This window comes from Melopsittacus undulatus, chromosome 4 (genome assembly GCF_012275295.1).
Source record: "Melopsittacus undulatus isolate bMelUnd1 chromosome 4, bMelUnd1.mat.Z, whole genome shotgun sequence".
NCBI classification, from domain to species: Eukaryota; Metazoa; Chordata; class Aves; order Psittaciformes; family Psittaculidae; genus Melopsittacus; species Melopsittacus undulatus.
In genome coordinates this window covers 25,626,444-25,770,622 of record NC_047530.1, presented here as the reverse complement: position 1 = coordinate 25,770,622, position 144,179 = coordinate 25,626,444, and positions in this window count along the sequence as shown.

The following is a 144,179-nucleotide window of genomic DNA, read 5'->3' as shown; positions in this document are numbered from 1 at the left end:
AAAAAATATAATTTCATTTTCTCCTCCTAGCTTGATTAGGACACATGGTTAGTAGTACGGATGGAGCATATTTCTCCTAGTTGTGATGTCACCATAGCAAAAGTGTCAGAGGAGACATGGAGAGAGAGCTCTCATTACACCAACAAAGAGGAAGGAAGCTGTAGGGAGGGGAGAAGGAGGAATTTGACTGTTTGCTCTCAGACTTTTCCTCACCTTCACCCCCTTACTTTAAAGTTTCTTTACTCCAATAGTATGTTCTTTTTTTTTAAACTCGGCTCTGACCTTTGAGGTTTTCAAGACTTTCTCCATCCTGTCACTTCTATCTCTCTTCTATTTATTACATGCATTACTTCTTTCCCCCTCCAGCCCCCACCTCCCTGCATCAGTTCGCATATTTGCAAACTAAATCCTCAAGATGTTTCCTTCTCTTCCTCCACCCCAGCTGTCTATAAATTCACTGAATCCCAAGGAAATATGTCTGAAGGGACCGCATGAGGTCAGGGACTCCACTGCTCTGTCCCAGGGCTTTCCACTTCATCTTGTATCACATCAGTGTTCTCTGTGCTGCTTGTAGCTCCTCCCAGTTAATTTTCATATGCTGGGGGATGTCAGTTACACACTGGAAGAAGCCACAGCATTCAAAGGGATGTGATTTTTATTTCCCTTCCTTTTAAGGCAGTGTCCTCCTAATTGAAAATCAAAATTCCTTCACATATGTAGCAAAATTTCTTAATAAACAACTATATAATCTGTTTATAAAATAACTGATCTAGTGTGATTATTGTTGGAATTGGTATATTGGACATCACTGTTAGTAACATGACTACCATATCCTTTGGACTAATTCTAGATAAACCAGATTTCCTTCAGAGCAAGCTATACAGAAAAGGAAAGAACATGACTATCAAATAAAAATACACTGTAGCACAGTCACCCACTTTCCGTGCTGTGTCATTCAAACCACAGTTTGGGGAAACTGTAGAATATTTATTCCTCGTGTTGATAGCTTGATGTAAGCACATGAGAATTGTGTGTGTTCATTGCTACCTGTAAAAAGTAGCTTTTAAATGATTTCCAATAGTCCTGTCTTTTTTTGCTCTAAAATCACTGCACTGAGCATTACAGAATCAGCCTATGCTTCCACAAGAGTCAGTAATGTCAATCAATGCCTGTAAAACACTTCAATCCAGAACCTCAACCAGCATAAGTCAGAAGAATTCACTGAAAGCCAATGGCATTATTCACATCAGCTGAAGATTTGGGGTTTTATATTAGTTTAATGATCTTGTTCTTTAAAGCCAACTAGTATATATAAACTTGGTAAATATAAATTATATTTGTAGTAATATGAATAGGAACAAACCATAATTTTAAATGTTGCATTATAACTGAGCTGGCTTATAGAAAATATTAGGTATAAATGTGTCTCAGGCAAGCTGCATAAAAGTTTGGGTCCATGTTTAAATTGTGACAAGTATAAATCTCTAATTAATTCTAATGTACACTTAATTGAAGTCATACTCTTAGTGGCATCTGCCTTGAAGCTTCTTTATCAGAATTGTTCTGTTTTCAGCAGCTTGACTGTAAAAAATCCTCTACTTACAAGTTTGAGCTATAGAACTTTACTTCATAATTTGAAAATTACTTTGTAGAGAAATTAATCTGTCTAAACATCACGTGAGCTATCTTTAAAAGTTCAACATACGTTCAAATGCTAGAACTAATATACTGCAACTTGTCATGGCACCTGCATGAGTAAACAAGGTGTTTGGGAGAGACCTTTTTAATGATGGAGATTGGAATCTAGGAAAAAGTGCAAAGAATATGTAACTTGGGCATTTCCTTTGTTCTTTATCTTTTGCAGATTTTACACCTCTGATATAATAAATCAATAATTAGAACAATTGTACAACTCAAAAGTAGATTTATACATGGAAGTTTCTAAAGACTTAATGTCCATTATTTTATTACCAAAAGTCCATTTCAATAACAGACCACTTAAAAAAATGGCCACCACTTAAATCAAGAATCAATTAGAAACATTAGTAAAAGAAAGCCCTATTAACTTCCATTAGACCCTAAATGAGCTTTATAATCTCCATTAACCTTGCAGTTGTTAATCATTGTTTTTATAAAGACTGTAAAACCCAGGGATTTCAATTTCTCACAAATAATTATAAAATTCCCTTTGTTAATAAACTACAAGAAAAACTGACTTTCCAAATGAAGGAGGCAATGGAATTCATGTGTTCAGTCACTTCTTGCTCAGGAACTGAGAGAAACATTGGTGGAAACCATAATAAGCTAATTGGTAATTACTGTAACATCATCTTTTGTGATTAAAACTCAAATCACAAAAGTATTCAAAAAAAGGGGACTGGGGCCTAAGGATTTTAGAAAATCACCCTACAGTTCAGTAGGAATATTTTTATTTTTCATAAGAGATAGCTAAAACATTGGGAAGTGCATGGCACCTTCCTAATTCTGCCCTGTATTCTTTCTCTAAATCGATCACTGAACTTGTCAGAGACAACTTGCACTGGCTGTCATACACTGGGTGATGTCCACAGACCTCAGAAGTGTGGAGAAGATTGCTGGATTTTTAGGCAGGTTAAGAAATCCTCCCCAAAAAACTTTTGTGACTGATGTCACCTATCCTAATCCTATTTTCTTTCAAGTGTTCTTATTTATGGTTGGCATTATTTGCATCAAAAATATAAAAATGTGATAGGTATAGCAGGCAAGGAATTAAACCTTTTCTAGCATTTCCTGCAGTCATTTTCTGTCTTTGTGATAGATCTTTATCACCCAATGTGACACCAGAGGGCTAAGAAGGAGGTAGGTGCAATGAAAATACTTTGTGGGGTTTGTGGGCTTGGGAAGCTCAAAGTATCATAGTGCTTCTCTGTGATAAGATTATATGCAGGAAAAAAAAAAAAAATCAGCTTAATGCCCAACCTTTTAAAATACTCACCCAAGCCTGGCTTTTAAGGCTCCCCACACCTAACTGCTACCTGCAGCAGGTTCTATTTATCCCATATGTGAAATTTTCCACTTTAAAAAGCATAGGTAGAAAATGCAAACCTTCCCTCTGGATCAAATATTCATACATTCATGAAAACATCAGACATTTTCTTCTTCCTTGGCTTACAAATATTCTTTCTCTCACACACAAAAGAACAGGTACATTGCACAACTGCACCATAGGGAGCCTGGGGGCAGCAGTGCCATGCATTCAAGAATTAGCTAGGGCCTCTTCAAGACAAGACACTGGAGGCAACACAACAAATTTGGAGAAAGTGGAGGAGTGCTGGCTGAATTGATTCTTATGCATTCTGTGCATTTAGTTGTACCCACATGTTGGTATTGATACGAATTTCAGAGGCAGAAGGGTTGAGATGCAACATGGCATTCATAATGAAGGCTGATAGAAGTGAAATGGGACCAATACTAAATGGGACATCATTAAATACTATTATGAGATAAAGTTAAACTTGCTTAAGAGGAAAAAAAATCTCCTAAGAACTATATTTCAAAACCTGACATTTCGTTGCTTGACATATTCCAAGAATGACAGAATTGAACAAAGACACTACAGTCTAAGAAGACCAGGCAGCAGAATATTGTACTTCTTAATGAGTGAATGAGTTTAGTGTGTGCTGAATATAGGAGCTGATAAAGCAAGCAGATGCTACTCAACCTTCAGTCAAACACACTGTTTCTGAACTGCCAGAATCCTTTTCAGGTGCTTCTGGTCTCTTCAGCAAAGAATGTGAATCTGAGTGTCTGTGTACAAAAAGAACCAGCCTGTTTCTCTGGGGTGCTACTCTAGACAGAACAGAGTTCTTCACCTAAGAAATGAAAGATCCTAGCACTAGTAACCTGTAACCTTTAATTTTCTTATGAGCTTATAAAAGACTTTCAGGCTTAATCTTTTAGCCATAGTGAAGATGGGGGGGGGGGGGGGGGGGGGGGGGAGAGGGAGGATGTGCTAAATATAGCAAAACAAATAAAGTTTGACTCTCCTAGCAGGAATATGAAAAAAAGATTTGATGCTCTCCATAGCGTACATGATACAGTAGTTCCTGGAATACAGATGTGTTGGTAGAAGTATCGCTATGCAAGTACTAAGCTATTCAGTGACCCTAGCAAACCTAGAACTGGTTTGCCACACAAAACTGAAGCTACCTACTGTCTGTGCTTATTCAAATGCAGTCTATTTGAACTAGTTTCCTCCAATTTCTTACTACTGCAAACTTAATCACCACCTAATACCTGAAGCCCACTTTGACCAACCCCCTCCTTCCCTTCTATAATCTATCCCTGATACAACCTTTAGTTAAGTTTTCCCAGGTGCAGGCAGTTGATCTTTCAGCCACCCCTGTTCACATACGATTTTCAATAGCAGCTATACCCCAATGCAGAGTGTTCATGTGAATATGGTATTCTTATAGTATCGTTCAAGGCTTTGCTAATAGTGGTCCTTCATTAAAGTGTGCTGTGCTTTAGTTATAGCAGAGCCCTCTTAATCCATTTCAACACAGCTTTTTGTGGTTCTGATTTGCCAAAATAGTATCTAAAAAAGAAGATATGATTGAAAAGTAATTCTAGGAAAGAATCTTTACATATTTGCAAAGGATCATTCCTGACAAACTGCAAACTTTTTAAAAGGAAACCACGGTGACCACTTATTTTTTCCCTATGAAACAAAACAATACTGTTTTACCTCCAGTTGCAGCACTGGACTGTGCCAAAACTGTTTAGCCCACTAACAGCTTCAGCAATTCACCATGGGTTTTTTGTTTGCTGAGGGGAATTTTCTTTCTCATTCATCAATTATTTCCTCTTTTCTTGCTGAAACAAAGAAGTCAAATGCATTTTAAAACAAAAACATCAGACATTCTTGCTTAGACTGACCTCTGACAAGCAACATGTTTGTTCTGTTTTTTGTGAGACAAAGTTAGACAGAAGTGGGTACTTGACTAGGGCTTATGTAAATGTCTGGAAAAGTCAAACCGCAGTGTTCTAGCAGACTTGCACTTATCCAAGCCTCTTATGCTCTGCAAAATAAAAATACATATAGTGAAAACCAATCTTAATACACAAAAGGAAGAATTCACTTTCTGTGTTCAAGATACATTGAAATGGTGAGGACACCTCCAGACACCTTCCTCACCTTTCTTACCTACCCTTCTAAAACAGCCTTTACTAAATCAATGGTTTCTACATTGCCGCTGCATGCTTTGAACAGCAGAAGTACAATGTCTTATAGAGTTATAATCAGGCTAGATCTCACTAATCTGGGTTATAGCTCAACTGTGAAGGCTCTTTTGAGTAAAATCATTTCTTTATTAATGAGATTCAGCCCAATCTTACTGATAAAAATTACTTTAAAAGATGTCCCTTTGCTGCTATTCAAATGAATGGGAGAAAACGGTGGGTGTTTTAAGAGCTGTCTTCCTGTCATATCAGGATGGATCTCATTAGTGAAGGGAATGATTTTACCAGGAAAAAGCTTCTACAATGAGAAAACATAACTTACCATAGATGAGCAAAATCCAAGTCAATTAGGCTAAAAAAAAAAAGAAAAAAACACCCTTTAAAAATCATCTCACTGTTCTCATTCATTATAATAACAGGAGAAAGGCCATTTCCCTCTCAAAAGAAAAAAGAAATCTTTTTTTTTTTTAAGTTGAACTGTACTGGATCTCATTAACAGAGGAACTATTTTACTTAAAAGAGCTTCCAGAATTAATCTACTGTTCAACCTAGGTTAATCAAATCAAACATGATTGGCGGGGGGAGGAATAACTCAATCTGTTTCTAAAGTGTTACATTTGACTTGAAATAGACATAAGGGGATTATAATCCCCAGATACTTTTAAAGTAGCTGGGATACATTTGTCCAGGTAAACCTATAAACCAATGCTTCAAACCTTGGCCAGATGCAGTCAACCACAAGTGATTGACAAAAGGCATTTCAAAGTTTTTGTGCACTGAGGGATCCACTAGATTCTACAATAGCCACATTGTAATTAGCCCATATCCTTTTCCTGGAATGATTAGCATGGAGGTTTACAAGAGCCACAGACTTTTTAGACATTCTTGTTTCCTATTACTATCAAAAGAAAGACAGTTTCAGCTGGGTTCTGGACCAGAGTCAATGTGGGAGTCTGTGCTTTTTCTCTTTCACTGTCATTCTTTATCTAGTTGTGAGACTCTTAACAGCTAAAATCTTGTAATCAGATCTCCCAGTTAGTATTGATTTGAATGCAAAGGACAGTGTTGATAAGATAAGGTCACATTGTGAAGGATTGGACATGGTGATCTTCACATATGAAGTGCTCACAGAAGAGAGGTTGGGAGGCTGAGCTGCAGATGAGAGATCTAGCCCAATGGGAGCAGGAGCCTAGAGAAAACCTCACACCTAGCTCATGAAATTACCCATCCTGATAATATGTATTTGAACAGAAACTAAGCATGTCTGTATCTTTCATGGACTATGGTTTTTATTGCAATATTAAAAAGAAAACAGCGGTGACTGCAAGTTCACAACTATAGATTTGTACAATGTGTCTGGTTTCCTACTATAGAGTTTTTCTAATATATTGATTTCCTTATTCTACCTTCAGAGCACTCCTCCATGGGACAATATAGCCAGCTGCAGATATGTATCCAAGCAGCAAACACAAACCTATACAGGAATCAGCTTTTGATTTAAATATCTCTAAATTAATTTTAATCACTGTAAGACTACACACACCCAGGCCTATGGATGCCTTTTGCTGTGTTCTGGCCATGGAATTTTTAAAGTGATTTCTCACTGATTCTGTACAGCAGCAGCTGCAAACAGAGATCTCAGTATGTGTGTGTTCACCAGAAGACATTTGGGTAAAGAAGGTGGTTTAGGATTCATTTTCCCATTATCACCACATAGCAAATACTATGCTAATGTAACACTCATGTTATTTTCAGCATGCTTAAAATAATTCCTGATCAGCAGATTACTGAACATACTTGGAGTGTAGTACAAAATAATTGCAAGGAAAGAAAGAAGGTGGAAAAAACCAGATTTTGTGCAAAGCATGTTTTACTTTTATCCATTCAAAACCAGTGCCAGATTCTTCAATGTATATTTCAGGACAGTTTACATATATACACTGCTCAAAGATTTGCAATCACACATGACCACTGTAACATACTTTATAATAGTTAATTTTATATTTATTACATCTTTTTCACCTAGAAACAAACATGCAAGTACAGGCAAACACACCTGTTCACACATGTATGAAAATCCATAGTGACCTTTTGCTTTTGTTAGAAACACTTAGAGGTGGGCTGGCCTCCTATTATTCACACTTTTATGTATAGTTAAAACAAATCTGTCCATGTCAAAAAAGTGCATGCTTGGAGGACTGATTGCAACCATCTGAAATAAAAAGGCTGTAGGTGTATCCCACATTAAATGTTCAGTTTGACGCTAGCTGTTAAGCATGTCACATTATTACATGCATAATGATATGAGGAGCTGAAATGACAGAATACCAGCTTCCTACCAAAAATTATAGCAAAACCCACTAATTTCTTCCAAGGGCAGCAACTGTCCCTTTGCACAGCAGCTTTGGTACACGGCAAAATGGCATACTAATGAAAATTATATGAGAACCTAGCTTGGTGGGGAACGGAGCTGCTTCTCTGGTGTTCTAAAAAGCTACCAGAGCAAGCAAAGTTTCTGAAATACCATATCATAGTTAAGGAACACACCAAGTTTTAAACAGTGCAGCAAGTGCAAATTGTAAGCAAGAATGGCAAAGTCTGTTTAAGAAAGTTAGTTTAAGATCCTTTCACTGACATAAAATTCAATGCATACCTCAATGTTTGGCACATTAGAAGATAACTAATTTTGGGAATCTTAACATCCATTCCTTCCATGAAAGACTTTTTAGACTCATATTTAAAACCTCACAAGGTTTATCAAGATTAAAAAAGATGCACTTTAATTACGTTAATATTTTATTTATGTTACAACTTCCTTCTGGTCACGTCTAACAGAGGTTCTATTTACAGTCTTGCCAAATACCGAAGAACAAATCAAAAGAACATAAATTTATTTTTCAAAAAGATGCTACTTGAATAAAATTTACATTTGAAAGTCTAAATTTGCATTTCACTCTATCCCCCCAAATATGACAGCTTATTAAAAAGAAGTAGTTTCCAAGAGATCTTTTGGAAGCAAAACTTTTCATTTTCTTTTATTTTCAGAAAATTTTAAATATTTTTTTCTGGTGCATATTTTGTATCATTTTTCCTGCATTGCATCCTAATTTTAGTTATCATAAGACTGCAAATGAGTAAGGTACTTTTTTATTCCTGAAGTAGTAGTGGTCACTGTTTGCAACCAAGAAATCCCACAAAGGAAATACATTCTTACTAAAAGCTGAAAACAACCACATCTCATAAAAAAGATTAGTCATGTATAAGGGGTCTTACAATATCCCTCCAGTGTTAATTGGAGTAAATGGACAAAAAAAATTAACGTAAACCTGTTCTACTACGTAGTTGTAGTACTTAGTGAGGAATGACAGGAGTAAATTTCAGAAATTATAAGCCTTGTCAGGTTGCCTTTTGGACTTCATCTTGTTGCAACTAGAGGTAATACTTTCAGGAAAGGATCTGCTGTCTGGAACAGAATGGAGAGCACTCTGGGGCCATTGAAATCTGAGTAAAAGAGGGTAAAGAAATGTTTTCTGTATTCCTAAGAAATTTCTGATACACATTAGTTTCTTAGGTGGCATTCCATGTTGTCAATGTATATCTATCTCTTGTACAATTAGCTAATTAGATAGCCATTGTTATAATTATTGTATAATGGTCTTGGAACTTTATAGGTCAAACAGAAATGAGAAAATGTTCCTGTATTTTGCTTATTAGTGCTTTAGTTTACTTGCAGCAAACTTAAACATATTACAGTCTATGTCTCACACACTGTAACCAAAATTCGACCAGAAGATTAAGCGGACAGCCCACACACTACTTTATTGCTCTCAGAATAGTGTTCTTCCATATTCCAGACTGCTTTGCTCTCTGGTGTGCTCCCCTAGGTCACCAGGATCCCATTTTCAATTCATACATCCCTGATTTAAAGCACTGAAAAACTGACGTCTCTGGTTTCTGGCAAGCCACAGGGGGGAAGAAAGTTCCAACCTCAAGCATTTCCTTGGAAAATACTATGCCAAAGATCCATATCTGACAAGAGCGACACTGCAGCTTTCACTATTTTTCCCCAGCAGAGAATTGTTGTCATATAGCAGAATTCTGCACTATTTGTAAAATTATGTTCTACAGTGCTCATCCTTGTTGCATTTATATTACTGTTAGGTCACTCACAGATGTTGCCCAAGAGAGTGTGCCTCAGCCTGAGGCATTGCGCCACCAAGCCTAGAGGTAAGCAAAGTGAAAAGTGGCATACTGATGGCATGGTCTCTAGCACAATACTGCTTTTTAAGTCCTGGAAATGTTCCTCTACCACACTTTCTTTTGACACTCTTGTATCCTACTTTTTCTCCTTGTTGGTTTAAAGGACAGTCATGAACATCAACAGCCACATGAAGCTTTCTCTGACAAGCACCTTCTTGAACATTTCATGGCCTAGGACAAGAGCTGCTTTTCTTCTCTAAGCTCTAAGGGAAGAGTTTTGAACACATTGGTAGTCTTCAGCCATGCTAAACAGGGTGTGTCAGAGCACAGAATACACGCAACAGCAACACCACCCAGCACAAGGTCAGGAATTTCCAAGCATTTCCCTCCTCCCGGTTGCACAGGAAAGGCATACTCCAGAGAGACTGCCAAGCAGAAAACAGTTTAACTGTTTGGTAAACAGATCACAGAGCTGCTGGCAGAGGAACTGTAATGAGAAAAAAGGGCACAGCCATTTTATCCTCACTGGCTCATACTTCGGTTTGTGGCTTCCCAGATGGGTTGCTACATTCTGTACTAATTTTTGACTTCTAGGAGCTCTCTAGATAAAGCCTCATGCACACCTCTTGAAGTAGCCTTATTTTTAATGTAAACAGAGCAAGAGGAACTGCAGTGAAGTTCACACATAACAGAAATGCCTGCACCTATTCTAAATGCAAGTGAAAAAAATAACTTGACGGGGGATGCTATCCAAGCCAACAATAGCTGCCCATGCTCAAGCAAGGTTTGCAAATCAGCAACATTTCCTCTCATTTCAGCCTCGTTGTATCTTAAAATATTAATTATTCTTTGTCTTGATGCATCAGGTTCAGTCTGAGATTTCTGCCTGGACTATTCTGCTGTCTTCTTGAACTTCTGCAGTTTTTTTTGTAACCATGCTGAACTACAAGGCTAAAGATAGGGAAGATCCAATAACTAATGTCTTTCAAGAGCCAATCACTAATGTCTTTCTGTCTTTGTAAATAAGATGGGACATACATTTTACCTTCTTCCTTCTATCCCTATTTATTTGCAATGTGTGGAGCATCTATTAAACTTCTCATAATTTTCACATGTATGCTATTATGCAGAACTGAGTTCAATACTGAAAAATTAAACTGTCACAGAGAAAAGCCAAAACTGGGAGATGAGAGGAGAGGAAAAACCCCACAAATTCAGGGCTATGAACTGTGATAGTCTCTGTTCTCAGACAAAGTGGTAAAAGGGAAACTTCTTTTCCCTTTCTCAGTACATAAGAACATTAGTTCCATTCGAGTACTCAGCACAGCAGTCCAAATGATGGAGATGACCAGGCAATTCCTTCCTTCACTGACTCCAACATAAATCTGGATTTGTGTCCTGTAAAGGATGGGTGTGAATTTGTGCTGGGAAAAATAAGAATAGAGTTTGTACCAGTTCCATAAGAGGCATCAAAAAAACAAGTGGAACATTATTAATTTGTCAGAGTTCGTTTCTGGCCTTAATAGCTGTGTACAACATCCCTGCTCCTTCATGAAAAGGAGCTGGAAGGTCACCATCATTTTTGGTCTTGAAGACATGTGTCACTCATTTCCAGCCTCTTCTGATATTTGACAGTGTGGACCTGCCTGGAACCCAGCAAGAATAAAGGATGACACAGATCACTAAGCAAAATTTCATTAACAATTTTCCTCCTACCCAAATAAGAGCTCACCCCTGACCCTAAAATGTAGAGTCTGCTACAGAAGAGGTACTTGTGAGGGCTTCAGTTAATGCAATCCAGTCTTTGAAAAAGTCAGGTCTCTGTCTTGGAGGAATGCTTGAATTGATAACAATTTTTGATAGAATGCTGCATAATCTGTAAGAGAGAAATAGGCCGCTTCAGCAGAGGAGGTCATGTTTTTTGTTGTCTAGTCTGATCTGAGTTTATTGCATCAAGTGAAACTAAAACCACGAATTCTCAGTGAATTCTCACTGCACGCCTATGAGCTATATTTGTGTGTTCATACTCATGTTGTAATTAGAATTTTATTCATAATTTCCATGGTAGATGCTATATTTCATTAATTACTAGCTTGCCAGGATCATAGTTGCACTGATATTTTTCATTTTGCTGTAATATGACCTCTTCAAATGCTACAGTTAGTACCTGGATTAACACATGATACAGATTTTGCTGTATGGCAAGCAATGTTGCTCTGGTCGAGCAGCTTCTAGATTCACCAAATGTTTTCTATTTCAAGAGCAACTATATGGGTCTGTATATAGCCTAAAGCATTGTGTGTTATCATAAAATGTATGATAATTGAGGTTTTACATTCTTATTAAAGGCATAACATGAAGTTTCAATAGGGTGAAGTCATGCCACTTGCCCAAACCCATAAAAATTATCTTGAAAGAAACCTCCCACCCTGTTCAGAAGACAGAGTCCTGCCACAATATCTTTAGTGTTTCCTCTCTGGTCTGTAAAAAAAGATTAATTTTCTGTATGGCTCTAACCTGTCCTATAGAAACAGTTAAGGCTGGAAGGAGTGATATAGACTGTTGGAGGCAACAAAAAGAGTGAGGCTTAATATTACCTTAATATTTGTTTTAAATATAAAATCCAGTCTAAAGACAGTTGTGGTGTGGGAGTGTGGTCATTTTAAGTAAGCAGTGTCTTATGTTGTTCTCATTTGTAATGTTCCTAGTAAGTGAGAGGAAAGAGCTGTGGCTGATAAATAATCTATATCTGCAAGAACATATAAATGAAACAGAATATTAAGATGAAAGAACCTAAGAATCAAAAGAGACCATGAGACAATTCCCAAACAATTAGATATTTCCTTTGCTGACAGACATTTTTAAATATCTATCATCCTCTTTCTAAGCAATACTTACTTAGTAAGACCTACTCTAGCAGCAAGCAATTGAAAGACCTGCCACAAGGTATAACTTTTCTTATTATTATTTCTGAATATTAGAAGGTAGGAATATTAATGTAATTTAAAATTTCCATCCTTCCAGTGAAGAATATATTAATGTAGACAGCTGAATCACCATCTCAAAGTATGATATAAGGCTCTATGGGGGAGACCTGTTCAATGTGGGCGACCTGTCTCCCAAATTCAGTTCTCATACTTCATCTTTTAATTTATTCTGAACGCCTTTGCAATTCACACCCTCTGATCTTCTCTTGTATAAATTGTATTTATACTGTTTATTCCTCTGGTAGCTTCATACTAGTATCTACTATAAGGTACCCAGAGATGAGACAACAGTATATCTTCACGTTTTATCACCTCAACACACCACACAAGGCTTGCACTTTGGATTAAAACTTAGCTTTATGAGTGCAAAAGACAACAGCTGAGGGGCTTACATCTTTCTTATCCACAGTAAATAAGGCTTAGGAAAGCTTTGAACTCCCCAGAGACACAAAGAATGTAAAGGAACACTTCACATTATGAGAAACAGAGCTCTGAAAAGTTTAAAAAAATGGTATCCATACAGCTACACCAGGACTCTTTTTTTCCTTAAATTATATTTTATGGAGTATACGGAATTCTTCAGTTTTCCTCTATTTTTTATTAAAATGGCTACACTTAAAAAAGGCCAAATATTTTCATTCAGGCTTTGGTATTCAAAGATAGAAATGGAGCATTTATAGTTTCTTTTAATTTAGCCTAAAAAACTAAATCTGCAGCCCTGAATATAGGTAAAATTCTCAGGTATTTTCAGGGTAGCTGCAGTTGTGTTCTTCTGTCTGATGGTCACTTACTCTTTACTTCTGACCATAAGGCTTATGATCAACTTCTCAGAGTCTGTCTACAGCCTCCAGTGTAGATTTACTTCTTCATTACATCCTGTAACTTCAATACCCATACCATTTAGTGAGGTTAAACTGTAGAACTGGCCCTTAATTGCATGAGCCAGCAAACTGGAGATCTTTGGAAGAGTGACTGAGGGAATGTGCCTGCTGACAAAGAATTTGGATCCAGAACACTCCTATAGGACTCCGTATCTCCCATACTATCCTCTGTGTTTTCTTTCCCATTTATTGTGCTTTTTTAAGCTTATTGTTTACCTGGAAAAAAAAACCAAAACAACAACTTAGAACCATGAAATACAAGTAATCACCAATGTTTGCCAATAACCAAAGGGTAGTAAATATGGTATTAGCCACAAAACATCAGCTAAGAAATGCCTGGAGAATGGCCAGCCTGGCTGGAAATATGTATTCCTTTTTTTCCCTTCTGTCATTTATGTCTGTCCTGAATGGATTCTATTTCACTATGCAGTGGATTACATCCAGAGCTCATGGATATATGGGTTGCTTGCTTTGCTCTCTCTGATCATGCTCTAGTGGTATTAGCACTTGGGGTCAATCTGGATTATCCCATGTTTAAAAGATTGCAATTAAACATTTCAGTTCTTAATTTCTGAGAATTTCTTCTTGCATATATGAAGAGCTAAAGCAATTGCCTGTACAGACTTACTTTGCCAATTTACTGCTGGTGGCCTGGGTAGTGGTAAGGTTAAAAAGAAGTAAGACTATTTCATGAGTATTCTCCCTCAGATGGGGCAAGTGATATGAAGAAGTTGCAAGGCACTTAAAGGCTGAATGGGTGACTTCATTCTTCAGAGACATTTTCTCCTTCTATACTGAGACTCAGTAGTCAAAATTAGCTAAGATGCATCATAAAAGCAAAATCTGGAGTTCAAATTTTGCCGGTTGTCTGTTCAGGGAAGAGTCTAGCTTGCCATCGCAGGAGGTAAAGGTGACTTAATGTGAGACTGTCTGGGGTACCACCAAGTGAAAAGGAACTTCTTCTAAACTGGAAGAAAATGACAAAGAAAAGCAGAAGGCTATCTTTAGCATGCCAAGTACATTAGATGAAAAGATGAGATCATCCTATAGGTGAAGGAGATTTTCCTCTAAAATATATGTATCTGATGTCATGAAGTAGCTTGTGTGAAAACCTGATCAATATGTAGTAGCTCAGATATTTTAGCTCACTGTATATTTTTATCCTCAGTATGTTCACTAGGAAGACAGTGTCAGAACTACACAAACTGAAGACACTTTGAGTAAGAAAAAACATTTCTAACAGTTTTAGTAATTCTTATGAGAAAGACTATTTAAAATATTGCAAAATCTCCTTTCTAAAGGCACTGTTTTATAACTCAAACAGGTGTAATCAGGACTGACTAGGCAGCTTCAAGGGCCCTGACAAAGTGAGCAAAGGGCAGATGAAAGCAAGATGTCTGCTTAGACTCACTGTGTGTGATCTTTTCCAATCTTGACCATAGATTTCTGCCCTCTTTTTTAAAGGTAGGAATTTTTATCTATGGAAAGGATGTTGTGATATAACTGTGTAGAATGGGATACATATATATTCTCTATATTAAGGCCAGGATAAATCAATAATTTTTATATTTAAGATTGCATTCTTTTCCCTTGTGGAAAAACGTGTCACTGTATGACCAGATAGCAGCTACATGTCAGTACCAGCATTAAATTTAGGTTTACAAAATTTATTTCCCATATTCTCTGAAAGTATGCACAGAATTTGAACTACAAAGGTTTAAAATAGCCCAAGTGATCACAGGATTCCAAGAGGCCAGAGTGCCTACAAGTACCCTTTGCCATGAAGGTGTTAATCACTGTGTACTGTCTCCTCTGCATCTAAGAAGCCCTGCAATTAGAATTAGAATTTTTATGCCTGTTCCCCAGCTTGCTGGTATTCAAATCTGCTATCCTCATACACTGCAGATGGAAATGGCCTTTTGAAAGTAAATAATTGAAAAAAAATTAGAGGGATTTTTAAAGATTGCACTTTTCCTTTAGGACCAGTCCAGGAGCCCTGTCCTTCTTTCAAATTACTCCCCATACGATAATGTCCGTTCTCTCAACTGTAATTTATTCATTATGCAGAGTGCCAAATACCAAATGGTGGAAGAATAGCAGCAGAACAGTGAAACAGGCTTAGGAAGCTAATAAGTGTCCAATCAATGAGAACCTAATGAACTACAGCTTGTAATACTTTATAAGGCATTCAAATTTTAAAATGAAAGAAAATCAACAATGTTACAATATCAATTTACTCATTTCAAGTCTAATCAAATGAAATAGGCATCATCCTCCAAAAATACAGCCATAACTGGCATTATGGAAGGGGGGGATGAGTAGAAGGTAGGATCAACCCAAAATTCCTTTAAGAGTATAATAATGTACTCACCACCTGTCCCAGTGCAGGCTCCTTAGACCAAACTCTTTTGATGAGACAGTAAAAGAATGGTATTTTTCAGTACACAGCCTTTTACCTTCTGTCCCAAGAACCTTATTTTACTGTAAGTCCCACTTTTACAAAAAAAACTTCTGGATCTGGTTCTGCAAAAATAATAATAATTAATAAATCATGTACAAGGTAATACCAAGAAGGTGCTCTGCCTTTCCTGAGCAGCCAATACACAGAACATCTGGATATAGCTGGTTTCGATGAAATGCTGGCAAAGCAGTTAACTCTTTCTCCAGAATGAAGTAACAGCAGAGATAATGGTATCCTGTCTGACAGTACTCCCCTGGCTTTCCTGTCTGCTGGGCTCACAGTCCAGAATCTTTGTCCATTAGCTGTCTTCTACTGAGATACCTATCTTCAGATGAGAAATTTCAATTAACATGGCTCTCAATTATTTTTTCTCCATGTTTTGTTTTGTTTTGTGTTTTTTTAAAGCTTGTGGGTTGTTGCGGAGTTTGTGGTGGTTGTTGATTTGTTGTGTTGTGGATATTTTTTTTTAATTTAAGTCCTCTTAATCCATTTTATATTGGCTTCAATTGCCTTCCCTGATAGAAAAGGTGCCAACAAGATGGTTCATTCTTGTCTTAGCCAGCTACACATATTAGCAATTCTCATAGCAGCTGCCAAGTATAGCTGTACATCCTCCTCTTCGAGAATGGCTGTAGTTTTCTTTTTCCACAGCAGTTGACATTAAGTGTCTTCTGTGTGTCCTGCTGCTCCTGTTTTCATGTGATAGCTGTTAGTGTTGGCTTCACTATCTCTCCATTTCCTCTTCTGTACATACCTCTTTCCTCTTGCAATTTTCTCTGTTAAAAAGCATAAAATAAATCTATATTTTCTTATACAATTCTGCGCTTAATTGGATAGAAGGCATTTGGAACTCTAGATTTATGCTTCAAGATCTGCCACTGACATTGTGGCCTTTTGCACCAGTCACTCACATGTTGGGTTACACTGCAGAAGCATTGCCTATCGCACAGTGCTGTTTATGAAAGTAGAAACCTGAATTATGTGTGCCCTCAAAGACATAGTCATAAACGGTTTTGATGCTGTCACTCCCCAGATGGGCAAACACTGTTCTTAACAGTTCTGCATTTCTTAGAGCTTTCTTATCCTGCATTAGTATAAAAGCAATAGTTTAGAAACCATATGAATCTGTTAAGAGTTCCAATCTGTCTGTGTAATTTTCTTTAAGACCACAGTGTACAACCTCTAGAGTAGTTGACTTCTGAGAACTAGAAGCCACCCTATATAAGAAGGATATGGACAAGTTAGAGCAAGTCCAGAGGAGGGCCAAGAAGATGATCAGAGGGCTGGAGCACTTTTCATATGAAGACAGGATGAGAGAGTTGGGCTTGTTCATCCTTCTCAGCCTGGAGAAAAGAAGGCTTGGGGAGACCTTAGAGCAGATTCCAGTACCTAAAAGGAGCCTACAAGAAATCTGGAGAGGGACTTGTTACAAGGGCATGTAGTGACAGGACAAGGAGGAATGGCTTTAAACTGTCACATTTAGATTAGATATTAAGAAAAAATTCTTCACTATGAGGGTGGTGAGACACTGGAACAGGTTGCCAAAAGAAGTTGCAGATGCTTCATATCGGGAAGTGTTCAAGGCAAGCTGGCTTTGAGCAACCTGGTCTAGCAGGTGTCCCTGCCCATGGCAGGAGGGATAGGAATTAGATGATCTTTAAGGTCCTGTGCAACCCAACCTGTTCTATGATTCTATGATGACTCTATGATGTAAGACGAATCTCATTTTTCATCAGTGAAAGAAGACAAAAAATTGATATTTTGTGCCTTCAACTAGATAGCTGTTCAAATAGATGGGCCCTAAGATGGGCCCTGAAACTTTCCAGCATTTTAGGAACACTGGACACATGTGGGATGTTCAAATTATGTAAAAGAATGGTTAAGGACCTCACATCATTGGGATTTCCAGTCCAAAGAAAACTCTTGAAAAATTTAATCAAGTCTTTCCCAGTCTTTAAGACAAACAGATGCAAATGCATAAAATTCTGCTTTGGAGTCTAACTGTAAAAAAAGAACTTATTATTCTTCATTTTTTTATTTATTTTTTTTTACAGTTCTGTGTCATTTGTTGGCACACAGATCTTTCTTTTTCTTTCTCACAACTCACACTTTGGCATGACAGCCTCAAAGCAATTGCTTCCAAGATTACATTAACAAAACTCACTCAGTAATTCAGGTGTAGTAAAACAAAAATGAAAATGAAACCAACAAAAAGCAGGAGAGAAAAACATGACAGAACTGCTTTGTTTCGCAAATTATCATAATGCAGTCCAGACATGGTTAAGCAGTGAACAGCTATTGCATTGTGGATCATATGGAAAAGCTCTTAAAAAAATTGATGCAGCCTCCCATGTTCAGAACAAGAGCTGTCAAGGGGAATTAATGTCCATCAGATCTTCTTCATTGCCTGGTGTTTCACTACAGGGCTGACCCAGAAGGTGTGCTCACAGCATCAAGGGGGAAGGGAAAGCACAAGGGATTGCAACACATACAGCTAAAGAGAGTATTATCTAAGTTGTTGGTTCTAAATGCCCTTCAGGGAATGTAGTGGAATCTCAGTCCCTTTTTAATAAATGGGGGCTTTGCCTATAAGAGTAAAAGCAGAATAAATACTTTTAACTGTTTGACTTGTTTTTTTTTTCTTTTGTTTGCTTGTTTGTTTGGCTGTTTGGTTTTGTTTTTTTTAATTATTATTACTGTTTTAAAGCCAGACACAGTGCACAGAGTTAAAGATGTAAAATCTCTGCATGGTGCAATAAAACTGATACTGAAATAGTGTCCCCCTACTGTAGGAGGAATCTGCAATCAGGACTTCCAAGCACATGCAAAAAATAACTCTTGGATCACTCTTCTTATCTTCCAGTAGACTTGGCAAGAAAGGCAAACCATATGTGAAGCTAGCCATATATCAGTTATGTGGCTTAGATATTTGCAATAAAACAAAGGACTTTGCTGTCAGCCCTCCTGATTTCATGAAGCCTTTACAGCTCACAGCAATGTCCCTTTATCAAAAGCCACAAAGTTATGCTTAGACATGTGCATTTCTTAGAGAAAATATTCTCTGAAATAGCTATTTATGATTAAATCCATCAGGGAAAGGGAAGGACATGAAAGGATCTAGTGCAGTCAGTTTCAGACATGCTGAATGTATCTAGACATAAGAAGTGTGTGTAAAAACAATTAAAAAGAAAAGAAGTAATATGGGGGGCTGGGGGAGGGTAGAAGGATTAAAATACATGTACACATGATAATAAGACCAAGAAGAAAATCTTTGTGACAGTGATGTCAATGCATAGGTAAATCAAGTGGAACTAAGCCTTCATCCACAAATTCCTCTTGGTCCTCTATTTTTTGCATGGCAGTTTCATAAAGGGACCATGCATGGAGTGGATTCAAATAAATAATTTTATAACAGTGCTTTTCCCAGCTAATTCTGGGTTGACAGCCTACACGTAAGCAACCAAAAGGAAGGCAGGGGAATAGTTCAGGATGAGCCACAAAGTGAGGTCAGGAGCTAATGAATAGCTGACACCCCAGACTTGCAAAACCAGGGGGATGTGAATGGCCCTATGAGCATGATTACTCACATATGTGAAGTTCAGTGAGCGCTCAAGCTCAGGATAAGAACTAGTAGTTTTATTTGAGGTAGTGGTAAAAGGAGTCAGAGCAGGGATTTAAAAAGTGAAGCAGTGTGATTACAGCTGTATTTTTCTGAACTGGCTTTACAGAAAAGGCTGAAGACAATGGCATTGTTACAAAACTGATAGGTTTTATTACAAAACAGCAGTAATGGCTATGGCAAACCGTTTCTGTGGACTTCAAGACTATAATGATAAACGCTGACTTGTTTAACCAAGTATTACTAACTGTTGCATTATAAACCACAGTAAAACCCCAACGGAAAGATTAGCATTTCTTCTCACTTTGAAATACCTTTTTATAGTGTTCTTTCAGGGCAGACCCTGAGTTTTTAAAGTGTTTGAGCTTTCTAGCTCCTATTCAGTGAGGTTCAGCTGATGTTAAGTGTGCGATCTGTTTCACTGTTACTGTTGGCTTACAATCTTGCATATGCTTAAGGACCTTGCCAGGCTGCATTTTAAGAGGAACCTAAATTTGACTCCTCTCTCACCTTTTTTTAAATCCATGTATACAAAATCTTTGCAAATATTTTTTACTCAGTTTATAAATTCTGATACCAGTGAAATATTTGCTCTAGAATTAGTACCTCTTACTAATGTCCTGGTCAATATCATGCTGTTTCTGTGCACTCAGTACATGAACCCTAAGGGTTCTTATTCAGGGGTATTTATGTAGCTAAATTTATAATTTATAACTCTACACAGGGCTACAACTTCTATTATACAAATATTTGAAGCTATGACAAGGAGAGAAATACTTTAAAAAAATCATTCACTCAGAAGTTGCATTTGCAGCTCCTTTCAGTTACTTTTCATTATTTCACCACAGGGGAACAGTTTCAATGAATTATTACACTAACAATTACATCAAAAATGAGCCCTGGAAGTACACCCCCACCCCAATAAATATAATTTAATGTTTTTTGTTGTGGAAATATGTAACAGACAAGTCAAGAAGGTTTTTCTTTTCTTACTTCTCACAAAGGTATGAAAATATTATCAAATGCTCAGATCTCCACTACTCAAAATATTATGGGTGAGATCCAAGCAGAGTGGAGAGGTCAGTGCTCCATCATCACAGTGTTATATCATTATGGGCTTCAGGGCATAATAGCCTGTGAGGAAGCTTGGTTAAAAGATGGGAAGGAAACCTGAAAAAAGGTTAATTATGGCAGGCAAAGCACTTGACAGCTCCTTTTCAATTTCATTCAGCTCAGCTGTGAATGCCATTGTGTCCTCAGCACAAAGATCCTGCACACTGCCATGCTACTTTCTGTCATCCCAAGGCTGTGGCATGGTTCGCGCACAAGAATGTATCCCAAACCCAAATGCCATGTGTTATCCAAAGGGTGCACCTGCTTTGCTGTGTATCTGGTGCTTAGAGCTTGCTGTGTGAAACCTTAACACCCAGAAACTTGTTTTGACAGTTTGGGTTATGTTCGTTAGGGAGTCCAAGGGCTGAATATTTCTTAGGGGTGTGGAGAAGAGGGGAAGAAGCACAGGCAAAACAAAAACTTAAGCCTGTGACTAATTGGCTGAAAGGATGTGAGCAATTCGGCTCCACTTAATTGAATGTGGGCTCAAATTAAAAAGAAAGAGTAATTGCCTTCAAAACTTTGCATTGCAGATTCCTGGCCTCTTCTGTACATTAAGTGAAAGCCTTCTAGCACATGTGTCAGTAGTGTTGCTTACAGGAACCCAAATACCCTGTTACATGCATCTGCATTCAGAGGACTTCATTCTAGAAGGGATTAGCCTGCATTGTATTGATGGTTTTATTTACAAGAGGAATTTTCATGAAAAAAGCGTCCTGATTTTGGCTGGAAATTTCAAATCATCACCATACCTACTATTTTCTGGCTACTTTCCAAATATTTCCTGATCAGAAGACTTGAAAGCAGTACTTTATTTCTCAATGTAAAAATAAACATGTTTTGCATTTGGAGCTAAGGCTGTATATATTTACACAAATCTTCCATTGACTTTACAAAGAGCTTCAATTGGACAAAAACATACCTGAGTTAAACATGAATAACCCAGGACCAGGGAGTCAAGGAATTCACCCAGGAATATACAGACCTCAGTTATGAGGCCTTTTAAAATCAAAGTTGTGAATGAAATAGTTTTGTCTGAACACTGACATTGTCATTTATTCTTTATACCAAAGCAACATCCACAACTTTTAGGCCTTTTGTGATGTGCACAAAAACACAGAACAAAAGAAATGTCCTACGTCTCAAAATACTTCACTGCAAGACCCCTTGTTTGCTATTTAAGCAAGATTGGTGGACCTCATCTCTAAGCATAAGCTCTCAGAATCAACCTTCTCCATCCTCATTCCAAACATGCATATGCACATTTTTCACACGAGTCTGCTACAGTAAAAGGACTCCTAAAGAAAAGAATTGAGCAGAGCAAGAGAAAAAAATATTACTTTATATTAATAACAAATGGAGTGCACAATGCATTCCACATACAAAGGTTACCCATTTATGAAGCTGGAAGCCAAGGGCATTTTAAAACTTAAAGATCCCTTAAATAAACATATTGGTTTAAATAGGAAGCAAATATTCTTAGCTCAGCAGGTAGTTGGTATCTAAATCACATTCAGACTTCACATAAATACACATGTCAAAGCATTTATCTAGTAATAAAAAAACAACTCTTAAGGAATGCAGTTCAGATAGGGAAGTGTCAGTTATTTTGCACATTTCCTATTTCCAGCTCATTAGTTTCAGCTTTTGACAGGGGTGGAGCTGAAAGAAATCCTGTGGAGGTTTTTCTCTCCTCCCAATTTCACATGAATAAACAGAGGGAGGGAGTCCCCTGCCTGTCTGCCAGGCTCTTATCTATCATATTTAGATGCTAGATGCTGTCAGATTTTAGATAGTGATGCCTGTAGGTATTGCCAGTTACTGGGAAATTAAACCTGGAATAGAAGATACTCTTTTCTTTCCCCAAACTGACTTTGCTTTAGGAGTAGATTTGGACATCTTTCGAAAAATGCTGATGTCCACACAAAGGTGACAGGATTACATTTCTGTCATTCATTACTTGTACCTGATTTTTTTTTTCCTCACTCTGTCTACGGTCTTTTAGCAGCATCCCATCTGCATCTTTTTGTTTGTCTACATTCTTACATTCCTCTCAAATCCAGATCTTTCCATTCCAGAAGTGCTAGGTTTAGACTTAAACTGCTGATTTTTGTTTAAATTGTCCTCATGCAAGAAACCTCCTTGAGTATCAGAAATGCTTACACATTTTCTTATTTTTTTTTCTTTAAGAGTAGAGCCTATAAAAAATAGCCAATTTTCTTGATTTCCACACAAAAACTATTTCTGAAAATGCAAACTTTCATCTTAGGAAAAGAGGCAGTGAACATAAAAGGGATTTCTATCTAATTCTAATTCCTGGAAAATATCCCTCATGAACATTTCCCTTCCTTAAGGAAGAAAAGTTTTGGTTATGTAAATTTCTCTTTATTTGAGAGCAAAACATAGGCAGACACTCAGCAGTCAAATAAGACTGTCATCAGGGAAAAAAAAAATAAAAAAAAGGCAAACACGTACCCCACATATAAAATGAAGACAAAATACTAAAGAAAGTTGAACACAAAAATTATTTGGTGTTTTCCTTGTTTTGAGTTTTCAATTGTGCCATTCAGATTGTGAAGTTAAGCGTAGCTAATAAGAGAGTAAGTGAACTAAGCATAAATCACATTTCATTTAGAGCCCATCGAATAGTAAGACAACACATCTCATAGGTGTTGTGGATATTGAGTTCAGTGGGGAAGATGCTGACCTAACAGGAGCAGAAATATAATCCTGCCATTGTTGATAATTTTTTCACAAATGATCAGTTGGTTATTTGATAATGCCAAAAAAGTTATTTTTTTTACCTTTTTTTTTCTTCTCTGTTAGCCAATAAAGTGAAACCATATTATCAGTGTTGTTTGAAAATATACGTTTATTTTCCCTATAAAAAGAGATAATAATGTTATGTTCCAATAATATTAAGTTGCAATGTTATTTGCAAGATTGCAGGGCTTTTAATTTTCTGATTATTTCCACAGTGGGAGTTTCAGCTCAATTTCTACCAAGACACTTCTATCTGTTTTGGTTATTTTTTTATTACAGCTAGAAGCAACAATAATTGCCTTTAGTGTATGAAAACATGACTGAGGAGACAATTGTTGTCCCTAAAGACTAAAATCATCAGCATACATTTTTGATGTAAAATTTTTGTAAATTAATTGCAAGGTCCTATAAATATTATATTTACTAAAATTGTGTTGTCTCCTGTCTTCAAAGAAACAATCTTTTTTTTTCCTTTTTTTTTTTTTCAAACTATGTTTCATACACAGTACATTTCCTGAAGCAGAAAACAAAAACATGGAATAAAATATTATCCTCCTACTTTTGTAATTTTACATTCTACTACTTTTCTTTCTCGATTCTGGGATTTCTTTTTAATATAATTGTGGAAGAATACAGAAAAAAAAAAACAACCCAAACAGTAACAATCTCAATAATCTAGCCCCATTTTCAGTTTTTCACTACACAGCTGACCATATAATTAAATATCCCTCCCAAATGGTAAGGCAGTGTTTCTACATTTGGTTTTGTTACAGATCAGGAAAAAAATAAAATATTCTACATCCTGTGGAATATTTTTTCCACAATTTCTATTTAGAAATTATTAAATCGAGTATTTTAGATATCTTCTAATGAAAACATTTCAACTTGAAGTGCTCCAATTCATAGTCATATCTTGAAAAAAAAAAAAATCTATCAATACCTCTAAAGGAATTATCCTCTACAGCCTTCCATAGCAGAACCTGACAGACTGTCCAGGACTTGGACCTGCAGTTGTCAAAAGTCTCTGAAATAATCTGGGTAGATGCCAAGTTTAATAAGCCTAATTAAAATTACACTACTTTGTTTCGGTTTTTCTTGGTAGAAAAATAAACCAGTCAGATTTTTCAATGAAGAAAAACAAAACAAACCAACCAACACATCAAATAAAAACACAAACCAACCAAAATGACTCTATTTTTCTTTTAAAAGACCCCTAATATTTAACCAGACTCTAACATCCTTTCAGTTGTGTTAGATCTCAGTCCAGTGTGTCCTGTCTAATCCAGATGTACAGAATTCCACATTATTTATGAATCATAGAATCATAGAACAGTTAGGGTTGGAAAGGACCTTAAGATCATCTAGTTCCAACCCCCCTGCCATAGGCAGGGACACCTCACACCAAAACATGTCACCCAAGGCTTCATACAACCTGGCCTTGAACACCACCAGGGATGGAGCATTCACAACTTCCCTGGGCAACCCATTCCAGTGCCTCACCAATCTCACAGTAAAGAATTTCTTCCTTATATCCAATCTAAACTTCCCCTATTTAACTTTTAACCCATTACCCCTTGTCATGTCACTACAGTCCCTAATGAACAGTCCATCCCAAGCATCCCTATAGCCTCCCTTCAGGTACTGGAAGGCTGCTATGAGGTCCCCATGCAGCCTTCTCTTCTCCAGGCTGAAGAGCCCCAACTTTCTCAGCCTGTCTTCATATGGGAGGTGCTCCAGTCCCCTGATCATCCTCGTGGCCTCCTCTGGACTTGTTCCAACAGTTCCATGTCCTTTTTATGTTTAGGACACCAGAACTGCACACAATACTCCAAGTGAGGTCTCACAAGAGCAGAATAGAGGGGCAGGATCACCTCCTTTAACGTGCTGGTCACGCTACTGTTGATGCAGCCTGGGATACGGTTGGCTTTCTGGGCTGCAAGTGCACACTAAAGCTGGCTCATGTTCATTTTCTCATTGACCACCACCCCCAAGTCCTTCTCCACAGGGCTGCTCTGACTCTCTTCTCTGCCCAATCTGTAGCTGTGCCTGGGATTGCTCCAACCCAGGTGTAGGACCTTGCACTTGGCATGGTTAAACTTAATGAGATTGGCATCAGCCAACCTCACAATCGTGTCAAGGTCCCCCTGGGTGGCATTCCTTCCCTCCAGCGTATCAACTGAACCATACAGCTTGGTGTCATCAGCAAACTTGCTGAGGGCGCACTCAATCCCACTGTCCATGTCACCGACAAAGATATTGAACAAGACTGGTCCCAGCACCAAAAGCTGAGGGACACCACTCATTACTGGTTTCCAGCTGGACATTGAGTCATTGACCACAACTCTTTGCAGGCAGCCATCCAGCCAGTTCTTTATCCACCAAGTGGTCCACCTATCAAACTGATGTCTCTCCGATTTAGAGACAAGGATGTCATGTGGGACAGTGTCAAACGCTTTGCACAAGTCCAAGTAGATTACATCAACTGCTCTACCCCTGTCCATCAGTTCTGTAGTCCCATCATAGAAGGACACCAAATTGGTCAGGCAGGATTTCCCCTTACTCAAACCATGCTGGCTGTCACCAAGCAACTTAGTGTTTTTCATGTGCCCTAGCATGTCTTCAAGGAGAATCTGCTCCAAGGCACAGAGGTGAGACTGACTGGTCTGTAATTCCCCGGGTCTTCTGTTTACCCCTCCTTGAAAGTGGCTGTTATATTTCCCTTTTTCCAGTGATCAGGAACTTCACCTGACTGCCATGATTTTTCAAATATGATGGCTAGTGGCTTAACAACTTCATTCGCCAGCTCCTTCAGGACCCATGGATGGATTTCATCAGGTCCCATGGACTTGTGCATGCTTATGTTTTTAAGATGGTCTTGAAGCAGATCCTCTTCTACAGTGGGCCTAGGGTCATTATTCTCACAATCCCTGAATCTGCCTTCCAAGACTTGGGTGGTGTGTTCAGAGCCTTTGCCAGCAAAGACTGAGGCGAAGAAGTCATACAGAACCTCAGCCTTCTCCAAATCCAGGGTAGCCAGTCCTGATAGGTTTCAGAGAGGGCCTACGTTGTCCCTAGTCTGTCCTTTATTCGCTATGTACCTATAGAATCCTTTCCTGTTATCCTTAACATCCCTAGCCAAGTTTAATTCTAACTGGGCCTTAGCCTTCCTAACCTGGTCCCTAGCTTTCCAGACAACATCCCTGTGTTCTTCCCAGGCCACCTGTCCTTGCTTCCACCTTTTATAAGCCGCTTTTCTCCTTGCAATTTTCCTCAGTAGCTTTTTATCCATCCAAGGAGGTCTCCTGGCCCTCCTGCTGCACTTCCTCCATGTTGGGATGCAAAACTCATGAGCTTGTAGCAGGTGATCCTTGAACATCAACCAACAGTTTTGGGCCCCCCTGACCTTTAGGGCTATATCCCACGGAACCTCAGTAAGCAGGTTCCTGAAGAGGGCAAAGTGTTCTCTCTTGAAGTCCAGGGCAGTGAGCTAGCTGCACGCTCTTCTCACTGTCCTGAGGATCTCAAATTCAACCATCTCCTGATCGCAGCAATCAAGGATGCCCTGGAGTGTCACATTTCCAAACAGCTCTTCCCTGTTGGTGAGCATGAGACACATCTCCTTGTCGGCTCCTCTATTATTTTCAGAAGGAAATTGTCTTCCATACAATCAAGGAACCTTCTGGATTGCTTATGCCAGGCAGTACCATCACTCCAACAGATGTCAGGGTGGTTGAAGACCCCCTTGAGAACAAGAGCCTGTGAGTGAGGCTGTTCCTATCTGTCTGTAGACTGCTTCATCCACAGATTCCTCTTGGTCAGGTGGTTTGTAACAGATCTCCACAGCAATGTCTCCCATTGCTGTTCTCCCTTTAACCCTGATCCATAAACTCTCTATTGACGGCTCACCTGTCCCCAGACAGAGTTCCATAATCTCCAGCCTATCCCTAACATAAATAGCAATTCCTCCTCCCAATCTGCTGGGCCTGTCTTTTCTAAAGGGCCTGTAACCTTTCATTCCAACACTCCAGTCATAGGAGCCATCCCACCATGTTTCTGTGATGCCTATTATATCATACCCCCATAGACGTGCACACATCTATAATTCCTCTTGTTTCTTTCCCATGCTATGGGCATTTGTATAGAGGCATCTGAGCTGAGCTCCAGATGAAGCCGGCTCATTGGCTGGAGTGGCTGGAATATCTCTACATTGCTCCGAGCATTTATTATAGGTGCTGGCAACTGACTGGGTGTGTTGGGATGGAATGATGCCCCCCTCCCCTAACACATCTAATTTAAAGCATCCTTGACCAGTCTGGCAAGCCTCCTACCAAAACCGCTCTTCCCCTCATCAGACCAGCTCCACCAACCCCCAGTAGACCCGGCCTACAGACTTGGTTCCTGTGTTCAGGACACCCAAACCCATGACTATGGCACCCCTGTTCTAACCATTTATTAACCTGGCCAATCCTCCTAGCCTTTTTAGGGTCCTCCCCTGTATCCTGGGGAATTGACAAAAAGACTATCTGAGGTCCAGAGCCCCTAACCACCTCTCCCAGGGCTCTGTAGTCCTTCTTTATGTTCTCCAGGCTACTGCTATCTATTATCACTAGCACCCACAAAGACTTACTACCTCAGGCAGCCTCTCTGCAACATCCCTGATCTGTGCCCCAGGTAGGCAACACACCTCCCTTGAGACTGGGTCAGGCCAATAGATGAGCGCCTCTGTCCCTTTCAGAGTCTCCTACTACTACAACCCGCTGCTTTTTCCTGGCAGCACCAGTAGAGAGCTTCTTTAGCAGTGCACCAGCCAGTTGTTTCTGGTGTGAGTGCATTTCCTTATCAGCCCCCTGCAGGACAGCAAAGCGGTTCTGGGTGGGTACAACAGGAGGAAGCCCCTTGCTTTCAATAGTCCTCTTTCTCTTTTTTTTTTTTTTTTTTTTTTTTGGTTGCTGTTTCCCAGCTTCCCGGGTTAACGGCCTCCTACTTTCCTCCATGAACTACAGGGGAAGCTTGAGGCCCCTGCACAGTTTGGGCCTAGAGCAAGCAGTCCTGCTTCCTCTCAGCTTCCCTGACATCTTGCAGCCTATTGACAGTGTCCCACAGCTCAGCCCCTGCTGCAGGAGGACCTCCACCAGGGAGCACCGAGTGCAGCCCTGCCCATTGTGCAGCCTCCCCTCACCAGCCCAGTGCAGGCACTCTCTGCACTCAGAGCTCTGCACCACAGCCTCCCCTCTTACTGGCTCTGTCTGGGTGCCTAAGCTGCCACCGCCGGGGCAGCCAGGGCAGAGCTCCCAGACCGGCCCTGGTCACTCAAAGAGTGCTCACATTCCAGCTCGAACTGCCTCGCCACACTCCCTGGGGAAGGCTTTTAACCAGTCAGGGCTGGTGCAGCTCCTCCTGGCTCCGCCCCCTGTGAGTCCCTGCTCGCGTCACCTGAGCTGTCGGCTCCTGGGCGAGTCCTGCCGAGGAATTGAGGCTCCCTCGGTGGCTCTCACCGCTCTGAGTTGAGGCTCCTGGACGCTGATCTTCCCCCGCTCCGGTGGTGAAGGCGTCCTCTCTCGAGCTACTCAACTCAGCAATTGTCCCAAATTATGGATATTATTATGTTATTATGAATACATAGCAAAGTGCTCAGCTTACGTCCTTTTCCTGTCATTGCATTTGACTGTAGGAGCTACAAAATATTTTGGATAAATAAGCACACTGACTTTTCTGAAGGAGATGGGCAGTGTTACAGCTAGCATCAAGAATAGTGATTAGTTGCAATAGATACGCCAGCAGATTTACTCCAGTCAGAATGGTGGCACTTTTGAATAGGCAACACATTGCACTTATATCAACACTATAGTACACTGCTAGCAAATTTGCTCCTAAAAAAACAGTAGAAAACCTAGGAAAAAACTTAACTCAGAAATCATGCTTTTGTAAGAACATCAGATCTCCAAAGAGGATCAGAGACCAGACTGCACAAACATATCTAAGGACATAACTTGATATGTCCTTGACAACTTCAGAAGGGTTAGCCTGTGGTTATTTACTTATTTGTTTATTTATGAAACCACAGTATCAGAAGGTCCATTTTTCAGCTAGTGGTAGCAAAACATTTTCTCATGTACCAGTGGAATCTGGTGTAGTAGAAGGGCTCCAGCTCACCTGCCAGAACCAGTGGGAAGACGAGTGCCCTCTGGGGCACAGGAATTTATCTCCAACTAAACCAAATGAGTAACAGCACTCTCCACTGCCATAATGCAGTTGTGATCAAGCTCTCAATGTAATTTAAAAAGTCTGTGGAATTAAGCAATAATATGCTCATTATCCAATAACTATTGAATCATCTTTTGCTTCAGAAAAGGATCATTGTGTCCGACTTGGAAAATATAATACTTCTGGCTTCAAACCACTACTACTGAACAAAGCACCGTATTGATAAATGTATGCATTGATAAATGCTGTATGGTATTTTAGCCCAAGAAAAAATTTATATCTATAGCTATGAAAATAACTAGGAAAAGGAATTTAATTGAATTCTAAGTGATTGTGCATCTTCTGTCTGCACTCATATTTCAACATTTAAACATGTTTCACCACCTAGGAATGTGAAAGGGTTAAACAACAGCACATTTCCTGTGCTAGATAACTTAATGAAAAACATTCATGTCACTTTTTAAGAACAGACTTATACTGTTAGATGGTAATCTTTGGTATTTTATTTTTTTCAGAGAAAAAGTAGGCAAGACAGGCTTTGCTATAATTCTTCCTAATTGTTCTAATGCATTTCATTTTATTTTAGTGTTTTCAGTTTACAAACACAGTTAGCATCAGTTTGTTTCCAGTTTTAATGGCAATAAACTCCTTCTTTTCCTACTGAAAAACTTCACAGGATGGTTGGAAATGTCAGCAATAATTAGACAAAATGCTTATGAAAACGTAAAATAGAAACAATGCATCTTTTTATAATGGAATCAGTTTGTCTGATTAGCTCAAACAATGTACATTTTCAACTGCCCAGGAGGGTCATTAGAGCTTATGAAAATCAAACTCTGTTTTTTCTGCTTCATACATCATGGACAACAATATTGCCTCCAGGATCATTATATATTGTCTGGCTTTATAAATATGTGTTAGACTTTCTTGAGCTACAGTGAACCTGGAGCACAAAATGCATTCCAAAATAAAAACAACAAGGGGAAAACAAAGGAAAAAATAAAATAGTGTTATTAACTAAATAACTGTTACATAGAAATTATAGAAGGAAAGATAACCCCTCTGAATAGAGTGCTCAAGGGACCTTGGTTCAATTCTGTCTTCATTCACAGATTTTCAGTATAACCTCAAGAAAATAATTTCTACCCTATGCACAATGGGGGCTATTTGTCCCTTAAAGACATAAATTGTGACAGTACTCCCTTCTGAGTTCCTTTCTAGGTGTGAAGTCTAATTCAAAAGTTTCTGTTATTCCTTCGGGATACACTCAGAGAGTAGACAAAAGTATCACTTCTACCTTTTTTTTCTATTTGTAGAAATGGGGCTAATATTCCTCTGCCCTCACTAGAGCTTATGGATGCAGTCCATTAGTGTGTGAGAGGCATTCAGATACCATGATGACAAGGACCATTTAGTGAGTAAATAACTGGATGGAGTAGGAGGAATTCAGCTACAGTTACCAATTTGCATTAAAATAGTTTAGTGCAGAAAGACAAACAGGGGAAGTCTGATAAGTTTATCATGCAATCAATTATTATCCTGCACTCTAGGAAGCTGGAAGGCTATTTCAGAAATGACATGTCCACCTGTTCAGTTTGTTTCCTGTAAGTGCAGCAACATGTTTCATTGCAATACTTTTGTTCTGCCCTGTGGTTTAAGTACCTTGCTCTTTCTCGGTGATCATGGGTTTCCAGTCTTCACTTCTGTCTTTAGACACAGTCACCCAGGAGGATGGAGTTCTAAGAATGCTGCTGCTTCCTTTTGAACAGGCTCCTGATATATCACCTACCTGCCAAAGTGCCCAAGGAAAAACTGAAACTTACAGCAAAAGTGTAATAACATGCAACAATTTCATTAAAAATGGTATGTTCTAAAACTTTTACGTATGTTGAAAATCCTAAGATATGTCTGGAAAATATGATTTAAAAAAGCATATGCACTGCAAAAGTAATCTGCTGTAACCAAATCAGGTATTTCTCTTCTGTACTACTAGTACACATATGCTCTTGTTAATACGAGCAAATGCTTACTAATAATGAACTCTCTGTATTGGTTGCAATGTTCTAGCCTAAAGTAGACATGATGCTAAAAGCTATTTTTAAAACATCTGAAGGAATTAATAAATAAAATCCTTCTGCGACTCTGAATTTGCAATGAAGCAATTCCTTTCGGCCAAGATTTCAGTATAATATAGTGGTACCCATTTTTGCTGCTGGTGAATGCAATGTATTTTCTTGGGCTCTCCATGTATCCTTACACTACTGAGGGTTAGACCTGCCATACCAGAGCAAGTTTATTTAAAAGAGGAGGAGGAGAGCTAACGGATTGAGGTCTCTCCACCTTTTTCACACTGCCTAACACTTAAGTCTCCCATGACATGAGAGGAAAGAGAAGTTTCATAGTGTGCCAGGTGCAATGTGTTGGATATACTCCACAATAAAATGCTATCTTCCCCATTACCAATCTCAGGTAAGAGTTTTGTTATTAATTAACAGAAACCAAAGCAATGAAATGTTATCAACATATTGTTATGTTTTATTTTGTTTCTTTTCTGTGCTGTTTTTCTCCTTCAAAAGTTACTGGGCACAAACTTTATTCCACCTTTATGTTCGTGTATTTCTTGACGAGTGAAATGCAGATTCATTGTCAGAATAAGCACAGATTTTGCAGACTGGAACAGCAAAGAAGAGGTCACATTTTTCTCTCATGTCTCCTACAGCAAAACGTAGCACAGAAAACAAAGCCCATGGAAAAACAAATCAGACTGAGATCCCAAGGTACTGTAGACAGTATTATCAGACTTCATCATCAAAATAAAAATTTAAGAAATCACCAATCAACAGCTCAAATCCACCAGAAGCAAAAGGTCAAATTTGGTCCAAATCTCAGTTTCACACGAGACTTCTGCATGGTAAATAGCCAATGTTTGCAGAGGCACAGAAGAAACACCAGCTGGTAGGGCAGGCTAGTTGTCTTAGCTCTCTAGGGAAGACTGAAACAATAATGAATGACAGAAAGAAATGAGAGATTAATTTTCACTTTGTGCACTGGTACTGCGGTGGAAAAGGTGTAATACAATCTCCTAACAAATTGATTTTCCTTGTGTTCCTATCTGAAGTCTGTGACTGTCAGGACTTGATTGCAGGTCCATGTTCTCTGCCACGGACACCAGCCTGACTCAGTTCACCAGCTCACTGCTGTGAATGCTTTATTCTTTGAGAGGCAGAGCCTCAAGAAGTTCAACTGTAGCATTTTCCTGTCAACCTCATTTTTCCATGTCATGTACTCATTTCTGATATTTTCCTTCTTGTGTTCTTTGCTTGCTGAAGCTGCTCCATTCATGGAGTTCAACAAATGGTGTTTGCCATCAGAACAATTTGATTCTAGTTCTAATTATAGCAACAAGCTGCTTTCTTGAAACATATTATGGGTGTTTCATGATTTTAAATCATCATTTTCCATATTAATTACAGAAGCAGTTGATATTTTCTGAGAAGGCAGCAGCTGCAAATTCCCCCCTTTTTAAATGTCTCATTTTAATAGGTGAAACGTCAGGTAGAAGTCAAATTGAGTTGTGATATAATTCTCCAGAAGAAGGTGTGGAGACAGTGTTCTCACAGGAGAATGGATATTTGGTACATGAGCTCTGAATAACTCCGAGGGATACAGCAAGGCCATGGGAGGCCCGAGGAAGCCTAAGCAAGCAAGATAAGAAGAAGCTGTAATTCACTGAGTTATGAGAACTGTGGACTGTTGGCAAGCGTTCGAGGTCAAGTTCTCACACCTGTGGTTAGCCAATTATATATTAGTCACTAAGGGTCCTCAAGACAAGTATCCAATCATGATATGCCAAATTGCTGTAGGTGTGTGTAAGCAATAGTATATAAGGAGTTAATGCTTTGCAATAAATGGCTTTTTGTCTGATCACATTGATCTCTGACTGAGTCCATTTTGCAGCAAGAAGGTATGTAAGTTACAACACATTGTCTCCAGATTCTGTAGGGTTACACTATTCAGATGTACTCAACCATATCCCTTAGTATAGATCATAGCAAGCCACATGCTGCACAGCTCAACTGCAGACACAAAGCCCCTAAATAAATTACACAGCAATGGCAACAATACTAGTAGGACTATCAAAATCAAAGGAAGCAGAGTGATGCATCTAAGAGCCTACATCGTTATTCTGCATGATTTGTTTATGGTATTGTTAGATTGTTTCTCTCCCCCCACCCTTATCCCTTCCCTAGTCACTCTGCATTAAGAAAGGGAACAAACTCAGGAACAAAACTCCAAGAACAGTCTGTACACTGTAGTCCTACAATCATAAAGGCTGGTGGTCTGGTACTTATAACAAGGCATTTTACTAAAGTAACCTATTCATCATCTTTACTCTTCTGCAATTCAACATTCGAACTTCTGTCAGTTTTCTGCTATCACATATATCTAGCCACTGGTCACAGTGAACCCTGAATGGAGCACAACACACTAAGTAGTTAGTAAGACTGCTTACGCTAGCATCATACTTTCACCATACTAACTCAAACACCCCGTCTTTTTTAAGCAGTGATAGAAAAGTATTTCTATTTACAAAATGCGCAGTAGTGAGAGTTTCCAAATGGGGAGATGGACTTTTCCTCCCCGCTAGAACAGAGACAAAAAAATTGTGTTGGAGGTGAAAAATATGTTACCAACAATACTAAATTCCTTAGTATTTATATAATATTTACAACTATTCTGGATAAAACATTAGGATTTTATGTATCTATTGAATTCTTTCTGTATTTAGAAACAGTTCTCTAAGGATAAGAAAGAAGACATATGACCTTTTGGATCTCTTCTGACCTAAATCATTGACACTGTGTAAAATCCTTTTCACCATAAGGTAGTTCAGACACATTTATATTGTTAGGCATGAAGTTACCTCTTTGCAGTGATTAGTATTTGGCCAAATATAAACATGCTTGGAGGATAGAGACTCAGCTTCTCAAAAAAAGTACTGACTGCAGATAAAAACCTTTTCTCTAAATGGTGTGAATAAAAGCTAGATAGCATTGAGATACTTTTGAATGGGAGTTTTCAAAATCTCTTCATTTATCACATCAGCCAAGATGGGAAAAAAGAAGACCAAAAAAAAGAAAAAAGAAAAGAAAGCTGAAAAGAAGAGCGAGAGAAACAAAACAAAACAACCAAAGAAACCAAACAAAACACAAAAAAGAAACCCAACATAAAAAAAAAGAACCAAAAAATCCAAACCAAAAAAAAAGCAAAACAGCAAAACACCAAACCTCCAAAACCTAGAGCTCAACCAATCAATTTAACATTCTCCCCAAGGAGCCAATGAACCAAGAATATAAAGTATAAATCAAGAGTTTATAATAAAAGACTAATGATCCTTTTCCCAAAATAATCAATAGCACTCCCAAACATGTTTCGACCAATAAAGAAAGAATTTGCAATGATGAGTAGTGCAAAATAATGCTCAGATCAACCAGATAGTTGCAACTGCGGTTTTCTGTATTCCGCTTTCATTTTCCCTTTCTTACCTGTCCCTCCCGCTTTGCGTCAGACCAATTAATATCTTTCCTTCCCTAACAGCTCTCTAGATAATTCACAGAAGCATTTGTCTGCGTGGCCTAGCATTAAACAGAAACTATTAAACAGTCAACTCTTATCTCTTCTATAGAATTAATATCATGTTAACTCCTACCATGCTTTACTCGTCTATGATATGCAAATGAGGTGTTTTAAAGAAATTGTAAGTTATTTCTCTCATACCCTCAACACAGTCTCCTGATTCTATCTGGGATGCAGTAAGCCTGCTTTAGTTACAGTATGGGTGCTCTTCTATTAATTATTAATTTTAACCTTACTTATCTAAGGAGAGATCACAAGGAAACTCCATTGCTACATAAAATTCCATAAATACAGAAACTAAGTTGATGTTTTGTTGGGTTTGATATATGCACAACATTTTATGATTTCCTGTTAAAACATATGTAATGACCTGAGGAAAACATATAACCTGAGGAAAAGTTAAGGGTGTGGGAGGTGGGGATGGGATCAAACTGCGTGACTGAGGCTTATAAGCATAATTTGGAGTACTTTCATACTTCATCTTACACTTTTACTAGCAAAACATGCTCTTATTCTTGGAGGCATAAACACATGGGCACTCACTCACCTATATAAGAAACAGTATTCAGGGTCCCATTGTATTCCATTATGATGATTAACAGCCTTCAGTGAATTTATAGCAAAGCAGTCTGATGCATTTGGGAACACTTTGATCATCAGCAGCACATGCTTCATCTTCTGTGGTCTCATTAATGACATGACTCCAGCCACCATGTAGAATTTCAGGGCTGAGTCAATGCAGTCAGATCCCCTTTCACCTCAGTAGCTCCAATTCTTCCTAAAACATAGAGATGACATCAGAAATGTGCCTTTTAACATTGCTCTATCAGCCAAAGTCTGATAAGGGGGCCAGGTGTGTTGCATCTTCTGGAATGGCCAGTGGGCAGTAACCCACACAGATGTGCACTGCAACTACATCCACACTTAGAAAAAAGATAATTTGGCACCTCAGCAGGGCAATGTATGGTACTGTGCTTAATTTTATTCTGGTTTGACCAGATTTCAAAGAACCCTAAGGCATTGGTACTAACTACACAGGCCCAGGAGTTGGGCATCAAAGCACTTGTACAAATAACTATGTTTTAACCCTAATATAGCTTCTCTTCTCCATCTCAGGGATCTAGGCTTTATGCAGCTCTCTTCTGTAGGTGCTCATGAATTCCTGCTTGCTCGCAGGCAATGGAATAAATCTGCTGTGTGCAGAAAAGTATGCTTTCCTTTTCATGGCCTACATTGCTTTCCCAGAGCTTACTTCACTCAGTCTGCTAAAGCATTATTCCCCTCACTTATATCCCCAAGATATAGCCAGCAACTGTGCGGCCCATGATGACCATGCAGCAGGACACAGTGCAGGCAAGAGTGAGGAGAGCAGAGATGACAAAGACTCCCTCCAACTCATATTGTCATGTTTGGCTAATGCCATGGGTGTGATACAAGGTCATCAGTTCATTTACAATCCTGATACTTTATGAGAAGAACATCTGAGGTTCTTGTGCATGAGTAATCTTTATAAATAAAAGAAGTCAGGAGATAACTATCCAAATAATCTGCTGATCCAGAGGATAGTGACCTCCAGCTGACAACTAACTTGGAGAACTGTACAGCTTTCACATTAACTAATTCGTTATCGAAGTCTTCATTGCGACAGAATCAAAAATGAACATTGCTGTTCGACAGAGTAAATCAGGACAGAAAAATAAAGCAACTAACATGACTGAGACTGATGAAGGCATCATCTTCAGAGCCCAGATGAGAATGAGTCCCTCTTTTTGGTTCATAGTTTATTCCAGCCTTTAATGTACTTATGTACTCCCTGAAATCACTGAGCTGCAGGCAGTCAGGCTGAAAGAAAGCAGTAGCAGTTACTGTCCTTTTAGTCCTATGGAGACAAGTTTCTGCCTCTCAAAGGCCAGACTTCAGTGTATGTACAGAGCAACAGGTACTGTTGCAGAGAACACATAGAGCCAAGAGCAGCCATGGCACCTTTTACCCTTGGTAATAAATGAGCAAAACTAGCCATGTAGAATTTATGTTAGCACTGACAGTTGTTAAAGACCATATAACATTCTGTAATGCGTAGAAAAATTATTAGCATCATATGTGTTTGTATTTAGGTTAAACAATTATATGTTTTTATAAGAGAAAACTTTCTGGAAACAATAGCGAAAATTGCTTTTTCTTCCTAAGAACATTGATGTAATGCTGCCAGTACCAACAATTTTTATTACAGAAACTGCTAACTGAAAACACAAAGCTCTTTAACGATATGTACCTTATAAACCACTCCAGTGCATGCTGATGCTGTTTTACTTTGGTAGTCAAGATGGGTTAAAGTTATTTGTATTTTGTATTTTGTCCATTATTGCACTTCTCATATGTATGCTTCCTCCTGCTTTCCTTTCTCTTTCATGAGGACAAGTATAAAAAGCTCTAGTTCTTTTGAATTTTTCACTATCAGAACTAGTTGATGAAATCAGAGTGAGCTGAAGGGAGGAAGGCAAATCCTTCTGGGATGTGCAAGGAGCCAGAAGGAAAAGAGAAGGAAACTGAGATTGAAAATACACTCTGGTCAGCAGACATCAGCAAGGCTTCCCAAAATGCAGTCACAGTCACTGCAGTAAACATATTCTGAACAATGTCTTTGAACATCCCATTGTTTTTATTTTTTTTAAATATGCCAGTGTAGCACAGTTTGCAACAGGGCTGCATATTTGAGATATGTCTTAATAGACAACAATATGATGAGCACAATCAATTCAGATAGGCTGAAATCAGAAATCTAAAACAAAGCAAGAGCAAGGAGCATTACTATTTGCCATTTAGAAGCAGTTTAAAACAAAGTCTTTGACTTTTCAATGTATCTGACAGGTTAAAGATTCACCAGATGTGGAGAAGATGCAGCATACTGAGAGCATAAATTGATTTTTTTATTTAAGTTTAAAACAGATCTCATTGTCACTAAAATGTTAATCCCTCAGCGAGAAAAAAACACTGGATTTTACAAACATAAAAATTAAGCTCTCGTGCTTGGCACAATAATGAAATACACAGCATTCCTTGTTGTCCTTACCTTTGAACTGCAGGTAACTGTACAGCAGTGTTACAGGACAAAGATACACTTGTGAAATATTCATGAGCTGATGTCTTTGCAGACCCATGGGACCTGTGAAGAACTCTTTTTTTCCCCCACATCTCTCTCTCAGACTTTAAATAATGAGGAGCAGGAAAGGTATGAGACAACATGTCTGTGTGTCTCCTTTGAAATCTTTTCTTACATTACCTTGTTATCTGTGCTCAAGAGCAGCAGGTATTTCAGCAGTTCAGAGTGTATCCACAGCAAAAACACCCAGCAAAATAGAATGCCAGTAGACACAGCTTTCAGTTCCAGGTCCAGTCAGCAAAACACAAAACAGGTACATGGAGGGAATGGTGGCACAGCTGAGTGTTTGCGGGATGTGTTTGTGAAGGAGTATGAAGGCACATTTTTTGCCAAAGCAGTTAGTTAGGAAAACAGGCATTTATTATACATCCTAGAAAACTACCACTGGTCCCTCCCCTAGCCACAGGGATCTGGATCATTCTTTTCAGTTTAGCCCTGAGTGATAACTGCTGAGCAGCACCAATCCAGATACGAATTTGGAGGTTTTTCTATGGTGCTGTGCTGTGTATCAGGAAAGACCAATCTGAACCTGGTGTGAGATAGGAGCTGAGTTAGATGAGTGGAAACAAATGGAATCTGTGTCAGTCTTGAGTATGGACAAGACTAAAGTCAGACAGATTTATCAAATGAATCCACCCTGGCATCAGTCAATGCAAGTATAGTCCTTTGTCAGAGGAAGCATCAAATATTTAATTTCCAGTGCTCTAAATTTTCTAAACTTTTTTTTTATTATTCCTTCTGCAATTTAAAGATGCTTATATAACAGGTACTTTCCCACACTGGCCTTAAAAGCCCTTATTCCCTTGCTTTCGTTATTGCAACAGACTAATAGTCATTGCAACACAGGTGATGGTAAATCAAATCAAGTTGAAATATGGGCCTGACTCATTCTCAGGCAATATATGATTTATTTGCATTACATTATCTTGGAAACCCATAAGCAATGTGCACTAACTACATGTCCACACATGGCAAGAAGATAAACGCTCTTAGTCAGTAATATAAAATCTAAATAAAATTACAATCAGGTTTGGATATTAGGATAGCTTTGCAATACCCTTGGGGCATTACTGTTATCATTAGAATTATTTGCATTAGAGTAGTGTCCAGAGATCCTGACTATGATCAGGTTCAAATTGTGCTAGGCTCTGTAAAATGTGGGAAAAGACAGAAGTTTTGAATGTTAAATAGATAATTACAGGCAACGGATGGGAGAAATAAAGGATTGTTATCATTGTCTTGTAGAGAACTGAGGTGTGGAGATTACGTTTTTGTTATTTTCTAAGATAGGTGCAGAGCAGTGTTGGAGTCCAAATTCACCCCACATCCAAACACTTTGCACACAAGCCCATGTTATGCTCCCACTGGCTTTGTGGAAGCGCAGATAGCAGTGGAAGGGATAGCTTGAGTTTGTCTTTTCCCAGCTGCATACCTACATGCAGCATGGGTAGCTGGAAACAAGTGTGGCTTGGCTTACTCAGCTGAGACAACCACCACATATGCTGTCATGCTGCCCTGTGACACCATCTTCATGCGCTTATCAAATAAGTTCGCCAATAAGCCTTCCCATAGGAGCTTGTAGTAACACACTGTAGGATGAGCAGGTGAGTTACAAGAATAGCAAGTTCAGTGTCTGAATGATCTGAATGACTTCTCAGACAACAAGGTGGGGGCTTTTGGTTGGTTGGCTGGGGTGTTTTGATCTCTGGGGCAGACTGCTGTATTCCTTAAGGTCACCAGAAAACCAGAGTGGAGCTAAAAACCAAATACCTGACTCCAGCATCCAAAGGTTCATCATTCATCACTAAAGTGAGAGTTACTGGAATTACAGCAATAACTTGTTGGAAAAATAGAACAAGTGGTCTTTCAATCAGTAGTGGAAGGACTCTATTGAGCTCAAAGGAAGTTTCTTTTCAAGTAACATTTCAAGGTGTCCTCCATATATACTTACAAAATTTTTACAATTACACAACCAACCATCACAGTGCAGGGCTGATGAAAGAGGGGGTGGGTGTTTGTATGCTGCTGTTTCACCCCATGTTGGCAGTGATAGGAAAATTACAAAGTGATAAGGAGAGATGCAAGAGGAAGGAGCAGACATGAGTACTTGATTATGTCCTTAATTAAGCAGTGCTGGCCACATCAAATTGTAGTGAAGTGTGTGTATATCTGCAGCATGCACTTAGTACCAGCAAATACATCAGCTTCTTTCCTCTGAATGGACAGTGGGGGGGGAGATATTTTCAAAGCAGAAATGTTGACTATCCAGGAGAGCTGGATGGTTGCCTGTTTTTTGCCTTTGAAGACTATATTATCAGTTAAGATCATGATCTTGCCAAGTGATCCAGTCTTTCACAAAGGTAATTGTACTTAGTTAAATGAGATAACAGGCAGAAGCAAGGCTGCAGACTTAGACCTTAAACAAAAACTTTGGCACTCCACGATAGAGTTATTTCCTCCTGTTGAAGTTCTTTTAATAAGAATGCAGATTTTTTTTTTTAAACCATGATAGGAACTCTAGTTATTATTTCTTAATACTAATGCTATTGTTTTCCTACAGCTTCTGTTGCTTTGTAATTCTAGGGGCCTATGTCTAATCCCATATTTAGCATGCTTTTTAGATGTAATATTTTATCTCTTGGATTCAGCATCTGACACTATCATTTTGTTCTTATTTCAATAAAATCCTCCTCCTCACCTTGTCAGAATCTAATGGTTTTCTTTATCACAACAGAAAGTTAGAAAGGTTCCCCCCTAAGAGACAAAAATGGACTGTATGTATGTGGACCTTAATTCAATTTGTATCATAAAATCCAGACCAAATAAAGTAACTTTATAATATTAGGTACAGCAAAAATTGCTCTGGGATTATTTTGTTTGTTGCTTGTTTTTAATACATGGGCATCTAGTCTCAGTAAATCTGTAGCTCATTGGCTTCATTACCTATATCCTTGAGAACACAGAATGAAATTGTATCAAATGCTCATGTGATTTCTCATTTTCTTTGGGAATACACTATCTGTGTGCTTTAATCAAGTGATAATACATAGGAACCATTCCAAGTTTCAGCTGACAAAAGCACAATATTAGTTGTTTGATGAGAACTCTATGGATACAAATTCCACATGGACTTTCCCAGGATTTGTAAATTTATTAAAAAATAATATATTATATACACAATTAGACCATGAATGTTAAAAGAGTTAGTGAAGTAGTTCACTGGGAATGTGAAAACATCTAGAAAATAAGACATTTTCATGAAAGTTTAGCTACCATATAAAAATTTTTAAGACACAGAAGGCACCTGAAAACTTTGGTATACAGACCAGAAACGGTTCCCTTTGGAAATGCACTTCTTGCAGACCAACCTCTTGAAGAAAAGATATCTTTATCTACTTTACCATATCTGTGTAGTTTTTTTGCTAAGTTGATAGTCAGAGGCTGTTGTTGAGTATGGAAGATTGAAAATACTCATCTTCTTTCATATTCATTTTCCACACCTTGTCGGCATCTGCATATCTTACCAGTGAAGCTGCTTTTCATGCAATGTGCCTGAAAGGTTACAACTTACAGGTCAGGGATGGGAATATTCACTTTGAAGTCACTGGGCAGCTGAAACTGCGTACATTACTGAGGTGACAGGTATAGTATGAAGTGATGAACCTTCTGTCAGTCAGAGAGAGGACACATTGGTATGAGTTCCCAACATATCTCTTTCTCAGCTTTAAAAAAAAAAAAAAGGAAAATTTTAAAAAGTCTTTTTTTTTTTTTTTTTTTTTTTTTCTTATGGAAAATGGAAGCAGAGTTGATGTTTTTCACTAATGTCAAGTGGCTGAAGATTTAGGGCTCAGAGCTCAGGAGGTCTCCTTTAACTGTTCTGGCTGTACTCTCAACACCAACATAAATTGCTGCCTGAACTGAGCCCCTCAGAAGCTATTCCAGAAGCAACGATGACAGCCATATTAACTGGAAACAAACAGCTCCAACCCAGTATCAGGAAATCCAAAATAAAAATATGGTTGTCTCCTCTTTCATAGCTAATTTTTCCATAACTAAGATGACTTTATAAAACCTGTAAAATAGGCCTAATTTAAAAATGATTACATTAACAGCCTGAAAGTTTTGATAAGGAGATGCTGAGCCTGACATGCAAGAGTGGGTTGCAACATGAGTAAAAGGAAGTGAATAACTGTAATTTGCTAAAGGTTCAACTACAACCCTATAACTTTAGCACTACCATGAATGGATAGAACTCCATATCTGTGATCAGTACTCATATCTCATTATACTGTCTTTGTCTACTGGATTAAAGAAATGCCAAACTAAATCTGATAACAACAGAATATTAATATTGCAAAGGTTAAAAAATCACGCTATCTGTAGTTAGCTCAAAGTATTTTGTTCAGTTGTTCTAACAACTAGTTTCAGGGACTCCGGAGGTTAATATGATCACTTATCATCATGGTCTTTCTATGATGCCCCAGAGGAATCTTGCTATGTTCTTGTGTTTTCCCAAACAACTGAGGTGAGGTGCTTGAATGTCTTATTTATTTGCTTTGCACAGAAAAGTGCTGGCTTTTCTAAACAAGTTGGTTTGGTTGACATATTTTTTGTGTCAAAATGAAGTACTTCTTCCCCTCAGAAAAAAAAAAAAAAAAAAGGAAAGAAACCATACCTAGCATAAAGCAGTGTTAATGCACATGAAATAAATTGATTTTGCCAAGGCTAAATTTGTCTAGCAGAGCCTATACTTGAGATCATTCAAGTGCTCTCTTGAGTTATCTCATTGTATCAGTGTTTGCAGGACAGGGCCTTGAATTTGTTTCTGCCACACAAAGTTGACATATAGGAAGACAAGATTTAATTGAAACATCTCTGAGGAGTCTTCAGTAAGTCCTATATTTCTTTATCAGAATAAACTTTTTATAAAAGAAGTGTATAAGGATCCTTTAAGAGAGGTCCTGAAATGAAATGCAATTATAGCGTGTAATAAATGTGACTGTAGCCTATAACAAATATTTTCAATTTTTGTATAGGAAGCTTTTTGAGGGGAAAGGCTTTACACATTAAAAACACTTTTTATTCTACATTACATATCAGATTTTGGAAATCCATTAATATCATGGATTAGATGCACACAAGCCATAAGTTTATGCAAAGTATTTAGCTGCAGGAGACCCTGACCTTACAGAGGTTCAACTTTTCCAGAGTGCTAACACCAAGCAAATTAATGCTCTTGCTTAAATATGATGGTGCATAGGAATTTAAACTATGGGGATCTGCATAGGGTTGTTAGCCTTTTCTGCATGTCCCCATCTCTCCTTCAACAATTATGCAGCTGACTTAATATCGCAGTGTTTCAGTGTAATACGGATTGAACCCAAATCTTCCATATATGAGCAACTGATGCTCACGTTCTTCCCACCTAAACAGAGATATTAAACTGATTTGAATCCACAGTGTTTGCAACACTGTTTAAAAACAGGGCTGTTCATGCCTTTGTACACATAGACCTATTTTTCTCAAGAAGGGACGATTTTAGGAATTCTAAATGTCTGAGTGTGACTTTGTCAGGGCTGGTGGCACTGGCTTTAAACACCATCATTCTTTTACTTCTGCAAGATTTTGTCTTTTTTGCCCTTTAATGATTTATCAGGAATATCATTTTACAGAGAAGAGGAATCATTTCCCACTCTCATTCAGGGACACCAATATGAATGCATGATATGAATACTTGTCCTTTCTCGCCCCAAGAACCATGTGGGCATAAACATTGTCTCCTAGCTTCCTGCAGAGGGAATTCCACTGCCAGGGAATCAGTAGCAAAATGTGAGAAATTCACTCTGATATGTTAGACAAAGTAACAAAAAACAGGTTGTTCAGGTCCCCATTTCAGTGGTCCTTTCAGTTGTCTTATAGTTTTTCTCTATTATGGGAAGGTGACTTTATCACCCTTATCATAGACAAGGGTGATAGACAAGGGTGTACACAAGGGTGTAACTGTCAATATCAGTTACAGTAACGTACATAAAGAATAACTCCAGTGAAGTCAAAGGAGTAAAGAGGTATAAAACTGGGGAGAACAAGACTGTGGTATGGTCTTGGTAGGTAGGACTGCAGGAATTAATCATATTTTCAGATAGCAAATTCATCTGTCACATAACGGTAAAAAATACATTTAGAAAAAATGAAATATTACATTTCCTTTGTTCATTATTGAGGAAATGTAACTCAAGAAGCAAAAGCTTTAAGCTTTTTTTTAAGTTTAGTGTCCAGTCCTATCTTGTAGATTGAGCCATGATTACATGTGAATACATCATATCCTTAGAATTTAGCTTTATTAAACTGACTTTCTCCCCTATCTCTGCACTTATTAAATTATTGCTCCTGTTCTCCTCCCGAGTTCCCCCAAAGATACTATTCATTAAAATGTAGAGAATAAAACCTCTATATGTACATTTTTCCTTATTAGCTGTGCTCGGTGTCTCATCATTTGCCAAATTCATAGTTCTTGAGCGAGGAGGGCAGAAACAATGTGAAAAGAATCTTTTTTGCTTGGCCAGATAAACATAAGACACAATGACAGAAAGAAAGGCACTGAGAGAACAAGACAGGAAGAAAGAAAATAAAGCAGGAAAACAGCAACACCATCCCAATGGTGATGGATAACTGAAGTGAACGTGTCAGGATGGTATTATGTAAATTACCAAAGCAGCTGAGCAGTGCACTGATGATTACAGAGGATGTGAACAATGTTTTGGTCCCCAGGTGCCACCAGGCCTTGTTATTTTTTCTTCCCTCCAACCACCCTTGGGGTAGATTCTTCCTGACCCGAGTCCTTGAAAAAATCATCCAAGAAATAAAAAAAAAGAGGTTAGAGGACATCTACAGCAGTTCTATAAAGCAATAACTGCACTCTGTGTTGCCAGTTTAACATTCTAAAAAGTGCTTTTTACCTACACATCTGAAGGATTTGATCACAAAGAGGGATCAAATTCTACACATTTTTAAAGAGAAAAGGGAAGCTGGAGGGTGAGAGTAGAATTCAACATGCATTAAACTATATTTTAAAGTTACTCTTTTCTTGGCAAGAAACTTCTTTCTCATTAGACATTCTGTGTATCTGTGTTTGAATTTGTGTGTTAGTGTTTGTGTCTATGGTCACTGGTATCTATTAATTTTCTTTCTCCTTTTGGGGAGGGTTGATTTATATAAATGTTGAGGAAGACTGCAAAGTGATAATTTACTAATTAGCCCTCACTGGAAATTAGTCCTTACTTGAGCTGAAGGTGGGCTCAAAATTCAAAATCCCCTAGTCCACTGATATGCTCATAAATTTTCAAGCCAAACATCCAGACCCTCTGCAGGCTTCTTAGGATCACATCTTAGAAAATAACAAACCTCCATTGGCTTAGCTTATGCAAAACAACTCTTCAACATGTCAAGGATTTCACCAAAATACTTTGTGGCAAACAATGTTAGAAATTAAATAAAGCCTACGAAAAGTAGAGAAATATTTTCAAAAAGATTCTTAGGGGGGGTTAACTGTATTATTTTGACCAGGTTCCTAATTCTCTTTTCACAAATTGATAGAATTATTTTATTAGCAAGGTGCATTGAACATTGTTCCACTCGATCTGGGTTGATCTATATTGATTACATAAAGAGCCAATTTCAATAATCAAAGTTTCACAAAATTCAGGAAAACCTAAACTTGCTCCCCCTGTGGGTCCTACAGGATAATGCAGCAAAGTGGGATTCATTGATTTGCACATCAGTCTGGATGACAGAAGTTGTTTCATCAGTCTTCGAAAGTTAGCAGTCATGCAGCCCTGATAGCTCTTTATTTTGTCATGGCATCCATAAAACTAAAAGCCAAAACATAAAAGCCAGATTTCCAGAGTTCACTGGACTCTGCAATATCAATAATAAATAGGACTAATTAGCATTTATTCCTTCAACAGGAGGTTCTTAGAGTGAGTAATGTAGTGTCTGCACAATTTCCACCAATGCCGTGGGCAGCCTCATGGGACTAACCAGGGAACTTGATTACTGACACTTGTACAGGTTTAAATTTGAAATTGCATTTAATTTCTACATCATTATGTAATTGAGAACATAAACCTTTAAGGCAAATATAGCTGGAAACAGGTACCCTGCTATATATATTTTAATACAATAACTAATTTACTGGGATTCATATCTCTGGAGACTATCTCAGGTCTTTTTGTGGCAGATTGCATTTGCTCTGTTTATGTGTGTAAGGATGGGGCACGTAGTGGTTGAGGGTACGTGTAAGCTGATGTGAAGTCCAGAAACATTCACTTCAAGAGTGAGAATTCCTTTTCATGGGACAGTGGCAGCATGAGAAAATGTAGAGTTTCTCTGGTTCAGTACTGCTTACAGTTTTTTCTCAGGTGGAATTTTATCAGCAAGGACTGCATGACTTTGGGATCCTTTCTTGACTAGTTTTACTGCCATCTCTGTAGTTGGTACTAAACATGTTATTTTAAATTCATGGCAAGATAAATAAACAAACTTGGGTGAAAAAACAAGCTAAACTGGCCATGTAAAGAAACTTTATCATGCCAGCCTTATTTATGGTTTTGTTGTTAATATACAGTGGTTTTGTATCCTGAGACATCTTAAAAATACCAGGACATAGGAATATGTTTTTAATTGAAAAAATTGATTGTAAAGCTTCTCTTTGGATTTGGTCACATTGCCTAGTCTGCTGTCTGTCTATGCTCCTTCTACTTTTCTGAACTCAGTGATGAATAGCAATATAACCTATGACATAAAAATGCTTCTTGGTTCTCTACTATATTTAATTCAGGCTTTTCTTCATACGACTTTAAAAATAGCTCCTATAGAAAGAATATGGACATTGAGGTCTCCTTCGTGTGACTTTCTCAGTGCTGTATTGTGTAAGATCTCAAAAAACCCTTAAGAGCACAAGTCCTGCTAATTGTTAATTGGGACATTCAAACAGGACTTGAGTATCCACTTCACTTAATTGCTTTTGAGCAGCCAACACAGTTCTGAGAAGTGGCAGACATTTGTGACCAGATTTACTCCTACATCCTGGGTCCAATTTGTCAAGAGCAAAAGCATCACTTACAAACCTCTATTGACCCGCAATTGTTCAGCATTTTTGCAGAACCTAGACTACCTATTGCCAGAGTGTTTGGCTTTTCTTTACAGAAATAAATAGATACAGTTGTTTTTTTTTTATAGATCAACATCCTATTTTGTTCATTTTAAAGCATTTATTTTAATGTGAGGTTTCACTGACAAAAAAAAAAAAAAAATTGAGCTCCTGGCAGTGTAACAGTAATAACTTTCATTCGTATTGTATCTTTCATCTCAAGTGATCCCAAAGCACTTTACTAACTTAACAAGCTGAAACACACTATATTAAATGCTACACATAGGGATCACTTCATTCACCACTAAAACAACCACTTATGTGGTGAAATGAGCCAACTGTTTAAGGGCTCAGTTCTGCAAGGTGTTGAGCTCTATTAGCCTGATACAATGCCTACTGAAGACAATATAAAGACTCCTAAAGATTTCATTGGGCATTGGATTAGAATTTATTACCATCTTCAATCAAAGTATTTAGGATCATGCTAAAGTTAAGCACTTGAGCAGTTCCATTGACATTAATAGAGCTTGAAGTTGCTTAAAGTTGAGCTTGCAAGTTTTTTAAATAGGGCCAGGTGTCTTAATTCTATGCAGTACAGATCACAGCAAGAGTATTGACACAGCCTAGAGAAGCATAAAACAAGAACTGAAAAACACCTTAACACATCAAATACACTGCAAAAATTAGGTAGCACAATTTAAACACCCTTACCAAACACATGATCAAGCCAACATGAAAGAATAATTGTTAGTCCACTCCTTGAAACATTTACGTATTCACTAAATGCCAGTAAGTTTATGTTATTACCTCTGCTTTATTAGTAGTGCTTTATTATTTGGAGACTGCAAAATTATTAATCTTTTTGTGTTTACAAATCATAAATTCCACTTAATGTAATCCAGTAATACATTACTTTTCTTCCTACACTTGTAGTTGGATAAATAAGCACCTCCTACATTCATTTATTAATTAAAAAATGGTAGGAAAGAATAGGCCTATGAATTGGAGCAAACAACTGGAAAGAGCTATAGCAAAGGAACTGGAGAAAAAAAAATGTGGCTGCTCAGTTTAGTATTAGGCAACTCCAGGGATTCTACTTCTCATCCCAAAGACAGTAAGGCTTTGTGATACTAGAAAAGATAGGAAGTCCAGGTCAGAGCTGGGACAGTAATAACCCTTCTTCATAACCTGACTGCACCCTTCCATGTTAACATACTGTGAACTGAGCACAAGTGACAAAACCAATCCATCACTGCACCGCCAACACAAAGAAGAATAGAGAGGTTAACAGAAATTGATGACATCCCCACTCGAATTTTACACTGATTCGGCCAGCTTTACGATTGAAACAGACAAAGATTTATAGTCCAAGCTAGGACGCTGGCTCTCCTTGATTGCCTTGATTTTTTTTTATGCGCTTCTGCATATTTATTTCCAAGCTCATCACAGGCTTGTATCATTAGAATGCTGATTTGATTTTACATTCCAAGAGGAGTAGACATTATGCAGCCATTTGCATGATGTGAGAGAAATCACCATAACGGTTTGTGATATCGGCGACCAAAATGATCGCTAATGTTCACCTGCATAAGCAGGATTGTGTAATTTTTTTTTTTTGAAATTCAAATTTTTTTTGCTTTTGCTTCTCTCTCTGTGGAAAAAAAAAAAAACTAAAAAGAGGGAATTATTCCATATCCTGTGGATGAAAAATTGTGTTTTGTCATGCCTCCGAGGGCTACAGTGGTATTGAGCTTTTATGAATTTGTTTGATATCAGGGCTGAGTGTTACGAGTTCCAACACAAATTTTTTTCCCCATGACATTATTACTGAAAGCTTTTATCAGTTCATTGTGACAAAAAATTGATTATTATCCTTGACATTTGATGTATAGCTTTCATAAAAGTTCATTTTTTACTTTTTTTATGTGTGTGTGTGTAAGTCTGTAAAGTTTTCTTAAGAAGGTTCTATTTTCTTGAAATGAAAAAAAAAATCAAGCAACAACCACTTATTCTATGGAGTATTCTTGTATCACCACTATCTTTGAAAAAGTTAAAAGTGAAGTAACAATCCTACCTCCTTACAGCTTCCTCTGCCTGAACACTAGGAAAATGTACATTCATATAGCTTAGATGTAAATTTGGATTAGCAATGTAACTGCTCTATTTATACCTGAAAAGGGTATTTTAAAGTGCTTGAGACAGAGGCATTGATAGCCACTTTATAGATAAGGTTAATTCAGGCCTTTGCCAGATTTTAATACAACTTCGGAGTTGTTATATTTTAAACAAACATTCATCAGGTGCCTGACGAAGAACAAAGCTGCCTTTAAATAGTTTAATGCTTGTTTATTGCATTCTAGCAACAAGAAGGAATAGGATTTGACTCCTGAGCAACGCCAGAAGCTGAAGCTAATGGTGATTCAATTACAGTCCCTCACAAATGGGAATATTCACCTCTATGTGTGCATTAGTGTTGGTGGGAGCTCTGTGCTTGTCTTGGGAGGAGAATATACTTTAAAAGAATGTGGCAGAACTGTTTGCTTCTGGAGGATCAGGAAACGGCTGCTCTCCCTGGTTGCCATCCTCAATGACTGATTTGTAGGAGTCTTCCCAAGGACCCTCTCTGAAGCAAAAGGTGGGAAGATAGATAGTGAATTTTAGAGAAATTTGTGAAGACAGAAAGTCAGCCAGAGGCCAGACCAGCCATTCACTGAAGAAAAGGGTCTTTAGAGAAGATTAGTTATTGTAACAGATTTTAACCTTTTGAAGCAAATGCTGTTAAGTGTCAGATCAATTAAGAAAAAAGAGTTTTCTGAACTCTGTGCCAGTTTTAGACATTTGGTAGTTGTTGAGATCAGGGAAGCCAGCAGTTAACAAAATAAAAATTTAATGTTGCTGTTACTGTTGCATAGATGCCAAAAGAGATTCCTGGTGATGGACTGGATGCTGCAGGAGCAGTTGCAACATAAGTGTGAAAGACAGTAAAAAGAATACTACCTACAAGCCTTGGTCCATCATACAAACTGTGGTATGGGCCCTGTACTAAGAGAAGTGGTTGAGTGGCTGCAGTTTTCTTAATTCTCTCCCCCAGACTTTCCAACTCTTTCCACTCTCAACAAGTCTGTCCTGGGGGCAGGTTCTGGGACAGGTTTACCAAACAGCGACAATATAAATGTCAGCAATGCTGTAGGAAAGGAAGAATTCTCCAGTGCATAATTTGCAGCTGTTCTTAGAATGAAGGCTGATGTTCACAACAATAAAACAGGTTTTGTTATAGTACTGAGAGGAAAGGAATTAAATCACAGTTTTAAGAAAAAAATAAGTAAACCTAAAATATGATTAAGTACTTCATACATGAAAAGTTGCAAAAAATGTTCAAAGAAATTTGAGACTGATGGATAAATCTTGGAAGAATTTAAAAAATTGGGTCTCTGGAAGAAAATGGCAGTTGTACCACCATTTAAGAAGGACAAATGCTTCAGTATACTGTCAGCTGGTTAAGTGGATATGAAGCAACTAAGTAAAGGTGATAGAAAATTAAATCATTGAAGAATTAAAATGATGGCAATATACATGCTGTCAATCAACAAAGCTTGATGAAAAAAATGTCAAATAAACTTTCTCTTTTTGATTGAGTTTATGATTTCATTGGCAAAGATTTCTGTAAGGCATTTGATTTAATTTTGATTTTAAAATACTACAGGTAGTGAATTCATTAAAACCTTTCAACTGGTAGTTTTTACAAAGGAACTCTAATAAAAAAATAATCCATCTGTTTTTTCCCTATTGGCTTTCTGGCTTGATTCAAGTCACAACCTGATTAGTGATGTGCAAAATTATTTACATATAAAAAAACAACTATATGGTAAAAAATGTAAAGATGCATCTGATGAGCAGCCTAGATATTATAATGAACTAAATTTGCTTGAGGAATTTATTTTTTTTTATTATCTTTATTTTAATTCTTCTAGCAGCAGTATTACATATCTAGAAATCAAGACTGCATAATTTATTTCTGAAAGAGAAACTCATTTTGGAAAGGAGTACCAGAAAGGGTCGGAAACTTCAGGGGATTTATATGATGTTGCAAAACATATGATCAGGAAGCTAAGAGAGCAACTATCAGTCCTCAGATCTGTGGCCACAAAGAGTGAGGAGCCAATAATTAACCAGTGGAATAATTTATTTAAGGATTTCATGGCTTCTCCCTGTTCTCGGTGTTTAGCTCAAAATGAAAAGCTTTGAAAAGATATGTTCTCTCTTACCAGCAGGCCTGATGCAAGAAACAGATAGGGTCATAACTGTTCTCTTCACTGCTGAGTTTAAATTATCTCTGAATTGTCAGCTTCATCAAAATAAAATTAAAAATATGTAACTGCCTATGTTTCATAAACAAAAAGGATTGCATAAATTGAGATGCCCAAACTGGGCGCTGAAGGCTCACAAAAGACACTGTTAAGAGTACCTGAACGCCAGTTTCAGTGCCAAATGCAAATGTATACAATGTGATCTGAGTATTCTTGTATGAAACATTGCCACTTAGCACTTGGATTTTAAAGATCTTTTGCTTTCTTCTTTCTCCTGGTAGGACACTAGGATTTTATTTGCAGCTTTCAAAAAGGCAAAAGCGTATTACTTTTCCAGTGTTAAAATACATTTCACACTATGAAAACAGAGGTACTGCTACTGGACATGAAGCCTTGCCTCCATTAGGCTATGTACTTGCTACATCTAACTTTCTTCAGTTACTGGGCTGTATTTACCTGGTGGGTTAGCCTGTGCAAAAGCCAGGCTCCCACCCAGATACTCCTCTGCTTAGCCAGACAGGGGGGAGAAAATCGGATAAGAAACTTCATGGGCTGAGATTAAGGGAGAGACTTGTAACCAGCTACTGACACTGGCAAAATAGACTCAACATGAGGAAAAGTAATTTACTTTTTCTGCCTATTAAAATAAATTTAGATAGTGAGAAACAAAAGACAAGCATTAAAACAACACCTTTCCTCTTGCACATCTGCCCACAGAGACCACCCCTGCAGTGCTCATACTACCAAAACCTTGCCAGATCCACCCAACACAATATAATACAAAAAAATACTAGTCTAACAAGTTTGAAATAGTGAGAAGAAAATATTTAAGATGCATGTTGCTGTTGCTTTTATATTTTCTGTTAATTTTTAAGACACCTGGCTAATTTTCTGCAGAATACCCTTTTAACCAAACTCGATGGATATGATTTTATTTTTATATTAACATTGAAACTCTTATTAAAAAAAAAGGCTGATGTTAGTTTTATAAAACCAAATTTGACTGGATTCTTCATTTAGCTTATTTTAACCCTCTCACAATACAATGGAAGATAATGGATTTATATAATTTCTATTACAATTATCCATTTGCAGTGAAAATGATAAAACAAACAAACCCCTGATTTGTTTCTAGATACAATTGTATTTAGACTCCTAAATCATTGCTGTATATTCAAGTGGATATTGTAGACCATAACATTAGATTCTTGGATGGATCTTCCTGTCAGCAATCTATTAGATGTAATGAATCTAGTAAGACACTAATGTACTATCCATATTAGAAATGTGTGGAGTCTGGAATATCTGTGGTATAAAATCCAAAATTTTAAAATTTTTCTGCCAGCAGGAATGATTTCACAGAAAACAAATTATGGTAGAGCAAAGAGGGGACCTTTGAGTCACTCAGATAACTTGCTTCAGAGAATTAGAAGGATTTGTTTTGATTTCAATGTTTGAGTCTTTGTTAAATTAGAGCACTTGTCATTCTGTTATGATTATACTTTGACAAATTATTTCTAATTGAAAAGCCAGTTTCCATGAAAAAATGAAATGTCTAATATAATGTAAAAAAAAGACATTTCAAAACTGTCAGAAATTTTCCTTACAATTGTAAGTGAAAGCCTAGAAATATCAATCCCATTTCACAGAGCATTTCTGTTTTGATAGCAGTATATTTCAGTGAACTATAAATCCATCTTTAAATGACTCTAATCTTACTCTCACAAGTTTCTGTATTCTTCATTATCAGTTGCCAACTTGGTTCATTTTGTGCACAAGGTATTAAGCGTAACAAGTAGGTTTTACAATTAGGCATAAACATAGAAGCAAACAGAATACTTTAATTATTTCCCAATTAAAGTGTTTTGGTTTTGGTATTGTTGTTTGGGTTTGTTTTTTTTTTCAGTTGAAAGACAGTGAGATTAGGATTTCAGGATAAATTATCTAGTAGGATGAATTTAAGGAAGTCATTCATTGACAAAATGACAGTATTTTACACTTAGTTTGATTTCTGTGTGCATCCAAAGCAGGCACAGGTAGGAAGATACCAACAGCCTGAAATATATGTAGTACTTTCCATGAAAGGAATAATGAATTTATTCTCACAAATGAAAGTAAATCAAGTTTAAACTGTGAAGTAGGAGGCTATCCTGAAAGAATAATAAAATAAAAATAAATTATTCTCCATTGTTGTGAGTGAATTATGCACATTACCCCAAACAGATTTTGTTGAGGTGATTTCACCATAATCCACTTGTTTTGTGCTTGCATGCCTAGATTTTATGTATCATATCTGCAAAGATGGATAAAAGACTATTTCTGTGATATAAATATGCATATGCAAAGCCAAGTACTGTAAGATTGAATCATCTCCATATATTCTGTAACAGGAAAATAAAAAGATGACAGGGAGCATCAAATTAACTTATTTTACTAGCTTTTCCCTCAAACACATTTTTAAAAGTGCAAAACAATGTAATTTGTTGTGGCATGCTACTCCCTGTGTTGCTATTAAACTACCCAGGTGATGCTCTCTTGGGAATCCACTCTGAACAGAGGCCTAATTCAAGACTGGATCACAACATCTGCACCAGATAGAATTTGTCATCTTCTGTCTTCAAGCCCATTGGCTGTTGCTTAGCAACTGGCCAATCTCACAAAGTATTTGCCATGACAAATTAGTAGCGTTGTTACTATGACAACCAGCTTTGTTACTTAATTAAATTGATTTGAATCAGAATTGGCTTTCAGGGAAACAAGTGTGTTGTATGAACTAGTAAACACGATCTTGCAGCTAGCCATTCATGCTTTGATGTAGCAGTCCCTAAAATTGACACTATCAGGATGAAATCCACAATCAAGACCTGAAATCACTGTGGACAGATTTGCTCAAAATTTTCATTTCCTTTTCTAGATTTTTAAAGCACTCTGGATATATTTAGCCATGGTCCAGTTTCCTGATTAATGCTTTGACAGTGTGAGCAGGGAATGTACTGCTCTTTAGCAAAATGTTGCACAGCTTCAGACAAAAAAAGGAAGAAAGATCAGACTATACAGGGTAAAGAGCTAGGAATGGATTTTCTTTACATTCTTTCTATTTCTACTCCTGCTGCATTTTGACTGTTACCTTGTGAGTCTCAGTGTTTGCCATGATATATGACTCTGCCTGGCTTGGGAAAGTGAGGGAAATCCCTTCTTTTGATACTTTAGTCCCAAGCATCACAAAATTAAAATAAGGCAAGCTAGAAATCCTGATTTCACACTACTGGCAAATTTCTTTTAACAGAAACACCTACACACATTTAATTATGTTTTCTACACTTCTTATCCTCTCTGCAGACTGACAGAGGCTGAAGATTAACATATTTATATCTTACATATATTTAATGAATGAAACCTACACGTTAAGTATGAGTACAGCTGTTTCAGACTTCAGATATGCAATCTCACAGCTTTTCAGTTTATCTCTATTTCATCACCAGTAATGTATGGGTGGCTGCTCTTGCTGTCCTGATCTTGCAAATTTAACTGCACAAGTCAAGTTGTATTTTTATTATAAAATATTAAATTTCAATTCAGAATGATTTGAGATTTCTCATTATGTGTGGCTGATTTAAAGCCTGAATATGCTGTTTTGCATGGATATTCCAAAGTTTATGCCTATGTAAACAATAAATGGGAAACATCAACCAAGTGGTGACTCACATGGGAAACTGCAGAATGTTGACAAATTCTAAATTGCAAGGTGCTGTGTGGTCTTGCTACATTGCTTGTGTGCTATCTGTAGTACACACACTATCATTAGAATATGCAGACAGCCTACTGATTCTCTCTGAAGTAGATTTTTGTTTCTTTAGGCTTTATTAGCAGAGTCTCACTTTTTAAATTCACTTGTTTTGGAAGTTTGACTTTGTTCAGAAGCTTCTGGAAAAATAAAGAAAGAAGAAAAAAATATGTATGAACCACTAGCAAAACCAGCTAAGACTATCTTTCACACCTCTGAATGAATTCATACAAAATATTTTTCTCCTTAAATTGTTTTCACAGAACTTAGTAATTGTGTAAGCTGATTTAAAGCAATGCGCATAAAAGTTCCAAATACTTTGATGTCTTCTCCTACTAAATATTAATGCGTTATATGTATTACGCTGATACAATAATTCAATCTTCAAAAATCCTGTTGAAATGTCAGATTGTCTTTCTCATTGTTAAAGCAGAATTAATAATAGGAACTGACATACTTACTACACAGAGGGGGAAACTGCAGAGGAAAAATTAAGAAATTGTCAAAAGTTCAGAACTCGAAATCATTGTTCACATGTCTGTCACACACATCAATATTAGGCTTCAAGTTCAACCAGCTAGAATTACCATGAAAGAAAATATTTCTAAAAGCTGATTTTCAAGTTTCGTTTCATTAAAAATTCCTTTATATTATCTAGGGGGCTATAACTGAAAGAAAAAAAACTATTAGGAGAACAAGAAATTCTGATAGGAATAAAAAATTCTGATAGTTTGTCTTTTGGTGTATTTTTCTAAGTCTGACCGTTGAAACAATACATGATCAGAAATAAGTTATTTTCTGAAAAATAGTTTTCAATATTAATAATAGAAAAGTCTAAGGAATTAAAGTGGAAAGGAAGTGTGGAGTAAAAGTATATTCAAGGAATACATGCAAGTCTAAAACAGGGTGGTGTTTCAGAGTATCCACAAGCTGGACAAGTAATTGGAAGAAGCTGAGAAACCATGCATAAGAAGTCAGGAACAGAACAGTTTGGGAAAAAAAGAAAAAAATGACATTAACTTTTCTAATGCATTAGTGAAGTGAGCCAAGGAGCAATAACTCCTCTGTTTCATGGCTTACTTCTTACTTCAGTCACCAACGGCAATCAGCATCATCTAATCAAAGTATATTTTTGAGAAAGGGTAACCATTTCTTTCCAGGTGAGAGGAACAGACATGTCAGCAATGTTTAGACATTTAAAAGGAAAAGGTAGCAATACAGTAAAAATTTGTATTCCTCACTAAGAGTATTTGGCCTTCAGAAATCATGAACTAAACCAAATGTTAGGGGATTAGCAAAGCCACAAATTTAATAGTTGAGGAACCTGTACAGATATCATTCACCACAGCATGGGGATTCTGGGTTCAGGTGTAGAGTGGAGAATTACATTGGGTTTAAACACCCAATTTCATTACTGTTAACTTTTCCTACAACATAAACACAGTAGTACTTGTAACATGTCCCTGCTTCGTTCACTGATGGTGTGGTCCCAGAAACAGGCTTTCTGGTTGACAAGCAGCTGCTCAATGGCTAAAACGTGGCTAAACCAGAGTCCTTCACTATCGTGGCCACTTCACAGTGTGAGGGTTAAGTAAGTCCAAGGGTGACTGAGACAGAAAAATTCACACCCAGGATGATAACTTATGCTACTTGCCTTTGGGCAAAGTGGGCAGATACTTTCTAGACACTATCTGTTCTTATTTTAGTAGGTAGGTTAAATAGCAAAAAAGCTTTAAGTTGGCTTATTCACAGCTCATGGATGTCACAGTTTTATAATATTCTTTTTGTTTGGTTGGTTGTTTGGTTTTTTTTTGTTTTTTTTAATGTTTCAGGGTTGAGTTAAAGCAGGAATTTCAAAGTATGGCACACTGTTTTCAGTAGTTTGTCATCAATTATTACCCTTTTCAGTCCCTACAAAGGAAGAAAAGGATGGGGTCATATTTTTATCTTCAAGACTAGTGAGTGTTATTCCATTGAAAACAAATGCTTCAAGATCCTTCTATAATGATCAACTTCATATTCCAAGCAAGAAAGTTTTCTCTTTTGGTAATGCTTTAATATTCTTCTGTAACTGACTGACTATCCTTTCCTGATTCACTGTAGGAAATGATGGGTTACCGTTATTTTCCCTACCCAAGCTTTAGGATTAAAGGTACAACTGAGCAATTGAAAGCATGTCCCTTCTCTCCTTCATGAACAGTGATAGATCTGAACCACACAAATATAAACAGATGGAGCAGGACTAATTCTGATCTTTCTTAAAGCCTGGTAGCTCTGTTATAATTTCAGGGAATTAGCACTATGAAGCATTAAGATTCTTATCATGAACACAAACTGCTATTGTACTAGGCACTGTGGAAACAGTGTAAAACGTTGTACAGAGTTACAAGTCAGAGATAAAAATAATGGTCATATAAGTAAGAGGGAAACATGAAAACAATGAGTCATTAGTAGTCAATGTGCTATCCTTCAGTTATTGCACATTACAGATCAATGTTTGAAATGCAGTGGATCTAAAATCTGGCAAATGTCATTAAAAGAAAGTGAAAGATAATAAATGGAGAGGAATAACTTTGCAAGTAAGAGCATCATGGTTTGGGCTATAAAAATGTACATTTTAAAAAACTGTAGAATCCCAGTTGCGGAAATTGGGTATCATGAAAGCTGACAATAGTTTTAACTGTGAATAAATAAGAAAAGTTGCATCCCAATTAAATTATGTGGGTAGCATTTGGATGTAAAGAATAAGGTGTCAAAGATGAGCTAGGTTTCAAGCCTGAGTGAAATGCAAGATGATGATGAATTTGATTAAAATGAAGAAAGAGTAGAGAATTGTTTTCTTTTAGGTCTATAAAGACAAGTAAATACAAGATGATGGTTACATCACTTGAAATGAATGAGGTGACCAAGATCTGTGATTTAGAGGTAAAAGAATATCAAAGAGCAAGACATACTGCCATAAGCTGAAAGTGAGTGTGAAACAATGGACAGAGAAAAAATGAAAAGAAGAATTAGAGGAAACAGGAAAACAATTAAGAATCAGGAAGACAAGACTTCAAGTGTGGGACTGATTATGCTGATGAAATTAACACAATTTGATCTGATTGTATATAGAAAATGATGCCAGCTTTGTAAATACCTGGGTGCCTAAGAAGAGCTTGCTAAAATTTTTTAGTGGTGTAAGTCAGATCATAGTTAACCAGATATTTATTAGAACAAGTTTGTGAAGAAGACATAACTATGTAAGAGAAAGCTTAACCTAGAGCAGGTCTAAGTCTTGAGTGGAGAATCAGCAAGAACCTGGAAAAGCTGGCTATCCTTCTTATAAGATTTCACCAATTAAGAATTCTATTTAATTCTACTGATCCTCATATTATCCTCTAACATAAAAAAAAAAACCCAGTAAAAATTGTTCCAATATCAAAACGACACTTTGCTAGGTTACAAGTTTTATTTCCTGCATCTACTTCTTATTTATAATATGACCTCGTAATGATTACCACAGAAATATATATATGTAAATACATATGCTTATAAATATACACACACAATGCTATAAATATACCTTGAAAGTTCTACAAATAAACATTGTATTTACTGAGGAAGTAAATGTAATCAAGACCCATCACCCCAGTTTTATTTATTATAGCTTTTACTCCATTGTGCAACACAGTGGAGTAAAAAAATGTATGAAACTTTGCAATTTCTTAATAAACTTGAAAACTATATGTCTTCTTCTTACTCTTTACAAAGCACTTAATAAATATTACATTATATCAAGAAAATATATCGGAAGGCATACTTTTTAAATAGAGCAAAACAAAGGACAAAGTTAAGATTGCATGACACTGAAAGGAAATGATGTCAAGTGATGATGGATTACACTGCAGTTAGGACTGGATGCATGTTTTCATTCACAGAAACACAAGGCTGAAAATGATTTCAAGAGATCAGCTAGTCCATCCCTCTGCCCTAAGGCAAAACCAGCTATACCTAAGTCAGTCCTGAGAGTTGCTGTCTCATCTACTAATGGTGGAGATTCCAGAAGCTCCCAGACACTCTTTTCCCAATGTTCCCTAGGTTTTCTGTTAGAAGACATTTCATAATGTCCAGATGTTCTAAGTCCTAATTAAGCCTATTGCATCTTACTAGTCAGAAGGTGATCTATTAATTTCCATATTTATTTAGATTTTTTTTCAGGAATATTCTTTTAAGAATAAACTTGAAATGGGGTATTAACTTTATGTCAGGCTGAACAGAAAAGTTTCGTTAAAATATTCTGTATTTTTACAGTTACTTTAAGAAGTTATTTGGAGGTGGGATTATAGCACTGATTTATAGCACAATTTTTTTTTCCTTTATGTTCGCTGAAATAAACTTCTGATGAGTTGTAGGAACGTAGTTAGTGTACCTTCAGGAGGGCCATAATAAAAAGAGTATACTTTTATATGAAATGTAGCATTTCAAAATATCAGGGAGAGAACTTATGTTTATACTGAGATCTGTATCCATGTCTTCAGCTGATAGAGATCACTGCCCACTGGCAACCACAGAGAGCAGAGAGCAAAGAGCACCCTGAGGAAGTGTTGCACTTCACTGTTGCGGTCAACCAGAAGTCTAGTGGCATGACCTCACATTTGACTTTTTAGGTTCTTGTGGCTGTAATTAACATCACAGAGGCCTTCAGGTAGCACACTGAGCAGGGTCTCGGCAACCACTGATTTATAAAACACAATGACTTTGTAAATAGTCATTTGTAAACCGCTTTAAATTTAGAGGCACTGAAACAGCCTGAACACATTTTAACACATTTTATTAGTTTATTTTCCTTTTTTTTTTTTTTTTTGCACAGAGTCCAGCACCAGTCTAAGCCTTTACCTAATTCTTGACAATTCATTGATGATAAGAGAATTATAGGTCAAGGAGCTTCAGAAGTCACATCATAAGCAAGAAATGACACATGTGACTGCAGAAGCAATAGTAACTATAGAAAATGAAAACGTAAGATGTGCAAATATTACTAGCAAACTGTTCCCTCTCCCATTAAGAAAAATCAAATCATTCTGTAAAAAAAAAAAAAAAAAGGTTTTTGTCCAAGTAAAATTGTCTCATTCAAATATTGGGAGGAAGTTCTTATTGGACCCATTTTCTTTTGAACTGGTTGACCTTACCCTGGCCAAAGAGTTTTAGCAGGGTTTCTATAAAATTTTTGCATATTTATTTGTTTTGATCCTCCTTCAGTTCAGCCATGTTTAGATGCAAATGTCTGTCTATTCCATGCATTTACGGGTTTGCACCCTTTACCAAAGATGTTGCAAAAGCTGATTTTTTTCCAAATGAACATTTCTGCTTTTGGGCAATTTTCTTGGTTATTTTATACCCTAAGTTCTTCTGATCTACATGGAAATAATGAGAACACAGTGAATCCTTATAAAAACACTGAAATTAATGAAAATTAGGGTTCAGCTTCAATTTGATGATCTCTCATTTGCAAAGAATCAGACTATAGCACCCCTGTGCAAGTTAGAAAGGAAGAGAAAGGAACAATCTGAGAAAACTGGAGTGTGGCTGGGGAATGAGATATATTAGCTAGTGCCACTAAAGCTCATTCTCCAAACAAGCTGGGGGATTGCTAAGCTTAGACAGAGCACAGAGGGCAGTTTTCTTAAAGCCCAGAAGGCCTACAAAATAGTCTGATTTTTTTTCTCTGTGCATTCTATACACCACAGTCTAATCTAGTATAGACAGCAAAATTTACTGTTTAGAATGTGTTTTAAATAGTGATTTACCATCTCTTAAAATGAATGTTGTTTGTAGCAGACGGTCTCTGGTTTAGTTTTGTTCCCCTACCTGCCATGAGGATCCGATTTTCCCTTTAGTATGCTGACAACACAACTTTGTTAAGGCTGGTTGGTTCCATTTGCATTGGACATCTCTTCTGCATATAGATTGATGAGTTTAATCAGCAAATCAGGAGAAAGACTTTGACATCAATCAGTGTCAGCTTTCTTTCTTTCTGTTTTTTGATTTGCTACTTCTAGTTATCAATGTAATAAAATGGTGCCAATTTAAGATAAAATCATAGAAATAATGCAAAGTTAGTGTAAAATTATCAAAAGACCCAGGAGCTCTACTGCATTATGATCGTTGATATACTGAAAAAAAACCCAAAACCACCATATTTAACAGCCAGCACCAATGATGAGCCCATTGTTCAGAGCTCGGAAAAGAAAACATTTAGTAGTGTACTGATTAAAGCATATCATAACATCTTTTATTAATAAAACTAAACTGTTCTATGCATTTTCATGGACTCCTAACAAACAGAAAGAACAGTTTGTGCCTCGAAATAAAAGCCTCTTCCACTTTTAAAAGTAATATATTCAGTACCATTTCATATTGCCAGTGTACCTGGAACATCTTATAGTCTAATGTATCTATTTTCACAACAAACTCAGGAAGTAGGAAAACTTTTTTCTTCATTTTAAGGACACAGTGATCAGATTGGTGAGATTGAAGTCTCAAAGTCTAGAACCTCAGGATCTCTATGCCCATATCATGCTTTTGGAAGATAATTCTTATCAAGTTAAATAGGAATAAGTTTACCAAATTCCTCTAAGTACCTGGATCTATCTGACTTGCTCAAGATCCTGTGAAGGCAATAAATCAAAGTAGACCTCAGGCTAATTCCAAGCATTGCACTGTTCTTCCTCTCCTGGAAAATACCATTTAGTTTATAGAAATTTACCAATATGAGGTTATTTTCCTGCCTGCAGGGGGAATGTAGCTCATATTTCCTTATTGCTAGACCACCTTTATTGTGACACTCTAGGATAAGAAGAAAGGTATAAAGTACTCCTCCCATACCTACAGCTTAGAGATGGAGGGATAAGGGAACTGGGAGAGAGATCAGTCCTCCTCATGCTCTAGCATGGCCACGTAGTTTTGGTCCACAAAATGGGCCTAATTAAATAATTAAACTAGCATCCTTTTTTTTTTTTTACAAGGCTGTAGACTGAAAAACAGTGTAGTTATACCAATTATGCCTACACTTCATAATATGGCAAACTCAAAAAAATATCAGCTCAAAAGCCAGCCACCCAAGAAGATAAAATATCTCATATAATTACACCTCATGAAGTATGTTTCTGCTTTTATAAATGCTACTACATGTTAATGGAGATTCTTCTTTAGTTTACATGTTAGAAGTCTGTGGTTTTGAAGCAGTAAGTCCTAAGATTCCTCCCTTAGCCCTGAATGTTTCTGATTTAGCTATTTAAAACATTTTCATTATAAGTGGCAATCACACACATATTTGTAACATCAAGTTTATTTTATGGTTTTTAAATCTATGGCCAAACAGTGTTGCCAGAAATATCTGAGGAAATATCCATTTGATTTTAATTTATATGCAGGCAATCACAGAATCACAGAATAGAATCACAGAATCTTGTGGTCAGATATGCTTAAAATGGAAACCGTATCCCTCACATTTTAATTCATACTGTAGTCTGCAATGTGGCGCAGACTAAACATGTACCATCTTTTTTGCCTCACACTTTTTAGAATCCTTTTTTCAAAATCTACTTAAAAAAAACCCAACAAATAAATCTGACTGATACATCCATTGAGAATATTAAAGACAATTATCATGAAACAATGATATTTATGAAATCATTTTGGTATCTGCACAAAGCCAGAGATATTGCCTTGTAGATTTCTTATATTTAGGTATATTTTTATCTATAAATATATACATGTTAATGTAAGTAGAAATAGGTAAATATAAATATATTCATATATGTATACAAAGATTCACATATATATATATACATACATGTGTTAAGTCTATATAAAACAATCTTAGTACTACATGCATTTCAACACATATGTTTCTTAGGGATAGTGGGAGAAGATCCAATTGGGACTTCTTTAAGAGTTATGCAACTCCTATTATGGAAAGAAAATGATATCATTATATAAACCAAAGAAGCAATAACAGAAGAACAAAGATGACCCATCTCAAATGACAGAATATAAGTTATTTACCCATTGTGATAACGGTGACTGGAGGAATTCTTGCCTATCCAAACGGCAAGTAGCTTGGTTTTAGTATAACAGTGCCTGATATATACAGAAGTCCTGCAGACAGGACTGAGAGGCTTTCATGCTCCCATAAGCTTGAAAACATCCTGAGATGTAGGTGCATAGAACCAATACTGTTTAGACCAGAAGATTTCCGAAAGTATCCACTGTATTCCATGTGGGTTTATATATCACCTCTATAGCCAAAGCGGAGTAAAACTGGAAGTCATGAATGCAGAATGATTTGACAGTGATTTTAAAATATATTCAATGTGGCAATATCGTATCATCTAACAGAGCAGTACTTCTTCATGTGCGCTGAATTCTACCTCCCAGTGCCCATCAAGATTCTTGATGGCTTTCTAGCAGCCAAATTATAGCATATTCGTAAATATTCAGACTGCACTTTGCTATCTTCTATTCCTTTTCTTATAGAAACAAAGCCAGATAGATGGCTAGGGCTCACTTCTATAGGCATTGAGCATTGCAGACACTTTGTGTCATTTGAGATGCCCTAGAACATTCCTTCCTGTCTTCAGCTGCCACTTCATAAAGACACAGGTCTCCCGTAGGTGCGGCACTGTATCTGACAGGCATATGTGGATGCCTTTGGGTGTGTACAAGCAATACTTGATGACAATGCATAGAAAACTGAATCAAATCCTCCCAGAGATAGGCTGCAATAATAAGTCCTGCCACCCCAGGCAGGTACTTCAGGCAGCCAAATTCAAAACTTTGTCCCTAGAGAGGGGGGTCAGAAGTGTCTAGTTCCTGCAGAGGCTGTGCTGCTTGCTGAGGCTTTTATCATCACATATCAGGGTGGTGGGTGGGAAGTAGATGAAGGCACACTGTGTGGATCTGCCATCACTGTGTTGAGCCCTCAGACTGCAGCTGCAGGCCTCATGTTGCAGTAGCCTTTTCTGAATGTCTTTGCAGTCAATCCACTGCTCAAGGGAAAGATTTTCCTTTTTCCCTTATAGCCTGCTGTGGAGACACTTATCACCCAGGCTATTCAAACTGGCTCAAGGGTCCTGTTTAAAAACAATCAACTGCATAACATATGGGGATGGCTGCTCTTATACCAATACCTAACTTTAAAAAGAAAAGAAGCAGAGATTTCAGAGGAGTCTATACTCTTAATTTAAGGCAAGCCCATACTGAGCAAGCAGGATACAAACTCCTTGGCTTGTATGCTATTATTTACAATTAACTGTAACAATTGAGGAGGCAGTTGTCCTGGAACTAACTGTGCAGGATCACCTGACCATGCAGACACAGAAGCTGAAGAAACCTCTAGGGACCCACATGGTTTTCATACTTCCCCGATTAGTGATTGGAGCCAGGCCCTTTTGCTTGTGATAGATTAACCAAACCCTCTCTCAGCCTCTAATTGGATGACAATCAGGTTCTCAGGGTATGCTGAATGGGGGAAAAAATTCTCCTTCCCTTATATTTTATGTGTCTTTCATTTCTAGCCTAGCTGTCTGTCTTTTTTTTTTCACATTTTTATGTGATTCATTTACTTTGTTACAGTTTCTTCTCCTTTAAATGAGCTGCATATTTTCACCCAGCACTACTAACTTCCATCAGTTTTACACCAAACACACAACCTTTTCTTCTTATTATAACAGCACAGCTTGCAAAGTGATAGGTAGGAATCAGATTGTGTCAGCACTCCCATTACAACCCCCCATTTACAGGGAGTCATTTTTAGTGTGGCCACAGAAATATACTCAGGTTTTATCACTGCTATCTAGGTCTTGTTCAAAAAGTGAGTTTACTTATCTTCTGCTCAGCTGAAAAAGAAAATATTTGACCACTTTTAAACTCCAGGAATATAAAAAAAAAAAAAAAGCACAGGGAAGAATGTGACAGATTTATGAGGTTCAGGTTATGTCAGTGTTTGTCTGGCCAACCCCTTTTCTGATTTGCCAGTATTGGAGACCTTATCCTCCCCTATCATGACCATGTAAATAGCCAAAACAGCTGCGGAACCTTCTACATGAATGAATGTACAAGGAACCTCTGAGATGTATTTGCTTCACAGAAGAATTTAAGCTCTTGAATGTTTACCCAAGCTTTCTAGGTATCTTCATTTTACTTCTTCTCCTAGTTCACCAATGTCAGGTGAAGAAGAAAGGATCTTCAAATTCCATTTCTTGGACTTTGTTCAATGATTTGAATATAATGTTGGGGTTGTTTTAATTTGTTTGTTTGTTTGTGTATTTTGTTGGGTGGGTATATTTTTGGCTTTGTTTTTTGTTTGTTTGTTTGTTTGTTTTTTATTAACTATTGATGATTTGTATCTGATTTGATATTATTACCTGAATTCAATGAAAACATTTTTTTCCCCTCAATATTTGTATTATAATAGAGTTGTAAACCCTCAAAAGAACCACTTCACTCATTGATTGATTTTTACAAATATCAGCAGTCTTAATTCAGGAGGAAATAAGATGAAGATATTCCCAGAGCTATTTTTACTGTTTTAAAATTAGTAATAACTGCACTGAACAAATTTGCTGAATGAATTCTGAATTCACAGTCATACAAAGTCACTTCTACCCAGTTTCACATTCCATTACAGCTGAGCAAGTAGTAGGAGAAAGTGCCTCTAATTGTAAAGTGTTTCTTATTTTGTCCTAATTTATCCTAGAATAATTAAGGCATGTAAACTGTAGTGCCCTTGACTATTGAAGTTTGTCTATACAGAATCTATCTGTAATACACCATTCTAGGTTACATACTAGACTCTAGGAATTTTCTCTGTCCAATGAGTTAACATTTCATTCAGTGGAAGCACTTCGTACCAGCTCCTAACTCCATCACATGTAAAGCCTTAATACCATGCTTATACTGTCTCTTTCACCTAAAGGTCTACCTAGGTCAACTCCATTCTTTAAACCAAATTTGTTTTTCCCTCTAACACTACTTTAAATATAAATATTTTGTCCATGTCTTTAAGGCTTTACCTAAAAATGTTCTTCCCTTTTTTTTAATCAGCCCTTTTAGGTTGTTTTTATACTAATGCTTTAATTATACAAATGTTCCCACACAATTACAAAGGGAAATAATCAAACACGTTTTTCCCCAGCTTGCACTCATGTTTGGTTACTTAACTCTGAACTGATTATTGCTTGAATTTCCCAGCTAACAGATAGATTGCAGTGATAGTTGACTCCTGATTACCTGCCACAATTCCCTCCATAAACACGAGTCTTCCCATAAGCTGGTTGTGAAAGAACTCTGGTGTGTCATTACAAGTATTGCACTAGTGTCATGGTTTGAGCATGTTTTGAGGGTGTTTTTGTTCAAGGTTTTTTCCAGCCAGGTGGAGGAGGGGAGGCCGGGAGGAAGGAGAGACAGGACACCTGACCCAGGCTAGCCAATGAGGTATTCCATACCATAGCACGTGATGCCCAGGATGCATACTGGGAAAGAGAGGGCTGGAGGGGTGGAGCTTTAGAGGAAAATGGAAGAGGGAGCACGCGGTGCTCGGCCGGGCAGGGTGGAGTGAGTTATGGGTTGGTGGCTGGTGGGGTGTGGTATTCTTTTCGCTGTTATTGGCTGTATCATTATTATTGTGTTATGCCTTAGCAGTTAAACCGTTCTTATCTCAATCCATGAGGGCTACATTCTTTGGATTTTCCTTCCTAACTCTCAGGGAGTAGGGGGACTTGGTTTAAACCACGACAACTAGGAAGACCAAATAGTTCATCCTATTTTTCTGCTCCACTTACATATTTCATCAATAAATGGATTTTTATTTTTTTTTTACTCAATCTGTAACCTTTCAATTGTGTGTATTCAAAACCTTGTGTGAATCCATTTTTTTTTTGCTACCTGCAAGCACTAGCTTATAATTGCTTGGGTGGAAATCATCCTACATGAAAATAGATTAATAAACCATTTGTGTTATTAAAACTTACAAGTTAACAAGCACAATAATTATCCTGACCAATACGGTTGTATGATGCATTCATCTAGACCTCATTAATTGTTTATGCTGTTGCTTCTATGAGGCAAGGATCTTCCTTTTGGATGTGGTGAGAATATATTCAGAAGGCTGAAAACCATAGTTTACAAAACTTAATTATCATAGCTCATCTTGGTAATAAAGGGAAATTGTCTTTAAACTAAGTTCTTGTTTTCAACAACTCCATAATTTTTTATCCGAATATCACAGTCCATTTTTTTTGCATTTATCTACTACTTGTCATTTATTTTAGAAATCTCTTCTAAAACAAACCAATACAAATCCATTTGTATTTTCCAGTTTTTAAGTTTCCAGGTAAGCTTAGCTTTTAAATGGCTTAAATATAGCATAGTTTGCTGTTTTCAGTTTAATGCCTAAATACCCCTGGAATTATTACTGTAATTTTTCTCAATATTTTTCAAGTGCCTTTAGCAGTTGTTATTTTGTTGCCTTCGGATAAGACTCTTTATTTCAAAGTCTGCTCTCAGACCTACTTTTTAAGATTGTTTAACTGCAGAGTGATGAAAAGTAGGAAATAAAGTTGAGTGTCAGAAAAATAAATGCACTAATATAAATTTTGTCTTCCTTAGCTCCAAGAATCCAGTGTTGCTACAGCTTCACTGCAGATTGCATGAGAGCAGACTTAACAGGTGATGCTTATTGGGGATTATTATTATTGAATTATTTGGGGAAATGATGATCTAGTTTTGACCATTAAATGAAATCGAAGACTACTGAGCAAATAGACATACAGCTGAAGTTGTAAAAGTCTTGGTTTTTCCATGGCTAGAGGCTATTGGAGAGAAACGTGGTGGTTTCCAGAAAGGAAAAGATGACCACTAAGAGGATGTTCATTGAGATGACCCACATTAGAGTGGCCAGAGTAACATTTTACATATGGATTGTATGGAGAACAAATGACCAGTTTCTGTCCTCCTAGGGTGCCATAAGTCAACTTCTGCTGTTATATTTGCAGAATACCATCCTTGACTTGGAATTATCTAAAGGCATAATTTGACTTCATATTCCCACATTCCCATGTGTAGCCTTCCAGGTATTTGCCATGGGTTATGCTCATATTATATTCCTTTGCTTCTGAAGTTGACCTTTTAGTCATTTTTTTCATAGCAGCTTTGTACATCTATAACACCTTTCCTACAAAGGTCTCAAAGTGCATTATAGCTATCAATAAAATAAAGGTGAGATTTTCAAGGGCATGAGGGCACTTGCAATGACTCCTCCACCTGGTTTTCAATGAGACCTGAGAATTTATCTTTCACGTTTATATCTTTGAATACTTGTCTTTAACCCACCTCAAAAGGATGTGAAAAGGTTAAATGTTGTTATTCCCATTTTACGAAAGGGGAAACTGAGGAGCAATTGTAGCTAATGGGCTAGATAAGGTTCACATCTGCACTTTCCTAGAAAAGCACCTAAGGGAGTCAAATCCTGGGCCACTACCTTCATTATCAGAGCACCCTTCCAGACAAACCTTTCCATTTCCTTCTGTTGCCTCAGTTCAGATTATGGACATGACCTGAAGGGAAAGGACCTTTCTTTAAAACTGTTTCAGCTTCTTCAAGTCCTTTCTAGGCTCTTAGATGTATTTTAAAAGCAAACTCTATGGAATGTACCCCCAGAGCCTAGAACAAGCTTTTTTTTCAGCTGTTCTGGTCAACTGGGTTCATATGTATTCAGGGCTTCAGGCACTTTATGTAGCCAGTTGATTAAATATATATTTAAATTTTTTACTATGCATACTAATTACCCAATAGACTAGAATGACTCTTTAGGAGCAATTTGTGTCTATTGTGTAAAACTATAAAAATCCTTACAAAAAATAGGGACTGCACATGCTTAAATGCTTCTCTTCTCCCTATGCTGGCCCTCTCATTTGCTCCCTCACATGCCAAAACCAAGTTGTATCACATCCTGGATTAATTGCTGGATGAATTTCTATTATTGTATTACAGGGATGCAAAATCTTCTCTTACTCTGGAATATTTTCCCCTTAGAATACAAAGCAGCAAATCTCCCCAAGTGAAGATTCCTACAGGGTCAGGACCCTTACAATGTAGCAGATAGGTAATCCATCATTAACAAGTGGTGTCCCTCAGGGATCAGTGTTGGAAGCGGTCTTGTTCAACATCTTTGTTGCTGACATGGACAATGGAATTGAGCGTGCCCTCGGCAAGTCTGCTGATGACGCCAAGCTGTGTGGTTCAGTTGATATGCTGGAGGGAAGGAATGTCATCCAGAGGGACCCTGACAGGCTTGTGAGGTGGGCTGATGCCAACCTTATGGAGTTTAATCATACCAAGTGCAAGGTCCTACACCTGGGTCGGAGCAATGCCAGGCACAGCTACAGGTTGGCCAAAAAGGAAATTTGGAGCAGCCCTGTGGAGAAGGACTTGGAGGTGTTGGTCAATGAGAAAATGAACATGAGCCAGCAGTGAGCACTCACAGCCCAGAAAGCCAACTGTATTCTGGGCTGTGTCAAAAGCAGCGTGACCAGCAGGTCAGAGGAGGTGATCCTGCCCCTCTACTCTGCTCTTGTGAGGGAGCCTACAGGGATGCTGATGAGGGACTCTTCATTAGGGACTGTAGTGACAGGACAAGGGGTAACTGGTTGAAACTTAAACAGCAGAGGTTTGGATTGGATATAAGGAAGAAATTCTTTACTGTTAGGGTGGTGAGGTACGGGAATGGGTTGCCCAGGGAGGTCGTGAATGCTCCATCCCTGGCAGTGTTCAAGGGCAGGTTGGATGAAGCCTTGGGTGATATGGTTTAGTGTGAGGTGTCCCTGTCCATGGCAGGGGGGTTAGAACTAGATGGTCTTAAGGTCCTTTCCAACCCTAACTGTTCTATGATTCTATGATTAGTCTTGCTACTGTTCTAATATTTTTAAACCAAAGGAAACTGGGGAAAGAGGGAAGGTGCTGAGGTAATTTTCCTACAATGCATTTCACCTTGATTATATTTTGTGCTGCCATATTCAGGGACAGAGGTAAGAGGAAAAGTGGAGTAATAGGAAAAGTGGAGTAATAGAACTGGACTAGAGGTACTGAGAACATAGGTATATCTGGACAAGAATAACTCCTGCTAGCCCTGTAAGTATGTGTTTAAAGATGCATGCTGATGTTTTGGACACAGTGTTTTACAAATGGAGAACTACGAGATGAGGAAAGGAGGCTGCTTGCAGAAAAGCAGTACATGATTGCCTAGATCCTTGCAGACACACTCTATTCTGTAATAATACTGAAGACCCAACACTGAACAGGATCATCTCATCCAGGTCTCCCTCTTCCCACTTAAAAGACCACCATATGGGGACCATAATGCAGCATGGCTGAATTAGGACTTACCCAATTTCCTTCCTATTGGGTTACAGGAGGAAGATCTCAGCACTATATACTAGGTTTTTTTGGATGCAGTTCCTAATCTCACTTCTCCAACTATATTTTTGCATATGAAAGAAGATTGCTTGGATGAGATGTGAATGACACTGAGTCACAGCTAAAAATGAGGTGCTGAATAGCTCCTCTTGGAAATCTAGTGAATTTGCTGGGTTTTAGTCTCAAATCAGGCTCCTGACATTCAAGAGTTAAGTCCTGCATGCTGGTTTACACAAGTTAACAGCAATTCCTCAACTGACTGATCTTTTGGAAAAGCTTCAAAATTAATCCTGTGCTGTTTTAAAGCCCCCCTCTCTCTTTCCTGAGGGCAATGGGCAGAGAGGCACACCATTTCCTAATACTTGCTGTAAAAACTACACCCCAGCAAGTCAAGTATCAAGGAAGATAAATGCTCTGTTAACCTGCTATGCTGTTATTAAAGCACAGCTGAAGTGTGCGCTGATGGACCATGAAATCTGAGGAGAGCCACAAGCCATTCAAGGTGAGAAATATGTGCTGGGAGGTCACACAGTATCTTTGATGTTCCTGTGAAATGATCACACCATAAACTGACAGACAAAAATATTAAATTTTGACCTTTTAAGTCAATCATATCACTTTTTATCTTAAAGACCTTTCATTTGCAACTTGGTCACATATCAGAAAGTTTAACGTCCTTTTTGTGGTAAAAAACAGGTGCAAGCAAACCCCCTGGGAAATGGTGAGCTATGAAAGCCATTTGTAATCTTGTACTCGTGCCACACTATCTCACTTCAAATGTGGTATATATGTGTTAACTTAAAACATAAATAATACCACTTGTACATCTGCCCAAATAACTCAGAGAAGATAGTATGCACTGTGTTTTCCACAGGCATGTTCTTGTTTGAAGTGTGTAGTGAAACCCACAGTGAAAGAGGCTGAATCCTCAATAAACAATTGCCAACACTGAAGTAAACATGAAATCCAGTAAGCCACTAATATGAGTACAGAATAATAGTCAGCAAGCACCTTTCTTTGTATTTTCCTGGATGGTAGTTACACTCACTAGTTGAAAAATAATGAAAATTCTGATTAACACTTCACTTTTTTCTTTGACTAAACTGAACATTGTTAAGACGTCCTCATCTGCCCTTAAAATGACAATAAGTAAAAAATGTCTTCAGCATGAAAAATTAATATCTGCTGTACTAGTGTCATTGTCTAAGGTTACAAACAAAATTAAAAATATCTGTTCTTTCAATTAGCATATTCCACATGAGAAAAGGATTAGCTTGTTATGCAAATGAGATAAAGGTACTAGATCTACTGAAAATAAGGGCCGCTGAACAGAAATTCTTTTATGGAATGTAAGTGTCCACCATTATTATGGTGTCTTATAAGAAAAGACCAGTTTATTTTCCTATTCCCTAATATTTTCTGATTTCTTAATACCCAGAAGGAAGACGATCCCCAGGTACTGAAATGTGCATGAGAATGAGGGAAGGGAAGGGAAAGGAAGGGAAAGGAAGAGAAGGGAAGGGAAGGGAATTTTTGAATGTTAATTTTGAATGGAAAAAAATTTTAGCAAGTAGCAAGCTGCTGTTTTCTGATTAATATTTTGTCAGAGAAAATGTCTCTCTTTTACTTTTGTTTGTAGAAAAGAATAGCCATTCCAGATGTTTATTTTCATTCAAGAGAGGGAAGAAATGGTCAATGTGTTGATACGTCTATCAGTCTCTGTGTTCTGTATGATGGCATATAGGATTCACAGCAAATAATATTTAGTGAACACCAGCATTCTCTGTGTTCTGCCCTCCCATAGTGTTAGAGATATTTATTATAAGTAGGGATACTACAGCACTGCCCAAAACTATTAATCAGTCCATGATCCACTTTGGTTGCTTTGGGGTTACCATCATTGTATATACTGTTTAAGTTTGTGAGCTAATTAGTTGTGCCCATTTAAACTGCTGTTCTTTGATCAATAACCACTTCTCAATAGCCACTGTTTTTCCATTATTTCTTCCTTTCTCCAGTTTAAGTCTCCTCTACTTTTTGTGTCTTGTGGGCTGAAAGAAACCCCCATATTATTTAGACAAATATCTGCTTTTTGTAAGTTGCGCAAGAAAGGTCACTTCCTATCCTCATTTAAATTTTCCTTCACATCTTACAGCATTAAATGCCTTCTCATTTATACATGATTCATAGCTGCCCACAGAACAGTCCTGAGATTTCCCAGCTTCCACTGATTGTCAGTGTCCTGAGACTATGTGACAACAGGAAGCAGTAGATTGTCCTCTCTCAACAGGTCTTCAGCTCCCTCTCAGCAGCAGCATTTCTGTCAGTCACAGCAGTGGTAGATGAAAGTTAGCTGCTGTTGAGAAAAACACTAATGGACTGCAGGGAAATGCATTGCCAGGATGAGTACACTGGCAGACAAAGTGCTTGGATGGCTTATGGAAAATGCAGGGTGCCAAGAGGAGCAGCTCTACAATTTAGGAAGTCATGGAAGGATGAACTGAGGGACAGAGTTAGACACATTAAAAGAAATAACCAGAATTCAGGAAGGTGGAATAGATGAGATGAAAGAGGAGAAGGGGTATCACAGCCCTCAGATGTTCTAGATCATTTAAAGAAACTGACAGAGAGATGACCAAAATGTCAGTCTGTTTGCAATTTTAGGCCCAATAAAATTTTAGGGTAGCCTTGTTGGATTCTAACTTCAGACCATATGTCACTATGGAATAGTAGTCCTTTAAAGCAAATAAAATTAGCTATGAAGGTATTAAAATAAGGTGCTCAAAAGCACTAGGTACTTTTTAAAACTGTGGCCAGTCAAGCCATTGTTGTGTCCTGTGAGGCTTGACATTGGGGTAAGGCCCATGGAAAGGCAGGCAGCTATGCTGTCCCATGACTGGAGCATGCAATGGACTTGTCAGTCTGTCTCAGAACAGGATGAGCATTGACACACATGAGGAGTGCTGGATTTTCTTCTCATATTCACAAGTCCCAGCATGAAATGAATAATACCACTTTTTCACTTTGAGGCAGAAGCTTTCTGCCTCGAGCATGGCCCAACTACAGTGGCAACAAAAACATTTATACAGACCTTGTTGTTAAAAAAAAGAAAACTCAAAGAAAAAATCAGCCTTCACTAACAATTTCCTTCCAATAGCTGAAAAGAAAATTAATTTTCTCTCCCAACTTGCAGGTATTGCATGGTTGGAAATAAGGACTTTAAAGGTAGATAATATTGTATTGTCCACTTGATGTGAGCTCAGGAACAGGGACAGCAAGTGTGAGGCCTTTTTATTTTGAGTTTGCTTCTACATCTTGAGAATAGGATCTTAGGTGCTGCAGTCATAGATCCTGAGAAATAAAGCTAGTGACGAAGAAACCTGAAAGCCCATCTGTTACATACAGATGTCACATATTGTACAGAGATGAGAGGCTTTGCAGGGTGTAGGCTTTTCCTTTAAACTAGTGGGAGGAGTTTCTTATAATTGAGAACAGATGGGAAAAAGAAGGAAAAACCACCCAAATCATTCTCCTTACTGTCATTCTTCAAGAAACATGGTTTGCTGTTTGCATGTTATTTATGTACCTGGGTTTCTACCTGACAGTGTGTTATCCAGTGTTTAATAACATCAGATTTTTACAGAAACTCCTTATTTTAAGGCACATGAGAAACTACAAATCTCTGTGTAAGGTACGTAAGCATGGTTGCAGAGGAAGTGAGCTCTAATGCAAGCTAGGAAGTGACTGATACACTCAAAGCAGGCAAACCTCTAAAATTATTCATGTATTTCATTAAACAAAACTATATTGACCAACCTTAGCCTCTTGAAAGTGGACTTAGCTAGGTGCAGAGGGAAATGAGAATGGAATTGTTTAGAGAAGAATACCTTGGGTTTTCAATCTGTTTCCTGGTGGACTTCTGTCCCCACTGCAAACCCTCAAAACCCACAATCTCATTTAATAATACTGTGCGAATAATTGGCATTGCACCTGCATCTAGTTTCTCAGAGATTATTGCAGAGACAGAAGAGCAACTTCCTACTGTAATCTCAGGCATCCCTTGTGTTCAAACATTTAGGTTTCAGGAGAACTACCCCAACTTGCCTTATGCTGCATCAAGGCCAAGAACTGTCATTTTAGAGTGCTGGAGTAGATATTTGTACTAAGAGAAAAATGCATCAAGCACAAAGGCTGGGTTAATAGATGAGTGAGGTATTAAATGTGCAGTAATTCAGGAACATGCAAACTTAAAGCAATTCTCCCTCTCACTCTTTCTCTCTTCTTTTTTTTTTTTTTTTTTTTAAATTTTCAAGCACAGGTTCCTGCCCTTCTCAGTGTAAAATAGCCAAAGAAAAGCTATGCTGTCTGAATAAAATCTACATGTATATGAAAACTGGACAGTTAAGTAGCTTCCAACAGATCAGTTACACACACACACACAAAAAAATGTAAGTCATGTGTTTGTGACTACATAGTACAGTTAGCTGATGAAGGTGGGAACCTGGAATGTTGTGTTGTTTTATCTTCTGCCATCAATGCCACCTTCTTTAGCTGCACTGGGGTCTAAGATACACATGGGTCCTCATATTTCAAGACATCCTGGCATGCATTGGCAAACATCGAAAGCACCCCATCACAGCCATACCACAAGGAGCCGTACAAGACTTGCTGCTGGATGTTTCCCTTTGCACTGCTTACATCAGCTGAAAATACTCATATTTAATCCAAACAGGAAATGGTTTGCTCACACCACCACAGCCAGCATGCAGGGCAGGGCGTTCCTGTTAGAACGGAGCTCAACAACAAGGTTCAAAATACAGATAGAGGAAAAGATATGGTGCATCACCCCAGGTGCAAATATATGTGTCAAAAGCAAGCAAATGATGAGACTAGTTAATCAGAAAGTCAGTTATTTGTGAAAATGTGGCTATTTAAACTTCGTATTTATTTTGTTCACCTATTTTAAACCAAATTTGAAGATTTCCAGCCTGTGTCTCCAGCTTCTGCAGTAGTTGACCATGTTGCAGTATGGATTTGGAGGGAAATACCATGGGGCAAGATCACTAAGCAACCATTTGCAATGTAATCCATACCTGATTACTAGCAAATGACCCTTAAACAGTGAATCTGGGAGTGAATCCAGAAATCTCCATGTTTATCTGAGTTTCCCAAATAGCCTTCAGGAGTCACCAATTGCAGCTATTTTTCAGGATGCCTACTGTACATTCTACTAAACCTGCCTTATACAGGCATGGGCCTGTTGTGACACAGAGTGACTGGGAAGATGACAGTCCTAACTCTCAGTTAATTCTCATTTAGAATGATTAGCTGCTCTGTTATTCCATGGCTGTAAGCATATAAAAATTTTAACATTCTAGTAGTAAGCAGAATAAGGAAACACATTTTTTGAGAAACTGAGACCTGTACCTACCTACTGAAATTGCCAGTGTGATATTTAGGATCTTTAGATACTTTTCTTCTTTGTAAATTGCTCCTGCATCTTTTAACACTGAAGAGCCTTTAAAAATCTCTCTCTAAGCAGCTTCAGTATTTAGGATATCATAACCCACTAAATGTACAAACTCCCAAACTCTTAGGTACTCGTGAAATTGCACTCACTTTCAAAACTATGTATGTTCTGATAATATGAAGGACAAACATCTCTGCTTTCCACTAAGCACAACCAAAATAGTTAAGGTCCCTGACTAAAGAAACTGTTCCTCCTATTAATAAAGAACTGACTCAAAGCTTCTCTATGTCATGCTGTTTGACCACATTCATTGTCAGTTATATTCCTGGAAGAAAGTGAGCTTCAACTGCACATTTAGTGTGGAGAGCACAACAATAACTCACTGCATCATAAAAATACTTCAGAAAGTTTTAAAGACAAACAAGGCTATAGATCTCTGTTTTCATACACTAAATTAGGGATTCCCATTTTTTTCCATCTTCATTAATTCCATGTTAAACATGTTAAAGTATTTTCTAGTTCTGTAGATATGTTAGTGTCTGTATTTCATCTAATTTTAACCTGTTTTGTGGATCATCTGTTTTGTGGATCATAACTGTAGCTTTTCAGTCTTCTTTATCTAAGGAAAAATTAATAACAATGGTCTGGAGTTAAATTTTAATAGCAAATGGATCCGCATTTCTCCTTCCAGACCTAGCATTTATGTTCATGCAGGATTGGGGGGAAAACTGCACTTACATGGCAATTCTGGCACTAATGTCTTTTTTTTTCTTCCTAGCAGATTTTGTTTTGTCAAAGATGTTTAAAAATCTTCTTTCTCTAACTAGGATGAATTTGCAGATTATTGTGTGTGTAAGAAAGAATAGAGTAAAAGTTGAGAGGATAATAAATGGAATTCAAATTGGGCAGAGAACATGCATGATTCAATTTTTCCAGTGAAAATCTGAAAATATATGAATATATATGAAATAATTTTTATTTCAGTTTTACAGTCTGACTTGAAATGTTCTGCCTTTAGAGGTAATATATTTGTATATTTTTCTTGTCTATGCTTCAAGTGAATCGTAATTCTTGGAATTTTCATTCATTCTGAAAATTTTCATGCTCCTCTAATAATTCATCCTCATATATAACCCTCATAAAGCTTCCCTTAAAACCATTGAAACCCTGGATGAGTAGTAGAGAACATGAACTAAACTCCAAAATAGAATTTCTATTTAAAGCGGTAACTTTTCAATAGATCAATTTTTTTATTTATAGGCTTCCTCATTGAATAGTTTGATCTAATTTAATTGCTGATTTGTTTAATTATCAGTTAGATGTTTTTATATTCTAATGTTAAATTTAATATTAGTTTACTCTTGTCTAATTACCAAATATGGTATCTGGATGGCAATGTTGATGTAAGTATATCTATTGAATATCAATGGGGCATAATTATGACTACTATAATTGAATAATTTGGCAATGTGAAAATAGTTTTTCCATAATACTTGTTTTAAAGGTAGAAACAGGACTTTTTCATGTTTGAAGGGTTGTTTTTTTTTAATGTTTTGTGAATATCATAAAAGTTTTGAGCTTAAATGAATTTTCAATTTTAAATAGAATTTTAGATCTACAAATGTATTAACATAATTGCAGCGGTGGGTGAAGACAGATTTTTTTTATAATTTTTCAAAATATAGTCATACTTTTCATCTACATTTACAGTTTAATTACACTTTCAGAAATTTTTCAAATTTCAGAAAACTTCAGATTTTGTAGTAATTGACATTAAAATATATGAGTTAAATTTTGCTTTTTGTTATTCTATGCCACTATATGGTACATATAAATATGTAAAAGATAAACATATTTTAAATAATCTTTTTAATCCAATATTTTGAAATTTATAGCTATTCAGTTTAGTAACAGTAACTGTCTCAGAAGGTGTGATTTTTTGAGGTGTATCCAAGCCATCATATCCCTATTTGAGAAATCCAAAACTATGAGGCATGATTTGAGTAAATTTTAGCCAAGCCACTAATATCTTTCAAGTCAAAAAAGAAACATCCTGTAGTTACATCACTTATATTTTTCCTGAGCTCAGTTTTACACATTTTGCTGCAGATTATTCACCCAATAAATATCTTTGTCACACTATCCTCCGTATGCACACAGATTTTCTCAGAGCTAACTATTGTTTAAACATGGAATACCAAGCACAATGTAATTTAGAGCCTGGAAAGATATTGACTGGAATAAGACTGAGTACTTCATAATGCAGTAAGCACTAAAACAACGTATTACCAGTGTAAACTTTAAACATTGGCAAATCATTTGCTTTTTCACTTCCTACATGTAAAAAGCCAGAGGATCGCTCTGCTGGAGCATCACTGCCCCATCCCTACAGTGCTCTGCTCAAAAGGTGTCAGAGGATGGAGACAAGGGGGCAGCCAGAAAGGAGTTTCATGTTGGAAAAGGTGAAAATAAATGAGTTGTAATATGAAGAAAAATGTTGAGGAGAACGTTTGAAGAGCAGAAGAGCTATGTCGCCGTTGAGGGGTGATGAGGGGAAGGGAAAAGATACGAAGCAGATTCTTGTGTTCTGAAAGGTGTGAAGGCTGATAGGAGAGGTGAACCTGAAGGAGGTGAAGAGACAGAAGGAGATAGACCCTTTCTGGCACAGACACATAACTATCTACAATCTGTTGGCCCATTTTAGTCATTGCTAAAACTTTACTTAAGTACTGCAACAGAATTAATTTTGCAGTCTAAACAGGAAGAAAAGCTGTGCTTTCTTTTGACTCAGCCTTTGGTATGATAGACCCCAGTTTAGCCTGCACTGTGAGTGGCCTGGGAATGACTCCAGTTCAGTACCTCCTTTCTTAGCCTACTCCTGGAGCATTCGGAGAAGCATAACGTTATCCATTGAGCAAGGAAAAGTTCAGAAAGGAAAATCACTGCTAGAAGACTTTGAGACTAAACAATCTGCAGTCCTCCAATAGATTTGCTGATTTTCTGGTTGGGAATACTGTTTCACCTAAATTGCCTATATTGCCATTTAACTTCCCAAGATATTACACATGGATTTTAAGACATAGATGTTTATATACCAAGCTGACCAAAAAGTAATTTGCTCTGATATAATGATAGGTCCAATAGTAGTTTCAGAGCCCAGTTTTATAATGTTACATTCACTGATGAAAAGGTGATGAAGTACTGAACAAGACAATCAAATAATTAAAGTCCACATGGACTAAGTAAAAAACAGAGGATAGTAATTCGAGATTCCTGTTTTCCATCTACTCATACAAGAAGGATAAAAAGAATACAGTAGGGATTATGAGAACTAAACAGCCAAGCAAAGGCTCAGCTTACTCATATTAAAGTATCTGTAATTAAAAAAAAAAGCCTATTTACTAGTAAATTGCATTGCAATTACTTTCAATTCTGTATTATTATCTTTCTTTGTTTTTATAATCAAAAAGGTATGCCTATTTTGATAAATAACTGGCAAGTAAAATTCTGCTGGTTTTGTTTATTGAATCACATGTGGTTTTGCAAAAAATATAGCAATTTGAAGAGCGAAGAAGATTTTTTAGCCTAATATATATATTTTTACTCAGAACATTCTATTTAGTTTATCAAAGCATCTTGCAAGTGTGAGCACAGTTTCTTAGTCAAGGACCTTAAATATTTTAGTTGTGCCTAGAGGACATCAGAGATGTTTGTCCTTTATATTATCAAAGCATCTATAGTTGTGTGAGAGAGTACAACTTCATGAGTACCTGAATTTGGGAGCTTGTACATTCAGGGTATTATGATCTCCTAAATTGTGAAGTAGCTTATAGAGATACTTTTTAACAGGGCACATGTGAATTGAAAATCAAGGAGAGCTGGAGATAAGGAATATAGAAATGGTTTTAAAAAATCTAATGTTTAACTTGATTGATCTTTTACAGTAAGTGTGAACAATAAGAGACAATGAGCATCCATTCCGGTAAAAACTACATGAAGCCGAAGTCAAAACTGAGAGTTCCTCTCATTTGCACAATTGTCCTGCATGAATCTGGCTGGGATAAGCAGTGTGTTATCACCAGTTCAGCTTACATGACATAAACCAGGAAAACATGTGAAAGGTCCTAATTTTGCCACTCCTTAATTTAACAGCGATGCACAGCTTAGCTTCCTCAAGGTGAAGAACATATTCCGGTAGAACAGGATTAGTGAAAAGAAATTAGCACTTTTTTTTTTCTATTAGCACACTGCATTTTAGGTTAGACCTAAATAAAGAGCAGATCTCTTTCCTGTACAGGTTAGCTGTTCATGGTCTTGAAATCAGTCAAATCAATTATAAAATTCAACAGTTTTCTCATTTTATTAAGTATACCAGTAAACCGAAAAGATCTGTGAGAAAGGCCAACATAAATAACATTTATATAAAAAAAAATTAAATACAAATTTTTCCACCAACCTGAGGTCAAGAAGGCAATGGAAAAAGTAAGTTGATAAAAGCAGCTTGATTTCTGTCTCATAGCTGGCTGTTATCAGATATGGATCTGATAATAATTATAAGATTTATCAAAGAGCAGAATGACATCCTAACAGTCATTATTTTCATTTCATGTCCAGCTGGAAGCCTCTGGAATACATATTGTTAATCTTTTTTCCCATTATATCTCTCTCTACTCCATCCTCAAATTATTCAGACCCTATGTATGCTTTTGTGGGAAAATCTTAGCTTCATCTGTTTGGCAGATGATACAGAATTCTTTTGTGCCTTTTTTTTTTTAACTGGTTTTAATCCAAACAAATCACAACATTATTATCTAGCAGCAGCAGCATGATATTAGCTCAGAAAACAGATATATACTGTAGTTTTTTGTTATTTGAGGAAGTTAGAAAATGATGTAAAGTTCACTTTCTTATGATGAAAATAGATGTACTTTTTTTCTTCTGCATGACAGTAGGCACTGTGCCTCTTCCTGAAATACTGCAAAACAAAAAACACCAGGTAAGTTCAGGTTTGACAGAAACTCTATCACTTTTCTCCTGGGCCTCAGGCAGTTGAAATGAGTTTGGATTGTTTACCAGAATACATTGTTTTTACAGTTAGAGGCACATCTAAATTCTCAAGTACATCCCTGGTGATTGCTGGAAGGCAGTCCAGATTGTCTCTCCCTTTGCTACTTTACTCATTAGTACTAGGTTTTTCGGATAGCTTTACATGGTCCACAGTGGAAAATATTCATTAATGTAAGACTCAAGAACCCACTCCAAGCTAATAGTTACTTATTTTCTCCAAAATGATCAATGTCATTCATGTGCTGATTTTACCTTTAGAATGTTAAAAAAAAAAAAAAAACCCCACCATGATACTATTTGCAATAGGGCAGGGAACTTTGCATTCAGGACAAGAGTATTTAACCACAGTTTAAGGCTTAAAATTGTATTAGCTAAAAGGCTTGGAGTCTCTTTGCTTCTGTAAAATAAATTTCATATCTGATAAAAAGTGTGGACTACATTGATTGCTTTAGAATTTAAATTAGGAGTTGTTGTGAAACCTGGGACTTAGTTTTATGAGTGTTCACTTAGGTTTACAAACCCATTCAGCAGAAGTCATGGCTGGTGAGTGAAACTGTGTTCCTCAGAGCTTCAACCCACTGCTGAGACATGAAGATATCTACAAGGCACACAGAAGCATTTAGTAGAAACGTTGCTGGTATTAATTACAAGAAAACTAACTTGCATTTTTTAGGTTAGATCGTAAACCCTCCAGCTGCTGAACACATCTATAGGTATCTTCCTACTGCATTTATTTGCCACATAAGTAGCACAATGCTGAGAAAATGGCAAGAATTAAAATGAAGTAATTTCTTACATCTGGATGGCAACTGAGAGTCCAGATAAATAAAGTCATGAGGAGTTTTTTAAAGATTCAGCTTCTGCAGTTGTTTATTCAGCAGCAGTTTAGGCACCAGGCAAACTAATTGTTTCTCTCTAATGCCTTAAGTTAAACTACAGACATCACTGACCTCAGGGTAAGGAAGAGACTTTTACCAAACTCACAGACTCCAGAAATGAAAAGAATTTCTTACTGCTGCTGTGAAGGAAGCCTGATGCCAATGTGCCATGCTGAACAGGAGTTTCATGAACAAAGGAGAAGGAAAAACCTAGAACCCCATTCCTTCTAATTAGGGATTAATCCTGGTTTATTAGAAGTAGGTTGAAACAAAAACTAAAATTAGGGGGAAAAAAGGATTAAAAAAGAAAATACAAGAAAAAAAGAAGAGACCTAGGTGTTCAAGGACCCAAAGCTTGTTAGAAATCCAGATCTGTACTTTGACCCTCCCTGTACTATTTCATCTTATTTCCATCTAGCTTTTAAAGCAATACAAATGAAAAATCTCTTCATTTCCACAAAGCAAAGCTGTCTGCTAATATCCCTCAGTTACCACTGATATATGTAGTAAATGACACCAGAAGCCCTGCTACTCAGTGTGGGGTAGAGTTTCTCGGATGCCCCAGTGTGTCCCCATCCTCCTCTGCTGAAAATGCAGGAGTGGCTGAGTAGGATCTGCTGCCTCTGTGTGAGTGAAGCTGAACATCTGCTTCAACCAGGCAGTTTCCTGTGCAGGCCTGCAAGAGCTCTGTAAGAGAAGCCTCTAGAAAGGGAGTCAGGACGGAATATTTTATTTGTAGAGATGCAAGATAAGGTGCTTAGATAAGAGCATAACTTCCTCATTTCTGCTGCTCTCTCAGTGTTTTTACATAAGGCTGATCCTCTCACTTAACAGTGATGAAAATTTCATCAACAAAATTTGCTTTTGCTCTGCCAAGTCATGACAACCTCAATTAGAGCTGAGCTGGAGAGGCATTTGGGTGATTACATCAATCTAACTGGATGTCCCCTTCTCCCTGTGATGCCTCTTTCTGTTCCATTCTTTGGGTGTTTGATCTTCCTATCCGGATCTGGGCAGCTGAGGAGTGAAATGAAATAAAGAGTAGCTAAAATATTTCAGAAGAATCTGCCTACAATCATGATTTTCATTCTTCATTCATTTCTGAAAGCCGTAAGTGGAAGAAGCTCTAAATCACATGGCAGTCAGATCCAATTTTGCTAGGTCTTTGCTGAAAGCTTGAAAATGCTGATGAATTCAACAACGAAAAAACATTATGTAAAGCCTATCTTCCTCAGAAAGGTCTGCATTGATGGTCAAGTGATCTTGATTTTCTTTTCTCAAACCTATTACCAACATCACTTCCTTAATCTTTTCAGTGCTTAGATATTATGCTGTGGTAGCTTATTTCAGAATTTCTATTACACAGAGCATTTAACAATGTAGAATATCTAGCATTTAGTGAACTGTGCATACTGGTGTCTAATGAAATGCTAACACCTGGAACACAAACTAACAGAAGGATTTAACCCATTTTAGATTTCTTTCTATTAAACAGCCCTCACAAATAATATGATCCCAAGTGAAAAAGATATAAAATGCTAGTCACCAGTTAACATGCATTAAAACTTTAATTTACTGCTCATCTTAAAAATTGTAATTATATTAAACCTGAGTGCACCTCAAACTCAAGAAAATGTGTAAATGGCAAATGAAAGTGAATGAGGGAAACTAAAGGGATCTGCTTCAGGTTTTCTTTCATTATTCTAACTTTATTTCTCCTTTTAGGCCTGCTTTCTGAAGGAGATATGACCAGTATGACAAACCCATCTGTCAGTTCCTTCACAATAACTTTTCTTTAATCTATAGAGAATTTCAAAAAATTGAAAGAGTAAAACTTGAAGGGCAATCCAGTATCTGCAAGTTTTCTGAAAGTTGGTGAATAGCTAGTGGAAACACAAGAAGAAATGTCTCCAGTGAAGAAAAGATGAGTAGAATTCAGCTATTACATGTCTTGTCAAAGGACATCAATCCATAGGAAAACGGTTCCGATTGTTCAGCTGCTCACAAAGTGAGTCTCCGTATTCCCAGCAGTGCATCTGAACATTTTTCTGTGTTGATAGAAATTGGATTTCTATTCTACCCCAGTGCTCAGGTTTTCATTTGTGCCCCTGGAAGGACAAAACCTGTTTGCAAACTTACATCCCTAAGTCTGAGTTTCTGTTCTTCCTGGGACTTGTCTTTTTCACAGTTTTGGTTTTGATGTTCAAGTAGCTTTTATAAGGAAATTACAAAGCCAAATTAATAAGTGCTGTGTCTTACAAATCATTTGTCACTGTGGACATCTGGATGGGGAAAAGAAAATTTAGTTCCATAACCACATTTTCAGAAAATATTTTCCTCAGGCAGATCTTTTTTGGAGCTCAGATCTCTACAAATCACACAAAGTACAGTACAAACTTGCAATAACTCTCAATTTCTGCAGCTGGATGGGCTTATATTTAGTTATTTTACATAGTTGCTTGAAATAGCCGTGGGCTGGGCTAGGTGACTAATTAGGTTCACTTTAGATAAATTGGAGAGGTTTAGTGAAAAACTGAAGTAGTATTTAAAGAATTAAAAAATAGGTCCTACAGTGAAAAGTTCAAGAAGCTCTGTCTGTTACAATTAGAAAAGTTTAAGAGGTCATTTGTTCACAATTAGTCATTGCCTTACATGGGAAAAAATAATAACAAATTAATCTAACCCCTCCCCAAATATATAAAATTATCTAAAGACTGAATATTGTAGTTAGACTATTGGGGCCAGAAATAAAGCTTATTTTTAAAACTCTGAGATATTCACTTCACCTAAGATTATGACTGAGACAGCAAATACTGACCTGCCCCCCAAATTAATAGAACTGCTCAACAGTCAGTTCCACTAAACTGATGCAGTAAAACACTGGAGGTTTAATATCACTTTATCAACAAGCCCAGGAATATTTTAGTCCTGGATTTAAATTTAACACCCTTTTACAAGCTGTCCACAGCAATATTCTTTATATTGTTCACTTTAGATCCACTCCTTACAAAAGATGCATAGCTGATCAACTAAACATTTTACCTTTACTTGCTTCTGCCAGATAGGTACTAATAAATTTATTGCTCCCACTTATTTTCACAGCTTTCATCATAACAGTAGTAGCAGAGCCATAGACTGCAATAGGCTAGGAAATGCAAGCTTATCCACCACTTTGCAGGTGAACTGTTAATACTGAAATCTAGTTCCCTGTCTTCATCAGCAACAGGTATAACAGTCTTTCAAACACTGTTCGGCTGAGACATAAAACCTCAAAGGTGTGTCCACCCTACATTCAGTGTTCTTTTTCAGGCAGTCACCCTGGGTGAGACAATTTAAAAAAAAAACCAACAATCTGCTGTGGCCTCTGCAAATTCACCTTTATTAGGCAAAAATAAAAATTAGAATTAATGTGTTTGTTGCCTACACACCTGGTCTCCTCTGAAAAGGCCTTTGGGTTGACTAGTCATCCCTTCCAGACAAAATGTTTTCCTTTCATTCTAGCCTCTGAGATATTCCATTATTTGGGTATAAATGCTGCTTGGCGAAGCATGTATCCTGCACAGAAAGAAAGCAAAAGAAAAGGCATAAGCACCTCCCTGTTTTCCTGAAGGCAAAATATTCTAAGTAGCAGACATTATGTTCAAGGAATAGTCCACAGCTAATGTTGCTAATGGCTTCTCCCAGTCAAAATGAGATTCTTAGGGGAATGAGAGCCTAGTTACAGGAAGCAGTTCCTAAATTTTTAGACAGCATATGTTTATTTTGCCATCACCAGGTACCCTTTTCGTGCCCACTCCTGCTTCTACCTGCAAGAGACATATCTGCAAGAACATTTCTGCTTCAGGTATAAACATTTTGGCCCATAATCCCTTAAGATTTAGCACATAACACCATTGCCTGAGATGATGCACAATGGCATTGCAGTTTTGCTCTTGCCACAAGCAGTATTACAACAAGATACAATTCTTCCCTAAAGGTTAGTAATCATCCTACAGTGTGTTTTACTTTTCCTTCTCTGAAACTGCCATCATTAACGAAGTAGAAGAAACACCTTCCCATTGCACTGAAATTCTGCTTTTCTATAATTTTATAATATCAGATGCAATTGAAATGCTGTGTAAGGCCCTGTATCTTCAAGCGTGACTGTCTACCTCCACTCTGCCAGTGGAGGTTTGAAGAGACATGCTCTCTTCAAACATAGTCTTTGCTTTTTTCCCACTAAAGGAAACCTATATCCTGGAGCCAATACAACATATAAAGCAGCTTACTTTCAGATTTTAAATCCAGAAGGCAAAACCATGACCAGCTGTCATTTTCAGTGTCTCTGTCAAGCAGAAACATACTAACTGGAGAGCTGCACTCTTTTGTTGAGTCATTATGATTGTCATTATCACTGGCAGCACAGTACTGGGTCATCCTAATGTAGAGTTACAAGAGTTCTCAAGGAAAAATATCTTTGGCTGCCTCTATTTGTTAAGCCATCTTCTTCCTCTGGTGAAAAACAACCCACCTCATAATGCCTAATCAGCTCTGTGACCCCAACTTGCAGATTAAAGGTCCTATACCTGTAAAATGTGCTAACAACCATCCTTCCTGATGAGTCCTCACCAGATGCTTGCCAGATGTCAGGCTCTCTGTACAATAAAAAGAACTCTGAGTCTGCTTTCATTCTTTTTCATAAGCAAGCAACCACAAAGAAATGTGGTTTAGAGGTATGGAAGTCCAGCTGTGAGCAAGTGTCTCTCAGACTCCCACAATGCTGTTCCAGTGGAAAGACCAGTTTCCCTGTACTACAAGGATAAAGAGGACTGGACAAGTGGAGCAGTGCTGGGGAATATTATGAGACAGCACAGAGGGAGAATGGCACTCCAGAAATGGTACAGGTACTCATTAACAAGGGAAGCCATCACAACAATTTTTAGTCTTGCAATTAGAAATGAGTCCCTATGTAAATATTTCAAAATAGACCTGAAACTGATTTTAGAACTATTAATAACATGTGTCTTGGCAAGCCCCTGAAGAAAGTTTTCTCCATTTGTTTTTCTTCTTAATCTAAAATTACAAGCATAGATATATTCTTCCCTGTTTTATGCTTCCTGAAGGTCACAAATCAAATTTAAACCCTAGACTGCATTATAGATCCCTCTGTGGTGCAAGACTTGGGAGGATCTGACCCCAAAAAAATCTGAAGCATTTTTTTTTAACTCCCTTAAGAATTCTCACTAAAGCTCTTCTGGTTGCACAAGTAATGTCACACTTGAACTTAAGGCAGTTTGATACTTTTTCTCAATGATAAGCATGCATGATGTACTGTAAATCCTAGTAGTAAGGTATATATTGCAACATCTCTTTCAATCAACAGCTTCTTAATGTCAGATTTTTCTTTAGTTATGTGTATCTCAAAAGCTATAACAAGAAAGTCTGCATCTAACTTGAAAAAATCTTAGCTTCTCATATCATGAGCAGATCATAGAATCATAAAAACAGAATGGTTTCAAGTTGGAAGGCACCTTAAAGATCGTCTCTGTCCAAAACCCCTGCCACATGAGGATAAATGTCTGACTAAACAAAATTTTATTGTGTTCACATTTTAAATATTCTTCAGGCCATTATATTAATTGTTTGCAAAAGGCACTAAATATTTAAACTCTCCTTCTATAATCTGCTTATCAGCTTCAGAAAATCACAACACATCAAAAAAAAAAACAAACAAAAAACAACAGGTTAATTTTTTATCAGTTCTACATCTATATAAAGAAGACTGACATTTGAGTTTCTGGATGACTAGAAGAATGCTTGTTGTTTGCATGAATAAAGTAAGTTCAAAAGCATAGGTTTGTTATAGTTTCTTCCATTTAAATTACATTTGTGCCTATGCTAAACTTGAAAGGAAAAAAATCTGTATTTCTAGTTTTCCTACTAATATAATTAATACTGTAATGTATCAGACTATAGCTTAGAAAATGCTTCAGTGTCATGGATTTGATGCTCTGATTACATTTTGGTTTTGCCACGTACCCTCCTTCAAGGTCTTCTTCCATGAACATTAGTACAGGGAACAGACATGCTCTGTTCAAATCAAGCAGGGCTTCTGCAGAGGTAAAACTACCATTAGACATCCTGTGCACATAGTTTAAATCACACAACCGAAAAACACAGTTCAACACAACTGTGTAAACTGATGTCTTTTATAAAATGCATACACGGGACGACTCTGGAATGGGTAAAGACTGAATTATTCTTCTTACCAGACGAGTGATCCTTTCAGGTATAAGCTTAAGTTCACCAGTGAGATGATGGGAGTGAGCTATGCCTGTACAGTACCTCATCTAAAGACAGATAAATCTTCAGAGCTCTGCAGGGAGCCCAGGTGCCATGGTATATTTTATCATCACTCTATAAACCATGCTTTGCATCCATGCCTTTATAATGAGCACAAGGACATGAAGATGAAGAGCCTTCCTGCATATGTATCATGTAAATCTATCAGCTTCATTGCTAAATTTGAGCAATTCTGCTAAGGTCAGTCTGTGTAGCAACGTCTCTCTCTCTCTCTGCTTACAGAGATTGAAAATTAGCTCTCTGTTGTTTTTCGCGGAACACAGTATATTCAAGTAAGTTTTTATTGTCTGTTATTCTCTGTAAAAGAAAACTATTACACACAAAAAAGTGGATGGGCTCTTTCTTTCTCTTTATTTTCTTCTTTCTCTCCTCCTTCCTTCCTTCCTTCCTTCCTTCCTTCCTTCCTTCCTTCCTTCTTTCCTTCCTTCCTTCCTTCCTTCCTTCCTTCCTTCCTTCCTTCCTTCCTTCCTTCCTTCCTTCTTTCTCTTCTCTGTCTCTCTTTTCTTCCTTTCCTTTCCTTTCCTCTCCTCATTTCCTTTCCTTTCCTTTCCTTTCCTTTCCTTTCCTTTCCTTTCCTTTCCTTTCCTTTCCTTTCCTTTCCTTTCCTTTCCTTTCCTTTCCTTTCCTTTCCTTTCCTTTCCTTTCCTTTCCTTTCCTTTCCTTCCTTTCCATTCCTTTCCCATCCTTTCCCTTCCTTTCTTCCTTTCCCTTCCTTTGAAAAATCATGGCAGACAGGTGAAGTTCCTGACGACTGGAAAAAGGGAAATATAAACCCCATTTTCAAGAAGGGGAAAATGGATGACCTGGGGAATTACAGACCAGTCAGTCTCACCTCTGTGCCTGTCAAAATCTGGGAGCAGATTCTTTTGGAAGGCATGCTAGGGCACATGAAAAAGAGAAATGTGGTTGGTGACAGCCAGCATGGCTTCACTAAGGGGAAATCCTGCCTGACCAATTTGGTGGCCTTCTATGATGGGGCTACGGAAATGATGGACAGGGGTGCAGCAGTTGACGTCATCTACCTGGACTTGTGCAAAGCATTCGACACTGTCCCACATGACATCCTTGTCTCTAAATTGGAGTGTCATCAATTTGATAGTTGGACCACTCGGTGGATAAAGAACTGGCTGGATGGTCGCATTCAAAGAGCTGTGGTCAACGGTTCAATGTCTGTCTGGAGACCAGTAATGAGTGGTGTCCCTCAGGGATCGGTGTTGGGACCTGTCTTGTTTAATATTTTTGTCACTGACATGGACAATAGAATTGAGTGTGCCCTCAGCAAGTTTGCTGATGACACCAAGCTGTGTGGTTCAGTTGATACGCTAGGGGGAAGGAATGCCATCCAGAGGGACCTTGACACACTTGTGAGGTGGGCTGATGCCAACCTCATGAAGTTTAACCATGCCAAGTGCAAGGTCCTACACCTGGGTTGGAGCAATCCCAGGCACAGCAACAGGTTGGGCAAAAAGGAAATTCATGGTAGTCCTGCAGAGAAGGACTTGGGGGTGTTAGTCAATGAGAAAATGAACATGAGCCAGCTTCAGTGTGCACTCACAGCCCAGAAAGCCAACCGTATCCTGGGCTGCATCAAGAGGAGCGTGACCAGCAGGTTGAAGGAGGTGATCCTGCCCCTCTATGCTGCTCTTGTGAGACCTCACATGGAGTATTGTGTTCAGTTCTGGTATCCTCAACATAAAAAGGACATGGTGCTGTTAGAACATGTCCAGAGGAGGGCCACGAGGATGATCAGGGGACTGGAGCACCTCCCATATGAAGACAGGCTGAGAAAGTTGGGGCTGTTCAGCCTGGAGAAGAGAAGGCTGCGTGGAGACCTCATAGCAGCCTTCCAGTATCTGAAGGGGGCCTACAGGGGTGCTGGGGACGGACTATTCATTAGGGACTGTAGTGACAGGACAAGGGGTAATGGGTTGAAACTTAAACAGCAGAGGTTTAGACTGGATGTAAGGAAGAAATCTTTACTGTTAGGGTGGTGAGGCACTGGAATGGGTTGCCCAGGGAGGTTGTGAATGCTCCATCCCTGGCAGTGTTCAAGACCAGGTTGGATGAAGCCTTGGGTGATATGGTTTAGTGTGAGGTGTCCCTGCCCATGGCAGGGTGGTTGGAAGTAGATGATCTTGAGGTCCTTTCCAATCCTAACTATTCTATGATTCTATGATTCTTTCCTTCCCTTCCCTTCCCTTCCCTTCCCTTCCCTTCCCTTCCCTTCCCTTCCCTTCCCTTCCCTTCCCTTCCCTTTCCTTTCCTTTCCTTTCCTTTCCTTTTGCATTCCTCTTCCTCTCTTTTATTTGTAGTAACAAAAAATTACATGCTATATGTGTGAACATAAAATGTCTAAATATCTCCTGAGCCTGAATATCTCTTTTACCCTGCCCAATCCCAAATGTGATCCTAGACTGATCAGAGAGTGAAAAATAGCTTACAAAGCAAAGGCATTAACAGAAAGATACCAGGGAGGATGAGTTAACAAGTCAGCCTAATCTGAGAGGGAAAAGTCATAATGAAAAAGATACTGTGCCTTTCTGAAGAGATGTGTCACACGGCCCCTCGCACTGGGGCAGACAGCCTGCCGCACTCCGCGCTGGGTGCTCTGACACCACCTCCGACTGCCACTGACATCCCTAATGTTGAAACTTTTTTAGACTGCCTGTGGAAAGCAGTTGATAATTGGAGTTTCTATGAAACTGAAGCTAAAAAAAAAAACCACAAAATGTGAAAAAATGCAAGTAACATTGTTGTCAGTGTTTTTGCTATAACTTTGTTTTTAAATGATTAATATTAGTGCTATGTTTCCTATGACAGACATTACCACAGCTTCCAATTGTGGCAGGACAAAAAGCCTTATTTCATTCAATAGGAGATATAACAGTTATTGATATACATAAAGAGAGATTAGATAGATAGAAAGGCAGATAGATAGATAGATAGATAGATAGATAGATAGATAATGTCTCTCCGCTAGCTATTAGGATTTCTTTTCATTTCGCATTTGGCAAAAAATTATCCCTTTCAAAATCTGCGATGAAAACCTCCTTGAGGCTGGAGAGCTGCTCTAGGGTTTGCAGTGGATTTAGTGACAGCACCATGTGCACATAACATGCAAGGTGCTGAGGCAGGGGCACAGAGCCATGGATGTGACCATGATCCCAGCAGGCCAGGCTGATGCCTCTGTAGCACTTTCATGAGCACCATCAGGTTCAGATCACCAAAGAAAGAGCCACAACATCTCCACACCCAGAGTTTAGATATCAGCCACAGAATCCTAAATTTAATTGAAAATCTTCAGCCTAGATACTTTTCAAATGTACACATTTTTAAGGTGTATTTGGATGTTTTTTTCTATTACAGGTTTCATTTAATGAGATAGATGAACTCCAGAGGCCTCTGTAGAAACAGCCTCCTTAGGGTAGCAGGAAATCTTACACTGAAGCTACATTGGTTTTTATTATCAGACACAGGATTTTAATTTATTTTATTGTTGCTTAAGTGCCCAGAGTCCCATTCTCAAGGGACATATTTTTCTAGTCAAGGATAACTGAATTCTTTGGCAATATCTTTGCCCTGTGCCCCCTCAGTTAAGTTAAGGTGTTTGCTTTCTTTTGTTTGCTTGTGTATCAGCTGAATACTTTTTAATCTCCATCATGTTAGGTCTTTTTCTCCAAATCTTCCTGAAGTATGACTGTATTCCTGCTATCTCTGTCAGGAAATAATGTCTACAAGGCCGTACAGAGCAGCCATGTTGAGAGACTCAGTAAGTGTTTTGCACAAACATAAAGTTGGCTGCAGGAAAATCTGAGAACAGGAAGGAAGTGACTCCTTACCCTGGACTGAAAGGGATGAGCAGCTCCTGAAGCTCCAGTGGGCATGAAGCCTACTTGCCCTGTCCCTAGCAGTCCAGCTCCTCAGCAGAGTGAGAGTTAGGAAGAGAGGATGAATGAGTCACAGGGATTTTGGGGGAAAAAAGAAACAGTGTTTGGATGTCATCTGAAAGCTAAATGGTACCAGAGCACATGACTGGACCCCCTTTGCTTTAACTGAAGTGGCACAAAGAGACACAGCCTTCAAAATAAGGAATAGTTTTGAGTAGGTGACAGCCTGAGTTAAGATCCGTTTGCTGATTATAATGAGCCTCTGAAGTACACCTAAAAGACCCTTGAGTGTACTCCTTAGTTATATTGGCTCTCCGCAGTGATTATCTGTTTGTCATCTGTGTCTATTTTGGAAAATTATATTTTAGTTACTGTGAGTTAGTCAGCAGCTTGCACAATAAACAGCTAGTCACAATGAGAGTGTCAGACTCCTACTGGGTCCAGTTACAGAAATGTTTCCACCAACAGGATTTATAAATGAAGCACACAAAAAGCCAGCCTCTTAAACACAGGCCTGTGGTAATGCTGTTCGGTGCAGCAGCAGTAGGAGCAATTGTTTGGAAAAGGCTAGGCAGAGAGCTGAGCTGAACCAGACTTTTCTCAGGACAGTTTGAACTCATTAAGGTTGAGGGGAGTGTGATGACCCATTCAGGAACAGCAGGAAGGATTAGTTTCAAATCACACAGCTCAAGAGAATAAGAAAATATCAGGGAGGTGGCAATTCAACCCAATGCTGCTGCCAAGGAATGCAAGGTCTGTATTGCTACTCCATGTGTTCCCAGTACTTAACATCAACATAGTATTGATCCATGAATTAGGCTTTTTGGAACTGCTGCAATAAAAAAAATTAATCATGATATTATATTCTGGAAAAAAGATATCAATAAAATACCTGTAATGTTACAGTTATCTGCTCATTTGAGCCTGTGATGTATTACATTGACTGCTTTGGAAGTGATTTGTCTGTTCTAGAAGCCAACGCCACTAGCTTGAGAGGGAAGGTGTTTTCCAAGAGGTATGGGGGAAGAGGGGAAGGCAGGCTGTGCATGTATGTGGTTGTATCTTCTGGACAGGGGAGAAGAATGCTCCTAAAAATGAGTGACCTGAAGTAATTTCCAGGCAGTCATTTTGTTATTTAACATCCCTCAAAAGTACAAGTTTTTTTTTATAGATTTCATGTATGCCACATCCTGTTAATAACACCATCTCATTACCACAATGGTAACAGTCGCTTGATGCTCATTTAACAGAAATCTTTCAAAACAGCAGTATTAGATTTTTCACAGTTGGTTCAGTATGATACAGGTTAGCAGCTTCTTAATTCTGCCTTCTTAGCATAATTGCATAATTTAGATTTAGTCACTGATGTTGACCTTTAAATAGAATCAAATATTCAATTTAGATAGTTGTTTTTTCATTAGCAAACAGGGAACAGCTGAGAATATTTTTGCGATTGGCCGACAATGTCATTGTGAACACATGCAGGCCTAGGTAAAGTGCAACATCTATACTAATTATACCTATACTTTGAAATAACTGTATTCTCATCAGTCATTGCAATGGTTAAGGTCCAGTCTCACCCCACTGAAAGAGTAGCTTTCATCCTTTCATCAGTGGCAGACTCAGCATGTTTACAAAAATAACTGGCATACAACAGATGAAGGGATAAATTCTGCCCTGGAATAACTCTCATCAGTTCTTACAGTTACAGTTTGTACATATGGAGGATGGTAAATCTGAGCCCTGCATATTGAAGTTCTTTTATCTTAGAAGTTTTCCACAGGAAGAAATCACTCTGACCACCAAGAAAGTTTCCCCACATCTGGGATGGTATTCAGCAGCTGTTTGCATTTTTGTGCTTAGTTACCTGGCTGCACCTTCTTGGAAATCAAAAAGGTTATTCTGGGGTAACATAAAGCAGAACATTGCCTGTAGCTTTTAGCTGCTCCAATCCTTAGTTCACATATCCCACACACAGTGGTTTGAGAAAAACAGGAAGAAGCAAGATAAGCCAAAGCCCTGGTGACTACAAAATATACCTTAGTAAGTCCCTAACTGATATTGCCTCTTATCAGATGAAATACCTTAGTATTAATTCCTTTTAATTAAAATCATATTTAATTTTCCAGTGATCTTTGGTGCATATTTACAGGCACTCTTCACTGCAGTATGGTGCACTCAAAGTTACAGAACTGTTCAGAGCATTTAGATGGGAATTAAAATATGTGATACAAAAACATGAATAAAGGTGTATATTTCTTTTTACAAATACACACAATTTGCACACACAAACACATCTGCATCGTATGCAGTACAAAACTAGACACTGAGTAGATTTTACTGACTGATAATTTTACTCTCTCAGGACACTTTCTTCCTCTTACAGCATTTAATTTGGTCTTTTATGGACAAGGTCAAATTGTATAATAGGCTGCTGACAAATTGTAAGGTGCCTGTGAGGCAGATGATCTTTAATAATAATTAGCAACTTCTGACACACAGCAAACATTAATAAAAGATCATGAAGCTAAGGAATGACATGTAAGTGCTGAAAGAGCTGCAGCAGAGACTAGGACACATACAAACACTGAATGCTTTTTTTAAATTTAAAATTTTCTGCAGTGAGGCTTTAAAAAGCATCGCCTGTTTCTTTTTGTCTTTCAGTCAAAGTACAACTTTTTACACTATTTTAAAATTAAAAAATTACAGTAAGATGCAGGAAAATTGCTTGCAGATTTGTCTGATGCCTGTTTCAAATGAACCAAAATTCTTTTAAACTCTTTTATTAATATACTAAATATTCTCACATTATAAAGGGATAATATTGATTATTATTTTTAAAAAGATCTATCCTATCCAAAATAAAATTATATGTAACAGTGTAATAAGTGTTTTTGTTCGGTTGCTTAAGCAGGTGAATTACCAAACTGCCATTTTATTCTCATTTGCTTTAGCAAGTTACAGTCTGTGACTAGATGGACTTACAGTTCTGGCAATTCCCAGAGAACTATCACTTGCAGACCAGCCTTTCTTAATATACCATCTCTTACTTTAAGTACAAAAGTCCTGTTTTGTAAGCTTACAAATAATAGGAAAAAAAAAGTATTCCTAAGCACAATATGATAAACCAAGAAATTACAGTTCTAATAGACTCAATAGTGAGTCAGTGTTATGTAAGAAGGTTAATCATGGTTAAGGACTATTATTCTGTGGCCAGAAGACCATACTTATCCTCATCATTTGTGGCTGTTTATAAAAGGAACTCTATGATAGGACTGGCTAAAGCCTTATCATTGTGGTTTGTGGTCAGATGGGTCAGCTGAAGCACCAACCAGAATGTATTTACACACTCCAAAGCAATTTCTGGTGAGACTTCCTGAAAAACAACAGCTAAACCATCTATTAAAGAAGCAAATGATTCCTACAATTAAAAATGATATTTGTGAAAATATCACTGTCCTTGTTTTGTGAATGGAACAATCTGGATGAAATATAAAAAAACATGAAAATATGATCCAATACCATGATTTCCGATACCATGGTTTCTTATCATACTATCAATTTTTTGCAGCAAAGGAATAAATTGGAAATATAGTATTAGAAATGTGCAGCCAAACTACAGCTTATCTTTTAGATTTTTTTTTTACAAAATGCTTTTTACTGGAAAATACCAATCTACAAAACACAAGTTTTCTCAGTAGTTTAACAAGTTCAATGGATCTTTCACCAAAAACTCTTTGCAAGACCAAAAATGAAACTGTAAAATGTGTCCTACAAAAAAAAAAAAGTAGGAATTAGATCTTTCACCTTCTGTAAAGGCATGGTTTTGAATTCCAAATAGAGCAACTCATAAACTCTCCTGCTGAGGATCTCCTGAATCTTGAGTGTGCACTACATTGTCCTTTGCTCAGAGAGATGGAGTCAGAAGGTGAAATTACTATTTCTGAAAAATTCTACAAATGCTTTAATTTTTCATCCTGATGAAGGACCAAAACAAAATAAATTTTCCCAACCCGAAATTCCAGTTTTCTAGTCATCTTTAGCATGTTTCTCCCAGCACAGATTTATCTTAACACCGAACTAGCTTTTTCGAGTACTAAAAGAGGGGCATACTTTCTCACTGTGCAGGCAATGAAGTCTCTACATCAGAACCTGCAGTTCAGCTTTCTCCAATAATTTGTCATTTGTCTTAGCTCTTATCAAGCTGGGTGTTTCAATTTGTTTTGAAGTTTTAAATTTGGCTGACCTATATTTAGGTGAATACATGTTGCAAAATACATAAATATATAAATAAATAAATCCTGTCAGCCTGACTTAGTGTTGTTTAATTTACCAGATGAACTTTGTGTGTGAATATGCTGAATACACAGATTTTGGAGAAATCAAGGCAATTTTTACCTATGAGAAAATTAGCTCATCCATTTTAGATACCACTGAGGCTCATTCTGAGGAATTTCTGATATTAATCAAGGCTCTTTGCAAGTCCATCAAAACAAACTAAAGCAGTATGCACTGAAGCAGGTTTTTCTGAACACCTATGCTCAGCATTGAGGGCAGTCAAAGTGGTTTCAGGCAGCAGTGTATTCCCAGGGGCTGGAGTAGTTAAAAGAAACCAAGCCTTGCTGTCAGCATGCCCCAGTTGTCTGATTAGCAACCGCATAGTCTGCTTTTGTGCTTCTATCATTTCATCTCACAGAATTTTTTCTGAGGGTGCTGGTCAGTGTTTACCTGTACACTGTGACACTTGGAAAGCATTTCTTTATCAGGGAGATAATTGTCTATAAATCCCAACTAAACAGTAGGCAAAGAGACTTCTGATAAGCACCTAGCAAATTATTTAAGGGATTCCTAGGATCATGTTTAAAAATTCAAACAGTGTCACTATATGTGTTTCACATGGCCAGATGCAGTTTGGCATAATAATGCAACTCTGAGAATCTCGTAATCTTTACCGGACAGAATTCAACACGACTCTGTAAGTATTCTGTTTATTATTTACAGAACACTGTGGGCATGTGTGCTATATTCATATACATCTGTGAATGAGTGCAGCATGTCCATGCCTCATGGAAATTGCATTCTGTGAAGGAGAGAGCCTTTTGTTTCAGCCTCCTGTAAGGGCTAGCATGTAGCAGCAGTGCGCTAGGAGAAGCCCTGGAGGAGCGATGATGGCACAGTGAGTCAGAGAGCTCCCATCTCCTCTCTGTCTCCTAAGGGAGTAATTTGTTTTACTTCTGTACTGATTGCAATTAATTTCCCTCCTCCACCCACTTTCTGCCAACCTGCCTGCCCAGTACATAGATAACAGAGGATTGAGCTCCCAGTCCATTCCCACTGCCCTCTGTTCATTTGTGGATGTTCTCACATACATACCTGGCATCCCTTGTGGGAAACAACAGCAAAGGTGGTGAACAGGCTACCAGTGGAAATAGATAGGAAAGCAGGAGACAGTAATGGCAAGAAAGGACGTATTTTGCATTTAAAGAATAGGGACTCCAAATGCTCATGCCAGCTCAAGAAAAAAACTCAGAGGAAAAACACTTTCATGGAAGGAAAGGAATGCCAATCTACCCATTTTAGAAACGTAGTTCAGTTGCCTGAACTTTCAGGAAGCCTGAGGTTATATATATTATTCTATGATTCTATGATTCTATATGCAAAAAGCCACAGGTAACAGCTCTTCTCATCTTTTCCTTGGTTGGAAATGCAGATACAACAGATGGAAATTGAAGGTGTCAGCACTCACATGCTGTCTCATTGTTCTTGACAGGTTAAATTTTGAAAAGCTGACTAAGGATGTAAAAACAAAGTCAAAACTACAGAAAATACTAAGTCCAGGAATTCCTTGATTCCTGTCCCTCTAATATTAAATATTACCTAACAGTTCTTCTTGTGTTTGTTTGTATGTTGTTTATAACTACATAGGAGTAGTGCTCTTCCTAAATACCTTTTGAACTTTTACATTTTAATAACATCAGAAGAAGTCAGACTTTTATTAGACATAGTAGAATGACCCATCTCCAAACCCTTTGGTTAACTTTAGAATCATGGACAATTCAGTAACAGGGCTAGTTCCCTAGTCGTAGGCACAGCTAAGAAGACAAGCCATATACAATAACTACTCTATGGTCAATATAAGGATGATGTCCAAAACCTCAAAACACATGAATGACAACACATGAGGGGATACTGTTTGAAAGGCTAACTTTTATTCTCTGGATTAGCACAGTAAGGGCTATAGAAGAGAAAGAGAATCAAGTATTTTAGGAAATTATTTATGAAATGTAGATGGGTCTTCAATTGGGAATAGGGCTGGGCAAAATGTTAGTGGTTCTTTGTTCTTGCAGCTGGCCTGTTGAATTACACAGAGCCAGCACAGTAAATAATACTACTATTGTCTGCTGTGTCAGAGACAGACAGAAGGTACATTTGGACTTGGTCCAAACACCACAAGGGCCACTCATAGCCACAGTGTCCAATTACTGCTTGCTTGACTATAAAATGCACTTTTTTTGCTGAGCTAATTTAAGAATGGCAGCTTTTAATAGGGTTTGTATTAAAAGGGGAATGCTGCTCCAGCTTTTGCCTGAAAAAAAAAAAAGAAGTTATACACTGTACAGGAAGCAACAAACACATGCTCAGAGAAAATAATCAAAGTATGATAGCATTAGCACACCGTAACAGCAGTGGTAGCAAGGTCAGTGCTTTGTGAAGGGAAAAAGATCAAGCCCTTCTTGAAATAACCCTGTGCAAAACATGCAAAAAACCTGACTATATTATCTTGAACAATGAAACAAGTGCATCCTCTTGGTCTCTGCAGATGTGGGCATACTGCATAACTTCATTCTTTCAAAGAAGCATTGACCACAGTTCTCCCACTCTTTGAGCCGGTACTGTTCTTCAGATTTCAGTTGCAGTCATTTGCACTCATTGCCAAATGCTTTGGAGTGCAGCAATTTCAGCTATTTATTTTGTGATTAGCCAAAATTTGTTTGTATTAGAAATAACTTATATATATATATTTATAGAAGATTATTCATACAGAAGGAAGATCCCATGGGATTAGGGATGCAGAAGCTCTTTCCTCTGCAGTAAGTACATATCAGGGCTTTGATTTTCTTTTCCTATCTATTAGCTAGAGATAAATTTAGGTCTCCTGTTTAGAGCAATCTGCCTACAGTGCACAAGAGATCAGTAGTTGTCAATGATCTATGAAGACTTACTGTGTTTCTCTCCTCTGCCATGCTGACAAGGTGTTAATTTCTTTCTTGGAATAGCAAGCAAAAAAAAAATCCAGCAAATTGATAAATTTAGGCGAAATTCATGCAAGGACCACATCGCTTTTCAAGGCTTCCTGCTACCACCATTCCATCATAGAAATCTTACAAGTCTTGCATAACAATCAATAACAGAATGTGCCTGTTCTCTAACTTAAAAATCTTTTCTGTTCTACGGTTTTTATACACACACATACACACACTATGAGTGTTTGTAAAAGTATTTTTGCTCACAGTTTTAGAAGGGTTTTAAAATATTTGCCACAGATACAGAAGGATTATCAATCAAACTGTTAAAGCCTTCATAAGCTCTATGTAAGTGAGTTCATTCTCCTTTTCTTTTATCTTTGAATGTCTTCCAGAGTGCTTCGCTTGGAGAAAGACCTAAAAGCCACATTGGGTAATAAGAACGGATAAAAGGGTAAACCTGTCTGTTCATATTTGCCCATCTTCAACGTGGAGAACACAGCAAGCATTCTGTCGAGGAAAATGAGGATATTCTTTTTTGCTTCTTTGAATCCTCAAAAGATGCATCTTCTTTGTAATAGAAAAGAAATATCTCAATATTTAAGTCAAACTAGCAAACTTTTCAAAGGCCAGAAACTTGGAGCTGGTCATGCGACTTGAGAATTGTGTGCTGTAGGATTGTTTGATATGGCATAAAACAGAGAGAATCTGAAAAAATTCATCTTCAAAATGATGGATATGGGCAGTCCTTTCTCCACAAAGCAACCTTCAATTATTAACAGCAGGAATTGTGCTCAGCAGAGTACAAAAATCTTCCCACTATCCAGAGTGAAGCTTCTTCCAGCAGTCATGGCTCATTCTCTTATCTTATACAGAGACATTAATTCTTCTCCAGCACACATAAAACTATTCACATAGAGGGAACTCTTCACCTACAGAGAGATATTCGCAACACTGTTAAAGTCAGGTTGAGGATGTCACATACCCAGACACACACAAAAAAAGCAAGAGAGATTCAGTGTTAAAACACCTGCTTGTTCCTTAATTCATGCTTTTGCAGGAAAACATATTGGTCTGTGGGTTACATAAGCCAACATATAACACCAAGACATTTGTGATGCTATGACTGAGTACAAAGACTAAGGATAGTATCCTCATAAATGAGGTTAGAGGAATTACTTCCATGCAACTAGATGAAAATCCAGCCTTCAGGATTACATGAGAAATTAGTTTGTCCTCATGTTTCATACCTTTATGGGCTAAGAAACAACAGAGGATATCTTGTGTTTATTTTCTTAATTAAAACTCAGGTGAAGTTTCTTCCCTTTTTCAGATAAAATATTCAACAATTCGTGTGTATGGTTTGTCTGTTAATGTAAATGCTACTCAGTATGTATCACGTCCATGTTCTGTAATGTCAAGGTCTATGGTACCACAGGGGCTCCTTAGTATGTAAATTATTGACACAATAGAACATAGCAACTATTTTGAAATCGTTATGTTTTATTGTGTCAGGGTCTCCTCGAGAACTCTTTAATCTAAGGATACTTGAGAAGATAAAATCTAGTATTTCCTCTGGAGCTGTAAAGTTCTCTGATGTCATAGGCTATTTGGACACTCCTTATTACAGTATGAGGATTATTAAGACACTGATTATAATGACTTTGTGACTCCTTTGTGGTCTGTTATGATTATCTAAAATTTTATAAGGCTGGTCATCACCATGGTATGCAAGTCTTCAACACAAAAAATAAACCAAAATCTTAACTTCTCTTTTTATTTCCCCTCTGCTAAACTCTCTGTAAGGATACACCAACTTTTTGCTGGTCTGAAGAGGGGAAAAAAAATAAAGACATAGTGAAGTGCAGAAAGTAGTGTTTTGAAACACTTTAGAAGAATTTGAGTCAGACAGCCTCACTTTGCATTTAGTTTTGAAAGACTGTGGTGGCCAAACATATTTAATCAGTGTCAGTGGAAATTTGCCCAGTATAACACTCTTCCCAGGCAAAGAAACTTCACTCCCTAATTCTTTTTATGGAAATTACTTGCAGCATTGTCCGGGTGTCCGTGTCTGTACATGTCAACATGAATGTTTTACTACTATAAGCTGCAAGTTTCCTTCCAGATCAGACACAGAAAAGAGTAATAACTAAAAAAGGAAAACCAAATGCAGCAATTTGCATTTCAGACTGATGATCTGCCTTGGAACCAGAAGCTCTGAACTCTGTTCCATCTCATAAGCTCTAGGAGTCTTTGCTGTGTTTCCCCAGTGAATGTGGAATTTGCATAGCTAGGGACTCACAACCCTTGGCTTACCCTATCCTGAATATTTTGGGACTAATACTCAGCTGAGAGCCAGGATTACTAGGCTTTAAATATATATCGAATGCAAAACTGGAGAGGTGCAGGAATTTGTACAGCAGCTACAGGGTGAGCCTTCATGATGTGTGACAACAGAGCCTCTGTCATTTCTCAGCTGGAGAGATATAGGGCAGGATTCTTTCATTAGCCCATAAGTGGACCCTTATGTCTATAAAGCTTTTTTTTTTTTCCTTTTTCATTATTGCTTTCCCTTACTCAGCATATGCTGTGAATTTATGTATTTTTAAAATTTAATTTCTATAAAATATGTTCATTTTTTTATGTTATCTCTACTATTTTACCGAGGATGCCACCTGAAAGTGCACAGACATTACTAGATATTATTTACATACTACCAGGTAAGCCTATTTTTCCTTATGCTACATGAGCAGACAATAAAAGGGAAGCCTCAGGGTTCAACAACATCGTGAGCAGAGGAAGCAGTACTGGCCAGCAAGATAAGAGATGTCCAGTACACATCAGCAGCTTCCTCGGTTGCATGTTTCCAGTAAGCATTTTTAAAAATGCCTTTCAAGAAAGAAAGAAGACAATGTGAACACCTGAAACACACTAACCAGGTAGGAATGACACCAAGAAGTATTTGATGGAAGTGACATTTGAGGCCAGAGGTAAAATCCCAAAAGAGAAAAACAGGAGATAAAATCATTTGGGAAAAATCTTAGAAACTGGAAAATGAAAAGAACACTGAATTCAGAGTAAGTGGTTGGCAGAATCCAAAGAAGGAGGGTATATGGTCAGTGCATTAATCTCAGAAATAATATCGAGGACCATTTAGATATTGTCCTTGAAAGTTTTAATCTGTCAAAGTCAGAGACATGTATGCCACATTAAACCAGAATGCAAAACAGTAGGAGCATGGACGAGTTTCACAGTATGAACAGCAAAAAGAAGTTATAATCTGAGGACATTATGCAACAAGGGTTTTCAGGTTTTTTTTGCTAGAGAAGGTTGTGTTCACTGTTTTCTGTATCAATCCTTCATGCACTGCAAAGAGGTCAGAGAAAGTGCCAATCTGAGCCCTTTTTGATCAATCTGCAAAGCAGCAGTTAAAAACTACTGAATCCCTTTTGCATAATACTGAGAATCCAAGGGGAGATATACAGCTTCTTCTCAGGAACTGCTGTGCAGAGTTGCTTTGGAGAGCCAGGAGAGTGAGCAACCATTGTGATTTCAAACTTAAGATTCTTTTTAGTTGATAGCTGAAGTACATGAGCAAACTTCTGTCTCATCAGTGTACGATAGGAACTGCCAATGTTTTCTGGAAGCATTATTCAGCATAGTCCCTAAACCATTTCCCTTTATGATATATTAACTTAAATGTGCATAGTACACACTGAAAAGCACAAGGAAGCAGGCTAAAAAAAATAAAAAAATATATATTTTGAAGAAAATTTGTAAAGTCCTTTTAAATATTTTCCAAGCCATTTAGTATCACTCAAAGTGGTGAATATTTGGAAATACGTGCATGCAGCAGCATGCACACACTGCATGTGTCCATATAACCCTTATTTCATTTTCAATGGTCAACAGATAGCTTTATGCTTTTAAAAGACTCAACATATATTATATGCATACATATCTAGATTCTTTACATGTCCTATATGCTTGCTTCAAAGTTCTTTAGTTTTTATGTATTGCCAAATAAACATTGCATCACTAAAGTAAACACCAGTTTTACCTGTCCATTCTTTGTCAGAGAAGCAACTGGACTTGTGAGTACTTCTGTATAAGCTCAAATTTTACCTGTTTGTTGATAAGGTACAATAGCCAATTTCAAAACTGGGACATTTAAAAAACCATGTCTTGTTTTCACGACCAGTGCCAGATAAGTAGATTCAGCATTTTCTCAAAATACTTCATCTTAGATTGTGTTGACACTTTGCAAATTTGTTTTTTCTTCTAGGAATATGCAACTTTTTTCAAGATCCTCAAATTCAGTGATAATCCTTCTCTGTCTTACTTTATTATGAAAAAATATCCTTTAGCTGAGTAATCGACATCTGCTTCCTCTCGACTGGTGCTTATTTTGATTAAAAGTATGTTTCAATGGCAGTTCAAGAACTAAAACTTAACTTCTATAACTCAGGTGATTCAGAGAAGTGAAGCTTGTTACTTTTTGCCATGAAATAAGGAAGACTTTCTTTTAGTAGTTTTGGGTTGTTCTTTTTGTTTAGTTTTGTTTTTTTCACTAAAGTGTTTCATTCTTTGATTTAATCTGAGCACCAATATAACACATAATCATGGAACTTGTCACCAGTCTGGGTGATAACTCAAATGAAAAATGCATGAACCAATCACACCCAAGACAAACCATTCCAATACCTGAACCCTTCCTTCTATCCTTATCCTCAGTTTACATGTCAGACCACAGGACTGCAGAATATGTTCTAGGTCTTCAGAACTGGTTCTCTAGAAGAACTCTTTCCATTTGTAGTTATATTTTCTTGTTCCTTCAACAGGAAAAAAAAAATTATATATGAAACTGAGGGATGGTCCAAAGTATGTTTCCATCCCAAACAGACAAAGGGAGGCCAAAACTACTCTGGACACTGAAAAATATATTTTTCAGTCCACCACAGTCTTTATCATAAGTTCCTGTAAGTTCAAGGGGTTTGTGACATTATATCAGATTTTGTGCCTGAATCAAGAATAAATCTGAATTTGGGGTGTATGTGAAAGCCATGGCAAAGAAACATCTTCAGCTGTAGGAAACTAATCTGATTCATCATGTCAAATATTAATTTCTACAGTATAATAATTTCTACCTAGGCTGGCTATATAGACATCCTTCATAGTCAACAGAAAAAATAATAATTTCTAGAACACAATTTGCTTTCTTTTAAAATAACTATCTCAAACAGAACTGGGAAACAGTGTCCTAAAGATTTGCTTTTCCCTCTGATAGATGTACCCTGGAGCAATCAATACAGATTTGGATGCCTAATTTTTAAGGGGCTGAATCAGATGAAAAACACCCATCACAGACCTTGTACGCAAGATAAGTTCAACTTGGATCAAGCTATTCCCTTTTATGTTGCTCCTTTAATATTTTAAATATGGTAGACTGGTGAGCCATTTAACTTTCAGAACCGTTATGTCTCATGTTTGCTAAGAAAACAGAAAGCAATTCTGTGTCCTGATCAATTCCTAGTGGCACATTTTTCTTCCAATGCATTCAGTAGTCTATTCAACAAAACAATGAAAATCAGCAGTAAGTGAACCCTATCATTTCTTCCTGTTCACCAATGCACTTGGTCATAAAATCATAGAATTATAGAATAATTAAATCATTTAGGTCGGAAAAGACTCTTACAATCATAGAGTCCAACCGTAAACCTTACATTGTCAAGTCCACCACTAAACTATGTTCTTAAGTGCCACATCTAGTGGCACCAGGGATGGTGGCTCTACCTCTTCTCTGGTCATCCTGTTCCAATTTTAAAAACCGTTTCAGGGAAGAATTTTTTCTTAATATCCAATCTAAACCTCCCATGGCATGACTTGAGGCTGTTTCCTCTCATCCTATCACTTGTTACCTCAGAAGAGGCTGACACCTCACCATAACCTCCTTTCCTGTAGTTGTAGAGGGCGATAAGATCTCATCTGAGCCTCCCTGTCTCCAGACTAGGGAACCCTGATTCCCTCATTCACTCCTTGTAAGACTTGTGCTCTAGACCCTTCACCAGCTTCAATGCTCTTCTTTGGATGTGCTCCAGAACCAGAGTCATGAAGGTGATGCTAGGTATGTGCTGAGTTCCATACTGAATTAGAGATGCAGGTTTCTGGCATAATAAAAGTCTATTGCAATCTACCTATTCAGTGACTTGAAGTTTTACAAGGTGAACATAGATGTCCCTGGTAAAAATCAACCAAGAAATCTACTGTACTTCTGAAATCTCCAGATACACTGGAGTTGTTCTGCCACACAAATTTTCTAATGAGACAAAACTCAGTCACCATTAAAAGATTCTTGTGAACTTTCATGGGATTGAGATCAGGCCTGGATTTCTAAGGTCATAAATCATTTCAAAGAATCTTGCAGAAGTTTAATGGAATTGTCTAATTGGAGAGGAGAGGGCAAAAGAGGAGAGGACAGGAGAGATGAGGAGAGATAATTGTCACACAACAGAATGTGCATCCTCTACTATCCTACATATTCATACATTGCAGGAGATGTGTCATGCACAATAATGAATCATCAAGAATCCCTTTTTTTCTGATAATGACAGCAACTATCCCAGAGCATAAAAAGACAAAACAGTTAAAATATAATTGAAGTAAGAGTTTAATTGCATAGTCACCTACATTACAAAATTAATACACCGATCCATTAATAAAAAGCCCAGAATATTCCTTTTTATAACATAAATTTATTAAATTAATTGTGAGTAAAGAAATTAGAATAAAATAATAAAATAATGGAAAATACGAGCAAGTAAATGAAAAACATTCAATCTTACTACACTTATCTTTGCAGAAACAAAGCCCACTGACAGTTACCTTGCAAAGTACCTCATCAACATAATATAGCACTCATGAATTCATATTTCTTCAATTCTTTTTTTCTGATGATAATATAGGCTGCTGAGTCAGGGCATGTCTTTTTTTCCCAAATCTATGAAGTCTCACAACTGCCAATATCAGCTGCCAACTCCCTTTATTCATGTTTAATTCTTCCAATCCTTACACTGTTTAGGATAGACAGAGGGTTTTGGCCTTTAAAAGGTTAACTTTTTGCTCTTACAGCATTGCATCTTTAAAACACAGTATATCAGAAATAAATAAACAGAAAAGATATCTCCAACTTTTGATTGAAAATACCCCCATGTTAGGGACTTTTTGAATCACTGAGTTTAGTTTCACCAGGTAACCGAATCTACTTTGCTGATTCAAAAGCTTGTGAGAATGACAAAATAACAGAACAGCCACATAATGGTCAGTTTCAGAAATTAAAAATGTAAACTTCTTTATCCCTAAGCTTTGAAACTATATAATATCCCTGAGTTTCACTTTTGCATGTGTTGTGGACTTTAGTTAATCCTGTGGTGACACAGTGAGAACTCTGTCCCCTTTTCACTGAGTAAGGGGAGCAAAATGTAAAGATTTGATTCAGAGAAAAAAAGCTTCTGATGTCCCTAAAAAAAAAAAAATTTAAAAAAATCTACAGATGTAATATAGCAACTTATTCTGTCTCTGAAAGTAAAGAAATATTCTTCTCTTTGCCAATTTTGAATGCAATTATTCCTATTATTTTTAGTTCAGCAATGCCTTGGGGCCCCAAGTGAGATCAGATCCCCTTTGCAAACACAGTGGGAAAGTTCTTGTCTCAAAGATTTTACAGCCTGTATTGGCCATACAGACAAAGGATGAAGATGGGAACAGAAGCACTGTGGTATGCTCGGAGATATACAATAGGCTGCAGCAGATTTGCCAACAGATTTAAGGTTTTTGCCCCTGTATTCACAACCTTGACCAGGTTGTCTCAAGAATAATGTTCTCTCACAACGTACTGCAAAAGCACACGGCAGTGTAATGCTGAGATTTAATGTGAACCATGCCTCTGGTGAGAGCCCATATTCATACACATGAGCAACATAAGCTCGACATGGTCATAGGCATTTTCAATTTAGGAAAAAAGTAAAACAACATTACAGACTTCATCATTTATCATTCAGTCCTTATAGCTTATTTATAAACTGCTGCTGAATCTCAAAATGACACTTGGAGCTCAGAGTACCAGCAGCAAGCAGAAATTTGCTTGCAAATAAAGCCAATTGATTCCTAAGGGGTTCTCTTTGAACACTGTATAAGTCAGCCCTATTATGTGGCAAAAAAGCTTGCATATTTACTTACAAATGGTTAACTCTCTAAGTCCACACTTGATTAGAATGCAGTTCCAAGAGGTCAGAATTTTTTTCTGCCCAATATGTAAGTCCTCTTATAAAGACACACTTATGTGTGGTGACTCTTTGTTCTTCATAAAACACATGACAATAAGGTACAAAGGATGAAAGATTTTTCAAATTCTGTACTAAAAGTGCTTTATACGATATTAAGGACCAAACTGTGACACTCATCTCACATTGGGGCCTACTGCTTTACTGCACAAATCCTCAAGGTAAATTCAGTAGAAGTTTTTTTTTAATATGACTTTATATGAAGAAAATGTATTACAACTTGGTAGCAAATTTGCAGCTGTGCTTTGCAATTAGTTATCCTTTCCAATTCAGGAAAACTGGAAAGATGCATTTCTGCAAAGTGTTTGTGGTACAAGGTACCTTAAGAGTGAAGCCTATAAAGTTCTAAAAAAGAACCAAAGGAAGGATTTGCAAGCTGAGAAAATAACAAGTCAACTTGATCTCACTTGTAGCAAATTGCAAGTCAAAGCTGAAAAGGTAAATTAAATAGGGTGGCATACTTTGCAAGCAAAGCTTTTTTCATTCACCTCTTTAGATTATTTGGCTTAATGAGGTGTCTTTCTTAGCCAGAAAAAAATTACTAGAGTTCATCAAGGAAGTCCCAAAATAATTCCAAATCCTGAAACAGGGAAAGGCACATCTCAGTGCCTAAGCTGTGCACTGTCAGCTCCCACTGGTTCCAGGAGGTGCTCAGAATCAGGAAGAAGATAATCATCACCTCGCACAAATGGGACCTTTTTCACTGGAATGTTGAAGCTTGCTTTCAAGGAGTCAGACTCTCCACCCAGATTATTCCCTGAATACAGCCTACAGCTTCATCTAGAACTGGTTATTCCAAACTCAGCACTCAGCCTCCCTTTTTTCTTATTTCCCCTGTTAAGTACTCCTGTATACTTTTCCCAGACTAAACAAGCAACCCTGACCTGCAGCCATTTAATCTCACACAAACAATTAATTTAAAGCATGTGTCTTAACATGAATTCTGGCTCCACAACAACCTGACATTCCTATGGGAAACAGCCCAAATTAATAACAGCCTTCGCTCTGCAATACCTGAAATGCCCTCTCTTAAAAGAGAGAGATAAGAACACTTTTTTTTTTTTCTTTGGACTAAAATTGATTTTTGGCCTAGCATGGTCTCCCACTGAATGCTTATCATACACACTGTAATAAATACAGTAATAAATACAGTCAACATCTATGTTCCTGTATGGCATCACTGTTTTCTCTAAGAAAATATGAGTTAAAGCATTAATCTGATTTTCAATATAATAACCCATTTTTACATGCTGTCAGCAGTCAGCACTTTGTTTGGACACTATCCAAAAGAGATGTAAATGTGCTGGGTTTGTTTCCCCCCCATGTCCTTGAAAGTTTGAGTTAGACCATTTTGCCACTTGAAATCTTATCAAAGTAGAGGAAAAAAAACATGCATTTGTTCTCATAATTTTGAAAACAATTTCAAAATTATTTTGTTTCTCTAAATAAGTCTGCTGGCCTAATCAGATCAGTGTCGTCTGCCATGAGATGAGCAAAAAGCCAATATCTGCACATCTCTGGTGCCAAAACTTCCTGAGGCAGATCTTTCTCTGAGAACTTCTTGGTTGCACTTGAATTTACAGTTCGATTTGACACCCAAAAGCTTCACAGGGGCATTGGTGCTAGAGAAAACATGTCCTTTCCACTTCCCCACTGTAAGCTATAAACCCTTTTTCTTCTTCATTAAAACATTAAAAAACTACAGATGTGATGCAGTCCTCTGCCTTCAGCTGTCTTCAAATCTGTTTGTGCGGCATCAGCACTTTCTTATTCCACATTTCTTCTGAAAAATAAAATGTTCTTAGCGCTCACCACAGACAAATTCTGATTTGTACCATGCTACTGTCTCTCTTAATAAAGACTAGAAATGACCCAGGATAGAGCAATAAGAATGGGCAATTTGCCATTTCCTCATAGAATATGTTCTTGGTCTTTCATTTCATCTACTACCCATGAAACTCTTGCTTTCTGTCTGCCAAGGTGAGGAGTGCTTAAGATCCCAAGACATGATTAGGCTGGATTATTCTTTGTCCTGCTCTAAATTCTGCTGATTTCAAACCCCACCATATCCACATAACATGTACTCCAATGATCCCCCACAAATAGTATTCACTCTTATTTGTTAGACAAGTGAAAAGAACTGAAAAAACACCTTGGGGTCCCTGCTAAGTGCTTGGGCACACACATGCTTCCTTTCCTGCAGAAGGCACCATTTGCCATTCTACTATGACTCATCCATGATGTAAAATGGTGGCATAAATTCTCATTCCTTAGGCAGAGGTGGTCAAGCACTAGGTGTTGGGGAGGGAATTTGGCAGAAGGTCTCATCACTTGTAGCTGGACCTTTTTCCCAAGTCCACAATCTACACAGGAAAGAGTTGGCTTGTGAATCAAGATCTCATTGTTCAGGGCACGCAACGTAAGTAATGGAGACCTTAGCTCTGTGCATCAAGATGGTTTAAAATGAGATGTTTTGCATCACAGAATAGATGGGAAAAATGACATTTACTCTTCAGTTCCTTGTTCAGAATAATTCAGGTGAAATCCAGTAAACATCAAGGGAGCTTCAGAAGGTAAAATTTTCCAATTTGGCCTTTTGTTTTAAATGCTTCTGCTACAAAGTTACAAATGATGTAAAAACTAGGACTCCGTTGGTGATGTTAATTCAGCTGCCTGAACTTCTTGAATATTTTTTTCTTCAAATGTCCCACTATACATACTCCACAAAATACAGTGCAGTTCTATACATCAACTAAATACTGCTTTGCCAGCCTTTGCTTTCGTGTCTCCTAATGCTTTTAATTTACCTATACAACCTGAAGTTCACATTCCCATACATATATAGCCACTTTTTTAATTCAACATATTAAAATCCTGCTCCAGGCTTCTCCTGTGATCATCCTCTTCCCATTTATCTTTCAGACAGCAATAAAAATATGTAAATATTAAGCCACAAAAACTGTATTACTGTAATGTTAAGGATGTGACTAACACCCACAAAATGCCAGAGGTTTCAAAGTCAAGGCTGCATGTTGAGCTTGACTCTTTCAACACTCATGTTAAGTAAAATTCAATTAAAAAAGCTCTGATGAGTTGCAGATAAGATTATTTTACTACCACTACTACATGTAATAGTTGAATTATGGGAGTGCTTGCAACCTTAGCAGTGTCCATGCAGCATGGGCTAGAATCACAGTTTCATCTGAAATGAATACAGCCTAGGTTTGGGGAAAGCTGAAAAAACTGAATAAATAGCTGCCACCCCAGCTCTTTCTGTATGATTCTGTGACTACTGGGCAGAGGGTCAGCCTTCTGGCACAGCAGAAAAGAGTTTAAGGATGTTCTGATTTATACTAGCTGTTAAAAGACCGAGGAAAACAGAAGGATGAGCAGTGGGTAGGTGAAAGCTAGCAATATATTTTTACAAATTAAGTTCTGTACCACAAGATGCTATTCACAGAACTTGAGAACAGTGATGATTAAATATACAGGATAGATTAATGAGCAATATTCCCTGATAACTGGTGAAAGAGCTTTAGGTATAGGTAATGAGAAGAGATTAGAAGAACCTGGACTATTCTACATGAAAAAGACAGGACTTATACATCTGAGAATACGTTTAGACTCATGCAAAATAAGCCCAAATAAAGAAGATCACAATTCTAGTAAGTCTGTGATTAAGTGCAATATTCTTTTCACAGCTATCTTAAATGCTTTACAATATTAACTGATTAAGCCTCCCACAGAACATTTGCAAGTATGTATCTGTAGTTTACAAATACAGTTGTACATGTCTTGCCCAAGGTTGCAAAACTAGACTAGTTAAATCAAATGCTTTGTCCCAGGCAGTACACAGCAAACCCTTGCTACTTAGATTGGATGAAACTGGATGTGAAATTCCATCATTCTGCTTTGTACTTTGAGCCATCCCCAAGACACTTTGGGGAAAACAAAAGGACTGCGTAAAGAATGATATATAAGGAGCTTTCTAGAAGCAAACTACAGGAGAATTTTGCCAACATTTGAAGCTAGGATGATAATTAAAACCTGACTGCCCAAAATGTGTTACTGATCCAGTAGCCCTATTGATTTGTGTTCAGGTTTAAGTAGGCAAACAACCTTCTTCTCAATAAATATGAGTTTCAATTTTCCTAAGTGGCATATAGGTAGATTGAAAAACACACTTCCTTTTTCCCTGAAAAGCAACTGTAGTCATCACAGAAAAATTGCTAAAAATATCTGTAGATAATTAAAAACATAGTTAGTGAAAATACATTATTTCATTTACTGTTAAAAGAATTACCAATATAAGAGGTTAGCACTCATCTATTGTTTACAATTTACTACAAACTGCCCTCTTCATTGGAGAATCAAGCTGAAGATAATAATTTATTGCTTTTTATAAGCCATCTTTGAAAATCAGGCCCCAAAGTTCTAATTAACTGACATTAGCGGTTTTGTACCTCTTGGAACAAACAGTATCAGATCTGAATTACAAATGGGTATATCTCTGCCCAAACCTGTGTTCGATCTCTGATAGAGTGTAGTTGCAAAGAAAATATTAATTAAAGTAAGGTGCTTTCTTTATATAGTTCTCTTGTTCTATGTGTACTGAGTGAGAAATTGATTTTTTTTAATCCAAGGGCAGAAGTAAATTAGCAAAAAAAGCACAGAAAAATGTATTTAAAGTAGGAATACTTATCCCTCTTTTAATTTTTTTATGTTGCTTTTGATATTTAAACTATAGAAGCACTTTCAGCATAAAGGAAAGCTGAACAATGACATGAGAACGAAATAATTAACTCAAAGCAGCCACATGGAAGTCTGTGCCTAGTAGTCAGCAAATTGTAGGTACTAGTAGTTTCTGCTGTCAGATACAGAAAGTAGCTACATATTCTTGAAAACTGCTTTACCTGCAAGGGGAAAAGAGGCATTGGCACAGATTAGTCCTCAGATAATAGGGTGCTCCTCCATTTTCCGCTACCCTTCTTTTGCCTAAGAATTTCACTATTAGCTGGACCCAGTGGTCTAGCAGGGAAGGACAGAGAAATTATACATAGGCTTTAGTTATCTATTTGTAATTTGTTTATTTATTTTTACACTGCCACATTTTCACCTGGCAAACTGGCATGCACATCCTGATTTTGACAGGGAATTAGCAGTTAAATGTGGAGACATAAATGTAGTGGCAACCAGATACGGACTACTAGCTGTGTAATCACTCATCTCAGCAAAGGAAATTACAAGAGAACTTCTGTTATCAACACTCAGATGCTACAGCTATAGGCCTGTAAGGTATACTAAACAGACTTACTTCATCAGTTACAAAACAGAGTATTCATTTGCCTTGAAACATAAACAAGCTACATGAAAAGGAGGAGTCAGTTTGCAATGACTTCTTTTAAATTCCTTCTCCAATGATACCACACAATGTACAATTATTGGTATTGTAGCGGTTTAATCTTGTCTGTTCTCAAACCACAATAAATATCTTGGTCACAACCTTAATGAAGTACATAGTTCTGATTTTGATCTTACATTAACTTTTCACAAGTCAGGAGTTCCTCTTGATTTAAACTAGTATGTAAAGAGATCAGAGTCAGACATATATCTAGAAATCAACTATAGATCTCTCTGGGCATAATTCAAAGGCACACAGGTTGTCTGTTGGTTTTGTTGCTTGTTGTTCGCTTTTTTTTCTTCTGGCAACCATTGTGGTCTCCTTCATAAAAGGTTGCGAGAGGACATAGATTCAGACATACTGGAATGTAGTCTAATCTCCTCATTTTGATCTTTAGAAAATAAAGATGTCTTTATTTACTTTTCTTTTTTATACACATTGTCTTTCAAAATATAAATACTTTAAAAGGAGGAGAGAGAGGCTGGAAATTGACAAAAAAAAAAAGAAGACATTGTTTTAATTGTCTAATCAGCTCAACCTTTGGGAGAACAACCCTAACCTTTGGACAGATGCCAGCAACTGCCATTTAGGTATTTACATCTGTTTATCCTCTCAGTCAAATGTCTTTTGTCTTAGGTTTGACATGGGAGTACAAATGTTCTGACCCTTACAAGCGGTTCTCAAACACTGGATAAAAGACTTCTTTTCTCCTTTTCTAAAAGGATGAACACATACTTTTACCCTCCCTTATCCCTCTTTACCAGTTATACGCTTCTGAGGCAGTTGTTGACAAGACCTGCATAATTCAGTTTATGTGTGTGACTAGAATTTCTCAAAGACTCTTCTGGACTTTGCAGCTAGCCTAAGTTAACCCTCTACAACTCTGTCTCAGTTTTTTAACATATGCTTTTACTTTGCAAATCATACCATCACGTTAGCATTGCCAAATATAACGTGCAAAACTTTTAGGATTTGGGGGAGGATTGGTTGTAAGACCTAGAAGTCTACCTGGAGAAAAATTCCATTTAAGTATGTATGACTTGCTTTCTTATAAAAAAACCCCACAGAAATCACTTGTTTAGTGTGCATGGTTTTTCATGTCCATATGCAATTCACCAGATAGTAAAGGCAGTAAAAAATAATTCTCGGAAATGGCAGCCTTTGCAATTCCTCTCTTCCCTGGCATGAAAACTGGATTTTTTCCTCAATAGGTACACCACCTTGCCACTAATAAAACCATCATTTAAGTACGTAAATAATCATAGCTCTATTGTGGTTTTAAAGAACTCGGTGAATATCATGTTTCAGCAATCACTGAATGTTTTCTTCAGGTTTGGTATGAAACACAGCAATAAAGTTATCTCTCAGCTTTATAGAACCCAAGCTATTTGATGGTGCCTCTCTAAGATCAAATGGAAATTAAAATCTGCGGAGGAAGTTCAAATGAAGCTTCCAGCTAGAACTGCAACATAAAAAGCTCCCAGTTAATTGATAAACTCCAGGCAGAGAAAGAAGCCTCTAGGCTTGGCTTGGTTGTTCTCTCAATCTACAGCAAACCCAAATACTGCTCGGCTTTAATCATGTGTGTAGTTGGAAGGAGAACCAGGAGGTCTCCCTTAGCTCTGCACCTTTCCTGGCTGCCTACACAGACTGATAAACAGAAGCTTTGATAAGGCTTTTGTGGCTACCCCCCATGGCCAATAAGCTTCACTTTTGTGTCTGGAGGAAAGAAACAAACTTCTATCACTGGTAAAACCAATTAACTTTTTTACAAAATTTGTCAAAATTTTCACAAAAAAAAAGTGCTGTCGTTTGCTGCATCACTTTCATAAAGAATCATACTCAGAGCTAAGCCAATTGTGGAAATTTATTCTTGAATAAGGATTTTTTAAAATCAGGAGACACTGGAGGATACAGTCCACAGGACAGTAAACCTCCTTTCTCAGAGAACAGGAGCTGAGTCAGAATTCATAGCATGAAACTTAGCTGGCAGGCTCTGCTTTTTTTCCTTTTCAAATGCTGAAAAATTCATTTATTACAACAATTACTTCTGATAATTTTCGATCTCTCCTAGCTGCGATATTGATTTTTTCCTTCATGTTGAAGATGGCAGTGGCAAGCATTGGCTGGCCAAAACTCCTAATTTGATGTTGTTGTGAAACATTGTGAAAACATTGGTTCTAAGTACAAGACCTTTAAGACGGGGCATATTTTTTTTCTGTGTGTCTGAAACAGTGTAGGTGTAAAGAATAACATTACTGTTACTTATGTAAGTAAAATGGATGTCTTAAGTTTCACTGATAATATTTGCACTTGGAGAAAATAAAAGGGGCAGGTAGCAGGGTGTTCACCCTAAATAACCCAGTGCCCTAGAGTGCCTTTGTGGTCCCAAATAACATGGAATTTTCATTTTCCTGTTTGAGAGTCATTCTCCTCACCAAGCCATTATGAAAACTACAGCTCTCTGAAGTCTAAGGCAATGTGCTGGAGTTTTGTTTGGGTTTTTTTATTTGAAGTTGTTGCCAGGAAAGGAAAGCTAATTGAAATGTGGAGTTGCTTCTGTCATTTAATAATTAGCAAGCACTCAGAAAATATATTATTCATTTCTTAAAACATAAATAATTAAGATGTAATAATGACACTTTTATAAATAACATTTCATTCTCTGTGAATACTCTCCAGGATTTCCTTAGATCCTAAACCTACACCTTGCTCCCAGCTAGTAAATGCCTTTTCTGCTGCATTCACTGAAAGCAAATGGGGTAAAGGGACCACAACTTCCTTCCCATTTAGATATCTGTGGGAACATCTTTAGGAGCTTCCCCCCCCCCCCCCCCCATACTTAGAAAATTAGTCCTTTTTAAGCAGCCAGACTCTTAGGCATTCGTTTTATACAACCAGAATTAGCTGCAACCAGAATGCATCTGCAAGTGGGGTTTCTTAACATGTAAAAGCATGTAAGCATCAAACACCTATAATTTTGGGAACCCAAAGCTACAGGCTAAGGAAATGAATGAGTACTAAAAGTGGCAGGTCTATGTTTCAGTTAAAGATTTTGTAGTTTGTTTGGCTTATTTTGAAGTGAATGTTATATAAAGATACAGCTAGGCAGAATTCCAAGAAAGCATGTTCTCTTATTTTACGATCAAAGAGCCCAGTCCTGCAGACAATAACTGCTGGATATAGTCCCAGCGTGCTTCAGTCTCCTCTCTCTCTTGCACCCATGTAGGGCCTTTGGACCTCAGTCTATGGCCCCTTTCACTCTGCAGTGGCAGCTTAAATATACAGTGCTTCAGAGCAGTATAATAAAGCTACAATAGAAATTAAAATAATCCCAGCACTTTAACGAATTTATTCTTGATTTATACTAATTTAAATATAAGTAAATCAGGACTAGTTACTTTCTGGGAGTATTCATGTTTGTAAAGCTTTTGGAATTTATTCTTCTCTTTTCTGATATTATAAAGCTGACTTCAAGCCAATGCAAATGTAATTTACATTAAGAAACTTTCCTCTGTCAGTCTTGTGTAAGCGTATATTAGCATAGATGGGAAGCATAAAAACTGCAAGTGCAAGCTTTACCATATTATTGTCATGAATCAACAGTATAATTTTGTTAAGTTCTCTCATTCTTATATTAAAATAAATTTTCAGTACCTAAGCTGAAACAAGGAAAAGCAGTGGGTAGAATAGAGACTTGCCCACTTACCAAAGTCCCTGAAACTCTCCAGGAAGTTTTGAAGAGCAACACTAGGGACTCGTAAAAATTGCCCCAGAAAAATGGGAAGATAACAAAACATGAGTACAGGCAACATTACAGGTCTCCTGCTGCAAGGAACAGAGGGCACAGGAAAACTGATGAGAACATGCCCAGGTGGAACCAAGAGTGTTAAGGTTAGCAAAAAACAAAATCAGCAGATCAGATCATCATGGGTCTCAGCCACACTAATGCTTTGCAGAAAACAACAGAAGGAGGCAGTGGAAAAGTTTGCCAATAATCTGGCATATTAACTGAATGATGACTGCAGTCTTGGTGTAGTTCTGTCTAGCCCGACCAAATGGTTTCCTTTGTTGATGCCAGCTACATTATCAAGTATATCAGTAACCATATCAGTTGTAACATGTACAGAATTGCTGAAATCAACAGAAACCCAGAGCTTGGAAAGAGTTAAAACACATGATTAGACAGAGGGCCAAAATCAAAGGGCCTTCACCCATCCTACGGGTGGTGCTATCTCAAAGTATAATCACACCCTGGGGTGGCATAATGCTTTTTATCAACTAACTTGACTACATTTGTGATGGGAAAGACAGAAACTTTTATTTAGCATGCATTTAAATGCTGCTGAGCAAGAACTGCAGCTGTGACAACTGTTCTCTAAAGATCTCAATTGGATAAAAGAAAAAGAATGCAATGAATCAATGAATAAAAGGTGTGTGAAAACATGGACACACAGGTTCATAGACCCTCCTTGTCATAAAGAAATGCATGACACTGAAGAAGGGTAGGAACAGAGGAGAAAAGAAACAAGAAGCATTGTAAGATTCGGCAATCTAGAACTTTTACCTACTATTTTACATCTGTGTAATTTCCCCAGCAGAAGTCTGAAGTAACTGGTCTGCTAGTTAGCAATACAGGTAAATGCCAGTCATGACCAAGATGCAGAAAATAACATAGTTTATTTTCCTTTTATTCTGCTCTGATCTACAGTGACAAAAGAGAAAGGAAACTTTGCGTGGTACCATGAGATGTGCCTCTTGCTATCACTTATATTGACTTTACAGCAAGGTCCAAATTCGAGCACTTAGAGCATCCCTGCTAAGGATGTGCAGTGAGAAATGGCTAGTAAGACTCAACCCCCCTCAACTAGGTTGAAAAATTAAGCTGCATGAAGTGTATTAGTGAAAAGTAACCCTTCCCTTTCTTTTGCCTTACAAAAAAAAGAAAGAAAAAGTAAGAGATCCAAAGCTTCTGCCATTGAACTAAAGGTTCTATATGCATAGAACCAAAAAGAAATTACTTGAATTTTCACAGTTCATTGGCATACTGTGTAATTTAATGCCAGAATAGGTCAGTAAGTCAAATACCATAACTAGATTTTTTAAAGGGCTGTATGTTTCATGACAACTAGCAACATTTGAAGCTATCTGAACTAAGATAATAAGGATAATCAAATCTCATGCTTCACTCTACAGGAGTAGAGAAAGGATTTTTTCTCCATGTGCTAAGTGCACTTTTGGTAGGTTGATTTATTTCTTTGCAAAGAGGAAGGTTTCCGTTTGCTAGATATTTCCTGTGCTGGGAAGAACATACCAGCTTGCTGTGCCAGGTATGCCAAAAACTATTTAGAGGTCTGGCTCAGAAGGGAAATCCACTGTATCTGAATTTAAGCTAATAATTTTATCTTGCAAATGGGGCAGATGAAGAAAGCATACACAGTTGGTTACAGTGAGTCAGCTGACAGGCACTAATTTGTTGAACTGCTGTAATGTAATCGTATCCTATACTGTGCCTGTATCCTGGGGAGGAGAGGGACAAATAGCTGATCATGCTAAGATGCCATGAGGTAAAGCCAGTGTGGGTTTTTATCCACAGCTTTTCAGATTTTCACAGACTGCCTACACTGTGCAAGCAAGTGCTTTTGTCAGTACTTTTTAACAGCAGGCTGCTGTGTAATTTTGGAGTCTTCCTGTTCTTCTTCTTTGCTTCTGTCTTCTTATAAACATATTCATACACAAACACACTTTTACAGAGATAAATCCTACATAGCCATATTTGTTTCTCAAGGCTGTCTAATGCAGAGAATATTAACACTCAGATGGAAAGTATCCATTGGGTGAATGCACTGAGAGCACTGGAAATTGTTTACACACATGTCCACAACATCCACGGCTCCACAGACAGACACAGGTAGGCTGTAAGAGCAATCAGGCTACCATCTGTGTTTGGCAGAAGATTTCTAACCACTTTGCTGTTTTCGCTCTCTCATCTCTCTTAGTGTGAAGAGACAGAGGAACCCATGGAGATTCGGAGAGAATTTAAACAGAACATATTGAAGGCTACACTGTCAACTGTGGATGCAAAGCAGACGAAAAATGAGTACTGAAGCAGCAATTGTGCTATGGATTCAGAAGTTTCTGAAGTGGCTAGCACAGGCAGCAGCTATAAGGGCTCAGTTGGCTCCTCCCTTGATCCCCCCTGCCCAGCTCTACTTCTGTATGCAAGATTTGACTGTTCACAGCAGCTGGTTGCTGTTGATGCTAACTTGAACAGCTCTCTAAAGTACATGATGAAACAAGTCTTTGAATGAAGAATGTTGAATTCCTCTGCTTTCTGAAAATGCAGCAATTCTTTGTATTTACCTTTAAAACAGTGACAGCAAAATTTGGATTATAAAGAATGGCTGTTCTTTTCTTGATGTCTGTCATGTTAATATCACACACATGTAATCTCCACTTTTCCTATAGCTTTGCGGGATCAATCTCCTTTGAGTAATTTGAAAGTGGGGTATGCATATTTGAGCTTTTTTCTTCTAGACAAACTAAGAGTCTTGGACAAAAATACAGTGTTGTCACTGGAATGATGATCTCTATTACTCCACAGTGAATGCAATACTCTGCCAACAAAGATATCTATAGAGCTATAGGAAGCAGAAAAAAGAGAGTAAGAGGGAGAATCTTATTTTCATTGTGGCTTTCAAGAGATGAACAAGTCTGGAAGTCAGGATATATGTGTTGGTTTCAAATGGTTTTATCCTGCACAGAAGAAGCAATCGAAGGAAAAACTCTCCTATTTTCTTAATAGAGAATTTCTCTTCCACACTTCCACCAGCAGCAGTGAATCTCAATCTACACAAGTTAACATTACTGCATTATTTAGAAAATGTACGCAAATAACTGGTCTGCATGTTCTTTCCCTAAGCTTTAGGTCTCAAGAAGACTAAGCATTTAAAGAAAATGTCCAGTAGCCCAAGTGAGTCATTCATTACTTCAGGATTTCTTGTTGAAGTTTTTGATTATATGATCCAATTTGCGATTTTGTTCTGAAACTCATAAGGTTTGTGTGATTATGGATAGACATGTCACTCAGTAAATGAAGCCAGTAAACAGTAAGATCAAGCCAGAGACTGTTCTGCCTCTTCAGCAAAAATGCAAAATTCTGGTTGCAAAAATTTTTAATGGGCAATTTTTTCTTATCTATTTATTAAAATAGTATAGGACAAGTTGAGATAAGCTCTAAAGAAAAAAAAAAAAACAAAACAGCAAAGCTGACAAAACTGACAATAAAATATTCACAAAATGTACTACGGATGTAGCCTCTACACCCCAGAGTAATACTTTTCTTTCCAAATAATTACTTTAATAACATGTAATATCAAAATTTACTAACCTTCAGGGTGGAGAAGAAAGGAGAAGACAGAAAAGAAGTTTTACTTTCGAAATACCTGCCTGAGTTGGCAGAATTAATGATTTGAGAACCTATCAGTTTGCTTACACTCCATGATTAATCCAACCATCTTAGTACTCAAAACACTGCTAAACATTTTATAGGGAGACAAAGAGATACAACCTTGACCCAAAGACCAATGCCTCTGTGAAATGAGCCACTTTAATCCGAAAATTATTGAAAGACATAAGGACCTTCCAAACATAAATTTAGAGTTACTTTTTTTTTCCCTTCATTTTGAGATCAATTAAAACATTCGAGTCTGCACATCTCAAAACATATCAAGGGCATAATTCCAAGGGTGTAACATCCACAAAGTATTATAGGATTTAATCACCATTCCTTCTTTATTCTACTAGTAAATAGATAGAAGATTGTTAAAAGACATTATACTTATTTGAAAAAACTGGCCCAGAGTGTTATCATCAGAAACTACAAAAAACTAAGTACCTTTGAAAATCTGCTCTTTATTTAAGCGCGTACGTGGGAGTTGAGCTTGTTAAAACCCATTTTGGTTGCTTAGCAGATGCAAAGGCCGAACACTTCACTGAGATTTTGCAAAATACTCCCTATGAAAATGGTCTGAAATAATGGTTTTTAGTTTATTTGATTTAAGAACCCCCTACAAATAATCCAAAATAAATGAACACCCCTCCCGCCCCCTCCTGGGAATTTAAGTTTAGGCACAATAAACTTCTTTTCCTTAGATTCCTCAATAGTCCAGAAACCACAAAATATATTTGGACTACATATTAAAATGGGTACATAGCAGAAGTAAAGAGCGAATGATCTGTTCTTGCAATGAAGATCACCTGTGAAATTCTGCAGAAAACAGCACTGCTCAACACATTCATAGATGACATGGAGTAAATGCTAGGGTGATGAAATGTGATATATGGAGGTACATATAAAGGGAAGCACATTGAGAAAAATTGTCTTACATTCACACCATTACTACTGAGTGGAGAAAGTTTGTCTTTAAAATATTAAAGACAATTCCATGAAAAATATCAGCTCAGGGGTCATCACAAAAGCAAATGAATTTTGGTTAACAAAAAGGAAAACCTCATCATACTGCAGTACAAATCCACTATTAGCCATTCTATGACTATGAAGTGTTCAGATCATATCTTATAAAAATTTTATGTTAGAATGGGAAAAGATTCAGACACAAGCCAGAAGGATCTCAGTGTGGAATAGCTTCTCTAGGGAAATGGCTGAAGAGGCAAACACTATTCTGCCTGGAAAAGAGACAATGTAGCAAGGATGCTGTAGAGATCTACAAAGTCTCAAGCAGCCTGGAGCCCAGCTACTCCTTCCTATCCTCCAGTTCAAGTGCTGAGGTCCTTTAAAGAAACCAGACTCTAAACAAACAAAAGGAGGTATTTCTTTATGCAGCAGATGGCAGCCCAGTGGAACACCTTGCTAAAGGAGAAGGATGGGGAGCATTTACATGGGTTTCAGAGGTGGAAGAAAGATCTGCAGGTTACCAAAAAGGAGAACATCAGTCTTAGAAAGTCCTTTAAGATGAAAGTAAGAGGATGCTTAAGGAGAATGACAGGGGAAGATCATATGCATTTACCATGTCTTCAGCTTGTTTGCTCTTACACTTGCAGCTACTGTTTGAGAAAGGATACTGTGTTGGTGAACCCCTGGCCCAGTAGGAACGCTTTTTTTAGAATCACTACACTAACTGAACAGAAAGAGCATGTATTCTCAATGTTGTCCATTAATTTAGGAAATCTGCACTTAAGACACTCTCTGTAACAAATGACCTGGTTGGTTATTTGGTGTATAAAGCAAAATATCCAGAAGAATGTTGCAAAACTCCATTTGTTGAGAGTATTGTGACATGGCTTGTGTCAGATGCCCAAAAAGAAAGAATTATGATATCAAGCTTTTGTTCAAGCATAATTTCTTTTAACAATAAAATAATGGAAGAGTACAGAAATGTGAGAGGTGTCTATTGTTAATACAGTGTGCTTTATTAGAGTCCCTGTGGTTAGATATCATAGCAGTACTTTTCATCTCACAGACTATGATGGAAGGAGCTAATGTGCTATACAGAAGAACAATTAGGGAACTAACAATAAGGTGTTGCATTTAACAATGTTTTTGTGCAAAACTTGGCACTTCACGGGTAGGAGAAGAATTTGTCTTTGTATTTGTTGGGTGCATTAAAACCCATTGAAGTTTTTGCATCACCAGTACAGTAGGCAATCAGATAGAATACAACAGAAATGTTTCTAAATAATATATTTGTTTCTAATAATTTCTCCAATTTATTCACTTTTCATGAATTTCAGAATAACTACCAAAGTTGAATAGCTATGGGTTTCATGTCATCCTTGCATTCATGCAATGGCAGCTGCATAATACTACTTGGTACTGCAACATATAATTGAAATTAGTTCTTAAGAATTTACTAATACAAGCCTTTGTTCAAGTTCATGGGCCAACTTCACCCCTGATGGAAGCCCAGTGAAGGCAGTGAATTTGAATAATGTTAACATCATGTGTTGATTTAAAAATGTTGACAGGATAGCATTACAGACATCAAAATGTCACAGGAGTTGGAGAAAGAGCTTTGGAAATGTAAAAAATGGAGAACTGCCAGTGTTCATTGTATTAGCGGCATTTGTAAGCCACAACCCAGCCAACAAGAGGCAATATGAAAGAAATCTGTGATTAGAAGAAATGCCCTGGCTTAATCAGCTAAAATCTTGTATGGCTAATACCAGAAGCTCTTTTTCATGCACTCAGAAATGCTTGATAGGTCTGTGACTGAAAATAAGTTTAAAGATTATTTGGTTTCATACAGACTATGACTTGAAGAATTCTAATTAGCAAGTAGGCTGAGGCAAAAACACCAGAGAAAGAGGTAAGTTTGAATTAGCTTAAACTTGGAAATATAATGAAATCATTATCTGATCTAAGAGACTTAAGAAGAGTATGGAAATGTCTTCTGCCTATGCTCTTGCCATCTCACAAACATGAGCTTCCAGTTTTACAAAAGAAACTGTAAAGTCTCAGAGTAGGATTTCAGCCAGTTCTGACATTAATGTTCTAAACTGCTGGCACTACTCCCTTGCTCTCATCTTCCCTTACTGATCTAGATAGCAGTAAACGTTATATTAGTAGACCTGAACATGCTGGAAAGGGATTGTGCATTTGAAAATTAAATTTTCTTTGAAAAACAGTAGTATAAGGTTAGGAGTAATTATCTCAATCCACACCAAATTATAAATGTTACCAAGGTTATATCAATCTCCAAATACCACTTCATTTTCCCATAAATGATTGAATCTCTCTGCATTTCATCATGCTGCTAAAACATGATGAGTTTGGTTGGAATTAGTAGTAATACTCCAATGCCTTGCTATCTCTGCATCAGTTGCTGAAAAAGAGGAAATATTTCCAGTGCTGCAAAGTTGTGTTTTAGAGAAAGACACAGTAAGAGAGTCATAAAATATATACATACATATATCTGTTTGAATTGCCTCAGTGAGAAAGAATAACATGGTGTGCAGGGGAGGAGGAAATAACAAACATGGTGGTTAAGCCACACACTAAGAACACTCTGAGTGTTCTGGTTAATTACAGAAAAACCAATTGTTTCATGTGAAAGATGGCTCATTATTTAAGTATACTCAGAAAATAGTTAATTAGTTTACTTAACCAACTGTACTTTTAGTTTGTCTTATTGTGCTCTGAATGATGTTAAACGTATTTTACTTAATCTGTGCATTTTCCTTATTTTTGTTACAAAGTATCAATATGAATAGTTGAATCATCTAACTACATTTCTCTCTTTGGGGTGAAAAATAAGCAAAGGAAAGAAAAGTAATTTAATTTAGTGTTAATAAGTTGCAGACTGATGTTTACAATAAATCAGCCACTATTACAATCCTTAATAGTTGTAAATGAGACAAAGCAGATGTGAACACATCTCTCCTTTTCTTTATTTTTAGGGGCTGAATCTCTCACTATTCTAAAATGAGCACGTGGGTTGTTCAGTTCAGTGAATAGAAGGACCGTTTTATGAAATAAAAACCAAGGCCAGGAGTCTTTTAACTCCTCGGGTTTCTGGCCTTAAATTATTCAAAAAAAAAAAAAGAAAAAGGAAAAGGCAAAAAAAAGATGGATGCTCTCTTTCCATACAAATTTAAACAGATGTGACAATCCATAAACAGAATGAAAAGTGAAGAAAGGATCCTTACAGGTTAGGCATTTTCATTCAACTTCTCTTTTGTATAGTGTGCTCATGCAATATTGCTATCCCCTGGAAAAAAGCTGCAGCTGTACAAACCCTATTGCTTTCAGTTTACAAACATATTTTCTGTTCTTATTTTCCACTGACATTATTAGAGATTGAAACACTGTTTTTCTGATAAATCTTTCAAAGTATGACCATAACAGTTAATATTCTGGACATATAGCAGATGCCATTTGCATTAGCCACTGTGTATCTACTTCAGGTATCAGCCAGGAAAAACAGAGGAACTCAATGAGAGATAAGTCCTTCAAAAAGATTCCTTACTATCGCCAGACTCATGCTACCCAGAACTCACCTTATGTTTCTACAAAATTGCTTCCTAAGCAGCTTCATCTCTGGAGTTATATACAGGACGAGTTACACACTCGGAATATTTTTAGAAAGTTTAACAGAGCTAAGAAAGGCAGAAAGGAGGAGGAGTACACAGGAAAACCAAAAATATTTTCTGCTTTTGCATAAAATTAAATTCCACAGTATAAAAGTGTGAAAAGGGAATGGGTCTAGAGATCAACCTGTATGCTAATACATGCCGACATTAAAAATTACACAGCATTTTTTAATCAAGGATCTTTGTAAAAATGGGTGTTTGTTATTCTCCTTTACAGATACTCACTTTGCTAAAGGTCATTCAACAAGCTGAAACATGAGCAGGTGTGAGGTGTTCTGTCTCCTGTGTCTGTATCCTATCCAACACAAGACACCATGGCCCTGCTAAGATGAACAGCTACGCAGAGAGGCTTTTGTCTGGTTAATCTTTTGTCCTGTCAGGTTCACAACACCCTTTGAGGGAACTGTAGTTCAAGGTCCTCTGATGTTTACCTTACATATCACCACTTATTTTTCTGAGGTTTTTATAACTCAGGCATGAAAAATTTGCTTCAGGGTGAAAGTTGGCATGAAGGTATCTGCAGCCAGGAGCACAGCTTTTTTTTTTTTTTTAACTAACTTTAGGGAAAGAAAAAGCTAAAATATTTCCAAGAGCTTGAAAAGCCAGAAGCAGCAAGAAGATCATTTACTTGAAGCAATTTACCTAGACATAACTATAATAAGAATCATAGCATGTCCTAGCTCAAAAGTAACCTAAAGCATTGTTACCCACTCAGTCCTCCTCTCCATTAGAGTTCAGTGGGATTTGAAGGTGGTTGGAGTATTTTGGTTTTATTTGAAGTAATCCATTGTGGTAAAACACTAATAGCAGGAAAGCTGTGAGGTCTTAAAGTCACTGGAATTTCCAGCTCCTCGTAATTTGGCTGAACTTCAGATAAGAGGACACCCATTTCATATCTCTAGAATTAATACTCAAGTTCAACTCTAAGTGGTGAGCCCCACCATAGCATTAGGGAAGGTACTAAAATTTGCCCTTGCTCCACGTGTCCTCCACAACCACTTCAGGCATCCCAGAGCACATAAGGTATCCTTGGGAAAGATACTCAGCTCAGCCATGGGCAATATGCTTTGCCCAAGGTTAGGATGGAAATAAGTTTTAGTCTGATTTAATTTTCTTGTATTTTTGACTGGGCTGCTGCTCAGGCTGCCTGAAAATCACCACCATCATTACAAGTTTCAGATGGCCTTTCCATACCCCATACCCCAATCTCTCTTGCAGACATGGTGTGAATGATAAGAGACAGGCTTCAGTGGTTCCGAAGAGGAAAACGGACCTTTATAAATGCTGTTAATATGGAAAATATCCTAAACGCTCATGTATTAGATCACAGATTAAACATGCCCTATATGATTACTTACCCTACTATTAAAAGTGAAGTAGGCACTACCAGATGAAAAACATGGTCTCTGTACAAACAGATGAAAATCTGACCTAAGTCACGCAGAGTGTTAGCAGTGTATGACTATCTTTCAGTCCAGGTCTCAACTGTGCAAGCACAAAATGTACACCCACACTTTTTTACTCACAAAGGAGAGTTTTCAATGTAAAAAACGTGTCTTTAATAAGCATCCAGTGGACTTCCAAACCTGAGACCAGGAAAGGCTGGCTTCAATAATAATTTTGGAAGGAATTTTGGGCAACATAAGGGAATATGGATATTTAGGACTTTGAAAAATATGGGCTATGTTTCCTCATTTCTAAGCTGTTTGTTTACTTTGTTTTATGTTGTCTCATCTTACTGTTGTACTGATAGATTCCAAAGATATCAAGACCCCAAGAAAGTGGTTTATCTTACAAAAACCCCTTAGCCTATCTAAAATGTGATGTGATATTTGGCACCATTGAATAATGGTGTTGACAAAGTTAAAATCCATCTTTCTTCATTAAAGTATTTTCCTGCTCCTAACAAGATATAGCACAATGATCTCTCTGAAATTTAGTGTTCCTGAATAAAAGTGAAGATTTCCCATTCTTTTTCTTTACCTTTTGAAAGATCTTGAGGTAACAGGCCACACCAAAATGCCTACAGGGACGACCAAATCTCCGTTTTCTTTACCTGAAGATTACTGTTTTTCCTCGTGTCACTTTTCTTCCTTCAAATGCCATAGGACTTATTGACCTTTACCTTGTCACAATGGCTCTCACAAATGCTTCTCAGGATCAGCTTTTCCTAAGTTGAAGACAATTTGCACAATTCTGGAGGAGGAACACAGAGAAATTTTCAGGTAGCTTGATATTTACAGGGGTGGAGCACCTTCAAGCGACAGCTGTTGAAAATTGTAGTTATATAGTGGTCTGAAAGAGAAGAAAAATAGTTGATATCATATAAACCAGCATAAGTTATATAGTTAAAAATTTATAACGAATTTTAGAATTACAATGCAGTTTCCAACTGTGGAAAGTTACCAGACATGGAAGATATGGGGGCCTACAAGAGAAGAGAAATGTGAATTCGTAGGCAGATAGAAAAAAGTGATTCCAATCTTTTTCCAGAGCTGGTAAATTATTAATCGGGGACAGATTTAAGGTAGCCAATGAGTGTTTTGACATCACCTTCAATGAAATGAGAATTCACCTAGGATCTTGCTTTTTTCAACATGGAGATCCATATCCCTGCTTTTACAGATTATGAAAACAAAGCTTTTTAATATGTATATTTTCAGTCCTCAACATCAAGAAACACAAGGAAAAAATCTTAGACATGCTGATAGTTTTGCAGTATGAGAGCTTACAGTCTTCATTTTATTTTTCCTCCCTAATAACTTTAGATTACTTCCTGTTTACTGTCAGTGCATCTAATGCATATGTCAGCCTGGTGCAGCACTGACATGATATATGCATTAGACCACACATTGATAGTAAAGAGAAAGTTACTTGATTCTGACAGGACAAGAAAATTACTCACAAGCAGTAAAATTGAGGGCTGCCATGTGACTACGTTCTGCTTCGAAACCATGCATCACATGAAGATAACATAAAAATGAGGGGACTGTGAAAGATGCTGGGACTGCAAAACCAGTTATCTAGCTCTTTTTCTTGCATGTGCCCTACATTAATATGTACACCTGCTTTAATCTTCCTTATGATGTCCTGATGGGCTGCTGAGCTTTGCTTGGTGTTATTGTGCAGTTTTTATAATCACAGCCAGCCTAAATGCTACCCACCTTGTATGCTGCCTTGTTTCTCTTGCAGCACTTACGTGACAGTTTCTTAGACACAATTCCTTCTCTTTGCAATGACTTTGCTGTTTACCTACCCCACACACTCCTTCTGGTCACACTGCCTGCACTGCCCCAAAAATACATGCCAGACTGGGAGAGCTAAGGCAATCCAGGGGAAAAAGAAACGGAGCAACAGGAAACTTGCTGTCAATATTAATAGTTCAGTGTCTTCTGAAGAAAACGCAGACTTGTGATAAATGAAGACTGCAATTCCTTGCAATTTTGTTGATAATATAATTACAAACCTGAAGCATTCAATTCACTACCTCAGAAAAATTAAGGAACAAGAAAATATATTATCTACAGATAAAACAATACAGTTAAGGTACCTGAGATCATGTCCATCTGCTTCTTGAACAAATTCTGACATACTATTTGGTTAATGTGAGCTGCTGAAAGGTAAGTCATTGGTTAAAAATCCTATAAGTGTATTTTTGTCTTTACTGTGATTTACATAAATGCCGACTGTGCTACCTGAAAGTGTTCCTGTCCTGATTTATGGGTGTGTTTGTATTGCTCATATCATAAATTTTCTCCTCCCGGACACTTCTGTCCTGGTATTTATTGACCAAAGACAATTTGTGTTAAGAATGTTTTGAGATCTTGCCAGGTATGCACTAGGGGATATTTGAGAAAACATTCAGTACTCAAGTGAATGAATCTAGGCAAGTGTATGATCTCACTACCCAGATAAACATTTTGCCATAATATTTTAGTACCCTATGTTATTAAGAGAAACCCATGTCTCCATATGCATCTATTTACCATAGAGTCAATTCATTTAGGCCAAATCAAAATAAGTGCTGTAGGAAGATAATTTAGGCTAGCAGTCTCAGAATGGTGATTACGGCTCAGTGAACAAAATCTTCAGGGTCAGATCTCCTTTTGCTAAATGTAGCATGAGCCTGAGTGCTACCCTGTATTGAAGCAAAATGCCCAAACATGCCCTCATGCCCTATTTCTAAATTTCTATGAATTTTTCTTCAAGGAGAGGATTTTTACTAATTATTATCAAGTCTGAAAATACTTAAAAAGCTTTGATAAAAATGATCATTTTGCATTACTGGGAGCTGTACACCTTCACTGTAAGAGGGGTAGTCACCAAAATAAACAGGCTGTATGCCTGTGGGAGAAATATGTTCAGGAGAAACTGAGGCACAGGGACATGGAGGGGTGCCTGTGCAAGTTAAAAATCATCTTTGCAGCATATAGTGGCACAAGGGTGAATTTCTTTAATGCCTGACTCATGATGTAACATTCTTAAGAAGCTCCCACCTGGGACAACAGCAATAGGATCAGGGATCCACCCTCTGAGGGGCTTTCCATGGCTCAAGTGAGGCCAAAGTCAACCTCCCCCTGGGGTTAGGCACCCTTCCTTCAGAGGGCAGAGGGAGAGGTTAGGGATTCCCCGCACTGTTTTGTTTCCCCATCTGCCCATCCCTATGCAAGGCAGGGTCACAGCACCCACACTAGAGCTGGGAGATGCTCCTGTGTTTGGAGGAGGTCTGCATGCCAGCCACTCCCAGCTGTTGTAGGAGCTCTCAGTTCCTCCTGCTGAATCTGTTTCACTTTGCAAGAAACATTTGGGGATTTGTTTGGCCAAAGAGAGAAAGCAAGACCAAGCATGAATCTCTATCCTTCTGGTTAGGGCGCTCACCTGGAAGGGAGGAGACCTGGGCTCCAGTCCCTTTTTCAATGAGTGTTTGTGTGGTTTATATTAAACAGCCATTGGATAAAATACTTAAATAGTCATTGAAGCAGGGATAGCAGCCTGAGTCTGCCCCCTCCCCTTCCAGGTGAGGGCCCCAAACCACTAGAGAGTCGTGCTCTGTCTTGCTATCTCCTATCTCCTTATCTCTCTCTAACGAATCTATAATTATTTGATGAAAAATGTGGAACAGTTTCCATAGAGCACCTTTCCCCTGGTTTTGGAGAGGTGGGTTCAAAGGCTCTCAGGCAGAGCAGGAAACTCAGCCAAGGTCTCCTTGTCCTGAGCTGTGGGTTCTCAGCAGGAGCAGTGGTCCTGCTCCTTCGGTGGCTGTGCAGGCTCAGAGATCACTCACCAGACTGAAACCCTGAGGGGGACCACACACACAGAATAACACCTCATCTGTAGATCCCCATCCAAACAGCATGAATTAGATGCTGAACTACTGAGGACTAAGACACTTGGTGTTGTGCCCAGCAGCAGAGCTGGAGGCACTGGGGGATCTTTCTATCCAGATGTGAGGAGCTCTGGGGAAGTGGCAGGTGACTGGGGGCTGGAAGGGGGCTCTGCCAGGACTCATGAGTGTCTGGTCCTTGCCGGAATCTAGCCCCAGGTCACCTGCCGGAGACCACACAAGGAGCTGGGAGAGGAGTGAGACCTGAGCAGTCATCTCCTAAGGCACAGTCTCAGCCTTCTCAGCCTGGCACCTCTTTACTCTTATGCACTCCTATGCAATTTCTCAAGGAAAAAAAAAATGTGTAGAGAGGGTGGACAAGGCAGACTGTTCATCACCCAGAAAGATCACAACTAACAGCCATTGCCATTTCTAATGGATACGTGTAATTAGCAAACCATTCAGAAGATAGTCCTAAATGAAAAGCACAAATAAAGCTGGTGAGTTCCTGGTGGAATGATTTAGTTATCTTTCCAGAGGAAAACAATGTGTCTGTGTGTAACCTTTTAACTCTTTTTCTCTTTCTTCATCTCATTTTTACAATGAATAATTATTTATTTTGTAGCTTAATTAGCTAATTATGCATGTGTTATGGTGCTTTTAAGCAGGAAGTCACTTTGTTTAGTTGTTGGTGTGTGACTTTTGTTCAACTTCTGTGATGTTGGTTTATAACATAATCATCTTTACTCGCAGTGGTCTGAGGTGATGAAGCCTGTTCCCAATGCTAATATTTTAATTACCAGAGTAAAGTTGGAGAAAGAGCAGTGACTGACAAGGAACATCTTCAGATGGGTAGAGGCTAACTGGTAAGTTTTTACAAGCCCCCAGCTGCTGTCTGTGAGGCACAGTCGTGCTGTGCTTCAGAAGATGTTCTGAGGCTTTTCAGAGGGTGTATTAAAAGGCAGGAACAAGAATTCATGAAATCCACCCAGGAATTTCTTTTCTGTCTATCACTGTGTTTTCAGAAACATAAAGGGCCTTGAAATGGATCCCCATCCCATCAGCTCAACAATAAAAGGGTCTAGTAAGAACTGGTGTTTAGGAATCTGAAAATGCAAACAGGATGTACTGCAGGGAGCTGAGTTAGGTTACCTTGCTGCCTGCTAGAGCTTCACAAGACAGTACAAGTTCAGCCTTCTGCACGCAGCCACCAGCTCCCTGTATGTGCAGACTGGGTGCACAGGGTCATTGCATGAGTTAGCTGCTCCATTTCTTATCAAGTGCCCAGCCATGAAGGCAAGTAAAACATGTATCAGCGGTTCTCCCCCACAGCTGTTCGATTCTCCAGTTTGTCTGATTCAGAAATATCCAGCATAGTGCCCTGTGCCAGCTCCAAACCCTGACAAATGTCTCTCATCTGCATTTAGTTGTCACACATAATGTATGCAGCCATGGACCTGCAGTAACATTTATTCCTCATTCTACTGAAAAGATGAGTAAAGCTCTTCGGCTCATTTCCCAAGTGGTAAACTCTAGCTATCTCAGTTAGGAAACTGGTCTCCCTCAATTCCTTATCTAGTCAGTAGAGCTGCTCAAGAGGACTATTCAGAGCCTGTGAATTAGTTTCTCCTGAGAATTACCCTTTAAAGAGCCTCTCTCATGCAGGAACACTACAGCTGCTAGCTTATGAGGCCCATTACAGTGCTTTAAACCGCTTTTTATATTCAGAGATTAATACTCTCCACACTTTCATACATTTGTATATTAAGAAATAAACTTTCCTATGAATCTATTAATTTCTCCACCAAAAAATATGTCTGCTACCTGGTGAATGCAAAAAAAAAAGTACAGCCTTTGAATAAGTCCCTTGGAAACCACAGTCTGTACAATAGTTCCTACATGATCAGCTTTGAGACTGAAATATTGCTCTATGTTTTTAAGCTTACTGACAGTTTTATGATTTAAAGGCATTTTTTTCTGTGTCTTTCCCACCCTCCCATTCACGTATTCTTCACGATGATGCCTGTGCAACAACACGCAGTAATAACCCCTTTCCCTAAGGGATCAAGGAAGGAAATTCGACAAGTCACTGCCTCTCTCCTTTTTTTTTTTTAATTTTTTGTTTGGTTTGGATGGTCTCTGAAATGGGCTGGAATGCAAATGGAAGATATTTGGCAGGTTGACATTTGTCTGCAAAGCTAGGCACTGAGCCAGAAGCGTGGAGCAAGCTGGAGTGGGTTTACATAAAGCAGGAGCAATAGTGCCAGAGCTCTCCAATACATTTTCCCCTGAGACTTCTAGGCAGCCTACTCAATACTTCATTAAGGGTGAAACCCAGAACTATTTGAAGAGCCTTATGAAAGGGCCTGTGCACCAATTAAGTTCTTGAGGCCTCTGCACTGGCCTGAATTCCACCCAAAATAAGAACCGGTAGCTGTGGAAAAGATACTTTACCCAGATTACAGTCCAGATTACAGTACTGTGAGGAAAAGAGACTGTTGGAAGCAGAACAGCCCTTCTACACAGTCCTTCATGGCTGCACCCTTGCAGCATGTTTAGTACACACAGGCTTTTCTCTGTCCATGAAGAACCCGTACTGTTTGAAAGAGTCCAGGCAAGCAAGAGGGCAAGATATCTCCAAGCAGGAATTTAGAATCTGATCTTTCTTAAAGCAGAAATGTCACTTTGACACTGCTGGGATGTAATAGGCAGAGTGCACAGGGCTGACAGTTTTGATGTGCCTCAGAACAGGATCCCAAAGTCTATTTTTCAGCAATAGGTATAGTTTTTTTGAATCTCCTTCTGTACAAATACAGGATGCAAACAGAGATGATGGCATGATACAGCATTTACCTATAGACAGAAAGTGCCTGCTATCCCTTCAGTAGGGAAGGAATATAGTATTTGCTAGAGAAATTCACCAAAATGATTCTTTTCTTATATATATATATCTATAAGACAGGAATTTAGTAGCTCTCCACTGAAGTAAGAAGTTAGTCTTAGATGGATGGTATCTCTATTAACAAGGTCAACACCATTATTTCATATGGGTTGCATGAATACTCATTTGTTTGCATGCTGTGCGGGGAACACTGTATATTTTAATTTCTAAACAATGGGGTGGCACAATGTCAAAAAGACACAGAGGGACAGGGGGAGCATGGGGAATACTTGTAATGCCCCAGAGCCTTTTCACAGCAAACCAGTGATAATACAAGTTAATGGTTTCTGTAACATGAACCAGGATAAGGTCAGTTTAAGACTGTTTTTTAGCTTCCATCAGAGAGCATCTGCACCATAAATAAATTTCTTTACATAATGCATTAGATTAGAATATAGAGTTGAGTACTGAACAGTGGAAGTATGTTTTTCAATTAAAAACCTCTTCACACTACACAGACATACAGGAGAAGCTGACTGCAGGGATAGGGACTTATGGAACAATTTGTGAGATCAACCCATCAATTCAATATTAGCCCCCTGATGCATATGCTTAACTTCCATTAGTGGCACTGGGAGCAACAAGACTGAACCAATGGAGAGAATTGACCCCACAGTCTTTACACAAATGCAGACACTTTCCATTGAAATTAAGGTGTTTTTAAGAATGTGGGGTTAACAAAAATACAGTCTACACAATGAAAGTGAATCAAATGTTTACATTATGTAGTTGCTTTTGCTTGCTTTGACAAGGAAAATTAGCTCTGTAAAGTGCCAGTTCTAAAATGCATACTTGAATACACTTGATGAGCATAAGATCCCTGCATACCTAAGGCAAGATTGATAAAAAAAAATCACATATGCAATTGAGATAAGTTTTTTTTCACTCTTGCAGTTGCTGTCAAGAGCCTGTGAGTTGAGGTGGTAACTCTGTAATTTGCAAAAGTGTCAAATGAAAGCAAATATGCTCTAGTATGTGGGCAGGGTGCATCCAGCAAGAGATTGATTGGAGAAGATAATAGAGGAAGTCTTGCTCCAGGTCAAGCAGTTGCATGGTCCTCAATCAGGACTTTGGATTTCAAGGTCAGAAATGGCTATTGTGATCATCTAAGACATATTACAAGAAGACTTAGGTCTTTCTTAAATTAAATACTTAAAAAAAAAAAAGGTTTTCTTTTTGGAGAATTCACTGCAGAGCATCATAATTACTCTCCCTATCCAAACAGTAAACAAATATTCCCTCAAAACGTGTACCATTGAGAGTTTTCATCTGAACTTGCTTGGTTTCAAGCTTTGTATTTAACTATATCTTGGTCTGTAGAACTGAAGAATCCTCTCATCATGAGAACTGAATGGGAATTTTTTTCACTATTGCCTTGAACAGCAGAGGGAGAGAGAGGACACTTGTTTGATAGGTGGGACACCCAAATTCACATCCCAGTTCTGCCTGAACTGGAGTGAAGAGATTTGGGCTACATTGCTACTACAAGCAAGGGTTTCACACTGGCGGCTGCTCTAGGCTAGCACTTAGTGTGCAACCCATTGTAGGTGTGTCAGCTGATAAAGGCATTTCCTGCAGCAGGCTGGAAGATTTTCTACATGGATAGTCAGGAAAGTTTGCATAAAACTGCTGTGAAGGCCTAAGTTAAGTGGATGGTGGTAGAATTGCACTCTCCATCACGAAGGGTTTTATAAGTAAAGTCAAGGAGAGGAAGTAGAGTCACAAGCTATTCAATAGTTTCAGTCCCAAGGCTATGTCTCACAGTGAAGCAGTGCCTTGTTTTCTAGGACTGCCTACAAACACTGACACAAATGGTGCAAATTGCAAACAATGAGTGGGAGAAGTGTATGTACAACCTACTGTATTTTCTTCACAGGTTTTGTGTGAGTTTATTTCCTCCGTGATGTTTTGTGAAAGCTCTCTCCAAGGTGCCACAACCTGAATATTATTTGTAGCTTTATTTGTAATGCATTTCCTCAGGAAGTCACAAAATGAGGAGAAAATGACAACAACATCTAACAAGTACCAAACATCAGGAAACTCTACTATTGTTATGAACCAGAATGCAGGCCAGGACAGAGAGCTTTTAAATATGGGTGGCTCACAGAGCCAAACACTGATCTGTGACACCAATGAAAGAGCATTGCCCTCAGCGGAATCACACAAGTATCTGTAGAGAGACAGTCCATGGAGGGCTTATTTAAGCAGATGGCTTAATTTGGAGGTGTACTGCTTGCCTAGCACATAACTCTAGCAAAAGAGATTCGTGTCACTTTTCTTATCAAGTTATGACCTGTATCTTCAAATGTGGGTGCTTACGGTTAGCAGTTAAATAAGTGCCCTGATTTCCAAAGCCACAGAATACATAAGGATGTCACTGTCAGGTTTTGGTTCTTTTTCTTCTTTATATTTTATAATGCTTAAAATGCACTTGTTTCTGCAGAGATGAATGAATTATCAGGGGCCCCAAAGACCACTTTCTTGATCAAAACAATCATTCAAATTACTTGTCCAGAGCTATTATCAGGAGCAGGTGAAGGGGTAACCTCCGCACTCAACAATTAGAATCATGCGGAAACTATTATCTAATAAACTGATGGTGTCTTCAGCAGGACATGAGCTGTGAAGTACAAGCTTCACAGCTGAAATACAAACCTCCCTATAGGAGAACCAGGGTTACCAGGTTCTTCTGGATGAAGTTCAGTAGAGTGTTAGACTGGTGCAAGTGATTGCAGATGCTCTCTTTTATCCAGAACTGATGTGGTGATCCAGATTATAAAAAGATACAGAATCAGAATCAAAGCAGGAACCTGGGAAGACATTTGCAATGTGTTCATTGTTCCATACTGTCCCATGAATTTCAATGTCCTAAGATATATTTTACATTACTTAATGTGACATATTCCATTAGTGAAAGGCGAAGTCCCATTCATTTTACGCATTTGATTTAACAGTCAGTGTGGCCAGCAGGTTGAGAGAGGTGATTCTACCCCTCTACTCTGCTCTTGTGAGACACCACTTGGAGTACAGCATTCAGCTCTGGGCACCTCAACACAAGAGGAACGTGGATCTATTGGAGCATGTCTAGAAAAAGGTCACAAAGATGATCAGAGGGCTGAAGCACCTCTGCTGTGAAGACAGACTGGGAGAGTTGGGCTTGTTCAGCCTGGAGAAGAGAAGCCTCCAGGGGGACCTTATATCAGCATTCCAATACCCTAAGGGGAGTCTGTAAAAAATCTGGAGGGGGACTTCTTGTAAGAGCATGCAGGAATAGAATGAGGGGGAATGGCTTTATATTGAAAAAGAGTAGAATTAGATTAGATATAAAGAAAATATTTACTGTGAGAGAGGTGAAACACTGGAAAAGGTTTCCCAAAGAAATTGTGATGCCCCATCCCTGGCAGTGTTCAAGGCCAGGCTGGACAGGGCCTTGAGATACCTTGTTTTTTGGAAGGCGTCCCTCCCTATGGAAGAGTGACTGGAACTAGATGATTTTTAAGGTCCCTTCCAACCCAAACCATTCTATGATTCCATGATTTCTACAATTGTCTGTCATGCATTTTACCACTTACAGTCATGAGTTGGGTTAGCCTTATGTAAGTGTGGTGCTTAACTTTTTCACGTAACTTTATTCCATGAAAACACCAATATTAATACAAGTTAAAATACTCTCAGAGAACCGTATATGACCATTGAAACATTACAAATCAGGTTTGCAATGTTGAAAGATATGAACACAATCTTACATTAACCTAGAGCTTTTACCATGTCCTAGAAGTCATGGCAGAAATTAGACAGATGTAACCTAAATCCTCTTTACTTAGATTTCCATGGAAACTACTTTTCACTGCTAGATCAGGTCACAGACTCATTTTCTTTTCCTAAGACACCAAGGTCAAACCACAATTAATGTTTAATCATCAATACTGTTTTTATTTTTTAAATAAAAGCAAAATATTGCCTCTATTTAAAAAAGTGTGAGATATTGACTAACATTTATGGCATTTAATACCTTCAGATCTAATAAAATAATTTTAATTTCTGTTAAGAAACATTATGCATGCAAAGTACTATTACTGATCCAGTCCATGTTGAGATTGCTGACATGTTACTATTATTTCTATATCTAAGCATATTTGAAATTTAAACTCAGAAGAACTGGAAATAGTAAGCATGCATAAACAAGGTTTAAACATACCAGGTATAAGTGGTGCAAACATATTTTTCATCTCCCAACACTCATGTAATAAATAAAACCTTTACTAAATACATCTGTTTGGTGGCATAAAATTGATGAATAAAGTCCTGGACACATTTGATTCACAGTCATGTTCCCCTACAGGTATGTAGTGCTTGCATCCCTATTTGAAAAAAAAAAAAAAAAGTCAGGAAAATAAGCACCATTAAATTAAGCATTACTTTTTCTGTCCTGTTTCAAAACCTGCTGAGATCTGCCTTCAAATAGAAGTAACTGACAAATCTAAATACATTTGGTCTGTTCTTTCCTGAAGAATCACTTAGAAGTTCAATTAAACGTACTGCAATCAAAGAGAGAAGATGTCAGCTCTCTTCAAGGACTTGAAGTGGGGATTTTTTTGTTTGATTGTTTTTCTTTTTACCAAGATTCTAAATTTCAGAGTCATCTGACTTTGAGACTTTTTCTTTGCCAATTTTAAAAAAGGAATAACATCAGGGTTGAGCAGGATTCTCAGTGGGTGTAAATTAGCGAAGTTGATTTAAAGTTGATGGAGGAATGTTCATTTATGTCAACTGTGAATCTGACCCAAGCTGTATATACTTCAGCTGGGAAACAATCAAGATTTTACAAATTGTTTAGTTTTATATCTAAAGTTTTTTATGAATAGCAGTGATGTCTCATATAGTGGATGCTTCAAGTTTTCTTGTTGAAGAATATATAGGTTAAAGTCATCACAAGAAAAAAAAAAGATGTCTTGATATAAAGGAGTTCACTTTATATCCTTCATGGTTATTAAAGAATCCAACAGTGATAAGGTATTTGGAAACCACACAGTCCAAATAATATTAATATGCAGAGGTGGGAAATGAACATCAATTTATTCAAAATCACCACTGTCCAGGTAGAGTCTTGCATCTCACAAAATAAATTACATGTAAAACTTTATGTGAAATATTAAAGTTTAAAATCATTCTGTATTACCCATTTTAAATACAGTCACCCAACTTATACTGCTTCTTCTCCAGCCATATCTGAAAGTGAGCAGGCACACTGCATCAATCAAAAAAAGACTGCAGTGAGAAAAATAATCCTTCATCAAAGCAAAATACATAAATACACAAATAAGGCTAGTGTTACATAAAATAGCAGCAGCACTGAAAATTATTTAAATTAGAGTTTAAAAACTTAGGGGTGTTTTTCTCTCCCTCCTTTTGCCTCTTCCTGCCCTCTCTTCCTTCCCCTCCTTCTCTCCTCCCCATCTTTCTACATTGTTTTATTTGGCACTTAAAGAGTCTGGTTTATTAGGCAAATATTTATTAACTTGACTTTAACCAAAATCCTGTTCTACAGCTGCACCTGAGAGTTACTCCAGCCTTGGATTGGAGCAAGTCTCGGGGATCAGCAAATTGTTTGCACAGCCACGGAGGGGGAATTAAAAGTCTTGTTGAATCAGGATTAGCAGTCCACACGAGGAGGAGGAGGAGAGCTCATTTCCATAAGCTCTTCATCTCCCAGGCTGCTTCTCAGCTCTCTGTGGCCTGCAGACATGTGTGACCCAAAAAGGAGGGGGAGTGGAGGGGTGGGGGAGGAAGTCTATAAGGAAAAGGGAGGAAAAACAGAAAATAAAGAAAAAAGTGGCTTTTGCAATGACTGTATCTTTGCTTTTTCTGCTGGGCATGGTCTGAGCCAGCTTTCCCTCCTTTTCTGATGGACTCATATGACCTCCCACACTTGGAAGTACATAATAGTGTCAAGACAGATCCCAGCAGTATGGCTAAACCTTTGTTCCTGCCTCAAGCAGTGTTGCCAAGCAGGTTAAACTTTGTGGGGCCATGCTTATTTCTACCTTCTGATTAATGGCAGAGGAGCTGTGTATGCTGTGTGAAGTCCCACATCTCTCACATCTGTTGAGCCGCCTACCTACATATTCCTCCCAGAGTCTGAGCAAAGGCACGCTCTCTGATCATTTGAGATCTATTAGGTGCTTCCCATTTGCATGCTGATCAACAGTGTTTAAATCCAAAACAAAATACACAACTGCAGCACACATGGGTGTTTTCCATGCTAGAACAGATAAAGTTGGCTGAGGTTAACAGCCAGGAAATCTTTAGATAACATTACCCTTACTCTGAAGCTACACAATAACTTAAAGCTGCCCTAAACCTGTTGGACTCTGAACTCTCTTGCATGTCTATAAAGGGAGGTTACAAAACAGCAGCAGCTGAAAGACAGCTACCAGTAAAGGGATATGAACTTTGTTTCCTTACTAATAACAAAAGCACATGGTCTTTTACTGAACAGAGAGGAAAATACACATGCCCCAACTCTCAGAGTTTTCAGTAAAAACCTGTGGCTGAGATGGTTATAGAGTCTCCATCATCTAATTAAGTTCCTTCATGAGAATAGTCATCACTGGCAGAGCCTCCTCTCTTGAATGCAACTAGGAGGTTGAAGCATACCAAATTTATTTCTAAACAAATCAAACCAGAACCAAATTAAAATATACATATTTAAATCATATTGATTATGAAAAAAAAAGACATACTACATAGCAAAGATAAACATAGCAGAAGCAGACTCAAATTAAATGTGGGTATGTTTGTGAAGTCAGACAAAAGCAAGTCCTATAATACAGTGTGATTTTTCTTGGGTTTATACTTGCTGTGGCAAGAGAGCCTAGTGAACAACTCTTTCAGCATTAATTGGGGGTTATATAGCTAAATCTGTCCTACACTGTATGACCCACACTATACCCTTTTCTGCGATAGTTCACTCATCAGTGGGTGTTCTAGCAGCTGCAATTAAGTAGAATCAAAAGTAGAAATCAATTTGTGAAGTGTTCAAAAGAAGAAAAAAACAACATGTCCCAGTTATGTGGTCACTTCAATCAACCATCCTTTTAAGAAGCTGCATTAGAGACTTCAGCTAAAGTTTGAACAGCTCAGGTTTGTTGACTTTGGCAGTCTCATTTTTATACATTAGAGTAGCCTGAAATTTTTGAATAAAAAATATGTGTGTAAATTTGGACCACTTTCAAAACTTGATTTTATTTCATATCTCTAAAGTACATTAATGGACTTATGATTTGACTTTTTTTTTGTGTGAAAGCTTTTCTTCCCCCCCTTCTGCCCCTGCTCTTAAACTAGTCATTTTAGGTGATATTTTCCATCACACAGGCCCTGCTGCTGCCAACACTTACACATGAGTCCATCGGAAGGACTTGGTTATGACTCTGACATTTTAAGCACTTCTGCAATATTCCTATTCCTAGGCTGCTTCAGAGGATGAAGAGACCCTTAAAATCAGCAACCCTCAGCACCTTCTAAATTGCATGCGTCTACATGTCCAAGCTATCACATGGGTCAGTGTGGTTGTATTAACACTTACCTAAGATAAAACCTTGCAAGGAACAGCCTGAATCTGAATTTGCTATCCCAAATCTTATGCTTCTTACAGGCCAGAGACATTGGGACAGTTCCTGAAGGTCCCCAGGACATTTCTTCCTGCCCAGTACTGGTTGTTTTGTGGCTGTTGAACTAACCACAAAACTTATGGGTCTTTATCCACAAGTGAGTGCTAACATGTAGGGCACACCCCAGATGTTCCCCCCAAGGATCTGCTGACATTCTTCCCACATTACATGCAGCCCTACTTTTCCTTTCCACTGTTTCAACACCTGCTATACCCATTTCCAAGGAGGAGTCTTTAAGATTGGCTTCTGTCATTTCTCCAGTAGGAAATTCTGACTTTTAGTTTCCCTTTACACTCTTCTGACCTTTCTGCAGGTATCATTATGTCCTTTCACTTGGCATAAAGTACCTGGAGTACACGAGAGATTCTTTTTTCCTGTGCAGTTTTTCACATCCCAAATCTTTCATTTCCTTTTGAAATCTCACTTCTTCAAACCTACTGATCAACAATAAGCAACATTCTCCACCACCACCTTCATAATGCCACCTCTTCAGTCCTTTATCTAGGCTTCACAGTGAGAACAGAAACAGAAATTGCCTCTTCCCCCTCACTCAGTGAAGAGAAACCTCAGTTTTCAGCTCTGGTTTTCCCCATGCTGCACATGGAACATCCACAGATGTGGCTCACCCCTTTTCCAGCCTGCACTGTTGCTGCTCCTCTGGCTCTGGCACCATGCAGCAGAGTGGTCAAGACTCGGTATCTGTCAGTGAGAGCACTGCACCCTACAAAAACAATGAACCCCAAAGTTTTTCATGCAGTCTATATTGTTTTCTTGGCAGAGGCAACAATGTGACAGGCAGGTTGCTCTTGCACTTATACCTAAAATAGATTATAGGTAATGTGGAGTGGGCAACACACATTTCCCAGATATGTCTTCAGTACATTTTTGCTTTTGTTGTCTTTAGGACTGGTGCAGTAGCACATTACATTAGTGCAAACTGGTGCTGATGCTCAGAGGCTGTGCCCACTCTGTCAGGATTCAAAATATTACCACAATCTGCAAGTAAGACATAAGATATGACAAGGAGTGTGATACTGCAACATAACAATGTACCTTGAGGGACACCTGTGAGGGAGGAGGTGAAACTGAGTGTATTCAACTGCCCAAGGTGTGATTTTTATCTCAAACCCTAATGTAATAAGATGTGATAATAAAAAGGCACAGGAACAAAACAAACCATGTCTTTTTTAGAATGTCAAACTGGTTATGCGGGATGCTGTAAAAAATGTTAAATGGTTTCCTGCCTTCTAAATACAATAAACATAGAATTATCAGTGTAATTTATATCAACATTTTTCTTTTTTTAAAAATACATTGGGTGTGGTAGCCCTAGATTACAATTTCTTCATGTGGATTCTGCTCCAGTATGCATCTGACACTGCTCTGCCAATATTAAAACAACCATGGAAGAAATGGGCCTATTTTTTTGTCTCATTTTAAATACCATGGGTTTAGAAGCACCATAAGAGAAATACAATACACAACAAGTTCTCTCCTTTCATAACAATTCCCCTCCTTTCTTGATGATATTTCACAAGTGGGTTCCTAACACTGATACTACACAAGCCTCAAACTTCTCATGCTATAAAAAATTTAAACTTGTTTAAGTGAAACTAAAACACAGTGACTTACAGACTCCTTGGGGATAATTTCAAAGGAAGGAATGCTCTGTAGTTTTAAGTTCTTGTGCACCTACAACACAAACAGTGGGTATAAAATAATTTTCAAATGCGTACTCAAACTATGCTCTCAGAAGATTTGAAAAATGGAAAGTTCATTCTGACTTGTTACAAAGTAACCTCAGTTCTCAGTGACTTCAGTCTCAGAAGAGATATGTTATTACATGGTCAGGTCACTAAAGATGAAATACCTTGAAAAGAAAAAGATAGCTCCTGCTGTCAGAGCACTTCTATCAAATCTCAGAGCTCTATTTATTTTCAGTAATATTTTTGAAAAAAAAATAAAGAAATACTCAAATGAAAAAGTGTGATATGGCCATTGCAGAGGACAAGTGAGCTTTTATAGACATATGAACTCAAGTTATCAGTGGAGGGGAACCTCAGTTCATCCCACACATACCAGTACCCAGAGCCTGGAAAGGGATCACAGGTCAGCAGGAGAGCATCTGAAGAGCAGCACAAAGGAGCTGCAGCCACTTCAACCAGCAAGTCAGCTTCACTGGGGAAGCAGCTTAAATGCCTCTTTGCAAATGTACATAGCAAGGGGAATAAACAAGGTGAGTTAGAGAAGTATGCATGCCTGCAGGTCTACAATCTTAATGGCATCACAGAGATGTGGTAACAAAGCTGTGATTGACACACTGGAGGGAAGGGATGCCATCCAGAGGGACCTTGTCAGGCTTGAGAACTGGGCCCATGTGAAACTCATAAACATCAACAAGACCAAGTGACCTGGCTTGGGGCAATCCCAAGCACAAATACAGGCTGGGCAGTGAACAGATTGAGAGTAGTTTTGTGGAGGACTTGGGGGTGTTGGGTGGCAAGAAGTCCAACATGAGTTGGAAGTGTGGGCTTGCAGCCCAGAAAGCTAACTGTATCCTGGAATG